The sequence below is a fragment of the Pinus tabuliformis genome, chromosome 1_1 (genome assembly GCF_031772625.1).
Source record: "Pinus tabuliformis cultivar Carrire ecotype Pingquan chromosome 1_1, CPIR1, whole genome shotgun sequence".
NCBI classification, from domain to species: domain Eukaryota; kingdom Viridiplantae; phylum Streptophyta; class Pinopsida; order Pinales; family Pinaceae; genus Pinus; species Pinus tabuliformis.
Window position 1 is genome coordinate 593,940,070 of NC_142297.1, and position 144,179 is coordinate 594,084,248.

Sequence of the window (144,179 nt, forward strand, 5' to 3'; positions counted from 1 at the left end):
TGGGTTATTTGTATCCCCACTTTTAAAAATAGGGATAATGAGGCTCTCAGTCCAAGGTTTAGGGAACCCTTTCTTGACTGCTTGATTGAAAAACTTGTGGATGTGGGGGATGAGGACAGGACCTCCAATTTTTAAGATTTCCACCTGGTAACCTTCAATGTCCTTAGCTTTCCCATTAGCTAGGCAATTAACCCCAAACTTAATGTCTTCTAAAGAGAAAAATTCTTTTGTTGTGAGCAGGGTTTCCAAATTATCCATGAAATTTGGAGATTCATAAAGCTTTTTAAGATAGGAATTCCAATTGTGAAGAGCAATTTTATTATTATCTTTAGTCTTCCTAGTCAGAATCTACCTCCAAAATTTCTTAGGAGCTACCTTAGAGAGGTGTAAGAGATTCTCCTGTCTTTGACAAATGTACTACCTCTTTTTCCTTTTAGTTAGGGCTTTGTATATTTTTATCTTGTCCATTTTAAGAGATTCATCAACAACTTCCTTAATTGCTCTCCTCGCACTTTTATAATATTTGTCATACCATGGGTTGGTTTTGCTATTTCTTTTATTATTTGAAACTTCAATTGAGAACTTGTTCATAGAATATGAAAGGGTTGTAGTAAAATTATGATAGAGGTCTTCTATGTTGTCTATACTAGATAAAGGAAGCAAATTAGTTTTTAATTCATTTAGAAAGATATCTTTTTAATTTCTATCAAATATTAAGTTCTTTTGGCTGTAAGTATTATTTTCTGTGGGAACTCTATGCATGAAAAAATTGAGAGTTATAAGTAAAGGCCTATGATCAGAGTCAGGTTCATGGCCGTTTAAAATGTCAAAATTTATTATTTCATTGTATAATGGGAGATCGGAAATAACATAGTCTACCACACTGCTACCAAGTCCATGGATGCAGGTCATCTTGCTGGAATTGGGCCACTTCTTTAGACCATTGCAAATTATGAGATCCTGAGCACTACAGAGCTTGACTAGCTCCGACCCAAACAAATTTTCCCCAAGGTCTTCAGAGCTCCTTTTGTACCTACTAGCCAGAGTAGGGTCTTCGTCTAACCAAAGAGGATTAGGGTTGGAATGATTTCTTAGAATAATAGCTTGGTTGTTTGAAGTTCAAGCATTAAAGTCACCTATTAAAAGGATATTACCGTAATTCCTTAGGCTAGAAATATCATTCTCTAAACCATTGTAAGGGTTAGTTTTATCTAGATTCTTCTTCTTATAGAAGTTAGAATTGATGGGGGGAAATAACATATTGCTATGTAGGACTTTTTATTATTAATGTCACTGATCTCTATCCAACTATATTGGTTGTGAGGGTCGTTTTTATAAATCCTAGCATGGGGGGAGATGTTCTTCTTAATGTAACAATCTATTCCCCCAATGCCTCTATGGGAGGATCGCTTGTTCCAGGTAGACCATAGCGTAAAGCCATCTATGTTAGGGACCTTAGATTCTTCGTGCTCCCAAGTTTCAACAAGCAAAATAATATCAACATCATTTGAAATCCAACTTAGCTTGGGGCCTTTGTTCCATGGGAAGCCCCGACAATTCCAAGAAAGGATCCGGAGCATGTTTAATTGCTATTGATTACTATCTTTTTGGTTTCTATCTCAAATAAAGGCTTTTCTATTTCTGATTATTGCCCATTTTCCTTTCTTTCTAGCTTCTTTTACCTTTTGAACCTCCTTTCTTAATTCTGCTTGATCTTCTGGAATGAGATCTTCATTTATGAATATTCCCGTTCCTTTTAGACTTGAGGTTTTACTAAGTATGTCATACTTATGATCAGTGGAGCTCACCTTTATGCAGATTAGTCTTCCTTTATTCTCGGTTAATTTCCCCAACCTTGTTGCTTCTGTGAGACACACTGTTTCAATTTGTAATCTATTATGTAATTTTATCTGGGCTAAGGCTAAAGTATCCTCATCTACTTCGTCTTTTAAACCGAATATTATAAGGTTCAGGGCCCTTTTGTTACGTTCGTGGTCTAATTCTATTAATTTTTTCATTTCATCTTTAATTGGTTTGATATCTAACTTATCTACCACATTATTTAGGGTGAGGCGGCTATTAAATTTTTCTTCTAGTTCTTTAATCATGTCTTTCATTTTAAGACTCTCTAAAGTATCAGCATCCCCTTGCTGGGATGGTTGGTTAATATCTTGGTTTTGTTTTTCTATAACCTGCAATCTAGTCTCCATTGCCTCCATTTTATTCTCCAGTAGTTCTATTTTATTTTCTATTTGTTTTTGGATCGTGTCTTCAAGAGATGCAAATTTATTTTCCAGCATGGCTTCTAACTCTTTTTGTAGCTTGGCTTCTCTTTCTTCTCTACGTTTCTCTAAAGACTCTATATCTCATAAAGGCCTTGTAGAGTAACTGTGCTAGGTTTGCCCTTGGTAATCTTTGGTAATTGTGGTGAAATATTCATACTTGAAATTATATGAGCAAATATGTATTAGAAAAAGAAAAAGATAAGGAATGTGTGCACTTGATATCAGCAAACCTGACTGCAGATCGCCCATGCCCACCATAGCCCGCAGACCGGAGATTTGGGCCTCATAATCGGGTTTAAATGCTGAAGAATATATGCAAGCCTCTGTCTTGTATGCGAGCCTCTGCCTTGGTCATATAGCGAGCCTCAGAACTGATCACCGAAGATGCGAGCCTTATGGTATTATAAACCCAACAAAATTATATTGAATCATAAAATTAATACTATAAAAAATATCATACTTTGAAAATATAAAACCTTATTGCGCCGAGAGGTGTTCTACAGCCCAATATATGAGGGAGTTGTTGTGGTAACGTTACATTAAAAAATATTAAAATAATATGAGGGAGATGTTAAAGTTACATTAAAAAAATATGAGGGAGATGTTGTCACGTAATGTAATGTTACATTAAAAAAGAAATATTAAAAAAATATGAGGGAGATGTTGTCACGTAACCTAATGTTACATTAAAAAAATATTAAAAAAATATGAGGGAGATGTTGTCACGTAACCTAACGTTACATTAAAAAAATATTAAAAACATATGAGAGAGATGTTGTCACGTAATGTAATGTTACATTAAAAAAAATATTAAAAAAATATGAGGGAGACGTTGTCACGTAACGTAACGTTACATTAAAAAAATGTCACGTAATGTAACGTTACATTAAAAAAAATTATTAAAAAAATATGAGGGAGACATCGTCACGTAACGTAACGTTACATTAAAAAAATATGAGGGAGATGTTGTCACGTAACCTGACGTTACATTAAAAAAATATTAAAAACATATGAGAGAGTTGTTGTCACGTAATGTAACATTACATTAAAAAAATATTAAAAAAATATGAGGGAGACGTTGTCACGTAACGTAACGTTACATTAAAAAAATGTTAAAAAGATATGAGGTAGATGTTGCCACGTAACATAATGTTACATTAAAAAAAAATTAAAAAGACATGAGGGAGATGTTGCCACGTAATATAATGTTACATTAAAAAAAATATTAAAAAAATATGAGGGAGAGGTTGTCACGTAAAGTAACGTTACATTAAAAAAAATGTCATGTAATGTAATGTTACATTAAAAAAAATATTAAAAAATATGAGGGAGATGTTGTCAGGTAACGTAACGTTACATTAAAAAAAAATTAAAAAATATGAGGGAGATGTTGTCACGTAACATAACGTTACACCAGCCTAGATCCATCTTAACAACAGATCTATAAAGCGTTGAGAGGTTACACCAGCCTAGATCCATCTTAACAACAGATCTACAAAGCGCTGAGAGGGCTAAAATCTCTTGAGGTGAAAACCTATTTTTTGAGTGCAAAACTTGAGGAAACGTTTGCACCTCGAGAGATTTGATCCCTCTCAGAGCTTGATAGATCCAGTTTTAAGATGGATCTTGGCTGGTTTCAGTTGTGTGCCGTCACACACAATTTGGTGAACATCTAATTATTTTGATCATTTTAAATATTCTAAATATGTCTAATATTAATTTGATCAATTTAATTTAAAATTTTCTTAGTTACCTCAGTTTGTTGAGATGTGAGAGACTGTTAGTAACTTGAATGATGAAAAATGATGAAATACAAATTTTCAATGGAAAGTTTCAATGTAACAATTTTGATAGATAGAAAATATGAATACTAAGAATATAGTCAATTACAAACAATCTTCATTGCAATCAATTTGAAACTATTTTCTTCTACTGTTCATATTGTCACACCTATTAATTTTCTATTTTCTCATAAGGATCATATGAAAAGAGTAGTTGGAATCATAGACCATTCAAATATTTAACTCGAGCTACTGTAGTAAACAACATACCTTGTCTCTGTTGCTCTCCAATATTAATCATAGTTTTCTCGAAATTCAACCATTGTGACTTATGGAGTGTTAAACCCCAAATAATTTTCAATGGTAGTTATTTTCAATTACTGCATTTGAATTCAAAGTAATTAACAATGTTGAATGATGGAAAATAAGAATAATAATAATGTACCCAATTATAAATAGTTTATAATTTCAAGAAGCAAACATTTGGGGGTAAGAAAACATTTTATTTAGGATGAAAATTCAAGTATTGTATTTATGGTTGAATAATTTTTATGTGCTTATGCTGAGAGAGAGTGTGTATGTAAGAAGGAGAGACAAGGGGAGATAGAGATATAGATTGGGGGGGGGGGGGGGGGAAGGGGAGAGGGAGGAAGAGAGAGGAAAAGAGAGGGAGGGAGGAAGAGATATAGATATGGGGAGATAAATGTTAGAGAGAGAGAGGGAGGGACAGAGGGAGGGAGAGATAGATAGATATGGAAAGAGAGTTTGTATGTTTAGGAACTGAGATAGAGAGATAAAGAAGGAGAGACAATGGGAGATAGAGATATAGATGGAGGAGGTAGAGACGTGCTTACACTGAAATAAATGCACACTATTAATCTAATTTCTTTGAAATTAATGTACATAATACATATTGTTGCAACAAATAAGAAATCAACATCTACACTAAAATAAATGCATCTAGAGCAAACAATCAAATAGGATTAGAAATCAACATCTATACTGAAATCAATGCATCTAGTGCAAGCAATCAAATAGGATTAGAAATCAGTATCTACACTAAAACAAATGCATCTAATGCAAGGAATCAACTATGAGTAGAAATCAACATCTACGATGAAATCAATGCATCTAGTGTAAGGTATTAAATATGATTAGAAATCGACATTTAAACTGAAATCAATGCATCTAGTGCAAGCGATAAAATAGGATTAGAAATCAATACTACATTAAAACCAATGCATCCTATACAAGCAATCAAATAGGAGTAGAAATCAACATCGACACTAAAATCAATGCATCTAGTGTAAGGTATTAAATAGAATTATAATTCGACATCTACACTGAAATCAATGCATATAGTGCATGTAATCAAATAGGATTAGAAATCAACAACCACATTGAAAATCTACAATATTCATGACTTTATAGATCTAACTTCTATGTATGTATTTGTGTCTATGAGACTCTTTCTTATTCCCTCTCTCTCCACCTTCCATTTTGTGTCTATCTCCCCCCCCCCCCCTTCTCTCTCTTCGCCCCCTCTCTCCCCCGTCTCACTCTATCTGCCTCTCCATAACTTTATCCATATTTCTCTTCTTTCCTCTATCCCCCTGCTATCTATATTTATACCTCCCTCCATCTCTCCTTATTTGTCTCTCTATCTCAACCTCCTAAACATATGTCTCTCTCTCTAAATATTAGGTAAAATTTAATAATATTACATTTTAATTAGTATTTCTCCCCACACCACGCCACTATTGATTAGGTGGGGGTAGTTATAAATATTGGGTAACATATAATATTGTAATATTATATTTTATGTAATTAATATATTTGTAAAAATTAATATAGATGTGTTCCATCTATAAATTTAATTAATAAGTGGATAAAAACTTAATATTTACAATATGACAATATTTTTAATCATGAATATTTACCATGGATATTATTAACTTCTAAGTAGATTTTTTTACAATACCATGGCCAATACCCACAAGAGAAAGATAGAGAGGGAGAGGAGGGAGGAGAATTATAATACCATGGGCTACTATCATGGTTTATCAATACCATGGGCCATCTAGACTTTTGATTATTATGTTATGGATCTAGGCTTTTAATTGTTACAATATCATGGACTAGTAGGATGGCTTATCAATACCACATGCCCAAAAACAATCACTTATTTCAAAATAAAAATATTTTACAAATATTTTATTTTAATTTGAATTTATAATATTTTTTTGAGGTATATCTAAACACCCCATCAATATTTTCATAGAGATTAAATGGAGGTTTTAATAAATTAAAAAATGAGAATACTTTTATATATACTTATGTGAAATTTATATAATATAAATAATATTATAAAAAACTAGGTTAGATGCATCTTAACCAAGGATCCAAGTGAAGTGAGAAAGCAAAGTGATTAACAATGACAGAGGAAAGATAGTGTGTGATTCTTTTAATTTTATTATTATTGTATTTTCTTTAACATGATTGATCTTACAACCAATTATGTTTTTTTATTAATTTAGCTACTTTCTTAAATACAATACTAAGAAAGAGAGCGAGATGGAAGGCGGAATAGTGTGTGGGAGAGACACATAGAGGTGAGAGACACAGTGAGAGAGAGAAAGGAAGAGAGAGAGGAGGGGGATAGAGGGAGGGAGAGAGATGGATTTCGAGGGGGGAAGAGAGGGAGCGACAAGGGAGAGATGAAGATGGAATGAGGGAGAGAGGAGACAAGGGAAGAGAGAGAAAAGGACATGATAAAGATAGGGAAAGAAGGGGAATAGAGAGACATGGAGACATAGATATGGAGGGGGGAAGAGAGGGGGAGAGAGAGAAGGAGAGAGGGAGGGAGATAGTGATAGAGTTGGAGGGTGGAGAGAAAGTGTGTATGATGGGGGCGGAGATGGAGGGAGGTGGGAGAGAAGGGGAGAGACAGGAAGGAAAAAGAGAGAGGACTTGAGAGAGAGGAGAGAGAGGGGGAGAGAGAGATGGAGTTGGAAGGGGAAGAAAGACATAGAGAGAGAAAGGTGGAGAGGGAGTGGCAAGGGAGAGATGGAGAGTCAGTGTGTGTGAGAGAGAGAGAGAGAGAGAGAGAGAGAGAGAGAGATAAGGCAGTGAGAGAGAGGGAGAGGAAGAGGGAAGGAGAGATAGATAGAAAGATCTAGAGAGAGTGTGTATGTTTAGGGGGTGAGAAGGAGAGACAAGGGGATATAGAGATATAGATGGGGCGGGGGAGTGGGTAAAAGAGAGAGGCAAAGAGAGAGAGGGAGGAAGAGGGATAGATGGGAGATAGAGATATAGATGGAGGGGGTGGAGAGAGAGGGAGAGAGAGAGAGAGAGAGAGAGAGAGAGAGAGAGATAAATATGGGGAGAGAAAGAGAGAGAGAGCGTGGAATATGTTTAGGGGGTTGAGATAGAGAGACAAATAAGGGGAGATGGAGGGAGGTGTAAATAAAGATGTTAGGGAGAGAGAGGAAAGAGGAGAAAGATAGAGAAAGTTAGGGAGAGGCAGATAGAGTGAGACAAAGGAGAGAGGGAGGGGAAGAGAGAGAAGGAGAGGGGGAGGGAGATATACACATAAGGGAAGGTGGAGAGAGAGGGAAGAATAAAGTGTCTCATGGAGACAAATACATACATAGAAGTTAGATCTAGAAAGTGATGAATATTTTAGATTTTCACTAAATAGATGTATTGATTTCAATGTAGTGTAGGTATTAACCCTATATAGAAATTACCTGCATACTAATTCTAAAACACAGTAAATAAACAATGCGAGAGCATAACACATAAAACATATATACACCGAGATTTTCCCCTGGATCCCAAAACCAGGACTACCAGATTGATTTTTCATTATGTCCCTTTCAATGTTACAATACATATTTATACATGCCGAAGCATCCAATACCATGGACCGAAAACCATTGCGTCCAAAACCATGTGCAAAAATCATGCACAAAACCATAGGTGGGTCCACCCAACCTAACATAGGGTCCAAAACCAAAATTTTCCGGGGTGCTGCCCCGACCCCATAGAGTGGGGTTACCTGCACCCCTCAAACCTCCTGTGACTCCCCTTGCTACGCAATCAGCACAACGAAGGGGGGGCTCTGCCCCCTTCTAAACCCCCGATTAACTACGTGGGCTAGTCGTGGAAAGAATATAACACAACCCAACATTCTCTCACTTGTTGTTTTCCTTCCACAGGGGGCCACAAGAGAGCTTAGTCATTTATCCAGCCCTGCAATGCCCATTGTTTCTCTACACCAAGAGAACTTCTTAGAGCTCATAGATTTTGTCAATGCATCTGCGACATTCTTCAAAGTGTCCACCTTTACCAGCAACACCTTTTTGTCTTCTATCATATCCCTCACAAAGTGATACTAAACATTAATGTGCTTTGTCTTTGAATGATATGCAAGGTTCTTTGCCAAGAAAATTGCACTTTGGCTGTCATAGTCTATCCTTATAGCTCCCTGTACTAACCCCATACTTGAACACAATCTCTGCAACCAAACTGCTTCCTTGCTTGCATGAGTGGCTGCCATGTATTCTGCCTCTGTAGTTGATAGTGCCACTACAGATTGTTTCTTACTCATCCAACTAACTACACCTCCAAATAGGTTAAACACATACCCACTTGTAGATCTTCTCTGATCCAGATCTCCAGCCAAGTCTGCATCAACAAAGCCACGAATATCCAACACTCTATCCAATATTGGTCTTCCTTGGTAGCACAAACCATAATCACTAGTGCCACACAAATACCTGAAAACCCGCTTCACTTCTGTCCAATGCTCCTTCCCTAGTTTTGACATAACCCTGCTCAATACTCATGCTGCATGTGCAATGTCTGGTCTAGTACAAACGATCGCATACATCAGGCTACCGACTGCACTTGCATATGGAACATGGGACATGTCCTCTTCCTCTTCTTGTGTCTTAGGACACTGTTCAGCAGATAACTTTACACCTACAGGAATAGGAACCTTCACCAGTTTACTATCCTGCATATTAAACCTCTGCAATATTTTCTCGACATACTTCCTCTGGTTTAACCAGAGCTTCCTCTTTGTCTGACCTCTTTTAATTTCCATGCCCAAAATATAGTTTGCAGCACCAAGATCTTTCATGTCGAATTTGGAGGACAAATGGGTCTTCAAATCCTGGATAACTTCTTTGTCATTTCCAACCAGAAACATATCATCCACATACAAGACCAAATAAATAACACGGTCACCAATTAATTTAAAATACACACAGTGATCTGCTTTGCTTCTGGTGAAGCCAAGTCCCCGTATAAATGTATCAAATTTCTGATACCACATCCTTGGTGACTGTTTTAACCCATGCAAAGACTTCTTTAACTTGCATACCAGTTCTTTCTTACCCTTCACTGCAAAGCCTTTAGGGTGCTTCATGTAGATCTCCTCTTCCAGATCCCCGTGAAGAAATGTGTCTTCACATCCATCTGTTCTACCTCAAAATCAAAAGCAACAGTAATAGATAAAAGTAATCTAATGGAAGTTACCTTGGCAACAGGAGAAAAAATATCACCAAAATCAATTTCCAGCACCTGGGAATAACCTTTTACTACCAACCGAGCTTTGTATTTCTCCACCTTTCCTTCTGCATTTGTCTTCTTCTTGAACACCCATTTGCTGCCAATGGGTTTCCTTCCAACCGATAACTCCACCAGATCCCAAGCCTCATTTTTGTGCAAAGATGCCATTTCATCAACCATGGCCTCTTTCCAGAGTTTTCCATCCTTTGAATCTACTGCTTCCTTCATAGTTTTGGGATCATCATCAGTAATAGATAAAGAAAAATTTGAACAAAAAGTAGATGTATTATACCTTTCTGGCTGCCTTCTTTCTTGAACTGATCTTCTCACACCTGAAGTTTGTGGCTCTTCATCTTCTGATTCCTCATATGTTGTAAAGTCTGATTCTTCCTCCTTTAGCTCAAACTCTATCTTCTCAGGTTCATTTGCTTGGACTTCATGTTTAATAACATCTTTCACCTCTCTGAACACCACATCTCAGTTGTACACAACCTTCCTTTTTACTGGGTTCCAAAGCTTAGAACCCTTTAAACCATCCTTATACCCAATAAAGATGCACTTTTCATATTTACTATCCAACTTGGTTCGTTTCTCCTTTGGAACATGTACATATGCATCACATCCAAATACCCTCAGATTTGAAAGAGATGGTTTCTTACCAGTCCATACCTCTTGTGGAGTCTTATCCTCCAATGCTGATGAAGGTGATCTGTTGACCAGGTAACATGTTGTCTCCACCGCCTCTGCCTAGAATTCCTGTCCTAACTCGGCACCATTGAGCATGCTTCTTGCCCTTTCCATCAACGTCTTGTTCATTCTTTCTGCAACTCCATTTTGCTGAGGTGTATATGAAGTAGTCTTCTGCTATGCTATACCACACTTCTTACAGAATTCTTCAAATTCCTTACTGCAAAACTCTCCACCGTTATCTGTCCTCAGCACCATTATCTTCTTCTTTGTCTGGTTTTCCACAAGAGCCTTAAATTCTTTAAACCTATCAAAGACTTTAGATTTCTTCTTAAGGAAATATATCCATGTATTCCTTGAGAAGTCATTTATAAATGATACATAGTACACAAACTTACCCAGTGATGGAACCTTCATAGGTCTAAACACATCACTATGCACAAGCTCTAATATCTGTTTCTCCCTCTTACCACCAGAGGGGAAACTCACCCGATTCTGCTTCCCATTTACACAATTTTCACAGAAATCAAAATACAGAGAGCTATTACTAATACCTTCTACCATACCTTTACCATGAACTATTCGAAGGCCCTTCTCTCCAATATGTCCAAGTCTTTGATGCCACAACATGGTCTTCTCTCCAGAGACCACTAGATTTTCTACTCCACTTTCAGGAACCACAGAATTGTTGCACCCATCAACAACAGTGCTACCTTGTAGCTTGTACAGAGTTCCAATTCGAACTCCCCGCATCAGTACCAGTGCCCCCGAACCATCTTGCGGGTATCCTTCTCGAATGTTGTTTTTACACCTGCATCATCCAACTTGCTTATAGAAATAAAATTTATGGCTAATGCAGGAATATGCAGAACACCTGGAAGTGTTCTAACCTTCCACCTTGCAACTTCAACTTTACTTTTTCACGACCAACGATTCTAGCCTTCCTGTCATCTCCCAAGAAGACATCACCACCATCATATTTCTAATACTTGTAGAACCACTCTCTATGAGGAGTGAGTGAAAGGATGCACCTAAGTCAATCAACCATGCCTCATGATCTACATGTATACTTGAAGAAGCCAAGTACACATCCCCACCTTCATTTGAGGTGGTTTTCTCCTCTGCAGAAGGAGCATCATCAGATCCATTTCCTTTATCAAGAGCTTTAGATTTACAGTCCCTTCTATAGTGCCCTTCCTTTCCACATTTCTAGCACACCACCTTTACAGGTTTTCTTGGAGATTTAGATCTCCCACTCAATGACTTATTTTTGTTTCTGTTCTGGGACTGTCCTCATACAAACAAGGCATCACCATTCTAGCTCTCCATATTTTTCCATCTCATCTCCTCCATCAGCAAGGATGAGACTATTTCATCAAACTACAAGGCAGTTTTATTGCTACCTATTGCAATAACCAGAATATCCCACGAATCTGGTAGAGAACACAACAAACTAATGCACTTATATTCACCTGAAATTTTAATATCAACAGATAATAATTGACTTACCACATTATTAAATGCGTTCAGATGCTCTGTCACTGAGTCTCCATCTTTTATCCTTAGGTTATACAAATTTTTCCACAGGAACAGTTTATTCACCAGAGACTTACATTGGTACAAAGTCCCTAACTTGTCCCACAAAGCCTTCATCGTAGCTTCCCCTGATACATTCAACAATACTGAATCTGAGACACACAATCGTATTGTGCTCTTTGCCTTCCGATCTAACTTTTCCATTCTTCATCAGACACTCTCGTTGGTTTAGTACCCAGATCTACCGCGATCCACTGATCTTTATCCACCAACAAATCCTCCATCTTGATTTACCATAGCTCAAAACTCTGACTATTAAATTTCTCGATCTCTATCTTTCCACTGCTCGCCATCTTCTTGCACCACCAGAATCAATCTCGCAGATCTCCCACTGAACAAGGTCTACCACAAGCCCGAGCGAAACCCCTCAGTAACAAAGGCATCCCCTTGAAGCCAAAATAGCTCCGATAACAAATGTAGGTTTTAACCCTGTACAGAAATTACCTGCATACAAATTCTAAAACACAGAAAATAAACAATGCAAGAGCATAACACATAAAACACATATACATAGAGATTTTCCCTTAGATCCCAAAACCAGGACTACCAGATTGATTTTTCATTATGTTCCTTTCAATGTTACAATACATATTTATACATGCTGAAGCATCCAATACCATGGACTGAAAACCGTCGCGTCGAAAACCATTGACTGAAAACCATTGCGTCCAAAACCATGTGCGAAAATCATGCACAAAACCATAGGTGGGTCCGCCCAACCTAACATAGGGTCCAAAACCAACATTTTTCAGGGCACTGCCCTGGACCCCATAGAGTGGGTTTACCTGCACCCCTCGAATCCCCTGTGACTCCCCCTACTACGCAATCAGCGCAATGAAAGGGGGGCGGAGCCCCCCTTCTAACCCTTGGTTAACTACTTGGGCTAGTCGTGGAAAGAATATAACACAACCCAACATGTAGTTGTTGATTTCTAATCCTATTTGAGCACATGCACTATATGCATTGATTTTGGTGTAGATGTCAATTTATAATTCTATTTAATACCTTACACTAGATGCATTGATTTCAATGTCGATGTTGATTTCTACTCTTATTTGATTGCTTGCACAAGATGCATTGATTTCAGTGTAGATGTCGATTTCTAATCATATTTAATACCTTACACTAGATGCATTGATTTCAGCGTAGATGTTGATTTCTACTCATATTTGATTGCTGGCATTAGATGCATTGGTTTGAGTGTAGCTATTGATTTCTAATCATATTTGATTGCTTGCACTATAAGCATTGATTTCAGTTTAGATGTTGATTTCTAATCCTATTTGATTGTTTGCACTAGATGCATTGATTTTAGTGTAGATGTTGATTTCTGATTTGATGCAACAAGATGTATGATGTACATTAATTTCAAAGTAATTATAATAGTGTGCATTGATTTCAGTGTAAGCACATCTCTACCTCCTCTATCTATATCTCTATCTCCCATTATCTCTCCTTCTCTATCTCTCTATCTCAGCCCCTAAACATACACACACTCTCTCCATATCTATCAATCTCTCTCTCTCGCTCACTTTCCCCTCCCCCTCTCTCTCTCTTCCCATTCACTCTCTCTCTAACATTTCTCTCTCCATATCTATAACTCTTCCTCCATCCCTGTCTTTGCCTCTCTCTTCTTCCCTCTCCCCCCTATCTATATCTCTATCTCCCCTTGTCTCTCCTTCTCACCCCCAAAACATACACACTCTCTCAGTGTAAACACATAAAAATTATTCAACCATAAATACAATACTTGAATTTTCATCCTAAATAAAATGTTTTCTTACCATAAATGTTTGCTTCTTGAAACTATAAACTATTTATAATTGGGTGCATTAGTATTCCAATTTTCCATCATTCAACATTGTTAATTACTTTGCATTCAAACCCCGTAATAGAAAATAACTACCATTGAAAATTATTTGGGGTTTGAATGGTCTATGATTCCAAATAGTTTCAGATTGATTGCAATGAAGATTGTTTGTAATTGACTATATTCTTAGTATTCACATTTTCTATCTATCAAAATTGTTACATTGACACTTTGCACTCAAAATTTGTATTTCATCATTTTTCATCATTCAAGTTACTAACAGAGTCTCTCGCAATTTTTACATTAAATTGACCAAATTAATCTTAGACATATTTAGCATATTTAAAATGATCAAAATAATTAGATGTTGAGAAAATTTTGTATGACTGCACACGACTGAAATGAGCCTAGATCCATCTTAACACCGAATCTATCAAGCATCGAGAGAGATCAAATCTCTCGAGGTGCAAACATTTCCTCAACTTTTGCACTCAAAAAATAGGTTTGCACCTCGAGAGATTTGATCCCTCTTGGCACTTGATAGATCTGGTCTTAAGATGGATCTAGTATTAATAAACATAAAAAAAGCATATTATATTTATATTCTAATATCAATTATAATTATAATTATAACTATAATTAATAATTGTAATTATATTATATTATAATTATAATTATAATTAATAATTATATAAATACAATTCACATTAATAATATGCAATAATAATAATAGTAATTATTAGTATTATTATTATTGTTATGAGACTTGTGTATGAGACCCCCTTGTTTGTGGGACAAGGGACCCACCTAGGTGCAACAATTTAACTGCTAAGTCTACTAAGGCGTACATACTCTACCCCTATTATTAGAATAGTTATTATTATAAATCAAAGAGTCTATTGATATTATTAAACAAAGATTATTAGTATTATAAACAGAAAGCATTAAAAACTTAGGGGAATAATATTAAATCCAAAAAATTAATATTTTAATTATAATTATATTATAAACCCAATATATATATATATATATATATATATATATATATATATATGGAGACTACATCTTCATCATGTCCAATTTCTCACCCCAGCCACAGGATAACACCAAATTTGAACCCAAGACCTCTAGTTTGGTAAGACTTCTTTTCCAAGCCATTACCAATTGAACTACCCAAAATGGCCTATTATATAACTATATATTAACAAATATATAATTATAATAATAATTATATTATAATAATTATAATTTATAAGAATTATTATAAATAAAAAGTTTATTAATATTATTAAACAAAGGAATTATTAATATTATAAACCAAAAGCATTATACACTTCAAAGTTAAAAAAAATTATATCATAAACCTAACAAAATTATATTAAACCATAAAATTAATATTATAAATAATGGTATACCTTAAAAATATAAAGGTTATATTAATAAACCCAAAAAAATGATATTATATTTATATTATAATATCAATTATAACTATAATTAATAATTGTAATTATAATTATAAGTATAGCTATAGTTATAATTATAATTATGACTATAGCTATAATTATTATATTATAATAATAATAATAATAATTATTAGTATCTAATTTTAAGGTCAAAGTTAAGTAAGATACCAAATTGTGCAAGGTCGGTGGAGGCGGCTAGTTGGTAAAGTCGGACTCGTAAAGACGGTGAGGTCTTGTGCTCAAACTTGCGCGAGGGCGTTGACTAGTCGCGAGGAGTGACTTGCCTAGGCCAAGCCCGCTCACCTTTTGCCCATGGGACTTTAGATTGATGGTGAATGGGTGCACTGTTAAGGCACTCCTTGTGATAGGTCACTGGTTCAAATCACCCGTGGGTGCTTACCTACCAAAAAAAAAAGATACCAAATTGGTGCATGAGACATTCTTGTTTGTGGGAGAAGGAACCCACCTCCGTGCAACGATTTAACTACTAAGTCTATGAAGGCATACATACTCTACCCCCTATTATTATAATAATAATTATTATAAATCAAAAAATTTATTAATATTATTAAACAAAGAGATTAATAATATTATAAACCGAAAGCATTATAAACTTTTAGGAATAATATTAAATCCAAAAAATTAATATTAATATTATAATTATATTATACACCCAACAAAATTAAATATATAATTATAATAATAATTAGATTATAAAATATTGTTATTATTATTATAATTATAGCTATAGCTATAATTATAACTACGTTATTATATAATTATAATTATAATTAATAAATATATAATTACAATTGGCATTAATAATTATAATGATAATTTACAATTATTGTTATTATAAATCAAAGAGTTTATTAATATTATTAGACAAAGAGATTATTAATATTATAAACCAAAAGCATTATAAAGTTTGGAGAATAATATTAAATCCAAAGGATTAATATTATAATTTGAAGGGATTAATAAACCTAAGAAATTTATATTAAACCATAAAATTAAAGTTATAAACCCTATGAATAATATTATATCCTAGGAATGAGAACCTTTATATTAATAAACCTAAAAGATAGATATTATATTTATATTATAATATTAATTATAGTTATATTATAATTATAATTATAATAATTATAATTATAACTATAATTAATAATTACACCATAAGGCGTTCATTCTCGGAAGAACTCCACCAATTTTCATTTTGCGTTCCTCTACATCACCATGTCCAATGTTAGACGATTGAAAGTTCTTCTATCATTAGATCTCATTGCTTTAATTGTCAACTTAATCTTGATTTGTGCAACCATTCAATTTGTTGATCTTTATTATAATCCATGTACATATTACAGATACTTCGGCTATAAGGAATTCATCCCTTCCAATAGTTAAAGTTCTTCAATGAGCCTCTCGATTGTCAGCAAAGGCAACAAGACTAGTTGAACTAAAAACAAAGGAAACGCAAGAAAAACTGTTGTAAGTTACCGCAAGGAAAGAAAGAGCGTCGTTCAAAAGAAACACAAGAAAATATGTTGTAAATTACTACAAGGAAAGAAAGAGTGTCGTTCATGTCTTTGTTCTTCAAGTATATATCTATATATATCTCTATGTTGTATTTTCCTGTGAATGCACAGGCAAGAAAATCTATTGTAAATTACCACAAGGAAATAAAGAGCATCTTTCATGTCTTTGCTCTTCAGGTAAAGAAAGAGCGTTGTTCATGTCTTTGTTATTCAGGTATATATATGTACATATCTCTCTGTTTTCTTTTCCTGTGAATGCACATGCAAGAAAATTTGTTGTAAATTAATACAAGGAAAGAAAGAACATTGTTCATGTCTTTGTTCTTCACATATACATATGCATATATCTCTCTGTTGTATTTTCTTGTGAATGTGAATGCATGTGAAGTGAAACTGATGACAGATGCTTTGGCAGGAAAACTATCGACGCTGAAGAAAAAAGTATGCTTCATCCCAAATGTGGTGGAGCCTCGATGAAACAATAAAAAATAAAGGAAAAGGAGAAAAAGCGTATTTTCTTGGAGGATGTCTTCTTCTGAAGAAAACAAGACATCAGAGAAGTACAAGAGCACATATGATACAAAGCATTTGGAAATCTAGACATTGGCTAACTGGGAAATTCTTGGAGCTAACAGAGCTATGTTCTATAATGGTATGCTCCAGTAGTGAAAGTAGAGCATAAATCAATTTTAGGGTTTTATCTTTTTTGGATTGAAATGTCAAGAATCACATAATTGTTTAAAGTGGTCATGGGAAGGTGGAATGAAATACCTCTCAAGAGACATTCCATTTCAACATAATAGAGTTAACTAGGATATTGGTTCGAGTAATTGTGAGATCGGGTGCTTCCTTCCAATTGTTAATTGTAATTCTTTAATAGAAAACACCTCTATCCTTTGCCAATTTCCTTGTGAAGTGTATGCGCCAAATATTGTGGAAATATTTGCGGGGAGCCAAATGAATAATAATTGTAGTTATCTTACTAGATAATAGAAACGATATGTGCCTATTTCCTTCTTTTCCTATTACTTCTATTTTTATTTTTATTTACCGTTAATGACTTGTGTATTCCAAAGGTGTCTGTGCATGATGTTAATGATCTCGAGAGTTTGTTATGTTTTATTATTAACTATTGTATAGGATTTGGATCACCTTCAAGCATGATAACAATATTATGTGCCACTATACTGTGAGTGTTGTGGCTAGGAAGGATTTCATGACTGTAGTAATTTGTTAGAAAACTAGTTGACCACTATGCTTTGTGTTGAGAAATGGGAACAAGAAATTCCAGTTTAAATTTGTCCTTGAATTTTAAACTGAGATTTAAAATAGAATTCTATTCTCATAGGAACTTGTAAATAGTTAATTAAGTTTAATTGACTTAATTAGCTTAGGAAATTTGAGTTGGAAGTATTTTTGAAGTCATGTATATGTTCTCCCTAAGTTTTAGGGGTCCAGGATGATTTTAGTTGAGTTGTAATTAGATAACTCAGTTTGTTGAGTTATAGGCAGTTAAACTGGTTCTAATTGTTTGTTGAACTAGTAGAGGATTAGTAGTTAGTTAGTGCATTGGCGCATCCACAGGTGCTACTCCAGCTAACTGAATATTCGCTCATCAGAAACTCATGCATGTCAGTTTTGAGAAAGACCCAGCTGAGGCTAGAGTGCAAGGACACTTATCAGTTGTATGATTTACTGAGTTGTATAGATCATGCATGCAATTAGGAAAGGACCTAGATTTGGATTGTGCAGTTATGGAAGCATGAATTCTCAATTAAATATGGTTTATTCATCCTAGGAATTGTGCAAGGAAATAAGGGCTTGGAAGGAAGCAGAAATTGCCTAACTGTTGGCTAAGAGCGGGCTTGTGAGGCAAAGAGTTGAGCATACTTACGCAGGAATTATTCTAGTGAGAACAATATTTGTATTATCACTCAGATTTCTGATTAATGCAATATATAGTCGGGGTTTTGTATGGTAGATTTCCCCAGAGAAATATTGTGTTATGTGCTATTGATTATCTTCCTCTTGTTGATTCTTATTTTCATTGATCTATTGGTTTTCATTGTTTAAAGCGTAGAAGTACATTCTTGTCTTTTGTTTTAGTACATTACATAAGATGTGAATCTATAGGAAAATATACATGGTATTAGAGCTGAAGACAATATACTAGAGGAGATTTCAAAGTTTTGAGTTTGGGGTTACAGGTGAAATTTGAATTTGCAATACATACTTCAGGATCGACAAGTGGCTTTCTACGGTTGGAGGCTTGAGTATCCCTTGGAAGGAAACTTGAATTATATATCCTAGAAGGATAAGATGGAGGTATTGTTGAAGGATAATGGCCTCAAAGAATTGATTGATCAACACATTTTTAAGCCAGCGACATCGGATGCACTGAACCTAGACGAATGGAAGAAGTGTGTGGTGAAGGCGGGGTGGATAATCCTTGAGGGAGTTCGAGACCACAATGTCTCGAGTATCCATGGGAAGGAAACTCCGTATGCTATGTGGAAAGAATTGATGGACTTGTTCCAGAACAATAGTGACCATAGGAAGTTGGCACTGAAAGACAAACTTCGAAAAATCAGAATGGAGAAAGGCGAGACCATTCCAAAATACTTGACCAAGTTCATAACCTGCCATGATGAGATTAGAAGTGGTGTAATAACCATTGTCAAGGATGATATGGTGATCCTAGCTCTCCTAAGCCTTCCAAAGAGTTAGAATAGCTATCAGGATTCTATGAATGGGAGGGAGAAGTTTCCAAATTAGGAATGACTGTGGTCATATTTGATGCAGGAGGGGATCAAAAGGAACACCATAGATGGTTCCTCATCAAAGACTGATGATGAGGAAAATTATGCCTTAAAAGGTAAGGAAAAGAAGGGGAAAGGGAAGGCATCCCATTCCAAATTAGATTCTTGCCATGGAGGTAAGAAGAAAGACATGTCAAAAGTTAATTGTTTTCATTGTCACGAGCTAGAACATTTTGCCACAAATTATTTGCTCAAGAAGTCCAAGAAGAAGTCCTCAGGAGGAGTAGTGGGTGAGGCTTTGACCTCTCAATTTGAATTGGACATTTCCCTCATTGCATGCTTGGTTTCATCAATGATGGGTGTTTATGGTACTTATACAGTGGAGCTTTATTCCACATGACTAGTGATAAGGAGTTATTCAATGACCTGGAGGAGAAGGATCTCTAGATGCATATCGAGATGGGTGATGACAGGAGGTATAATGCTACTGGATTGGGCACATTTACTTTTTAGAGGGAGCATGAGGTTCCTTTCACCTTGAGAGATGTTATGTATGTACCCAGGTTGAAGAAAGAATTTAGTACCCATTGCCATGCTTGAGGATAGAGGCTATGATGTGATTTTCTTGAAAGGAAAGGTGTTCCTTCGACACATAGCCATAGGTCAAGTAAAGAAGATAGGGAATCAGGTGAAGAATCTCTATAAGCTGGAGGTAGAGGATTGTGCTTCTTTGATCATGAAAGCAGAGACAATGCAGAGCTAAGATGTTAGCGAGTTCTGGCACAAGTGTTTGGGTCACTTGCATCATGGGGCTTTGAAAATATTGTAGCAGATTTCTCCCGGTTTTCTCCAAGGTACGCTAGTGAAAGTTGATACATGCAAGGGGTGTACTTTGGGTAAATACACCAAGGCTTCCTTTCATGATAGAGACAGTCGAGCAGGGGCGATTCTAGAGCGAGTCCACTCAGATGTGTGTGGACCATTCTCGACAACGTCCACGACCAAACATAGGTATTATGCTATATTTGTTGACGACTTTTCTCTTAAATGTTGGATATTTTTCATGCAAAAAAAGGATTAAACTTTCACAAAGTTTTGTGAATTTAAAGCATTAGTCGAGAAAGAGTCTGGAAAGAAGGTTAAAGCTCTATGAAGTGATAATGATGGTGAGTACGTCTAAAATGTGTTTAAGAACTTCTATGTGGTAGAAGGGATTAAACAAGAGTTGACAAAGCCCCATAACCCTTAGCAAAATGGGGTGGCCAAGAGGAAGAACAAAAGAATTGTAGGGGTAGAAAGGCTAATGTTGCATGATTAGGGCCTCCCACTACAATTGTGGGTTGAGGCATGCAACACAACATTTTATGTTCAGAACTGTAGCCCACGTTAGATACTTGGGATGAAGACACCAGAGGAGGCTTTCTATAGTAAGAGGCCAGATGTTAGTCACTTAAGGATTATTGGGTCATCGGTATATTTATATGTGACCAAAGATGCATGGAAGAAGCTTGAGCCAACAACAAAGTTGGGGATATTTATGGGGTACACTGATACACCTCACAACTATTTGGTGTACTTGCCGACTAATAGGATGATAATGGTTTGTAGGGATGTTAGGTTCGATGACTAGAAGGCCATGTGAGTTTCCCTTGAGAGGGAGCTTGAGCTACATGCAGTTGAGGAACTTTTGGTTTATAAGGTTGAGGAGCCTCATATTGATGTGGAGCAACGATATGTAGAGGATCTGAAATTCGAGACATCCACTCAAGCAGAGTCTTCCAAAGATGGTAGAAAGTGCACCAGACAGGCTAACAGATTGTTTTCGGATGCTATAGAGAATGTGGGAGTACCCGCATCACAGCGCAGACAGAGGAGGTCACCTGATAGGTATACTGAATACATGGCTCTTATGCACAAATGTGTTGTGATAGAGCCATCTTGCTTTGAGGAGGCAGTGCATTAGCTGATTTAGGTTGATGCCATGGTGGAGGAGTATAACTCCATAGTTCCTAACAATGTTTGGGATGTGGTCCCGAGACCGAAGGACAAGTCAGTGGTGAGCTCCCGTTGGATTTACAAGGTAAAGAAAGCTACATATGGTAGTGTGGAGAAGCATAAGGCTAGATTTGTGGCCCGTGGCTTTTCATAGGTAAAGGGGATTGACTATGATGAGACCTTTGTTCATGTTGCAAGGTACTCATCTATCACATCCATATTGGTGCTATGAGTGTAGAAAAAACAACCTTCCTTAATGGCATGATTGATGATGGTGAGGGTGCAGGCGTTAGGGATAACCTCCCTAATCTGGCAGCAATTTCTCCTATGTCCGAGTCAGCTTCTCTTTCAGGTTCTCTATGCTTATCAGTCATTAACTAATAGCTTCAGTTATTTCTCTAAACCCACAATTCTTGCTTAATTATAGAAACAATGGCTTTATTTTTTTGGGCGGTAATTCTAAAAGAATTACGCCAATTACTATAGGAGGCTTTAAGGAGAGATTATATACCCAAAAATATCGCGCCTTTGCATCTATCAGAAGCCACCACCCATCCGCATTACTTGTTAATATCCTTGGGCTTTAAAACTAGCGTCGCTTATATAAAAATATATCAATATAACGGGAAACCACATAATTCCTGCCCCAATTAACACATGCAGACCTCAAATTTTATATGTCGCCTTTATATTTTCGGTGGGTCCGATTATCGGTGGTCGCCACAAACAATAGCCTTCCCTCCTCCGAAACATTAGACCCGATGGCCCCTTTCCGAACTGTCCTATAAGGATTTCGGGTCCGGATCTTTTCAGCGGTTTCGTTGATCGCTACTCCAAGTGATACAAGGCCTCTGCGGACCCGACGCCTCTATATGTTGTGGTCTATAACATTTTGGCTCCGGATATCGAAGTGCCCAGTTCTAAAGCTTTCGCGGAACCGATTCGCTTATATACAGCCCTCTATAATAATTCGGCTCCGAATTATCGGAGTTCATGTATTCCACTGTTAATAAGCCTTATCTAATGCGATGCGATATTGGTTCACACCTGATTAGGGTTAGAACCAATATTGATAATATCTCACGTTCGCTGCTATGTTGATTAAGGGAAAATATTATAATTTCTTTGTATAAACAGAGTTCTCTTCTGATTTTATAAAAATGAATATAAAGGGTCGGCAATCGCCACAACGGAAGAAAGTGGTCTAAATGATTAAACACACAGTAATTGCATCATGTGGGGAATAGGAAGGACAGTTCGACACTATCGATACACAGATTCATAAGCTAAGCATACATATTATCCGAAACCATTGAATTTATAACGCCGAGAGAAAAGTTTAAGAATAATAATGCTCTGGCACTCGCTCCTCTCTCCGCTTCTCTCCTGAGAGTCTCGCTTGCCTCTTTATTTATAATTAAGGATAGGCCTTCTCGGTCCTTATCCAATACAAAAGCATGCTTTACAGGAATTATTTAAAGCGTGAAAGCTTTACTACAACTTATCCATATGAATTAATATTAGCATGTTTTATTTCTAGATTTTATTCTATTTTTAACTAAAAAAACATAGAAATTGCAGGCTAAAGGACCCCACTCCCTTGCCTGTAGATTTTTTTGGATTTTTGGAATAAGTTGGAAGACTTTTTCCCTCTGAGTCACATGCTCCCGCATCAGACTCCTGAGGACAAAACTCTTCATGGGCTCCTGTCCATGAGCTCGTCTACAGATTTGCCCAATTTCTGTAGAACGTCTTCTGTAATCCAAGTAGCTTCAGCAATTGGCTGTCCTTTCCATTTTACCAGATACTGGAAATACTCTCGTCCCCTTGTCTTCTTATGCACTTTCTTGTCCATAATTCTTTCTGGCTGTAAATTCTTGGCTGTGGGTAACTGTTTTACCCAGTCAATCTCTAGAGTCTCTTGATCCTGTGTTGTATCATCTGCAACTTCATTTTCATATTTGTACAAGTCTGCGACATTAAAAATTGGTGATATTCCCACACCATGTGGTAATTCAATCTCATAAGCATTTGCAGAGACTTTCCTCAGTATTCTACACGGTCCAATTTTCTTGGATTTTAACTTATTATACTCTCCCTTTGGAAATCTCTCCTTCCTGAGATGTGATAAAACCGGATCCCTAACTTCAAAGTTCACTTCTCTTCTCCTCATATATGCTCTGGTTTTATACTTGATGTTGCTATCCTGTAGTTGGTGTTTCACTTGTTCATGTATCACCTACATTCTTGAAGCAAAGTCTTCACCTTCTGCACTTCTCATTTCTTCTTTTCCCAAATTCCTTAGTTCAGATATTCCTCTTGGATGCATTCCATAAAAAATATGGAATGGGCTCTGTCCTGTGCTCCTGTTTGGTGAGTCATTATATGCGTACTCCACTTGTGGTAACACTTGATCCCATTGCTTTGGATGCTCTGCAATAAGGCTCCTCAAAAGATTGCCTAAACTTCTGTTCACAACTTCAGTCTGTCCATCAGTTTGTGGATGATAGGCAGAGCTGAAACTTAATTTAGTCCCCAGCTTCTTCCATAGTGTTCTCCAAAAATGTCCCACGAACTTTGAATCCCTGTCTGAAACAATGCTTTTGGGCAATCCATGCAATGTTACAATTTCTTTAAAACACAAGTTAGCAATGTGAGAAGCATCACTAGTTTTATAGCATGGAATAAAGTGTGCCATTTTTTAAAATCTGTCCACTACAACAAAAATTGAATCATAACCTCTTTGAGTCTTTGGTAATCCCAGCACAAAATCCATACTTACCATATCCCAAGGCCTATCTAGAATTAGCAATGGAATATATAATCCTGTGTTCTGGCTTCTTCCTTTTGCATATTGGCAGATTTTACAATTTCTTACATACTTCTCTACTTCAGATTTCATTTTTGGCCAGAAATAAAATCTGTTGAGTTGCTCAAAAGTCTTCTCTGTACCGAAATGTCCTGCAAGTCCTCCACTATGCTTCTCTTTGATTAAATTCTCTCTCATTGAACAGTTGGGTATGCACAACGGATTTTTCTTAAATAACAATCCATCTTGTAGGAAATAGTCCAGCCACTTGCTCCTATCCACCAAGGCAGGATTTTTACAAGCCTCAAATGCCTCTTTAAAATCTAAATCGGTCTCATATAATTCCTTAAGAAAATCAAAACCCAGCACTTGGATTTGACTTTCTTGCAACAATACACTTCTCCTACTTAAGGCATCTGCAACTTTGTTTGACTGTCCAGTTATATGCTTCAACACAAAATGAAAGCCTTGAAGATATTCTACCCATTTAGCATGTCTCTGGCTGCTGCATTATAAACTGCAATGCATGGTTATCTGTATAAAGAATAAATTCTTTCGACATTAAATAATGCCTCCACTTCTTTAATGCCTGTACAACTACGTAAAACTCCTTATCATAAGAAGAATACTTCCTTTTTGCATCATTTAGCTTTTCACTGAAATAAGATATTGGTCTATCTTCTTGGCTTAAAACTCCTCCAATTGCTTCTGCGCTGGCATCACACTTAACTTGAAAAGTTTTGTTAAAATCAGGAAGAACCAAAACAGGCTTTTCAGTTATTTTCTTCTTTAACAGCTGAAAATTTCTGTCTGCTTCAACAGTCCACTTAAATGGATGTTTATATTTCTTTATGGTCTCAATAATAGGTGCATTAATCTTACTAAAATTCTTAATGAATTTTCTGTAAAAACTAGCAAGACCATGAAAACTCCTTACCTCAAAAACACTCTTGGGTGAAGACCACTCCATAATTGCTTTGATCTTCTCTAGATCCATCTTCAACCCTTCAGCAGAAATAACAAATCCCAAGTACACCAGCTCCTCTTTCATGAATGAACACTTCTTCAGATTTAGCAATAGTTTTTCTTGGTGCAGCTTCTATAAGACATAATGTAAATGCCTCAAGTGCTCCTCCTTGGACCTGCTATAGACTAATATATCATCCAGATATACTATTACAAATTTACCAATGAATTCTTTAAGAACTTCATTCATAAGCCTCATGAATGTACTTGGTGCATTTGACAATCCAAAAGGCATCACTCTCCATTCATATAGTCCTTCATTGGTCTTAAAAGCGGTTTTCGACTCATCCCCTTCTCTTATCCTTATTTGATGATACCCACTTTTAAGATCTAACTTTGAAAAATATTTTGCGCCAGACAAGCAATCCATTAAATCTTCAATTCTGGGTAACAGAAATCTGTACCTGATTGTGATTTTATTGATGGCTCTCGAATCTGTACACATTCTCCAGCCTCCATCTTTCTTCAGGCTCAGCATTGTTGGCACTACACAAGGACTCAAGCTTTCTTTGATCAACCCTTTGTCAAGCAATTCTTGCACCTGTTTCTTAACTTCTTCATTTTCTGCAGGAGTCATTCTATATGCTGCTTTGTTAGGTAGGCTTGCTCCAGGAATCAAATCTATATGATGGTCGACTTTTCGAATTGGCGGTAATTCATTAGGCAAATCATCAATAATAATATCACAATATTTCTCCAACATTTCTTGAATTTCAATGGGTAAATCAGAAACTTTAGTAGAAATCATTGTTACCTTGGGCTTGCAAATTACAGCAAAATTTACATCATTTTCTTCAATCTTCTTCAAGTATTCCTTTCCTCCAAGTAATAGAGTTTTTGGACTAGTCTTCTGTCCCGGTACATCTTCTTCTTGCAAAGGCAGCAATGTATGATTGACACCGTCCTTTCCAAACTTGTAGGTGTTTCTCTTCCCATCATGTATGGCTCCTCTGTCATATTGCCAAGGTCTTCCAAGCAATATGTGACACATGTCCATTGGCATCACATCACAAACAATTTTATCTTTGTACTTGCCCACTTGAAATTCCACTTCACACTGTTCACTTACCAACAGTTGGTGTCCCTTTTGCAACCATGACACTTTATAAGGTGTTGGATGCTTCATTGTCTTCAGCTTTAATTTCTCCACTACTTCTGTAGAGACCAAATTATCAGTGCTGCCACTATCAATGATCATCTAGAAACATTTCCCTTGGGCTTTGCACACTGTCCTGAATAAAGTCTTCCTTTGTGGCGGTTCAGCCACCTCCTTTGCTAGCTTAAGTATAACTTTATTAACTACCAGAGATTCTCCTCTTTCTGGTGTATTTTATTCTTCTACTACTGCTGCCACTGGTGCTTCTCCCTCAGCTGGAGCAACAATTGCATTCCTCTACTTTGTTTCTGCATTCTCTGGGTACTCAAAAGCTCTGTGTCCCAGCTTGTTACATCTGTAACATTTTATTTCTCTGCCTCTTCCTCTGCCTCCTATTCCTCTAGAAAAACTCCATCTACCTCTTGCATCACCTCCTGTGGGTGCATGCTGGGTTGAGCTACTGCTAGCTCCTTCTTTAGGTGTTGTAGATCTTCCTCTACCACCTTGACTTCCTTTTCCTATGAAAGTCCCTCTCCCTCTGGCAGATTGCTTCCTCATTAGTTTTTCTTCAGCTTTCAGTGCTATCTGATAACCTTCCTCTACTGTTTTAGGAGACAACAGGCTTATCTCATCCTAAATATCCATCTTGAGGCCATTCATATATCTGGCCACCTTCTCATCTGTATCTTGGGCTTCTCCAGCTCTTATGCTCACCTTATAGAATTCTTTTGTATATTCTTTTACTGTTAAAGCTCTCTGTCTAAGATTTTGCATTTGTCTAAACAATGTTTGCTGATAATTACTTGGCAAAAACTTACCTCTTAACTTTGCTACCATTCTTCTCCAATTCTTGATTGGCTGCTTACCAAGTCTCTTCCTTTCCGCCTGCACACCATCCCACCAGAGCGCTGCATGGCCTTTTAATTTGGTGACAGCAAACTTTACTTTCTTCTCATCTTCTGTTTCTTTGTAATCGAATAATTTCTCCATGCTATTAATCCAGTCGATCAATTCTTCTAGATTCAGTCCTCCTTGGTATACCGATACTAATTGGTTCCATGGCCTGGCTGTGGATTTCAACACTGAATGAAAGAACCTCATCTCAGGAGTAACCTGTACAGCTTCCTCCTCTGTAGCTTCAACTTCGGGCTCACTGACATCTCCATCATCTATGTTTCTATCTGAAGTTAACGCATCCAATCTAGCTCGCAGCTCTTCTACTGTTTCCATTAATTCAGCATTTGCAACAGGCCATCCTCTTCCACCACGTCCTCGTCCTCTTCCAACTCTGAAAGCCATCCTTCTCCCGCTCCTGAGATTCAATTCAATGTCAGTTGATGGCTCTAATACCACTAATGATGGCGAGGGTGCAGGCGTTAGGGATAACCTCCCTAATCTGGCAGCAATTTCTCCTATGTCCGGGCCAGCTTCTCTTTCAGGTTCTCTATGCGTATCAGTCATTAACTGATAGCTTCAGTTATTTCTCTAAACCCACAATTCTTGCTTAATTATAGAAACAATGGCTTTATTTCTTTTGGGCGGTAATTCTAAAAGAATTACGCCAATTACTATAGGAGGCTTTAAGGAGAGATTATATACCCAACAATATCGCGCCTTTACATCTATCGGAAGCCACCACCCATCCGCATTACTTGTTAATATCCTTGGGCTTTAAAACCAGCATCGCTTATATAAAATATATCAATATACGGGGAAACCACATAATTCCTGCCCCAATTAACACATGCAGACCTCAAATTTTATATGTCGCCTTTATATTTTCGGCGGGTCTGATTATCGGCGGTCGCCACAAACAATAGCCTTCCCTCCTCCGAAACGTCGGACCCGATGGCCCCTTTCCGAACCGTCCTTTAAGGATTTCGAGTCCGGATATTTTTGGCGGTTTCATTGATCGCTAGTCCAAGTGATACAAGGCCTCCGCGGACCCGACGCCTCTATATGTTGTGGTCTATAACATTTTGGCTCCGGATATCGGAGTGCCCAGTTCTAAAGCTTTCGCGGACCCGATTTGCTTATATACAACCCTCTATAATAATTTGGCTCCGAATTATCGGAGTTCATGTATTCCACTGTTAATAAGCCTTCTCTGATGCGATGCGATATTGGTTCACACCTGATCAAGGTTAGAACCAATATTGATAATATCTCATGTTCGCTGCTATGCTGATTAAGGGAAAATATTATAATTTCTCTGTATAAATAGAGTTCTCTTCTGATTTTATAAAAATGAATATAAAGGGTCGGCAATCGCCAATCGCCACAACGGAAGAAAGCGGTCTAAATGATTAAACACACAGTAATTGCATCATGCGGGGAATAGGAGGGACAGTTCGACACTATCGATAGATAGATTCATAAGCTAAGCATACATATTATCCGAAACCATTGAATTTATAATGTCGAGAGAAAGGTTTAAGAATAATAATGCTCTGGCACTCGCTCCTCTCTCCTCTTCTCTCCTGAGAGTCTCGCTTGCCTCTTTATTTATAATTAAGGATAGGCCTTCTCGGTCCTTATCCGATACAAAAGCATGCTTTACAGGAATGATTTAAAGCGTGAAAGCTTTACTACAGCTTATCCATCTGAATTAATATTAGCATGTTTTATTTCTATATTTTATTCTATTTTTAACTAAAAAAACATAGAAATCACAGGCTAAAGGACCCCACTCCCTTGCCTGTAGATTTTTTTGGATTTTTGGAATAAGTTGGAAGAATTTTTCCCTCTGAGTCACATGCTTCTGCATCAATTGACAAAGAGGTGTACAAAGAAAAACCTGAAGGTTTTGAAACCTTTGACCTTGAGTCACATGTGTGGCAACTCAAGAGAGGATTGTATGGGCTGAAGCAAGCACCCTATGCTTGGTACACTAGGATTGATAGCTACTTTAATGGGATGGGCTTCACAAAGAATGAAGATGATGCAAACCTATACCAAATAGTTGTGGAAGGTAAATTATTGATCATTGTACTTGATGTTGATGATCTAATTCTGATAGGTGATGGTCAGCTAATCAAATCTTGCAAGGAGTACCTCGCAAGAGAGTTTGAGATGAAAGACTTGGGGCTCATGTATTACTTTATGGGCATGGAAGTATGGTAGTGTAATGGGGAGTTGTTTGTGTCTCAAGGAAAGTATGCCAACAAGATACTCAGGAGGTTCCACATGGAGAGCAGCTAGCCCATGGAGACTCCTCTAGCTAGTAACTGGAGGAAGGAGGATGATACTTTGGGAAAAGTAGTGGAAGCTACCATTAATAGGTAGCTTATATGTTCACTCATGTACTTGGTGAACACATGACTGAATATGTGTTATCAAGTTAACTAGCTTCGTCAAGCGATGGTTAGGCCTACTAAGCCATATTGAAAGGCGGTAAAGCATGTGTTGAGATACCTTAGGGGCACTACTCAACATGGATTATGGTATAGACGAAAAAAGGGAGTGACTCTTTAAGGCTTCACCGATGCAGATTGGGCAGGGAGTCCATCCGATTGGAAAAGCACATTAGGAGGGATTTTTAGTATTGGGTCAGCAACAGTTTCTTGGTACAACAAGAAACGTAGATCGATTGCACTTAGTTCAGCAGAGGCAGTGTACATTGCTACAAGTTAGGCAAAATGTGAGGCCATATAGAAGAGGAAGATCCTGGTTGGTTTTTTGGTCAGTAGATGAATCCAACTGTGATTTACTGCAATAATCAGAGTTGTGCCAAACTCTGAAAATCTAGTTTTCAGGATTGGTCCATGCATATTGATATCCGATATCATCATCTTCGAGATTGTGTATTGAGGCGTATTTTGTTGGAGTACATTCCCACAGAGGAGCAAGATGCTGGCATTTTGATAAAGGCATTGTCAAGATGTAAATTTGAGTTTCAAGAGACAGGATTGGGGTAGCTAACAATCCCTTTCTTGTTGAGAGGGAATGTTGAGAAATGGCAATAAGAAATTCTAGTTTAAATTTGTCCTTGAATTTTAAACTGACAATTAAAATACAATTCTATTCTCATAGCAACTTGTAAATAGTTAATTTAGTTTAATTGACTTAATTAACTTAGGAAATTAAAATTGGGAGTCTTTTTGAATTCATGTATATGTTCTCCCTAAGTTTTAGGGGCCCAAGGTGAGTTAGTTGAGTTGTAATTAGATAACTCCGTTTACTGAGTTATAGGCAGTTAAACTAGTTCTAACTATTTGTTGAACTAGTAGAGGATTAGTAATTAGTTTGTGCACTGGTGCATCCAGAGGTTCTACTCCAGCTAACTGAAGATTCACTCATCAGAAACTCATGCATGTTAGTTCTGCGAAAGACCCAGTTGATACTAGAGTGCAAGGATAGTGTACTATTAGTTGTATGATTTACTGAGTTGTACAGATCATGCACGAAATTAGGAAAGGACCTAGATTTGGATTGCACATTTATGGAAACTTGAATTCCCAATTAAATATGGGCTATTCATCCTAGGAATTCCCCAGGGAAATAGGGGCTTGGAAGGCAATAGAAATTGGCTAAGTCTTGGCTAAGAGTGGTCTTGTGAGGTAGAGATTTGCAAATACTTGCGCACGAATTGTTCTAGTGAGAAAAAGCTTTTTATTATCACTCAGATTTCTAATTAATGCAATAAATAGTGAGGGTTTTGAGTAGTGGCTTTCCCCAGCGAAATATTGTGTTATGTGCCATTGATTATCTTCCTCTTTTTTATTATTGTTTTCATCGATCTATTGGTTTCCATTGTTTAAAGAGCAGAACTAGATTAAAAAGGGATAGGTACATGGACCTAGTTATTTAATATTATGTAAAAATTGTGAAGAGACCATCTTACATCTTGCTATATTATGTCCTTTTACTTGCCAGGTATGGTGGGATATTAACAAGACTTATGGTTATGGAAATGTTTGGTCTAGGTACAATATATAATATTACTTATGTATCTAGTTCCAAAGGGAGCAATTCAATGAGACATGTGACTATTTTACGATGCATTTTTTTTTCAAAATAGAATCCATGCCCCGTCATTTCATGGTTTTTCTTAGGATGATGTTATATGTCAAGTTCAAAATATGATTCTAAGGTGAGAATTCTCAAGAACTAGAAGTCTTTCAAGTTGATAAGGGATTACCTTGTGGTTTCATTAATGGGCCTTGTCAAGGAAAATATCATAAAAGCATTTTGGAAGGGCTTATATTTCTAGGGGAGACGCACTATAAGTTTAAAACATGTTTGGGTATGAGATCTAATAATTGTGTTTAGCTTATATCTCTTAGGTCATTAATTAAGTTGATAAGTGCATAAAGGGTGAATAAATTAGAAATCTATGATGATTCATATTCATGACTGAGTAGATAAATAAAGATAATCAAATTGAATATATTACTCTTACCATGCAACTAAAAGAAAATAAATCATAGCTTGAAGTGTTCATTTTTACTTACATATACATAGAACACAACATTGAAACTCATGCACTATAAACAAAATTGGTTGTAAGATTGGTTTCCTCTATTAGAAAAGACTCTTAATGGAGTCTCAAACAAAACTAGACTTGATATTTAATCAAATAAATAATTAGATAATAAAAAAAAGTTTGTAAATCAATAATTAAAGCCATTAAAGCTTATTTATTTTTGGTAATTTCTATATTTTTATAATTTCTATTATTATCATTTCAAATACAACATGACCAGCGATTACCCATGATAAACATTCGCTCTTTCCCAGACATTCGTGCATAGAGATAATACCGTTATCTACACCAGTCTATACCAATGAAACCCATAGATTTAGATGGTTACATACACTAGTCTAGACAAATGAGACCGGAACTCGTCCGTATCGGCCAGCAACTTCTGCTTTCTGTTTTTAACAACTTAACCACCATATATTTGCATATGGTCGAATATATCCACGCTACCATTCCCGAGGACTTTATCGGCCCCTGCATTACGCTAAGTCGATGATGATATTAGGCCAAAACCAAAGAATGCCAATGCAAGTGATTAACATGCTCTGCCACTTGTGATTCTAAGCCATCAGTCCAACTATAGGCAACCCCATCGTTGAATTGCTCCATCTGTCTTATCGAATGTGCTGCAATTCCACAACAAATTGATCTAGTGGTGTTAAAATGCAAATTCTTCACAAGACCTGGAAATTAGAAGGGATAAAACTCAGATAGGGAACGAGAGTTTTATGACAATGAAATATGATCGTATGATGAGAATGGAGCCTTGTGAAGATAAGGATTTTTTTCATAGAATGCCTTTCACAAGACCCACTTCTCAATGTGCCCCATGGCCAGCTTCACCAGTGTCAAGATTATAATACAGCTAAACCAAATGATTGAGTTGAGAGATTTTTTTTACAGTTCAGTATGATGTGAAACCAAATGATTGAGTCGATAGATTCATTTTACAACCTAGTATAATGTGTAATCTTGTCCATTTATTATAAAGTTGAACAAGCCTAGCATAACGTGTAATCTTATCCGTTTATCATAAAATTGAACAAAATATACAATTGAAGAAATTAGATCCCTCTCGACTCATGTTAAATCTATATTAAATCCCTATTTAAAATAAATTTATACTGGTGTAAACACTGCCACCTAATGAAAATGCTTACCATCTTCTTATCGGTATCAATGTCAATGACAACATTGACGAATTCCTGGTCTAAAATTGGCACACATACCTGTAAATCCTGTGTAGTTGTCGACTTGTTAGCCCTCATACAAGTGAAGGCCTTTTGTCTACATCAAATTACACATTAGATTTTATTAATCGCTAAGTACTCTTTACATATAGATGATGTACAAGACATGAAAGTAAAGCTGCTAGCAGCGAGTTATCTTAAGACAGGTTTCCTGATGGAATTCCTCTCTGTTACGAGCCTTTTGAGCCTTGTGGAAATACAAATAGCCCCAAAATATTTCATTTGACTCTTCTCTCTATGTTACCAGAAACGAGAAACGGGAAACGAAATGAGAAACGAAAATAGGACGAGAAACGATGTTTAGAGGTTTTCCATTGAAGAAACGAGGAGAGAGAAAAAACAATTTTTTTTTATGAAAAACATAAAACAAAACATTCATTATCTAAACACATTACAAGCTTGTTTATAGGATTGCAAAAATTACGTTGCAATGTCACAAATTGAATTATATAAATAACCCATGACAAACAGAACATAGAATTTAAACTTTTAAATAAATTTGATTAAACTTTTATAATTGCCTTAAAAAAATTTCATGATTTTGAATTTAATTATGTATTAAAAATATATTTTATAATAAGAAATATAACAATTCTAATAAAGGCTTGAAGCTGCAAAACTATGCTTTTGATCATTGGTCTTTTGATCATTGGTCATTGATTAGTTTTGTAGTGAAGCATACCAATTTCAAATAGAAAAATGTGCACGTTCGAGTAGGCAGTATTAACAACTCTCCTTGTGCAGGGTCCAGTGGGTAGTATTAACAACTCCCCTTGTGCAAGGTCCAGTGGGTAGTATTAACAATTCTCTTTGAAAGACACAAAATGACGCAGGTTCTACAAATGTATTAGCTCTAAAACAAATATATTAGCTATAAAACCTATAAAATTGAAGCATTCAAGTAATACAAACTCTAAATCAGAAACCATAAACCCTTATCCCGCGTGGAAAATTCATATGCAAATCGAGAAAATTGTGGGCAAAAATGTCGATGTGATAAAATATCAGCAATTCAGCGAAATGGGTGCTGGCTGTTGGGCATCATGATTTGAAAGATGGAATTACATTTAAAATATATGCACTTGTTTACATTCAGAAACACCTCAATCACGGAAAGAAAAAGAAATAAATCACAAGCCTTCTAATTATCTTACCGAATATTTATGAAGCTAAACTGTATGGGGTGAGAAGCTAACTCGGGCTCCTTGGCGCACTTACTTCCTCCTCTGCTCTGATCTGATTTGCCTCCTCTCCTCTGCTCGGCTGCATATACCGGATCTGCTCTCCTCTTTGCAACTTAAATCCCCCAGAACTTGCTTTACTGGAAAATGAAACTCGTTTTGCTTGCAGTGCCTTTTGGCTTTTGCATGCTCTGATCTGATTTGCCTCCACTCCTCTGCTCTCCTCTTTGCAACTTAAATCCCCCAGAACTTGCTTTACTGGAAAATGAAACTCGTTTTGCTTGCAGTGCCTTTTGGCTTTTGCATGCAGTTTTTTTTTTACCAAGAGTTAAAAATTTCTTTACCGCAAAATGAAATTAGTTTGCATGCAGTTTGGTTTTGAACAATAGTTAGAAATTTCTTAGTTAACAGGACTTTGTATGAGTTTGAATAGGAAACCCTGAAACTGTGGAGAAACCAAAACGTTGCAGGGAAACCGAAGAACATTTTGTATCAGGCCGCTCTAAGAAACGAATCGTTTCTGGAAAACCAGTTTCTCACCGCTAAAAACGAGAACGGCCGTACAAAACGGCGTTTTCTGTGCTGTCACGTTTCTATTGCGTTTTTTAACGGGAACGGTGGCTACCGTCCCGTTTCTGGTAACATAGCCTTCTCTAGAGAGAACCATGTTCACTCCCCGGGACTTGATTTTATGGGACATGAAGAACATGGGCGTGCTTGCTCTGATAGTTGTCCTTAGATCCGTTAAAAAGGACGTTACTTGTTATATTAAGAAACACCTAAATCATCTCTTGCAATTCAAAAACAAAAGTGAAAGAGTGCACCTTCTTTTGTGAGGAAAGTGACCCTTGAAAATAACTATGGAAAGATGTCTATAGGTGTTATAGACACTCACAGACTGAGTCCACAATGGCAACTTCTGTATCGAGGTGACTTTGTATGAGATGTTCCACAAGATCTTTCATTTCGTTCATTGAACGTCGGTAAGGTTTAGAAGAATTGGCCACTCGGTTAAAATCCAGCGGTAGATTGTTACATACATAGATGGTAGACAAACGTTATATTAATGTTGCTTGTGCTAATAAATTAGAAAGTGAAATGTCGTGTTGAACGGTTCTCTGACTATAGAATAAATCACATGGAAGACCATGTATGTATATTATACCATACAGATGTTCTAGTACAAAGCTTAGTACATTTACTATGTATCATTTAGTACATAGCTTAGTGTATAGATGATTGTTTTTGAGGTGGATAAATAGAACAGGTCAAGAGATCGGAGGGCAGTCAGGCTCCTGACGGAGTTTGGGATCATCCGCAGAGAGTAGCAGTCATTCAAGGCAAGACTTTGGAGGCCTGTCAGGTTCCTGAGCGAATCTGGGAGCTTCTGCAAAGTGGAGCACATGCTCAAGGAAAGACGTTGGAGACTCGTCAAGTTACTGAGCGAGTCTGGGAGCTCCTTAAGAGTGTGGCACCCAGTCAAGTCAAGTCTTTGAAGGCCCGTCAGGTTTCCCATGAGTTTGGGAGTGTCTGCAGAGTGTAGCACCCCTTAAAGTCAAGAAGTTGGAGGCCCGTTACGTTCCCCACTGAGTCTGGGAGCGTCTACAGAGTGGAGCAGAAACGCAAGTCAAGATCTTGGAGGCCCATAATATTCCCAACTGAGCATGGAAGCGTCTGCAAACTGGAGCACCATCCCAAGTCAAGCTTTTACAAACCTGTTAGGTTCCAAAATGAGTCTGCGAGAGTCTGCAGAGTGTAGCACGTGTCCAAGTCAAGTATTTGGAGGCCTATCAGGTTCCCAACTGAATTCGGTAGCGTCTTCAGAGTGGAGCACCCGCCCAAATAAAGTCTTTGGAGGCCTATCAGATTCCCAACTGACTCTAGGAGCATCTGCAGAGTGTGGCAACTGGTCAAGTCAAGACTTCGGAGGCTCCTCAGGTTACCAAGCGAGTCTAGGACCGTATGCAAAGTGAGGCACCTGGTCAAGTTAAGAACTTGGAGGCCTGTTAGGTTCCCCATGAAGTTTGGGAGCATCTACAGAGTGTAGCACAAACTCAAGTCAAGATCTCGGAGACCCGTCAAGTTCCCAATTGAGAATGGAAGTGTCCGCAAAGTAGAGCACTGGCCCAAGTCAAGCCTTTGGAGGCTTGTCAGGTTCCCAACCGAGTCTGGGAGAGTCTGCAGAGTGGAGCACCTGGTCAAGTCAAATCTTTGGAGGCCCCTCAAGTTCCCAACCGAGTATGGCAGTGTCTACACAACAGAGCATTCAAAGTGAAGACTTTTGAGGCCTGATAAGGTCCCAAATTCATTTGGAAAAGTTTCAAGATAACATGTGCACAGGAAAAAATTTTCTGTGGGAAATAATAATCCCAACCACAACAATAAACAGCCCAACAGTAGCCATACATGTTAGACACTTTTGCAGGTTATGTCTCTTCTTGAAGACATTTTTTGCAGGTTGCGTCTCAACGTGAAGATAGAAAGTTTGAAGTCAGACGCGAACCATTCAGAAACCTAGCAAAGGCATTTAAAGAATTTATGTACTTAGGTAAAAAGACATGGGCAAGCATTAATTCAACCACCTTGCCCACACTCCAGAAACACCTGCGCAACTCTAATCACACTCAACAACAACATAAAAATTAATTTTGCTCTGTCATGAATTAAATGTAAAATTGTATGTTGAGTTATATATGAATGTAAAAGTCATTTTGTAAAAAAGTTAGACTGTGTAGAGAGGTTAGAGAGTAAGAAGTAAGAAAAGAGTGCAAGTCTCTGTGGAGAAAATGGTGGAGCAATTTTTGGTGGGTGCGTGAAAACAACAGTTACTCTGTTTTACTATGTGTTACTCCGCGTAAGTTTAAATCTTTGTAAAATTTTGTTTTATTTTGTAAATGAGCAGCAGTCTCATGTAGATGTATTTTCATGTTTAAGAAATGAATATTAAGTTTTAGTGTGTTGCTCCAAACCTATCTTGTTATTTTTACTGTGAGTATTCATTAAGTCTCTGGAATAGTTCCAAAGTGCACGAAATCCAAGTTTTGGAAATTAGCCTCGCGGTTCGGGAAGGTAGCTTTGTGAAATCTGCTTTGCGGTGCGCGAACCTAGTTTTGCGAAAGTAGCTTCGCGAAAGTTATAACTTTCTACCTCTCCCCTTCGTGAAAACGAAAATTAAATTCGTCAAATATTTATAACATGGTATCATAGCATGTTAAACTCTGTTAGTGTAAAAACAAGTGTTTTTACTAACAGTAAAATTTGTTTTTGAGCGCACATTATTTTTAGCATATTTACCATTAGGTATAAAGTTTGTTTTTATGCTCAGAAATGGCAACATCAACCACAAGCTTGACTAATCCTCAAATACCTCAGTTTAATGACAAAAATTATGATTATTGGGCTATTACAATGAAGGCCCTGTTTTCTTCTCAAGACATTTGGGATTTGGTGGAGAATGGTTTTCAAGAACCAACAGATGCAATAGCATACAATGCCTTATCTCAACCAGAAAGAGATGTGTTAAGGGACAACAAGAAGAAGGATTCAAAAGCCCTGTTTTATATCTTTCAAGCAGTTCATGAAAGTATTTTCCCAAGGGTTGCAGCAGCAACGAAGTTCAAGCAAGCATGGGACATCCTCCATACAACCTACCAAGGCATGGCAAAAGTCAAGACAACAAAGTTGCAAATGTTGAGGAGATATTTTGAAACACTTTGTATGAAAGAGTCTGATAATACAGACTCATTTTTTACACATGTAAGTGGGTTGGTTACTCAAATCAGGTCTCATGGTGAGACACTTGAGGAAAGAAAAATAGTTGAGAAAGTTTTGAGAAGTCTGCCAGTAAGGTTTGAGGCCATTGTTGTGGCCATAGAAGAGACAAAGGATCTCTCACAGTTTTCAGTGGATGAGCTTAATGCATCACTGATTTCTCATGAACATAGACTAAGCAGAGCAGCAAGCTCTTCATTGGAGCATGCCTTCAAGACTCAAGTATCATTTGGTCAAGGTCAAGGCAGAGGAAGATCATATGCTAGAGGAAAAGGAAGAAGCCCACACAAAGGTGGAAGAAGCAGCCCTTCAAGCTCAAATGGAAGAGGCAGCAATCAAAATCCAAGTCAAGGCCCATGCCAAAATCAAGCACAAGGTCAGAGGTATGATAAATCTCAAGTTCAATGTCATTACTGTAAGAAGTATGGTCATTATGCAAATGAATGTAGAAAGAAGCAATATGATATTAGTAACAAACCAAGTGTAAATTTCACAAGAGAAAATCAGAACCATTATAGCATGTTTTTAGCTTGTAATGTAGCACAAGAAAAACAAAGTGATATATGGTATCTAGATTCAGGGTGTAGCAACCACATGTCAGGAAACATAGAAATGTTTTCTGATCTAGATGAAAGTGTGAAATTTGAAGTGACATTAGGGACTAATAGCAAAGTCTCTGTCATGGGAAAAGGAAGAGTTAATATCCTAACAAAGAAAGGGGAGAAGAAATACATCTCTGATGTTTACTTTGTCCCCGGTCTGAAACATAATCTCATGAGCGTTGGACAACTCATGCAGAAAGGCTACAATGTCTTCTTCAAAAATGATGTGTGCACAATTTTGGATAGGCCTCCAAGTAGACAGTTGATTGCAAAGGTTCAGATGACAGACAATAGAATGTTTCCCCTGAAAATAATATCATATTTGCATAAAGAAGGTGCACAAGCACAACTATCTATGAACTCACAAGAAAATGGAAGAAAAGGGGCAGCTGTCACATAAGTAAACCTTCAAGCATAGGTAAAAGATGAAAACTGGTTATGGCACTTGAGATTTGGACATCTCAACTTTGAAGGTTTGAATTTGCTGCATAGGAAAGGCATGGTGAAGGGTTAACCACTCATTGAAAAACCAGACAACATATGTGAAGGATGTATCTTGGGCAAGCAACATAGAGAGACATTTCGAGCAAGAAAGTCAGTGAGGGCAAAGGCACCTTTGGAGATTGTCCACTCAGATTTATGTGGACCAATGCAGACACCATCAATTGGTGGCAGTCACTATGTACTGACCTTCATAGATGACTACACAAGGAAGACATGGGTCTTTCTCCTAAAATAGAAAAGTGAATTGTTTGATCGCTTTCGACAATACAAGGCTCTTTTTGAAAAGCAAAGCGGACATTTCATCAAAGTCCTTAGGACAGACAGAGGTGGAGAATACATCTCAAATGACTTCCTTCGATTTTGCAAGGAACATGGAATTCATAAGCCATTTACAACAAGATATACACCGCAGCAAAATGGTGTGGCAGAAAGGAAGAATAGGACCATTATGGAGATGGCAAGGAGTATGTTGAAGGCAAAGTATTTTCCAAATTACTATTGGGCTGAAGCTGTCACTTGTGCAGCATATATTTTGAATAGATGTCCAACCAAAAGTGTCCAGAACATTATTCCTGAAGAGGCATGGAGTGGAAGAAAGCATAGTGTCACTCACGTGAGAGTTTTTGGATGTGTGGCTTATGCACATGTCCCAGATGAGTTGAGAAAGAAGTTGGACAACAAGGGGGAGAAATGCATATTTTTTGGATACAGTGATGAATCCAAGGCATACAAACTCTACAATCCATTAACCAAGAAAGTCATAATCAACAGAGATGTGCAGTTCATAGAAGAGGAAGCATGGGATGGAAGTTTAGAAAACACAATCAATGTCAAAGCATGCATACCACATGAGGATAGAGAGGAATTAACAGCAACAAGTAATTCCTCAATAGTGATTCCCTTTACTCCTATTCAAGCGTATCAAAGTAGGCAACAAGCAATGCCATCAACAAATAATAGGACAGTTTCGCGCAGCCAAGCAAGTGCTTCTCCAAGCACACCGCAAATCGCGACACCAAGTGACATATCAAGTCCATCTTTAGCAAGCACAAGAAGGCCAAAATTCATAAATTTAAATGAAATTTATGAGCAAGATGATGTTGATAGTGGCACAGGTCTGAATTCCTTATTTGCATTATTTTGTCATGTAGATGACCCAATCTGCTTTGAAGAAGCAGTCAAAGAAGAAAAATGGGTTGCGGCAATGGAGGAAGAAATAGAAGCAATAGAAAGAAATGACACATGGGAGTTAATGAGCCTTCCGAAAGGAAAACATGCCATTTGAGTGAAGTGGGTCTATAAGACCAAAAGCAACATTGAGGGAAAGATTGAAAGGCACAAAGCAAGGCTAGTTGTCAAAGGATACAAGCAATAGCATGGAAGAGATTATGTGGAGACATTTGCACCAGTCACATGGATGGAGACAGTGCACGTAGTTGTGGCGATTGTCATGCAGCATAAATGGACAGTTTATCAGATCGATGTAAAGTCAGTGTTCTTGAATGGAGTGCTGAAAGAGGAAGTGTATGTCGCACAAGTGCCTGGTTATGAGATTGAAGGCTAAGAAGATAAAGTATATCGGTTGAAGAAATCTCTTTATGGATTGAAGCAAGCACCGCGTGCATCGTACAACGGGATAGATTCTTACTTGTTAAACAATGGTTTCAACAAATGTGATGGTGAGCCTACTCTCTACATCAAAGAGAGCGAAGGTAAGATCCTCATTGTCGTCTTATATGTAGATGATTTGATCTTTACAGGTAATGATGATTTCCTCATCGTTAATTTTAAACAAGTAATGAAGAGTGAGTTTGAAATGATTGACTTGGGATTGTTAAGATATTTTTTGGGCATAGAAGTGAAGCAAACAAAAAATGGCATTTTTATCTCTCAAGCAAAGTATGTGGCAGAAATTTTGGAGAGGTTTAAAATGTAGAACAACAAGTCCGCACCAACTCCAACTGTCATAGGGTTGAAGTTAAGCAAAGAATATTGCAGCAACAATGTCAATCTGACATTATACAAAAGCATGACAGGCAGCCTGATGTATTTGACCGCCACTAGGCCAGATATAAAGCATGCAGTAAGTTTGGTGTTTGGTGTCAAAAGCATGTAAGTTAGTGTGTGCTCTCTGCTCTCTGTTGAAAGAATCGTACTCTTCTTTCCTTAGTAGATAGGGTTTTCATTGCTACTCTCGATTGAATCAGATCCTTAAGAAGGCTACTCTGCAGGGAAGGCAAAGATGTGGATCTGACATCAAATAAGAAGCAAGATCGATCGTAATTTGATCTCTCTCAGTTGAAGAATTGTTTAGCCACGATAGTTTTCCCGACCCCGCCAAGACCTAAAATTCCCAAAACTGTAGCCTTCTCGCTTTGCCGCTGAAGTGACAATGTCCAATCCACATCATTAATTTTTTCATCGAGGCCAGTAGGATATTTGGAAACGTTCAAAGGTGGTTTGGGAACCATTTTCACAACTTGTTGGACGACTTCGTGGACGAGCTGCCATTCTTCCCTAAACAATATTCAAATTACAGTTAATCGACTAACGAGAAACATCTATATAAATAATCTGTGATATACTTATGAAGCCAGCAAAGTAAAAAACTCAAATAGTAGGGAGAATTGGAGGGTTGTACTTGTCCTTCAGCTCAAAACCGATTATAGAAAAAAGAGTATTCCTCCATTTTTCTATGGTCTTGGGGTCGCACCGTGGTTCCTGAGAATCAAATGCTCACTTCCTTTCAATCACACCCAAATCTCTAGCATAAACTCGATCTCCGTCGCGCGTCCATCGAAGATCTGCGGGCTCGACTTTGTATAAAACTGGAATTATTGTTGACCCCGACTTCAACATTTGTTCCCTCATTAGTACAAGCTCGTGGAGACACCATCTTGATTGAGCATAAGTTGGTAAAAATATGGCTACATGAACAGAGGTTGTTGAATAGCCCCTTCGATTTGAGGATTCAAGTTGTCTCCTCGTTGCAATTTTTTCTGGTCTAAAAAAACTAATAATCCAAATTCTTTAAGCCGGTGGTAGATATGACTAGCGAATCCTTTCTTTAAGTCAGGACCGCGGTGATTTAGAAACACATCATACACATAGTTATTGGTGTCATCATGGGAGGGGGTTTTGGAGGTGGATGCAAAGGATGTGAAGTTATCAAGTGCCATTGGATACATAATAAAAAAGAACCAAGATCGAATATATTTGGCAGAGATTGAGAATGCGAGGTCAGCTTCAATATTTGTTTATGAACGATTCAGGAGAGTAGAGAAGCTATCAGCTGCAGCTTTTGTGGTATCAAGACCTCAATATTTGGGCACACGATTGAAAACAAAACAGCTTTGATTTGTAGTTGAATACTTGAGGTTCTTATTTCCTTTGAGAAAACCAAGTGGCAATAAATAGTGAACTAATACCGTAATCTGGTAATCTAAACGGTGGAAGCATGAAGTTTCCTACCAGTTTTCCCTTCTTCTAGCATTATTGACTATCAGTTCTGTCCCAACATTATTGACTAAAGTTCGGAAGCCTTTTTTTTTGACGATTTTTTTTTTCATTTTTCATTAATCAAATGAGAAATTATATATGGCAAGAAACCAAAGAGGTAGGCAAATCATTATTATACCAACACTAACCAAAGAAGCAAAGAGGAAATCACTAAGAATCAATATTGATAGCGTTAGAAAAAGACACAAAAAGCCAATATGAGAAAAGATAGAGTAGATTGAAAAACAAAAACAAAACAGAGAATCAGAAAGCGAAAGAACCAGTGTCCTGTATAATGACTAAATGAGAAATTACATATGGCTAGACACCAAAGAAGTAGGCAAATCATTATTCGACCAACACTAACCAAAGAAGCAAAGAGGAAATCATTAAGAACCAATATTGATAGCATTAGAAAAAGAAACAAAAAGCCAAAATGGGAAAAGATAAACTACACTGAAAAATAAAAACAAAACAGAGAATCGGAAAGCAAAAGAACTAGCTTCCTGTACAATAACTTGCGTTGATTTCCTTGCGCCACAAGATTTCTTTACTCAGGTGTCGAGACCCATTCTTTATGCAGAACAATTTGTATCGACCCGTATAAGATATGAGTTGTTTTAGTGGTCCAGATTTTTATTGACTATTTGTTTGGAAGACCTGCATTGATTTTCTTGGGGAACCATGCTTTACCACAAATAAGATTCCTTACTTGGGAATCGAGGCCCATTCTTTATGCAAAACAATTGGCATCCAAGTGGTCCAGATTTTATGAAATTTTTAGTAAAAATTCAGAAAAAGTATCACTTTCATCATTTAAATTAAATTTTTAACTGCATATATAAATTCCAATGAAACCAACATAAAAAATAAGCAAGTGGAGATGACGTAAGCAACTTGGCGGTTTAGCCATCCAGCATTTTACGCGTATCCTCGTCTACCAAATGCTTTGACTGCGACGGCATCTTTTGTCCCACTCTCTTCACGGGGAACAACTGGCCATGGCATCAATGGACGTAAATGTTACAACAATATAAAATTTTGATAAAAAAAAACAGAGTAGGTAAGTGGGGTTCTTACAATTTTTCATAGGCAACAGTGCAGATCAATTTCAAATAAATGTTATGACAACTTGACATCCTCATATGCGTTAATTGGTTATCAAATTGTTGAAAATCTTCTTTTTAATGTGAATACATTATGGTAGCTGTACAAATCTCATAATCAATTATCAAAATGTTGAAAAAATCAGAAGATCAGAAGACCAGCTTCCTTGCAAAAGACCTGCGTTGATTTCGTTGCGGAAACCTGCTTTAACACAGATAAGGTTCCTTTACTTGGGAGTCGAGACCCGTTTCTTTACGCAAAATAATTTGCATCCACCCATATAAGATATGCGTTTTTCAAGTGGTCCAGATTTTTATTGACTATTAGTTTGGAAGATCTGCGTTGATTTCCTTACGGAATCCTGCGTTGATTTCCACGGAATCCTTTACGTGGGAGTGGAGACCCATTCTTTCTGCAAAAACAACTTGCATCCACCCAGATAAGGTTACTTTGCTTGGGAGTCGAGACCCGTTTCTTTATGCAAAACAATTTGCATCGATAAGATACGCGTTTTTCAAGTGGTCCAGATTTTTATTGACGGTTAGTTTGGATGACCTGCGTCGATTTTTCAAGTGGTCCAGATTTCTTGATTTGCTTTACGACAAATAAGATTCCTTTACTTGGGAGTGGAGTCGGAAAAGCATCACTTTTGTTATTTAAATTGCTATGCATGACAAACCGACATAAAAAAATAAGCAAGTGGAAATAACGTCCATGCGTGGCAATTTCGAGGTTTAGCCATCCAATATTTTACGCGTATCCCTGTATCCCAAATGCCTTGACTGCGAACAGTACGCATCAATTTCAAAAAAATCAGAGTAGGTAAGTGGGGTTCTTACAATTTTTCATAGCCAACAGTACGCATCACAATTTCAAATAAATGTTAAGAAAATTTCACATGGCCGTAGTTTAACAATTATGTTTTTTGCTTCGAAATTTATGAAAAAAATTTCATATTTAAAAAAAAATAGAGTAAAGATTTGTAAATTTAAGTAAAAGTTGTTAAAATTCATAATTTTAAGTGTTTAAAAGTTTTTGATGGTGCTGAATCTATTTCCATCATCAAAAACATAATTCAACCAGTTTTTTACAAAAATTTTTGAAATATTTTTTGTCCAAATTCTAACCACTTTTAATCATCCTTGCAATTCCTCCTCCTCCATAAACTACTCCTTTCACATCCTTATATGCCTCGATCGCTTATCAGATTGTTGAAATCTTCTTTTTAATATTAATACATTCTACAAATTTCATAATCAATTATCAAATTATTCTACTTAAATAGTGTTCTATTTAAAGATTATTGTTGACGTAAATTTCAATGTTTTAAAATATTATTAGTGTTTAGTTTTTTTTTTTTTTTTAATGAATTTTCTTTTATATTTGCATTATGTTTTATATATATGATTTGTGTTTATATTATATATATATATATATATACATTTTCAATATTAGGTATTAGTATAGTTATTGTTTGAATATATTTTTAGTGGTTGGTATTTACACGATTAGAGTTTGAATATATTTTTGATTTGTGTTTTTATTATTTGAGTTTAAAAATATGAGTTTTTTACAAAGAATTTACACAATTTTATGTGGAAGCTATTTTTAAGGATATGACAATTGTTTGTTAGTGGTTGTTTGAAGCTTGTCATCTCTTCTTTATTGAAAGTGATTGTATGCTATCACATGTTAATCATCGTATGAATTCTTTAATACTTTGATTCTTAATTTTTATTATTAGATAAAACTTGTATATATTTTGCATCTGATTATATCTAAGATTACAACTCATAGAGGTAAGAAAATGCAATTTAGTTACAATAACCAATATTACAATGCTTTCAAGTGTAATTATAAATAGTGGATTGCAATAAATGAAGGGCATACCTCGGCAAGTAGCTTAGCCTTTACTCAATTCATTAATCAAGGCCATTCATTTGCTTCAAGATGCCATGGACAACACAAGTTACATTCAAATTAGAAACTAACATGATAGTTTTGAATGAGATGTTTATTCAACGCGCATTTGATATGTTCATGTTTTAGAAGAATGATAATGGGTTTCATCTCTTTCCTCCTTCCTTGTGTATTGTCATAGGCCTTCTATTAAGTGCTCACCTATGAATTCCATTAACCCCTATACATGTCCATCCACTAGCTTGTCATCTCCTTCAAAGTTATCAATGTTTTGATACTCTACTCTTATGCTAATTTATATGTACTTTTGGTGATTTGATCATGTATCAATCTTTTGCGAGGGCCCCTAACAACTGCCAATTCTTCTCTATAATCCTAGAATGACTATTAGTTGGGATGCCACTACCACAAGAAACAATCTCATGAATGATGTGTCATACCATAATGAAAGTATCTGTTTATTCAGGGAAGCAGTGGTTGAATAAACAAATGCAATCTCAAAGTCTCATTATCCATTATATGTACTCAACACTTGAAAGATCACATGAATTTAGGTCTGTTTGTGAATCATCCACTCAAGCTCTTCCTACACTATCTTTTATCATAGTAGATTTGTCAACGTCTCTAATGTTTCCCTACCCAAATTATTATTGAAGTGCTAATTATAGAAACCAACATGTCCTTGTTACTTAATTTTTTGTCCTTGACATTGGCCTTCTCAAAGATGTCAAGCATCAAGTTTACAAAATCATTTCCATTTTCCACACTCATTTTCCTTCCCCCTCTCAATTTTTTCTTTAGTAATCTCCTTCCATAATGCATTAAATTCTTTGCGCACCTCTTTGTGCTCTCTAATGTCCTACAAAGTTGACCACCCTACATAAGGAATGAAGTCTTTGATTTTGGAAGCATTGGCTACAACACACAAACCACACATAAGTTTACCCAATCCTTTAATTCGCACCAACTTATCCAATGAGGAACATAGAAGAGAGTAAAGAAAAGTATCATGAGGAGTTAGGCTAAGTGGTTGTACAATCAGTGACCTATTTTCATCCATGTATTGTTCCATCATCCCCAAATATTTATTCCCATTTACAACCCTAAGAAAAACAAGCCAATATATCTCTCTCAAATCTTAGTTGAGATTGTGTTGTTATGGGTGAGTTCGTCATTGAAGACTTGTACCTCAAAGCTACCCTAGCAACATTGTTCATATCAACAACATATAATATGTTTAATGGTTTTTGCAATTTAATGTAAGAGAGTCATCTAGATGTTTTAACATGGTTAAATAATAATTTGAAAATTAACAAGAAGAACGTTGTTAACTTGACCTAACTAAACCAAGCTTTATGTGTCAACTTGAGACACCCAACACTAATACCCTAAGTAGGATTTGGTTGCATTATGGAGCAAGGTAGTGAGAGTTGGAGTAGTCAATGAATCTTAAGAGTCTAGGAAAAATTTTCAATCTACAAACACCATGTGGAATAACAAAGATAAGAATAGCAATATACATTTCTCTGGAAACAATGGTAGATTTCTTAGATTCTCTCCATGTTGAAGATGATGTCATAGTGGTGAATGCCATATGTGAAAGAAGTGACAACATAATGGCCTTAATATGCTCTAGATTTATGAAAATAGTATGCCCTGGCTTAATAATGGTGGAAGATGTAACAACCCTAGAGAAAATTCCATGTAATAAAAGTTAATAAAGGAAAAAATAATATACATGATTGATGGGAAACTCCTTCCAAGTTGAATGTTGGGAAAGACATCCTAGTGTCATTGTTGATTTGGTTGTTAATGGCTAAGGAAATTGACAAAGGCAATGGCTAATGCTTTGGAAAGGCAAAATGGCATTTTTGGCACATTTATTTATGAGGAAATTAGGAGAAAAGGGAGGTGAAAGGTCATAGGTTGCATGTGAGGAGGAAAATAATGGAAAATGAAGAAAATAGAGGCCTCATTCATAAAAAGGCTTCTTAGGATCAGTGGGTAGGCTTGGTCAGTGTAAGCTTATGTCAGTTTAGTTCCAGAGTTCTCTCTCTATTCTCTCTCTCTCTCATACTATTGGACACTTAGAGTTTTCTTGGAGCACTCCTAGAGAGTGTGGCATATTTGGAGTTTTGGAGCAAGAAGGCAAAGGAAGAGCAGGAAAGAGCAAGAGGACATCAAGATTAGTAGGTACAACTAGTTTTTCTTACAGGTACCAAGCCAAATGTATGTTTTCCTCACTAGTTTTGGCATGTGTGGCATATGCATGTGGTTTGCTAGTTATGATCTGTAATTGGCATGGAGGATGGTCGGGATTGACAGTTGATTGCCTAGCCTTTCTATTTCCTAGATAACCATGGAGATTGTGGGTTTATTTCATTGTTTTAATTTGGTTGGTTCTCATGTTTCCTTAGCATGGGATGAGTTATTAGTCCTGGAAGCCCTGGTTGGACAAACACTCTGGAAGCCCTATAACATCTTGGGTTGAGTCACTAGTCTTGGAAGCCTTGGTTGGAAAAACACTCTGGAAGCCCTTGGTGGGTTGAGTTACTAGTCCTTTAAGCCCTAGTTGGAAAAATGCTCTTGAAGCCCCATAAAAGATGTGGATTTAATTACTAGTCCTAGAAGCCTCGGTTGGATAAACACTTTGGAAGTCCTGGAAGCCTTGGAAAGAGACAAATTTGTTGGCTTGAGGGGGCCTAACCCAGGTCCAGAGTTATTTGGACAAACAAATCCCTACACTACTAGCCCTTTCAACATCAGCCCATGGAGCGCAGACTGAAGTCTCACCTGAAGCAATAAGGGGGGATGCTGGAACCAACTTTCTGCACCCTTGAGATGTTTGAGGTGTCAATTTAGTCCAACTATGCCTACCTTTGCGCAGGTCACTTCGCGCATTGTTCTAATCTTTATGACCTGTTATAATTGCCTTTCGCGTAGCCCTAAGCAGGGGCTAAGATTCTTTCGCATTGCTATGGCAGCGCTATTTCCCCAAATTGCACTGTGTATCTTACTTATCTTCTTACAGATCTTAGTTAACTTCACGTAAACATATATTCTATCTCACATTCACTTAATCAACACAGTCATATATGTTGGCACATCATATAAATAGTAGAAATGCAATTTATACCCAATATATTCAATGTAGAAAACAGGAAACAAATACACAAAATTGATATAAAACCTCTCTTTATTAGTGTTTCCAACTATTACAGACTCGACTCGCCCTATGCACTCAGCTACAGGGGTATGTGCAGTTAGTTGCGTACTATTAGGCCTCTACGCACTCAGCTACGGAGCCTTCTCCTACTCTACGACCCAAAACTAGACTTTACACTCCAAATATGACTCAACTCTTCATCCTTAGATCTCATTGATTCTTCGATGAATATCTTATCTACTTAGAGCCTCGCTCTATTTATATAATCCCATGGTTCACGGACCATGGGTAGGTCTCTACAGCGAACATTACATTACAAAATTTATGGTGGACAACCTTATGACTCTTTTACAAGCTATGTGCTTCCCGCCCACAAAATGTGGAGTCTTTACATTGGAGTTACAATTTTTGACCAAAACTTCCCTTAGGGGATCCTACGCCCAAGAGGCCCCCAACACAAACATCATGACTCGCCCTTGAGTCACTCTGTTGTGTTGGCATTATGATACAGGTGTTGTCCTTGATGGCAACTCGCTCTGAGGTATGATACAGGTGTTGTTCTTGGTGGCAACTCAATTAGAGGACAGATCTTAGTACAACAGGTCAAGAGAGAGATATATGCAGGTTAACCTTGATGAAAGTGTGTATTCACATAGGTGAGAAGAACAAAAGGCATGTATACATACACACGTAGGTTCACAAAAGGAAAGGCGCGTACATGTCGGAAAACTAAGTTTTGGTCCGTGGTATTTGGTCCATGGTATTTGGTCCAAGGTATTAGTTCTAAGTGGTTTTGGACCATGGCATTGAAAGAGGCCTAAACCTATATAAGGAGAAGATCATTAGGCCAAGGGGTGGATGCGTAAGTAATGAATGTCTGATGAAAGGTGAAGATCTAAGTATGCTGGTTATGGGTTTGTGATGCTTGGTTCGATCTAAATCAAGTTGGAAATGGCAGCAAAGATTTAAGTAATTATCTTTAGATCTGTACATGGGTTCTCGCTGGTGAAAGTGCGTGTACACGCGGTTTTGACACAGTCAAGTAGCGTATACATTATGAGATTTGATGTTTCAGGTTGTTGTTGGTTCTAGTGGTTGTTGCAAAGTTTTGGGCTCTGGTCTGTGTTCAGGTAACTGTATTTTGATGACAGTGTTTCAATGATTTAGTATCGGTGATTCAGAGATTGACGGTGCAGGTATAAGTTGATGATTGTATTGCAGTGGTGATTGTTTTGTATTTATGGATCCAGTCTGAAAATTTATGAAACGCGGTCCCTGAAAGAAAAGAGAAGGTTGTAGCCTTGTGTAGGTCAGCACTTACGTACTAGTACATCAGCTAGTACAAGAGCTAAGGAGATTGTAGCTCCCTTCCAAGAGAAACTGGAGAACGAGAGAAGGTTGTAGCCTTCTACAGGTAGAAGCCTATGTACTGGTATAAGACTACACCAGTATAGAAATATTGTAAAAAGACGTTTCTTATTAAAAGAAGATAGAGACGACTTGCAGCAGGTGGTTTTCACCCACATTGGGTTTCCACCTTATATCATGGTGTTCATGTCTGCTTCTTATGTGTGATGATCTGTTTTGTTTTACTGCACATGTTTACTGTTCATATGTTAATAATGTTCTGATGCACTCATTGAAGATCAACTAACAGAATATTAAGTTTACTGGATGTACGCTAGTTGCATTTGACACAGTCACGTATATGCACGAATATCCTTAACTGAAGTAGAATATATTAATCTGAGCATGAAAATGAAAAGGTGTTTGATTTGCTAATACTGATTCACCCCCCCCCAGTATTATTTCCAACAATTGGTAGCGAAGCAGGTCCTTCAGAAGAAGCTTGATCACTTGAAGGAAGATCCATCAGAATAGGTAATCAAGAAAGAGAGGCATCCATTAGGCCACCAATCTTTGATGGGAGCAACTAGTCTACTGGAAGATAAGAACCACATCATATCTACAATCACTTGGAACAAATGTTTGGGGAATCGTGGAAGGAGGATATACATATCCATCAGCAATTCCTACAGATACAACAAAGAGAAAACAATATGAACTCAATGCCAAAGCTATTACTGTCTTATTAGGAAGTTTGTCACAATCAGAATTTGTCAAGGTCATACAGTTCAAATCAGCCAAAGAAATATGGTACAAAATCATTCTAAGCTACGAAGGAGATGAACAGGTAAAACGAGCAAAGCTTTAAACTCTCAGAACACGGTATGAAAATCTTAAGATGCATAGTAATGAAAGCATAGCTAATTACTTCCTGCGTATAGATGAGATTGCCAATTATGAGGAATTTGGGTGAAGAATTTAAGGAAGTTGTCTTAGTTGAAAAGGTTTTAAGATCCCTGTCTGCTAAATTTGATTCCAAAGTTTCTGCCATAGAAGAAAAGGACGATCTGCAGAAAATCACTATGACGCAGCTTCACAAAATCTTAACTGCTTATGAGATAAGAAAAGGAGGACCATCAGATATGAGAGAAGTCGCATTCGAAGTATCAACAAACGAATCAGGATACATTTCAGAAGGAGTAGATGAGGTAAATTTTGTCAAGAATCTTGAATGGGGATCTGGAAGGTTCGAAGGTAAGCTACCTTTCAAATGCTTTTCATGTGGTAGAGTTGGTCACTACACTGCTAGATGCCCTCATAATAAAGGAAAGATGTCTGAAGAAAGTAATAGAAGTTATTATACCTATGTTAAAAGTAATGACTCATCCAATAGTGATGAAGACATTAGACTTCTCATGGCATATGAAAATAAGGACGTAGAAACAGAAGAAGTTACTAGATTAAAGGAACAATTGGAGTTAGTAACCAGAGTAAGGGAGAAATTGCAGGATGTAGTAAAAGATCAGAGCATAACAATTCAGAGACTTGAATCAAAGATCCTCTCTCTAAAAGAAGATCTTAAAGAATCAAAGAAGCAGAATAGAGAAGCTCTTGAAGAATAAGAACATGAAGTGATCGAATTAAGGCAACAAGTGGAAGAAGGAAGAAAAGCTGAAGAAAACATAAGGAAGAAGTATCTGGAAAAGGAAGAACAACATCAGGTTGAGGTAAATATCTTAAAAAGTAAATTAGAGGAAAAGGATAAAATGTTATGATTTCAAGATAGTACTAAGATTTTGGATGACATTCTTGGTAGTCAAAGATCCCCTACTATCAAAACTGGTCTTGGCTTTTATGAGTCTGTTGAAGGTGAATCTAGCTCACAAGGTGAGGCAAGGAACTCTAATGAGAATTCTGAAATGCTCAATAAGGAGATGAGAGGACAACCTCATCAACAGCCAAGGAAAGAAATTCCTCAAAGAAAACCCTTTACTCCTAACTATGGAAGTGATAGACAATTATTTCCTCCATTGAATAATGTTGAATTTTATGTATGTCATAATCTTGGAGATGTTGTAGCCAGATGCAGAAGTAGAATGGTTCAAGACCATCACACAAGATCATCACATTCCAGGTACTTCAAAGGATATTGTTTTTCTTGCAATATGTTTGGCCACAAAGCAATTGATTGCAATAAAAGGAACATGAAACATGTAAGATGTTATGCATGTAACAAGTTTGGACATAAAACAAGGGAATGCGGGAGAAAAATTCAAACTCCAAAGCAAGAGGATTATACACCATCACAATTCCAAGTATTGAAGAAGACAGAGTTAGAGACAGAAAGGTGTGACATAACTCATTTAGCTGACATAATAGACACAGGGGAAACTGAAAGTGTAGACCTTCAGTATTCCATCTTGCATACACTGATATAATAAATGTAAGTTGTGTATATACGCGAATCATAGGCTACATAGTCGCGTATATGGAGCTCTGAAGAAAAGCAGCAGAACAGACTCAGGAAATGATTCGGTCGTAGTATATGATGGTTGGCACAGGCTCAGGGGGAGCATATGCTTTGAATAATGCATTGTTGGCATTATGGTTAGAAGTCCTTGGTAATGATGCTTATTGACACATCTTGCTACTGATTGTTGATTGACCAAGAGAATGGATTGCAGGTTATGATGCTTATGGTGTAGATCATATGGTGTATGATAGTTGCTGATAACTATCATGGTCATGTTTAGGTCCTTGGTCCTTGTGAGTTTATATGATGTATTTTGTTACCCCACTATGCATGGGATGGATGATGTAATGGCTCTTGTTGTTGAGTCATGTATAAACTTTTGGTATATCCCCACTTGGTTGGGTGGATGAGTCTAAAAATGGGTATTCCCACTTGGTTGGGAGATTGATGTATATAGTCATGTTATGCTTTTGCAGACCATGCATGTGCTCAGGGGGAGCATGAAGGAATTGGTACATCTTGACAAATATAAAGGGGGATTTCAATCAGAAATTTCAGCACGTACTCACGGGGAGTATGCACAGTAGAGGGAGAGAACTTCTTGGTCTACCCTTTTCCCTTGATTTCAAAGGGGGAGAGTGACTTGGTATGGTGGTTGCCATCAAGTCCAAAGGGGGAGATTATTGGCATTATGACACAGGTGTTTTCCTTGATGGAAACTCGCTTAGAGGTATGATATAGGTGTTGTTCTTGGTGGCAACTCAATCAGAGGACAGATCTTAGTACAACAGGTCAAGAGAGAGATATACACAGGTTAACCTTCATGAAACTGTGTATACACACGGGTGAGAAGAACGAAAGGCACGTATACGTACACACACAGGTTCACAGAAGGAAAGGTGCATACATGTCAGAAAACTAAGTTTTGGTCCGTGGTATTTGGTCCAAGGTATTGGTTCTAAGTGCTTTTGGACCATGGTATTGAAAGAGGCCTAAACCTATATAAGGAGAAGATCATTAGGCCAAGGGTTGGATGTGCAAGTAATGAATGTCTAATGAAAGGTGAAGATCTAAGTATGCTGGTTATGGGTTTATGATGCTTGGGTCGATCTGAATGAAGTTGGAAATGGTAGCGAAGGTTTAAGTAATTATCTTTAGATCTGTACGTGGATTCTCACTGGTGAAAGCGCGTGTACACACGGTTTTGACACAGTCAAGTAGCATATACATTATGATATTTGATGTTTCAGATTGCTGTTGGTTCTAGTGGTTGTGCAGAGTTTTGGGCTCTGGTCTGTTTTGAGGTAACTGTATTTTGATGACAGGGTTTTAGTGATTTAATATCGGGTGATTCAAAGATTGATAGTGCAGGTATAAGGTGATGATTGTATTGCAGTGGTGATTGTTTTGTATTTATGGATACAGTCTGAAAATTTATGAAACATGGTCCCTAAAAGAAAAGAGAAGGTTGTAGCCTTCTGTAGGTCAGCACCTACGTACTAGTACATCAGCTAGTACAAGAGCTAAGGGGGTCGTAGCTCCCTTCTAGGAGAAACTAGAGAATGAGAAAAGGTTGTAGCCTTCTACAGGTAGAAGCTTGTGTACTGGTATAAGACTGCACCAATACAGAAATATTGTAAAAAGATGTTTCTTATTAAAAGAATATAGAGACAACTTGCAGCAGGTGGTTTTCACCCACATTAAGTTTCCACCTTATATCATGGTGTTCATGTGTGCTTCTTATGTGTGATGATCTGTTCTATTTTACTGCACCTATTTACTGTTCATATGGTTAATAATGTTCTGATGCACTCATTGAAGATCAACTAACAGAATCTTAATTTTACTAGATGTACGCTAGTTGCATTTGACACAGTCGCGTATATACACAGATATCCTTAACTGAAGTAGCGTATATTAATCTGAGCATGAAAATGAAAAGGTGTTTGATTTGCTAATACTGATTCACACCCCCCCCAGTGTTATTTCCAACATGTTGGTGCAAATATCTTTGCGTTAAGACCTCCCAACTCTGCCTGGATTGCTGCAAGATCAGCAGCGCACTGAGCAGCTACCTAATGGACCTCTTTGACGCATTGTTCAGAGACCGTTGTAGCTGAACTATTGCCCTGAACTTTTTCGTATGTTGCTTGCAGCTGTGTGAGCTTTGCTTCAATGGAGGTTGTATCAATGTATGCCTCATCAATCCATGGCTATAAGCACACCTTCAAAATGGCTTCCTTGTGTCGAGCAACATCCACCTACTCCTTGAGCGCTTTTGCTTGCTACATCCAAGTGAGCCTCTGTGTAAGGGAAACCATTTGCGCGGTCCCTTTTACTTCATCATATTTCTGTTGCAGCTCACACACCTCTGTTTCTAGGCGTTGTATGTTCGGGTCCTCCTGCAGAGTGGTGAGAACCTTGAATGACTCCTCGAACAACTTTGTGTAGTCTTTCACTACACCGTTGACCTCCTCTATTGCTGCTATGATTGCAAGGGTGCATTGTTCCTTAAACTTTGGCAGAGTTGAAGGCTACGCCTTCAATTGCAATTCGACTATCTGAAGGTTTAGTTCGAGCTAAACCCTAACCATTTCTTGCTTTGCCTTGCGCACCCTTGTTGCTAGTCTCCGGATGCACCCCTCCACTGGTTCTTCTGCTTGGATGGCCAACTCTAGTACCATCTAATAGGCTTCCTTGACCACCTACACCAGCTGCATGTTCTACGCTACTACCTCTTCACCATGCAGGCTCAACTGTTCGATGTTGATGCATTGCTTACTCATTACGTGGAGCGTGCAACCCTCACTGGCTCGCAGTTCTGCAGTAACTCCATCCTACAAAATGTAGAGTGTCTCTTGAGGGAGCATAGCCATATTTAGCCCAATTCCCTTCAACCCTCTAACCATAAGCCTGTCAGCCTCATTTTCTATCATGAGTGCTCCATCTAGCAGCATTATGGTGTTGGTCATCCAGGCGAGCAGCATTTTCTCGGCTGCGGTCATGCTTAGTGTGAGGCTAGTTGACATAGTAGCAGCCTATGGAGTGTGCATCTACAACTCCTGTATCTACGCTCGGGGAGCCCCCAACACCATCTAGTGTTCCTCTGCGAACTGCTAGAGGGCCTCCGTAGTGACATCCCTCACTGTCTCCCCAATGTCATGCAGATCCCTTAGTAAGGGTGATCGTGTTGAAAGAAGTCTTTGAAGCCTTCAACTTCTTCCACGGTCCTACCTGCTCTTTTAGGCGTGGTCATTTCAGCTGAGTGGACGCTGTCTGCGGGTCCGTGCCACATTGCATTGTGTTTGTCTCGTGTTCAGGTGAAGGCAAATTTTCTCCCTTGTGCTCTTCCTCAACTGCCTTCTCCTACTCTTCCGCCTCCTTCACAGCATCATGCGTCACCTAGGTCTTAGCTGTTGTTGCTTCGTTCCTACGCTTCTCTGCCAACTGCGCCATCCGCAGTTTTGCCTCATCATTTTTCCTCTGTTCGACAGACTTCTCTGCTTCTACCATGGAGTTGGCTGGAGCGCGCCACTCCGATGGCCACGACTCAAGGACCGCGAAGATGACATTGTCCGTTGCCAGGTAGGGTAGCTCATTCCATATCTTTGTAGGGTACTTCCATGCCCTAATGTACACGTGGTGGAAATCTTCCTTGAACTCTGCAAAGCTCTGAAAACTGTTGTAGACCGTGGGCAATAACCACGACTTGTGATTAATTCCCATTCTGATGTTCATCTCCATGAACACCCAAAATATTTTACTGTCCCTTATTCTCTGCGCATCTCTGGTTGTCCACAGTGAAGCATACTTCACTGCCTCCGGAAGGTCCTACATGGTCGTTGGGAGCTGGCTGTCCTCGGGCAATTCCTATGCCATTAGACTATGGAAAACAATAGCCACGCATGATAAGTCTTCCCCTACTCCTATGCCTCGTGATAGTTCTCAAGGAACTCGTCCCATAAGTAGTTTTCCTAGTTAAACTGGACCCCTTCTTGTCACACGGAATTTGTCAAGGGTGCGGACACGACTGACCTTCCTAGAAGTCTAAGACGTTCTAATGACAAACAAGACAAAATGGAGTGATCTTTCTCTAAATACACCTTTTACAACATGAAAACTACAAGTGTTTAGGCTTACCTTATTCCAAAACGCTGTTGTTGAAGTCCGTTCTTGACGATCCGGATGAGCTCCTCCTTCAAGTCAATTCCTGCAACCACAAACAATCAAACAATTACCAAGCACTTGCATTTCATATAATAAAACATATATCCAACATGCAGACCAAGGAACACATGAAATAACTCATTAACACAAGCTATTGAGAAAAATAAACCAGTTTGTATTAATAACGAAACAAAGAAACTCTTACAACCTGGCCTTGGTGTTGTGCAAGTTCCTCCCAGGGTCCATCAAGGGTTTTCCTCTACTTTGACAAAGCTCACCCTCTCCCAAGTAGAATCAAGTGAAGACAATCTCTCCTCACAAAGGCTCTAATGGAAGACCTAAATCCTGCAGCATTTACCCAAAGAAAATGTATAGCTCCAACCTCCTCTCCTTCTGGCTCAATGCCTTTATTTATAGTGCTGTAAAGAGGTTATTCAGGTCCACTATCAATGGGATCATCCCCCTCTTTGGGTGGGATAGCTCCCTTATTGATGGGATAAGTTCCCCCTTAATAGAGATACATGAACCAACTGGAGGCGCATCCATTTCATCAAACCGACCTCTAGAATGTTCTAGAAGTAACCACAAGTAACTTTTTCAAGATAAAACTCGCGCATTTTGCCTTTTACAGAGGGACGCACCTGTCCCTTAACATACAGAGCGTCCATGGACGCAGATTTTGTGAACATGGGCAGCGTCCCCGCAGGTAAGGCTAGAGAGAACCTGCGACCCCAGAGATAAACATAGTTTTTACAAGACTTTCTCTCTTCTTTGAGTTTGAGATGGATAACAGAGGCATGAGACTTGCCTAAGAGGGTAGCATGACTGTTGATTTGAGCCATACTAACTGTAAGTAGTCAAGGTGACATTTTTTAGTGTAACAGATTGCCCCCTAAAGTGCGAAGCCTGGAATAGAATAGGGTTTTGTAATTCTAGGAAGGGTGAAGCGCTTTATCATTTCAAGGATTGTCTTGTGGATGGCCTGGTTGGAACCTGCAATTTTCAACACAAAATACATGGATAAGATTATATCATCACTGAGGTAGGCATTCCCATACTCAGATTCAAAACTTTAACTAATGGACTAACTATTCTGATACAGGAATGATCTTGCAGTACATCATTTTAATAGACTTTTGTAGACACAGTATGGACGCAGCCATCTGTTTATGATTAGTCTACATAGATAATGAATACAAAACTCCTCGCAGCCTGGATGGTAGAAACTAGATCCAGGGTCTTCACTTCTACTTCCCGAATTGGTACGATTCTAAGCATGTGATTAAATGATTCGATGTCGAACATGTTAGAAACCACTTGATTACCAGTCAATGATGTAAACTGTTAACAAGCGTGAGAGAAACCACCAGTAATGTCAATGGTTCTCAAAGTACCAAGCACAACCCGTGAAATGTGAATAGATGTTTTGATGTCGAACACTTCACGGAATCCTTTGATCGAAAGTCAATGATGTAAACTGACGTCAAAGGCGAGAAACCTGCCATTGATGCATGCAGACTTCAAGGTACTGTCGTTTCCTAAGTCATCTTTCTAGATAATGTGTCGATGTCGATAGAAAGCGACCCGTTGCAGGCAAGCCCGCAACACAAAATCATTGTTCAAGTTGAAGAAATGTTGCTGTAAGGACTGACTCAGGGATGGTCAAATGGATGACAAGTATTTTGCAGATGAAAGTTTTTTGCTTGCAGACCTCTTGAACACATAACGACACAACAGATGGCTTGGTGACGAATAACTCAAAGTTAAAACCCGGTTAAAGACTTTCAAAGTGATTTGGTCAACTGTGAGGTAAAAGATTTCCCAACCCAGGTGAATGAAAAGTGTCGTGTTCAAGAGTGGTAATAAAGTTTCTTCTGAGACAAAAGGTGACAAACAGGTTCATTCTTCTCTCTTTTCCCCCACCATTTCTGGCAAGTACCTCTTTATTTTTAACAAGCTTGAGGAGGATAACATATGCTTGATTATAAGCTCATCCTTCGGACGAGTCCAACCTAGTTTAAATTCGAACCCTAGGAAGGAGTGGTTCGTTCCTGTTTGTAATTGAACAGGTCCTCTACTGTAAAAGTTTAACGAGCCCAGTATAGGAGAAACTCGGCGTTTTTCAATTTTAGAGAGTCTGAAAAAACTAAAGAAGACTCCACGTTGAACTTTTTCGTATATTTGTGTCCCTCAAGCCCGAAAAAGTATAAAATAATACCTGGGGGAACCGCTTGATCTTGCGACCAAGGAGTACTTTCATAATAGTGTCGTTGATCTGAAAAGTAAAAAGCGATCAAGGACACGTCGTTTTATTTCCTTATCGAGTTCGAAACGACAAAAACCCGGCAATCTTTTCCTGATTTTGCGGTCAGAAAAGAGCTAAAAGGGGACCGTCTTTTAATTCCGTTTTAACGAGTGAAAAAGAAACACTCGGCGATCTTTTCATGTTTTAGGAGTCAGAAAAGGGCTTAAAAGATGACTCTGATATTTTTGTTTGTGAAAAATTACAATTTCCCTCGAAATCCCTTTGTCCTGCACAAAAGCAACACATTACTCATACCTGTTTAAAATAGGCAAAAATACATTCAAAAACATCTTTTCATGGTAAAAAATGAACTAATTCATCCAAAAAACCTATAAAAAGACCTTTTACCATGTCATTTTTACCGTTTCACTGTTGAGGTTGAAAAAGGAGCTTTTGACAAGAAACTTCCCGTGGTCGCTGCGGAAAATCTGACCGTCGGAATCGAACGCCGTCTCATCCAGGTATTTTACACATCCTACTCTGCATTTCTATCCGTTTAGAATTAATTTTTAGGTCTTAGTTTCATTTTTTTGGGGGGTTTTGGTTTTGGAATGCGCCTCTCGGCGGACGCAGGTGCCCTTCGGGTGACCTGCGTCCCCCGACTTTTTCTCATACGGGAAAACGGTCGGAAGACGCAGCCCGCCTTCAGGCCAGCTGCGTCCGGGCGCCCTGTGCTACAAAGCCGGGGTGCGTCCTCCGAGAAACGCGCATTTCAAAACCCCAACTCTCTCAAAAAACCACCAAAAATTCCAAAATCAATTTCTAATTGCTATTTTTGATATGCAGGGCATTAATCATGTTAGACTGGAGAGAAAGAGAGCATGTAGAGGAAGATGAAGCTGCAATAAATCATCAACCTTCCCTGGATGCCCTAAGAGCATGCGGATTATACAAATATTGGACCATACCGGGCATGAGGGGCCAGGTAAGATTCTTGGAATGGCTGGTTGAGCGATGGAACGTACAAGAACAATGCTTTTACATAGGAGGGCACCAGCTCGAGATAGAGCCCTCGGATGTATACTTTCTCACTGGCTTGCCAAACAGAGGTGAGCAACTCAGTCTTGCGGGGACTAGGCCGGGTGGCCAATCCCTTGATAGTCTCCGCGAGGATTGGTGCACACGTGGGGCTCACCATTCAAAAGGCATAGAGATAAAACACATCACTCTACCGGAACTCAAAGTCATAGCGTTCACGGTTACCAGAATTTGCGGCGCGGCCGCTTTACACATTGCTTCCGGATCCCAAATGCGGATGGCAATTGACTGTTACCAAGGCACCATTTTCAACTGGTGTGAAGCTGTGTCGGCTCATATGAAGAGCCAACTGACCAAGGCAAAGAACGGACGACTAAAGACTTTTGGATATGGGCCTATAGTCGTGAGCTTTGCCTTGGAGAGAATTCCAATGCTGATCCCTCAGCAACTCACTGTTGATATCTTGGGTCCCCAGCAGCCAAAGCTGATACGATGGGTTGCGGTGATGGCCCGGCATCCTGACGAGGGCGCGACAGTAGTTCGATTCTCAGATAGTTATTTTGACTGGTTAGAGGGCCAGCTTTTTGTGATACAGGACTTTCCGTATGCCGGAATGGATTTCAGAGGTGATCCGGACATGGTTCTTCCACAGGGAGAACAATGGGACGACAGAGGTACTTTTATTTTCACAAGTTTTCTAGTTATGTATTTTTTGTATTTTTTATATATATCGTCTCAAAATTAATAGTAAATCTTTCAAAATGCAGATGTTGGTCCACAGCGTCCAGCCAACCTCCGGCCTTATGATAGACTACATCCAGCTGCACCGGTACCGGCCCCACAGGATGCGACAGCAGAAGTACTAGCTGAGTTGGAGCATGATCTAGAGCGTCTCACGGCAGATATACCTGAGACTACTATGGACGACATTCCTATCAGGCTTCAGCGCTTCGTAGTCGCGGTCCCTGGACCGTTTAGGAGATTTTTGCGTAAGGTAGCCCGCGCAGTGGTGTCGTACAGAGAGCACCACCAGTGATTGACTAGTCACTTTTGTAGTCACATGTGACATTTTTGACTTTTTGTACTATCATTTTGCCGATCATAAGGTGTTTTAAACCTATGATCGAAGACGATGTATATATTTTTTGACACACTTCTATCTATATATATCACTATTACCGGCTTATCTTGTTTAACATATGTGATGAAATGTTTTTAAATTTACTTGCATGATTATCGTAAATGTCTGTCCAACATTCGAGAAGCAATTGCATCTGCTAATGTATTCAAAGACCTTGGAATATGTTGATATTCAATGTAATCAAATTCACGTTCCAAGAGACGCACTCTCAAAAACAACCTTAATAACACAGGATTTCTAATGGCATAAACTCTATTAAGCTGTAATACAACAAGTTCAGAATCTAACCTCACTATCAAACGTCGAATTCCAAATGAAATAGATTCGGATAATAATTCAACCACTGCACTGTATTCTGCAATGTTATTCGTTGTTTGACCGAGGCTTACCCCATGCATAGAAACTAACTCGTCAGAGGGCGAATAGATAACCCAAGCTGCGGAAGAGATATTCCGTGTATTACGACAAGCACCATCAGCAAATCCAATGTATGTTTGGAGAGGCGTCGACATCTACAATATCAAGAGTAAAACCAAGATAAGCCAGAATAATGACGAAAAACCACACTCGCTAAGCTAAGCACACTGACTAAACTAACACACTTGCTAGCTAGAAAGGAAATCTAACCTATCTAAAAATTTCTCCATACCCATCATTTTAAGCATAATACCTCTTTAGGTAAAGTCCATTTCTGGGTTTACCCAAAGAGTCCCCATCAAAATCAACTAACTCATAAGCCCCTTTTGCTAGCTTTCGCTTTACAATGTAGGGCCCATGCCACATGGGAACGAATTTTCCGGCACCTAGCTTATCGTTAGCTTGATCATATAATAGTACTAGGTCTCCTTCCGAAAAACTTCGAGGGGTTACATTTTTATCGTACTGAGCTTTCATTCGTTTCGCGTGAGTCTCGATAGCTAAAGTAGCGTCACGTCGAGTCTCATCTAATTTAGCCAAGTATAATAACCGTTTCTCCTCTTCGGAAGTAGCTGGAAGTAATTCGACAGCCATTTGAAGTGATGGGATTTCGCATTCAATAGGTAACACAGCTTCTAAGCCATAAACTAGCTGGAAAGGGGTGAAACCTGTTGAATTTTTCACTGAAGTTCGATATGCCCATAGCGCCGAAAATAACATGTTATGCCAATTCGTTCGATGGATACCAATGATCCGTCGAATCATGATGACTAGAACTTTGTTGATTGACTCAACCAAACCGTTGGCTTGCGGATAATAAGGAGTAGAGCTATCGTGGCGCAAACCAAGCTGGCTTGTAAGCTCAGTCATCATGACGTTTCGAAAATGGCTCCCATGGTCAGTAATGATTGCTTGTGGGACACCAAACCTAGTTATGATATGATTGAATACGAAAACTGCAGCTGTCTTGCCGCTTGCGTCGAATGTAGGCATCGCCTCGGCCCATTTTGTAAAATAATCAACCGCGAGGATGATATACGCATGCCCCCCGGCCGAGTGAGGGTTACAAGTAATAAAGTCAATGCCCCATTTGGCGAATGGACCAGCGGCAATTATAGGGTGGAGAGGAGCAGGTGGAGCGCGCATCTTTCGATCAAACACTTGACAGTTGTGGCATGTTCTGACGGCAAGGATACAATCTTTAAACATAGACGGCCAGAAATAGCCAGCGCGCAACACCTTCTGAGCTGTGGCATACCCAGACATATGACCGCCACATGCTCCAGAGTGACAATCATTCAAAACTCTCTCAGCCTCTTCGTGAGTTAAACAACGTCGAAAAACTAAGTCTGCCCCCCGGCGATAAAGTGTATCTCCAATAATTCTGTATTGCTGGGATCGAAACCGAATTTTTCGACGGTCTTCCTTGGAAGCTTCAGGCCGAAAGGTTTGGGTTTGGAGATAGATGATTATATCCCCATACCACGGATCTAAAGTGCTAATAAGAAACAAAGATTCGTCCGCAATGGACTCCTCTGCCACAGTCTCTGTGTCAGCACTCGGGAAATCACACATCAATTCCGCAAAAACTAAAGATTTCTTAGACTTGGACTTCTCGAACTCCAAGTCGAACTCTTGCAGGATAACAATCCATTTAGAGTACTTGCCCCCTAGCAGTTGTTTTGTCAAAATATAAATCATAGGGTTGCAATCCGAAATAACTGTAGTCTTGCGGAGAAGAATGTAGTGACGAAAACGCTGGACAGCTTGAACGGCTGCCAGGGCCAATTTCTCCACATGCGAATATTTTAACTCAGTGGGATTTAAGGTTCTACTAAGATAATATATCACATGCTCTGCTTTGAATTCATCTTCTTGAACTAACACCATTCCAATGGTGGAATGCGAAGCTGCGAGGTATAAGAAGTAGTCCTGGTTGTAGTTGGGAGGATGCAATAACGGTGCATGGGTCAACGCGTGTTTCAGTGCATCAAAAGATTGTTGGGCAATCTCGTCCCAAAAGAATTGTGCGTTCTGTTTCAACAACCGTGTAAAACCTTTAGTGACCTCGGCGTAGTTTGGGATGAATCGGCGTAAAAAGTTCGCTTTCCCTTGCAAACTTTGGAGTTGGCGCAAACTCGAAGGAGGAGGCAATTTGATGATAGCCTCGACTTTCGAGGGATCGACGCGAATGCCGGCTTTTGAAACAACAAATCCCAGCAATCGACCTGTTTCTATACAGAAAACACACTTGTGGGGATTCAACCGAATTCGATAATGCCTACACCTCATAAAGATTGCTCGTAGGTGGACAAGGTGATCAGCTCGTTGTAAAGAATGAGCAGGCAAATCATCGAGATAGGGTTGCACAATGTGCTTGATGTCATGAAATGCATAAGACATCGCCCGTTGAAAAGTGGCCCCGGCATTCTTAAGTCCAAAAGGTAATTTGCAATAAGCAAATGTCCCCCATGGACAAATGAATGCCGTTTTTGGTTGGTCGGCAGGTAGAATATTGATTTGATTATAGCCTGAGAAACCATCCATGAAGGAAAACATCTCACTTCCGGCACAATCATCAATAATTTGATCGATATAAGGCGTAGGATAGTTGTCTTTTGGACAAGCTCGATTGATATCCCTATAGTCGATACAGATTCTTATTGTTCCTTGTTTTTTATTGACGGGAACAATATTCGATACCCAATCCGTTAACGGGATCGGATAAATGAAACCTGCTTTCAACAGCTTTTCGACTTCTGCTTTAATCGCAGCCGCTTTTCGAGGGTGAATCTGACGCAACCGTTGCCGAATGGGTTTAGCATCCGGGTAGGTTTTGATTTCATGAACAACAATGGCAGGATCAATTCCCGGCATTTCCTCGTAAGACCAGGCAAACACGTCGCGGAATTCTTGGAATAGGGCCTTGTAAGTTTGGATTTCTTCTTCAGTACATGCGGCACCTATATGAATGTTCTCCTCGATTCCGGGCTTCACTGAAATATCAATGGGAATAGTACGAGAAATATTCCCTAAATTCAGCTCTGAATCAGAATGTTTCGTTGGATCCTGAGCGTCTTTGACATATTCAGCGGTAAAGATAGATGAAAAATCATTTTCAAATGCATCATCCTTAGGTAAAAACGAAGATCTGTGATGGAGATCTTCCCATGGTAGATCATCTACACTTAGGATTTCGCGAAGTTGTTCGTCAGATGACACTTCTTCGGGAAACGTTATCCGTTCTAAGGGTGAGGTGAAAAGTGACTCTTCACTGACCACATTCATTTGGTCGATTTCGGTTGAATGAAAGTCGGTAAAAGACATAAGAGCTTCATAAGCAATCTCATACGGACTCAACGGCATAACATCACCGAGTGAGTCTAGCTCAGAGTCAGAGGGAACATACCAAGGATCATCATAAATAATGTTTTCTGACGTGATCATATGAATTGTTGCAAACGAAGGGTCTGCATTGAGTGGAGGGAGAGGAAAAGTTCCCAGTAAACCGGAATCCTTAACTAAACCTACACCAATGTCCCTATAAGGGATTGTCGTTTTACCAACATGCTGGATAGTTTCTGAAGAGGTTGGGTCGGATGAAAAGTATGTCAGCTGATCAATAGTCACGATCTTACCGTTATGTGGAAACTTAATGACTCTGAAGACCGATGAAACGACCGCTGTCATAGCATATGACCAACTTCGACCCAAAAGAAGGTTGTAGTCTAGAGGGGCATCAACCACTTCCACATCCAGACTAACGGTTTTACCTTCGACCCCTATAGGCAATTCTTGTAGAATACCAAACGGACGGAACCCACGGCCATCAAAGGCCTTAAGGATGGTGGGGGATTGGTTCAACGAAGGAGAACCAAGCGATCTCCAACATTGAATCGACATAATACACGTAGAAGCTCCCTCATCAATCACAGTCCGATGAATAGGCCTGTTTTTGACTATCACTGGAATTTGGAAAGCCATTTGATGGGGGAGACGCGGTGTACTACTTTCTAGATCAAAGATCATTAGGTTCGGGTCCTGAACATCGACAGCTCCAATAGCCGACAAAAGCAATTTGCGCTGGACATGATTGCAGCACTTCGAGTGCCGACATTGCTGAAGGTGAAACAGCTAAGTCTTCAACAATGTTGTAATTCTGGGCTGCTCTCGCATGTGGATTGAAAGCAGACCTTCGAAGTACACCCTTGGCGGGCGGCTTAATCACTAAGTCTGGGTTAGGTTTTTCGATCTGTAGTGGATCGGAACCAGGAGCTGAGGTTGATGGGTTAGAGTGAGAAGATTCTGCTTCCTTACCATCAACAGGAGCCTTACTACCATAATCTTGCGATCGAGTCGCAATCCTGACATGAGACATCATCAAAATGGGTTCTTCACTGGCATTCGAAGAAGAACCTATCATCTTATTCTCCTGCTCGGGAAATGGATTTTTTAACACAGCAGGAGTGGGAGAACCTTTGACTATTTTCACTACCTCGGCCCGATGAGGGCAGTCTCTCGTAAAATGATCTTCTTCACAAATAAGACAAGGATATCGAGGTTTGCGTTTTTCGTCATTGGTTTCCGACTTTTCCGTTTTCTCCTTTGGAGCCTTGTCTGCTTTAGCCTTCTTCTTTCCTTTCTTCTTTCCACCGTTTTTTGATTTGGCCGTAGATGACTCTACAGCGTGAATGTCGGCGGTAAGTTCAGGAGGAGAAGACTCTCCTGTCGGAGAATCAGGCAAAGTGATAATTGGAGTATTGGAGGCCTTGGAAGACTTCTTCTTACTCTTCGTAGTCACGATACCAATCATACCATCAGCGGCATGAGATCCCGAAGGAGCAGCAGCGATTTGGTTTGACTTTGGAAGATCCGGAATTTTCTCGTGTAACGTACCCGACTGAGTGTAAACTAAGTCAAGGTATTGTGCCTGAGCAATGACTTGCTCCTCAGTAACTACTCCGGCCTTAGCTACATCTTCAGTAATTCTTGGTAATAATGATTTGACAAACCATTCAGCTAAGATTTGGTCCGGGATAAAAACTTTCACTAATCTTCTTCGACGTCTCCACTCATGAATGTGATCAGAAATGTACGTGGATGTCGATTGTTTTAGCGAAGTTAATAATTCTGTACCATTATCGTATCTGACTGGTAACTGAAAATGAGTTAAGAACGAGGTAGCTAACTGGCTAAAGTTGTAAAAAGAGGCCCGTGGTAACTCAATGTACCACTTGGCTGCGAGACCAATGAGTGTACGCTGGAAAAGACGTAAGCGGATGGAATCATCTGAGATGGAATTTGATGCACACCAGAGGTGGTAAGTCATCACGTGATTAGACGGATCCTCTCCAGACTTACCTTCGAACTTGGGTATATCGCTGGGCAACTTATTTGGCATTGGCGGCCAGAACTGAAGATATTGAATTGGATCGTTCGTTAGGCGCGTCAAGTCGGGTAAATCTAAAGTCGCAATAAACGGTAACTGCCGGTTAGGATCTCTAAAACTCTGAGTCACAATACCAGCCCCAGGAGGAGGATATCCAGGATAACTAGGAACAGGAGTCGCATTTGGGATATTATATCCTCCTGGAAAACCAGGATTAACCGGACCGTACTGGGGTTGCTGAGGTGGTTGATAAGTGTACCCAGGATACGGTTGATACTGGTAAACCGGTTGTTGGGCAGCTTGCCCAGGTTGATACTGTCCCTGGTACGGAGGTTGAACAAATTGAGGTTGAGTAGTAACAACCGTACTTGTACCAGGTTGGCCTACAGGCATCTGGACTGTGGTTTGAACCGTGGGTCCAGACAACGGTACAGATGTCTGAGGAGTGGTTACAGGGACAGTAGAAACCGGAGCTGCCGATACTCCAGAAGTAAGCATGGTAGATGAAGCGGTAGTTGCTGCAGCCGTGTGAGGTGGAGTACCAGGTGCAATTGGCGGCTGAGTAACTACAGAAGTTACAGGGGTCTGAACACTTGACTGGACAGGTTGCGGTTGCTGGGGTGGACCAGGAACTGCAGGTTGTCCTGCTTGAGGTACCGACTGTATACTTGGTTGCGACATCTGTTGACCCTGTGACGGATCCCATGTTAACATTCCAGGGTATTGACTCGTAACAGGTTGAGGATACTGAGATCCATAGCCGTATTGAGGATAGGGTTGATAACTGTAAGGTGCAGTCCCATATGATTGCCCTTGAGGTGGTTGATAACCTTGACCAGGGTATTGACCCGTAGGTTGATAACCTTGAGGTAAATACGAATACTGGGGTTGACCTTGACCTTGAGGTTGGTATCCTTGAGGTTGATACCCTTGGGGTTGATACCCTTGGGGTTGCCATCCTTGAGGTTGCCATCCTTGAGGTTGATATTGATACTGAGGTTGACTTTGGGGTACATATTGAGGCTGGGGTTGATACCCTTGGGGTTGATACCCTTGAGGTTGCCCCCCAGTCACGAATGAAGTACCTTGAGGTTGCCCCCCAGGCATTAACGAAGGTTGCCCCCCAGGCGGTAATTGGCCACCTTGAGGTTGGTTAATGGGAGTTGAACCTGACATCATATAAACGTCACCTATACTCAATGGTACATTACCACTGTTTCCAACTAATAACCCATGATCAACGGGTTGAGGAGATGCTCCCGCAAAGGTACCAGAAAGTGATTGATACCCAGTAGGAACAGAAGGACCGCCATGTAAAAATGATTCAGGACTTTGTGAAAACACAGATGACTGACCAGACATATTTACAGGAGAATGAATTCCTCTAGGTGGAACCGGAGTACGAGGTGTAGAAAAACCTACTGAGTTGTCTAAAAAATTGGTTAATGCAAGGTACCAAGATTCACTTCTAGGAGGACTGTAAAAGATGGATTCACGCTCCCTTAGATCAAGGGTAATTAGATCTTCAGAATCAGAAACGCCTATTTCTTCCTCTGGAACAAGTTCTTCTATAGCAATTAATCCAACAGGAAGATTTTCGGTGATAATTCTTTCTATTCTTGGTGAATCAGGAACACTAGGAGTTGGAGTAACAGGTTCGGAAATTTCAGGTTCTTCGCCTGTTTCACTGGCAGATGAAAAACTACCAGCAAGCTCGGAAACTGTAACAGCTTCGGGATTGTAACCTGTTTCTAAACTTTGGTAATCTGGATGGACTACCAAGGAAAACTCTCCTTCTTCAGGTGATCCTACTCTACTGCCACTAGGAGGAGTTACAAGGACCTTTAACCCTTCTAAATGACCCGGAATGTCTTCAGGAGATTCACCCCGCGATTTACGGAGTTTTCTTAACAAATCTATTCCGGTAACAATCTCAGGAGACTTGCCCCGAAGTCTACGGGACTGTCTCGGTAATTCCGCCACAATTAAAGATTTTAACTACAACACACGAAAACAAAGTAAAAATTTCAAATCAAACCACCTAAAGTCTTCTAAAGAAGCAAACAAATTTGAAGCACACGCCTAAATAATCTAGAGCGTCAAACCACACACAAACAGTAGTCTTCCGGACCAAAAGCGCTAGTTGGTGATTAGGCCCAACCTCGCAGGATTCAGTACAGAAATGGTGGGTGGAACAGTTACCCCGGCAACCTGCTTAATGAATAGACTGGACCAAGTTCCTCCACTTTAACCGTCTCGAAGTGAAGCGAACCCCCCAGAAAATCCAAGTGAGTATAACCGACGTCTGCTCCAGGTACAGTGGGACCTTCCCTCCACCGTCACCTTGGGTAGAATCCTAGATATTATGGCCACTAAGGTTACCAATCACAACAATTACACCTGGGGGAACAGTCTAAACTCCGACAGCACGCAAGGGCAGAGTAGCAAGCTCCAATCCCCTTACCGGCTCCTTGACAACAATCCAAGGTTTACCGATAAGTGACCCCTGGCTCCTCGACAATGGTTAATCCGAGGTTTACCGTTTGTAATACGTACTGCCTGGCGTCGTTCCCAACGAGGGAGGAATGATCCCCTCACTGGTTCGGACACGAGCTCGTGCTTCTCCTTTAAGAGGAGCTTTCCCAGAATGTAACTGAAACAATTGGATTTGTTCTACTCAAGATAGACTATCTGTTTGGTTTTGTAGTCTTGGAGAGTTAAGTACTCACCTACTCCAAGACCCTAGCCTAAGCTATGTTGGTGCTTCAGAGCCCTAGAAAAATAAAGATTACTAGATTGATTTTAATTTAAGCGTTACTTTTAAGGTTGTTTCTTAAGTCAAAAGGTGATGGAAGTGAAACCAGTGGTGTGTTGACTCGACTCGAAACCACTACAAAATGCACCTAGAATGATTTATCCACTACTTTACTTTTTCGATGAATTGCTTAACTAAAAAGTTGAGAGAATGCAATCTTTATAAAAGCAACTTCTTAATTGAAGACAATCAAAGAAACAATTCGTTTGTCTTTTCCAAGCATAAAAACATAACCTCTCTTTACATGCACGAAAAAACTCTTTTCTTCTTTCGAAAACAAAAAGCTACTTGAAACAAGACTTTTTAAGAAGATGTTTTTGTATTTTTCTTTTAATAAAACAAATAAATCTAATATAACCAAAAATCAATCTTAACAACTCTTAAAATCTATGAAAATGCACTCATAAGCAAACTAAAGGCAAATTTACTCTAAGCAATCTTAACGAGGCCAAAACTAACAATGATTATTTCTAAGGTGTTTTACTTGATCACAATCAAATCAAGGACTAGCTTATTGCAGAACCAAAAACTAGTCAAAACAAAACTCTAATCTTTTTGTTCTTTTTGTAAAATGGAAATCAATACTTTATAAACAAGCAATTCGAAATTTGACCCAAAACAACTCAAATGGCAAGTTGCTCACAAAAGGAGACTTTACGACAGGCCCGACTTCTAAGAAGGTTGACTAACCAGAGAGATCTAAGGCTGGACAACTTTCTACTATCAAAGTCACTACAAAGCCTTTCCAAAAATCAAACCCTAGGTCTAAACTTCGTTGAAAACCACTAAAACACTCAAAGCTCACAAAACAAGTTCAGGTGAAAATTCTTGACAGGGTACTAAAGGATCTGGGCAGAAAACACTAAGAAAAAACAAAATCTAAAAGCAATTTGAAGCAAAAATGGAATTTTCTTAAGTTTTACAGGAAGACGCAGGCAACCCGTTGTCACAGGTGCGGCCCCGCTCTGTGCAGACGGCAACAGCGCGTCCAAAGACGCACTGTGCAGTACTCAGAGGGTGCGTCCTTCTGGAAAAATGAAGAAAAACCAAATCTAACTAAATCTAAAGCTAAGCCACCCAAATACTAATTCTCACAGTCAAAAACCAGAAAATAAAAATGATTTTCTCAAAGCAAAGTTCATATAAAGGAAAAGACTCTCTCATTAATGGATTCCCCAGCGGAGTCGCCAATTTGTCACACGGAATTTGTCAAGGGTGCGGACACGACTGACCTTCCTAGAAGTCTAAGACGTTCTAATGACAAACAAGACAAAATGGAGTGATCTTTCTCTAAATACACCTTTTACAACATGAAAACTACAAGTGTTTAGGCTTACCTTATTCCAAAACGCTGTTGTTGAAGTCCGTTCTTGACGATCCGGATGAGCTCCTCCTTCAAGTCAATTCCTGCAACCACAAACAATCAAACAATTACCAAGCACTTGCATTTCATATAATAAAACATATATCCAACATGCAGACCAAGGAACACATGAAATAACTCATTAACACAAGCTATTGAGAAAAATAAACCAGTTTGTATTAATAACGAAACAAAGAAACTCTTACAACCTGGCCTTGGTGTTGTGCAAGTTCCTCCCAGGGTCCATCAAGGGTTTTCCTCTACTTTGACAAAGCTCACCCTCTCCCAAGTAGAATCAAGTGAAGACAATCTCTCCTCACAAAGGCTCTAATGGAAGACCTAAATCCTGCAGCATTTACCCAAAGAAAATGTATAGCTCCAACCTCCTCTCCTTCTGGCTCAATGCCTTTATTTATAGTGCTGTAAAGAGGTTATTCAGGTCCACTATCAATGGGATCATCCCCCTCTTTGGGTGGGATAGCTCCCTTATTGATGGGATAAGTTCCCCCTTAATAGAGATACATGAACCAACTGGAGGCGCATCCATTTCATCAAACCGACCTCTAGAATGTTCTAGAAGTAACCACAAGTAACTTTTTCAAGATAAAACTCGCGCATTTTGCCTTTTACAGAGGGACGCACCTGTCCCTTAACATACAGAGCGTCCATGGACGCAGATTTTGTGAACATGGGCAGCGTCCCCGCAGGTAAGGCTAGAGAGAACCTGCGACCCCAGAGATAAACATAGTTTTTACAAGACTTTCTCTCTTCTTTGAGTTTGAGATGGATAACAGAGGCATGAGACTTGCCTAAGAGGGTAGCATGACTGTTGATTTGAGCCATACTAACTGTAAGTAGTCAAGGTGACATTTTTTAGTGTAACACTTCTGCGCATTGCGTGGCAAGTGCAACCACCGGTGCGGGCACCTCATCCATGCGGCACTTCCGCATAATTTTTCTGGCCAATATCTGCGTCACGACTTAGATTGCAGGGTTGGTGATGCTAGAAATAGTGTACCTTCACTTCTTCTCCTCCAGCTTAAACTTCTTCTTCATGGCATCTGCAATGGCCAAGTCATCACTCCTGCCCTCTGAGATATTTGTTGGATCCTCCCCTTTGTAAGGGAGCCAGGTAATTCTGTGAATCAAGTGATCTGTGATGGGGACAAGCTCCTCTAGCCAGAAGCACCCATCATGCACTAGGTAGAGAAGCTGCCTGATGACAAAAATAGTCGCTAGGATGCGATGGTAATGCGGCACCTAGAGTAGGTTTAACAGTCCTGCCTTCTTCACACCTCTCAGTGGCTGGTGCGACTCCAACTCTATGACTTCGGTCGGTGTGTTTTCCTTCTGGCACATTAGCTGTGTGGTTGCCAAATGTGGGAACTTCTCGTGGTCCGCGAGATGCCAGTCTTCAAATTTTAGTACAGGCACTCGCCCTAAGCACGCCCCTTCAAAAATAATGTCATCAGGGAGTAGCGGGGTCTGTAGAGAGCTCTTGCTCTCATCTAGGTCTTTAGGCACTTTTTCTTTCCCCTTTTGCAGAGGAACATACGTGGGCAACCTGGTCAGAGGGTTTGCACCCTGTGTTTCCACCTCCATTTCTCCATCCTCCTCCTCCTCTACTAGGATTTCTTCAAATTCTTCCTCCTTGTCAGCCTCCAAGTTGATAGCCTTCCCCTTTTCTTCCATGGTAAGCCTAGTTCTTAGTGAGTTTCTAAGGGATACACGAACTGGTACCATAGCTTGCTTATCTTTCATGGGTCTCCGCGTGCGCTACAATTTAGGGATTTCTGTGACTATCCTAGCACTTTCTAGGGCTTCTACTTCCATCATGGCCCACATGGCTTCCTCAACGGTCATTACTCCGATATCCATGGCTTCTTTAGGCGCGACCATAGTTCTATTCCACAATTCTCTCAACGGCTCGAGTAAGTGCTCAAACAATGACTTCGCCTTCAAAATATCGAACAAGTCTGGGTTCATAAATGTCTGGGTGCACAACAGCTCAATTCTCAAATTACCAAGTGTTGTTTGTTGGGGAGCCCTTTGTAATTTATAGTGCCTTTTGATTTTGAATTCGACAGTTCCCCCCACATTTGATCCATTATGCCCACTTGGCTGCAGATTTTCACAAATCTAGCCCATAAATTTTTCCTTAAATGCTTACTGCCCACTCCATTTGGTCTCAAACAAAGCATCACATTGTGAATAGTGACTGTAACAGTCACTTTGCAGCCAACCCGCTCGGTATCACAGCTAACCTCGCACTGTCGCGGACCCTGTGACATTTCGCTACTGCACGCAGTCCTGACATCGCGCAGCTCCTGGGTAGAGTATTTTATAGTCCCGCGCCTCCTTTTAGCTGCTTGGAGTGCTAAAACTGTGCTTTCGTTGGCTAGTCAGGTGGCCGAGCCACCTGTGTATAGCTTCAAATGAGTACCATTTACTTTTCTTGGGAAAATTTCTCCATTTAATTTTACCAACTGCACTGTGCCACCATCTGTGATCTCCTTAATAACATACGATCCCATCCAATGCATTTTGAGCTTCCCTGGGAATTTATCAAACTTACTATCATATAACAACACCAAATCATTCATGTTAAAGGTGTGTAGCTTAATATGTCAATCATGCCAGGGCTTTTCGCACTGCTTTTGTACCTGTCTGTGGAATCCAGCCAAAAATCATTCTTCTTCGAGCTCCTCCAACTATGCGAGCCTCTCCTCCAGGGATCCGTGGTCCGTCATACCTATGAGCATCGCTATGCACAGACTAGGCACGATGTACTCCTTAGGCATTACGGCTTCTACTCCATAGACAAGCCTAAAAGGTGTATGTCGTGTCAGTTTCTTGCATGTCATCCTATAATCCCATAATACAGTAGGTATGCACAAGTCCCAACCACTTTGCTACGCATTGCATACCTTACTCAACGCGTTGCACACCTTATTGAATTCCACGTGGAGAACCTTCTGTGCGATTGTTCTTCCTACATACTGTCTTTCCAACATAAAGAGCCATTTGCACATTTGTCCCCCTAACGCATGCTTATTGACCATACCTCTCAACCCAGAGTTCATGTGCATTTGCGTAGGTCATTTTCCATATGCCTACACCCACCTAGCCATATGTGCGCGCGGATCATCCCATTCATTGTATTTGTTTTTCAATCGCACCCTAGGCTTCCCAAATCATGTGCGCATCATCCTTCTACATTCATGCCAATCGTTAAAGCTCCCTTTGTGTGTTCCCCACCATCTCACGGGCGAAGCGTGCAGTACCCAATCCAAAGCCTAGAAGCGTTGCATCTCTGGAACTTCCCTTTCAAATTTATCCAAGAAGGTATCTACCTCACGTAAACCATCATAAGTAGGCAGATCTCTTACTTATGTCAATACGCAGTGCAGTGACCTGGTCATCATATTACAATTTAGCGTGGTTACTTCGTGTAACTGATTCTGCCATCACTCTATCTCCTCATCAGAATTCGAAGTACAGGAGCTCTCGCACTCCCATGAAATTTGCCCATTCGTGGTAGGATTTACCCAGTCTTACTCTCACGTTGTTATCTTGTAGATATAGTCCAAGTCATCACTTCTTTCATAATCATGCATCAGCTCTGTATAGCGCAATCCCTCAGCAAGGTCCAAGGGTATAATTGCGCACATTGACTTCTTCTCAAAAATCATCTTGCACTTCTTCAGATTAATTACCCCATTCATGTCAGTGGCCTAATCAATTCCTAAGAGATCGGGGTAGGGATTATCTTCATAAAAAATCTCTATCACTTCAAAGTGTGCTAGCACGCTCGCTCCCTCAATATCCATGGTTATTCCCTGCAATCACCCCATGTGTATTATTTTCTGTTGGTTCACCATTTGCAGCTGAATTAGAGACCACTATAGTGTAGGTCTCCCCATTGCTCCCATGTTTGTTTCGACAGAACATTCGCATCCAATCCTAAATCCAGGATAACTTTTTCCATCTCATACTCTCTAATCTACGCGGTTAGTCTCATTTCTCTTCTCGTCCTTGTCTTATGCTTTCCAATCTTCCAGACTACACACGGTTCTCCTGTAATCCTTTTACAGCTTTACTATCACGTAGTAACTTCATACATGTTTCCAGGAACATTGTGAGCATAGATGGGTCCATCTTCGGCTTCGGTCTATCTTTGCTTCCTGAAGTGGAGGCATCAGTGAAGCTCTTCATAGCTTCCATGAATGTTTCCCGAGTGCGCTCCAAATCAAACTTTGTCTCTTTCACCGGAGCTTTGAAAACCCAAGTACTATCTTCTGGCTGTTTTCCCTTATCATCTCCTATCATGATTATGCTTTGGAGCATAATTTTCACATTTGGATCTTCCTCGCATGACTCAGACCTCATCATCTGCAGGTTCTGAGTCAAGGGAGGCAGTAGTGCTCCTTTGTCGCATATCCTAGCTATCAGCGTAATGTTAAAAAAATTGCAACAAGAAATGTTAAATTTATAATGTGCTAAAAATAGACCTGCTAAAAATAACATGTCTAAAAATAGCAGTTTGGCCAGTGAGGTCATTGGCCACATTGGATGAGAGGTGAAACTGCTAAAAATAGAAATTTCTAAAATAGCATTTCTCGGTCCCTTCCTATATATAGCAGTCCCAATTCAATCAATAGGAAGTAAAAACAAATTTGGTCTTAATAGCAATTTAAAATATTAATTAATTAATCTCCATGAGTTAATTAGTTAAGGAAAAACAAACTTAAAGTCTATGTGAGGACATGCAACAGTTTATCTATTAATTGGTGAGCTTATCCATCAGTTAAAGAGATAAGGATGAGTTGTAATTAGTTTGCTAAGTTAACTTAGTCAAGTCCAGTTAGATTAATTTAATAGGCTGTTAAATTAATGAGATTTAGATTGTTAATGCTTGCATGCATGTAACAACTGGTATTTTCAAATAACTGAATATTATAGCTTAAATAACTCATGCATGTCAGTTTAGACAAAGGTCCAGTTGAGATCAGAGAAGGGACAATGTACTATCAGTTGGATGAATATTTTTCCTATAAAGGAAGCTCATCCATGATGAGGATTTATCTCCTTCAGGTTTGTGCAGTTATTTCAGAGGTCAGTGTTGTGTGTGAGATGAGAATCACACAGGTTGCAGCTGGAGGACCCAGGAAAACTATGCATAGAAATAGGAGGCTTGGAGGGCAAAGGAGAAGGCTTAGCAGAAGTCTTGATTTCCTATGAGCATCCAGGAGGATTTCACTGAGAGCTGGCTAGCTGTGAGAGCTAAGGCTTTGTGTAATCCTGATGTATTTCCACCTTCTTCTGTGAGGAATGTATTGAGAGCTGGCTAGCTGTGTGAGAGCTAAGGCTTTGTATAAATCCTATGTATGATAATACAAAGATGGGGTTTTAGGTTGGTGCTTTCCCCAGTGATATCTTCAATGTTATGTGTGTTTGATTTCTCCATATTAGTTATATGTATTCTTATTGATAATGCTCATGGTTGATTAAGTTTCCACTAAATTGTTTGTAAAAGTAGATCAAGTGTTTTTCTTTCGTACATTGCATTACCAATTTGATCTACAGGTGGGAAATTTCTACATGGTACCAGAGCTATTTGATTTGTAGAAAAATTCTACAAAATTATAGATGTAGGACAATCTTCCATCTCATGATCAAACAAGGTGCAGTACAAACATGAGGGGCACATGGGGCTCATGGAATCGTTGGTGTAATGTCTTGGCCCTCCGCAATTGTAGCATATCAACTGTTCGTGACCTCTTCCAGGTCCTCCTCCGCCTCGGCCTCGTCCGCGCCCCTGAAATCATGTTCACGCCATTCCTGCATTCTGGTCTAGGGGATGCGTTTTGACTTGAACTCTGTAGGTGGGATTTCTATCCATCATCAACTCATAACTTCTACAGGAGCACTCATCATGTCCCATTGACCTACAAAAGTTACAGAACAACTACTGTGAAGCTTGCGTATACTTTTGTAACAAGTGGCAGTTGTCCATGGTACGTTTTCCAGCTATTTGACAAATCACGCACCACAAACCAGGCTCCGCGCTAGGTCCTATTTGCGCTTCTGGGCTTAAAGGCATCGGTCCTCCTCCTGTGAGGTAGTTTGTAAACACCAGGCAGTGGTCCTTGTCATGAGTTTGACCCTTGCATTTTACTCACCACACCTCTTCGCACACTTCTGGTCGAGTCGTCCTGTCTTGTTTCAAACTCTACATTGCAAGGCATAAATTATTCAATTATGTGTGGATATGCTGAACTCCTAAGTTAGGATCCTACATCGAGGTCTCATACAACCTCATTTCAATCTCCAAGGCCTCTGCCTGAGTCGTTATCTTCTACTGCGATAGCGAACTCCTTAAATGTGGCGTTAGCGAAGCTACAAACCATTCGTGATGTTGTCCATCTGTCAGATTCATATTAGCCTTGCGAATTGTACATTTCAGCCTCTAATCCAGCTCCCAAGGAGTCTCACCTAGTAGCATCATGATCTATTTGAATCCAATGATCGATTGTGCTTTGGACTTCGGCCCGCTAAATTCTTTATTGAGCTTTGTTTGGATATCCGCGATTCCCGCATTCGGATTATCATTAGAATGCTTAACATACTAGGTAAACGCGTGATCCTACAGGAAACTAACCAGTGCCACTTTCTTTATATTGTCATCTCTAACTCCTTGCGCTTCCCATACGACTCTTACAACGAACCAAAATTGGTCCAAATCCTCATTTCCCAATCCCTTAAACACATGCAACTTCATTGTGCTTTCCATATTGAATCGCAGTGGTGGTGGAGGTGGTACAGGTGAAGATGGAGGTGATGGCGGTGAAGTTGGTGGCGGTGTGGGTGGAGGTGGTATTCGTGGAATTCTCTGCCTTATCAGATGTCTCACACTTCGCAAAATGACCTTTGTGGGCTCTTCCTCGTCCCTTCACGGAGGTGAAATCGAGGGGCTATTTTCTAGTCCCTTACTTCCTTCGTTCCTATAATCTTTTCCACTTCGCATAGCCTCAAACATCAAGGTAATTGCATAACTCTATTTTCACACAATAAAATTTTAATCTAAGTGTTTAAATATTTTACGTACTTACCTCGCGGTCATTTGAGAATGCGTCGCTCTACCTCGCTATAGCTAACTGAAGTGTCGATAGCAAACTCAATAATGAATCCTCTTGTAATCCAATCGAGCCAAAGATCAACAGCGTGCATGATCTTATCTCTGAGGATTCTATCGGGTCCACACAATAGGACTGTCAAGTTTCCACCTTCGTTGGCCATCTGCTAGCTTCACGATCTACTCGTATAGCTCAATAGGGAAGGACGTGAAGAAGATTTCGTGGATCTCCGTGTATAGGTAACAATCTAACCACTCTTATTTTGACAATCACAAGTTCCTGTTCTCCTGCACCATGAACTCATGAATTCTTCTATCAACCAGCCTTCAATTTCCTTCTTAGTTGGATTCCAATGATACGACGTGAGACAGCTCTATGCAGATTTTGGTCCCGGCAAAAGAACCATTTGTTGGCTTGAGGGGACCTAACCCAGGTTCAGAGTTATTTAGCCAAACAAATCCCTACACTATTGGCCCTTTCGGCATCAACCCATGGAGCGTGGACTAAAGTCTCACCCGAAGCAGTATGGGGGGATGCTAGAACCAAGTTTCCACACCCTTGAGATGCCTGAGGTGTCGATTTAGTCCAACTATGCCTACCTTTGCATAGGTCACTTTGCGCACTATTCTAACCTTCATAATCTGTTATAATCACCTTTCACGCAGCCCTAACTGGGGGCTAAGATGCTTTCACGCTGCTATGGCAACGATCTGTGCTATTTCCCCAAATTACACTATGTATCTTACTTATCTTCTTATAGATCTTAGTTAACTTCACGTAAACAGGTATTCTATCTCACATTCACTTAATCAACATAGTCATATATGTTCACACATAATATAAACAGTAGAAATGCAATTTATACCCAATATATTCAATGCAAAAAATAGGAAACAAATACACAGAAATGATATTAAAATTCTCTTTATTAATGCTTCCAATTGTTACAGACTCGACTCGCCCTGCACACTCAGCCGCAGGGGTGCGCGCACTCAGCTGCGGACTACTAGGCCTCTGCGCACTCAGCTGCAGAGCCTTCTCCTACTCTATGACCAAAAACTAGACTTTTCACTCCATATATGACTCAACTATTCATCCTTAGATCTAATCTATTCTTCGGTGACTATCTTATCTACTTATAGCCTCACTCTATTTTTACAATCCCATGGTCCACAGACCATGGGTAGGTATCTACAGCTGACATTACATTACAAAATTGAGGGCGGACAACCATATGACTCTTTTACAAGCTACGTGCTCTGTGCCCAAAAAATGCAGAGTCTTTACATTGGAGTTACAATTTTTGACTAAAACTTCCCTTGGGGCATCCCATGCCCAACAAAATCTAATGATGGTTTTGTGATGTCCAACCATGACATGGAATCATTGTTTGATGGGTTGAGGTGGATGGCCTCTGGAATCCCTAGATGGTTTTGGAATGATGTGTTCTATGAGATCCCACATTCATGCTTGGAATATGGCATGGGGGTGAATGGCTAAAGAGAGATTTGGCTCAACCATTCTACAGTCGGATGGAACGTGGTAGTCCCATACTGGGTTGGATTTTGCATCATTAATATGAGGTTATTTCTCCTTGTTATCTCACGAGTATTATACTAGTTTATATGTGGATTATATGGCTATTGTTTCCTTGGTATTTCTGTTGTTATTATGTTGGTTATGAATGTGTATTATGACAGTGACTATATATGGCTCCCATCATGTTGTACTTGTATATGAATGAACAATGTATCTATGACTTAATGGATAAAACTGCAGCTAATGTGATAAGGAAACAAATCTTCATTGTGAATCTCAAATAAATATGAAACCCCTATGCTTAGATATGTTGTTTACACCTGTAGATTGCATTGATGCCAAGTGTTTGAGATAATTTCAGTCCTGGTTGGGGATGATTAGGCCTAGTCCTAGATTTAGTTTTTGGTGTATTAGTATTTTCATCACGTGTTTAATGGATTCTATAAGTTACAACAATGTGACAACCATGGTAAAAATCCATGTAAAAATATATAAATACCATGGTTGATGGGACACGTATTCCAAGTTGAATGTTGGGAAAAACATCCTAGTGGGTGTTCATTTGGTCTTTTATGGCTAAGGCTTTGGAAAGGCAAAGTGGAATTTTGGCACAATTATTTATGAAAATAAAGGAAATTAGGAGAAAAGGAAGGTGAAATGTCATAGGTTGCATGTGATGAGGAAATTGAAGGAAAATATGGAAAATGAAGAAGATAGAGGCCCCATTGATAAAAAAGGCTTTGGAGGATCAGTGGGCAAGCTTGGTCAATTGTAACCTTTTGTCAATTTAGTTTTGAAGCTCTCTCATTATTCTCTTTCTCTCATACTCTTGGACACTTAGAGTTCTCTTGGAGCATTTTGGCATTGGAGTAGGAAAGGCAAAGAAGGAAAGAGGAAGCAAAGATCAAGCAGGGAAATGCATGATCAAGTGGTTACAATAGGCTTGATTGTAGGTATCGACTTGCATGCGTATCTTCCTTGCTATATTTGGCATGCATGGCATTGCATGTGTTTCTTTTCTATCATGGCATGGGTTTTCCCAAGTGTAACAATGTTTTCAAAATAGCCTTGCCATTTCTAGATAGCCATGGTGTGATGGGGTTCTCATGTTTTAGTTGAGCTAGATTACCAAATGGATTCGACGCTGAGTGAGATGGATCTACGAATGTTAGAGCACATGGTCTAGTGGTCCCTAAACCAGACCGTGGATCATAGTAAATCCACTGACCTAGTGACCCCTGAGCCAGAGTGTGTCATGCGGTAAAGCAAGGATTATGTTGCCTTGATGGGCCTAGGAATCATTGTCGGTGAATGGCAAGATATATGGTAAAGCCAAGAGGTGGTTTGCTCTTTGTTGGGCCTAGTCATCCTGGGTTTGGGATATGTGGTAAAGCTTGAAAGTGGGTCTTGGTTTAGGGCCTAGTGCTCTGGGTTTGGATTGCGGTAAAGCCTGAGAGTCTAGGAGACAAGAAAACTCCTCATGGTGTAGGTGGAGAAACCCGGTGGCATCCATGCTTGTTTGGCCTAGTTATCGGGTGGAGATCAAAGTAAGGCTTGTTATGACGTGTTCGTTCTGTTGGCCTAGTGTTCCAAGATGGAATATAGTAAAGCTTGGTTTATGTTGATGAGGGCGAGGTGGTTTAGCCTCGGTATGCCCTGGTTGGTTCTTTTGGTTAGAGTCCCACATTCATGCTTGGAATATGGAAGAGGGGAAAATGGCTGAAGAGTGATTTGGGTCAGCCATTCTATGCTTGGGTGGAATGTGGTAGTCCTATCTCCAGTTGGTTTATTGCATTCATTAATGAGAAATTCATTCCCTTGATTTCCATGTTCAAAATTATTGATGTATATGTGGATTTTGATGGTTGATATGTTTATGGTAATTTTGTTCCTATTTTGGTGGTTATATGTATATTTTATGACAAAAACTATGTATGGATCTCAGCATGTTTTTAATTGCAAATGAATGGATAATGTATCTATGGCCAAATAGATGATAATGCAACAATTGACATGAGGGGAAAATGGTTCATATCGATTCTCAGATAAATATGAGATCCTTACACTTAGTTATGTTATTTACACCCATAGGTTACATGTTGATGATATGTTTGACAAATGCCTGGCATGGCTAGTAGGGGTCTAATAAAGGTCTTGTTCGACTTATTGCCTTTGCGTCATTGTTTCCATGTAATTTTATTGATTTCAAGCTATCACTCGATTTTGGGCAGTGGCCAAGCCTCTGGACCTCAAAAAATGGCTTAAATCCTAGGGTCACTAGCACAAAACTGGAAATTTTGGCCTCTAGTCACTAGCAGGCAAGCCTGTGAGAGTGACTTTATGTTGTTGGTCGCCCCCTTGCACATAGGATGGAGCGAAAATGGCCTAAGAGATCCTTAACAAAATTGGGACCTAGGGACAAGATGTCTAAGTACCTGACATGTCCCTTGAGGGTTCTGTTGTTGATGTTGGATGATTGTGTGTGATGTTCCATCAATTTCACTCCCTTAAGGTCACATAGGAGGTTGAATTTGATCATAGTAGACTATTGTCTCATGCTTACCTCAGTTGCCATGATTACTTGGGTATATGTGGGAGGAGGGTGTTACAGAGTGGTATTAAAGCATGTTTCAACTCTCGAATTGGATGGGTGGTGTGTGTTGGCCATGCATGCATGCCAGTTTCATGTGTGTATCTTACACTTGCATTCCATGTGCGTGTTGCATTGCATAATGTTGATCATGGTTGTAGTGAGGTTGTCATGAGGAACTTGATTTGTGGAATGCATCGTCATGATTATATGACTGGTTACATATTGTTATATGTCACTTACATGTTGTTATATGCTACTTGATTACATCCTTGTATGTTAGGTTGCATTCTTATATGTTTGATTACATGTATCAGTCTTGTAGGTTGGTTACAAGTATTAATCACTTATGCATGACTACATGCGTTCATGCGTATGTGTAATTGATTATGCATTTCTTATGCATGTTGATGCTTGCATGCGGCAATGCGTATAGTGGAGTAGTGGTTGTTGTCATGCCTGAGGTCATAGTTTGTGAAGTCGATATGGTCATGCATTGACGACTGGACTCTAGCTAGAAGGATGTGTATATGGTTTTGTACTCATGTGTTATATGTCTATATGCAGTCGTTATGCATGTATGGTCTTGGTTATAGTTATGCATGAATAGTATGTCAAAAATTCCTTGTGAAGTAATTTTATGCAAATTTAGGTCATCTTGGTGCTATTGGTTATTATGATGCTAATGTATTGGCTGGGATAGAACAGGAGATGCAAATCATCATAATGAGGTTGTCACATTAGAATTTTGGGTAAGAGAAGATCGTCATACATGTATTGTATGTTAGTATGTAGGTATGTAAGTTAAAGATTGTTATATGAATTGGGTTTATGTACATGTCTTTTGATGTTATGATTACATTCATGATAGATGTTAATTGACTAGTGTAGTTATATGCACATATGTCGGAAAGTCAAGAATGATAGTAACCTATAGTTGTATGCATTGCTATTGTTGTTTTATGTTAGATGACTTGATGATTAGGCTATATGTTGTTGATGAGCATGATATATAGCTTATTGTTGTTATATGATATTAACTTGATGATGAGGGTTATTTTATTAAGATATTGATGTTGTAATTTGGATTGGCCATATGTGTGATGGTTATGTTCACTACATTGAATATATTGATGTTATATGTATTGCGTTAACTTAGTTTTACCTATGTAGATGGTTATGGTTGCGATATCCAAGTATGAGCCGACATATTTGAGATATGATGTCGTACTAATCTAGACTGATAGCACATATGTGATTGTTATGCATGAACGGTAAATGCTTATGAGCTTACAATGTAAGCATTTTAGTTATTTACTGTTATGGATATCATGATTTATGTTTGAGTTGATATCTTCTGAAGTTGTATCGTGCTAACCAAGATTGATTGTGCAGACAAGATCGCCTCCCCTGAGATACATCAAGGTATGAGTTTCCTTATGCCGTATATTTGGTACTTGATTGTTTGATTATGTGGTCTAGTTGATTTAGCTGACATGGTGTGTTCATAGCTTGCTTGCATGTTTTATTAATTGCATGATATGAGTATGAGTTTAGAGCGTTGCATGAAGAAATGATCTTGTTTTAAGATGATTGTATGAATATATATGTGTTGAGACAATTGATATGTACTTTCATGTAAGAAGGTGATAGTTGTAGCATTATGTCTAATGATTATGAGTTGACTATGGATTATGACATGATTGTTAGTCTTGCTAAATGTTGATTTTAAATTTATAGATATGATTATCTTCATATTTGGAACATGTGGTTGACATGTGTGAGTAGTTGCAGGAAGCATGTTGGTATTATCTTGACAAGGTAATAGTTGACGTGTTTGTATCACTAATAGTTGGTGATGTGAAAATGCATAGTAACATTCAATTGTAGCAAGAAAAAGGTCAAATAAAGGAATTGGACAATAATTCCTTTGGCTATGTTTGGAAACCCTAATTATAAACGAATGAATGCTTTGCATACAGGAAGTCTTATTACCCTTGATTTCGTCAGAATTATGTGGGTATGTGCTATATTCATGGACATGTATTTGACAAGTATATTAGCTAGTCTCTAGTTATAGGTGGATCTATCAAGGGAATTGGAGTCCCTTGAGAGATGATGTGGATGTGTTTAGTTGCTAGTAACGTGTTTGGAACAACAAGGTAAGGTAACTAGTGTATTGTGATGCTTATTTATGCATTGACATTATGTGTTGATGGAAGTATGATGCTGGGGATTGCATGGCAAGAGACTGCCATGAAATATTGAAGAAGGCTTAGGTTGAGCTTTCCTTTGAAGTCATTGGGAACCATGGGGATTGATTCATGGTGTCTATTGTTAGCCTTGTGCTTCTGGAATTTTGTGGATTTTTTGCGCTTTATTTTCAGTTTTGTTACGTATAGTGCATGATCATGGAACTTTATTTGTGGTGTCATATTGTTGTTGGCTTTCCAAGGTTTTCCTCTTCTTTTCTTCTCGGTCTTTCCTTTATTTTTTTGAGTCTTGATAATTGGTTGGGAAAGAAGAAAGTTAATGGAGCTTAGGGAGATACGTATGGTACCCAACAGGTAAAACCTAAATGAAGCTCGATGCATGAGTAAGCGCAATGGAAGGTAAGACTATGATAGTCAGTTGTGTTGGTTGGGTCCATTAGTGTAGATGGACACTGGCAGTATAGTCATGAGAAAGATAACAGGAAAAGGTAAAATAAACATATCTGAGGTGTCAGATGCCTTGGCTATGTTGGGAACGGTTGTTCTCAATGTTTTTCATATGTTTCACACGTAAAGGGAGATCTCTTAACCTTGATCTTATAATATATAGTAATTTTGTTTGGATCATGATTATACTGATGTTTATATGTTATCGTTGTCTGAAAGTATCATGATTATTTATGCTAATGTTTACGTATATCTATCTATGTATCTATCTCATTGTCTGATAGATCATCAAGAATCGTTCTTGTGGCAGAATGATTTCTTATGCAAGAAAATGACATGAAGAAGTTCCTAGCTATGAGGAATCAAGTGGGAAGAGTAGTCATGACAAATATATGAGGTCAGTATCATGTGAATATGAATTTATATTGTATTATTGTATTATGCCTCTGTTTATGTTATGACAAGTAAGGTGGAAGGATACATTAGTGAAATGAAATCAGTGTGGCCTACGACATGTTAGGATAAAGCATGAATAAGACAATGGAAGCAAGGTTTCTTGGTAAAGACAGTGTGGTTTTGGATGTGAGGTACTATTGTTGTGCATAGGTTGTATATAATATACATGTTGCATATTCAATGTTGGGTATAGATGGTGCTATGTACATATGGTGTGGTGTGTATGATTGTACAAGTGGTGTCGTGCACATGTGGTGCTTTGTACATGTTGTACAAGCGGTGCTATGTGTAGGTGGTGTTGCATACATGTCGTGCGTGTGGTACTGTGTACATGTGGTATTGTGTACATGTTGTACAATGGTGCAGTGTACAGATGGGATTGTGTACATGTTGTGCAGGTGGTGCCATGTACATGTTGTACATGTTGTGTTACGGGCATGTGGTACTAAGTATGTGCATTGTGTAGTCACGGTATCGTGACATGTGTATTAGTTGCGTTGTACTATGTGTGGGTACATGTATTGTTGATCCCGATTTGAATAGGAACGCAACAAATCACAAAGATAACCATAAACACAGAGATGCAGTGGAAATAATACTTCATTTAATTAATGTAAAATACTGAAATATGCTTACAAATAGCAATGGAAATAAACCAACAACGACGATGGTAGCTTAACTCTGAGAAGAGATGTGGCAGCTACATGCCTCTGCGATGTGTTACAATGAGGCTCGAAGACCTATTTATTATTGAGAAACAATGGAAAACCATAAACATCAAGAAACCTAACCCTAGAAGATGAAATGCCAAACTGTAGGCCTCGTTTGGGTAAATTGGTACATCAACTTCCCGGGGTCATAACTTTGGCATATGATCTCTGTTTGACGTGCACAATATCTCATTAGAAGGATCCATATGAGAACTACAACTTTGGGAAGAGGATAATACCATGTTGCTCCCAGTTTTCCCAAAAAACATCATTTAGGGCCTCAAAACGGCTCTGGAAGTCCAGGACTTGAAAAACTGCTAAAAATAGTAAACTATGCTACAATTAAGGAAACTGAAAAGCTAAAAGAAACAATGATGGGGGTCCAAGTGGACATGGTTGGTGGCCACCAATATCCACCTGGATTATTCCTCCCCCCCTTAGGAAGCAATGGTTCCCATTGCAGTGAGTTCCTCCATGAGATGAGGAAACTTCCACTGAACTTGGTCCCTGGTGAGCCACTTGCCCTGGTGAAGGAGTTGGCCTACTTTGACAAATCGATACAGTTGGATATTCTGTTAGAGAGTGTGCTTGATTTGTGTGTCCATGATCCGATCAATTACAGCTTGTTCCATGCAATCTGGATTTAACTCTGTGGGTATGAGTTGTTCTGCAATGTCCGATGTGTCTAGTAATGGTGGAAAGTATGGCTGAAGGCAGTCCACATTGAACACTGGGTGCAGGCTAAGGAATGGGGGAATGCTAAGCTCAAATGCATTGTCTCCCACAGCCTTGGTAATGGTGTAAGGACCATATCAGAGTGGTCTGAGTTTCCGATAGGCTCCAGTAAGGTGTTCCTTTTGCAAATGCAACCAGAATTTGTTCCCAGATGAAATTTGTGTGGCACCCGATGTTGATCATGTTGCTGCTTGTACTTGGCATTTGATTTCTCCAGAATGTCATGGACCTGCTGGAGAATATGTTGGATGTGCTCAATGAAGTTGGTTTCCTTATCTGTTTCGGACAGGACATGAGCTGAATCTGCATGAGTAGCTGCAAATGGCATGGCCACATCAATGGGACATAGTGGATGGAAACCCAAGCCCACCTGAAAAGGGTCGTGGCGAGTTGAGCTATGAAGAGCCCAATTGTAGCTGTGCTGAACATAGGGGAGGATCTCGTCCCATGTGCATGGATGCTTTGTGTTGTACATGCGCAGAATGTGTACGATCATCCTATTGACAACCTCTATCTAGCCATCAGTTTGAGGATGGAAGGTTGTGTACTTAGTGAGTTTGGTGTCTAGCATCAACCAGAGACTGGACCAAAATGTACTGAGGAACCTACTATCCTGATCTGAGATGATAGACTATGGGATCCCAAAGTGTACACACACTCGTTCAAAGAAGAGTTTAGCAGTGGCAACATTGGCATTGGGCTCTGCATCGATAATCTGCTTCCCTCTTCCATTCCCCTTGTCGGATTCTGACTCAGAGTCGGAACATGCATCTGATTCTAAAACCTTTATCTCATCCACCAGTGACTTCTTGACCCGACACTCACTTGTGTTATAGGTGGAGCTCTTATGGAACTCACGCCACTTTCCCGTGTTCTTTTTTGGCTTCACGACGCTGTTCTTTGCTTGCAGCTTTGACAGGTTGTCTTGGGCCGCCCCGCCTTGGCCTTGTCCTTTTTTCTGCGGTTGGGGGAACATTTCCCTTGCTTTGAATTCGCAGATCCAAAGTCTCGCTTCTTCTGTTTAAACTTTTGCTTGACCTTGATGGCATATTGGTATGTCGTGACGAGCAAGGGGATGTTCATGAATTCTATTTCTTCCTAGATGTATTTGTGCAGGCAGCCACGGTATTTGAGTACCAAATGCTGCTCTGAATCCTTGATACCCAACTTTGTGCGAAGGGTATGGAAAATATTGGTAAACTTTGGCACGTCTTGGTCCCTCCCCTGCCACAGTGTGGTCCACTTTATGTATTGATCCTCATAGCTTCCGATAGGGTAGTACTGCTCCTTGATGGCATCCTAGAATAAATCCCAAGTGGGTGTAGCTGAAAATAATGAGACTATACTTTCATCCTTCTGCTCGCAGTATGTTTCCCACCAGTCCTTGACAAGGGGGGCTTCCTTTAGAAGAGAAAAAATAATCTTTTCCCGTCTTGAAAAACAATGAACAGAAAAATAACCCTCTAGCAGATTCAACCATTTATCGACATCATCTGCATCTATTTGACCCTCGAATATGGGGATTTCAAAATTAACTTGTACCTTAAACATTGTAGCATTTCCAAAGTAGTTGTTGGAAGTCAATGTGTCGCCCTTGGGTAGCTGCTGAAGGATCTGGGAAAAGTTGTCCATCATCGCATTCCTTTGTCGCTCGGGAGCTTCTTCAAGCAAGATTTTGATAGGATCTCATGCCCCCTCATTGTTTTTTCATCCACTATGGGAGGCCGTCGAGATTTGCGAGGCTAGTCTTGCAAAGGTTCGACCAGGTCAACCCTACCTCCCTATATCCCGACCTCGTTGGGGCGTGCATAGAAAAACAGAGAAAAAGCAGACCGCTCTGATACCACTAATCCAGATTTAAACAAAAACACAACAAATCACAGAGATAACCATAAATAATGAGATGCAGTGGAAATAATACTTCATTTCATTAATGTAAAATACTGAAATATGCTTTCCAATAGCAATGGAAATAAACCAGCTACGGTGATGTTATCTTATCTTTGAGAAGAGATGTGGCGACTACATGCCTCTAAACAGTGTTACAATGAGGCTTTATGGTCTATTTATTGTTGAGAAATAATGGAAAACCTTAAACATAAAAAAACCTAACCCTAGAAGATGAAACGCCAAACTGTAGGCCCCGTTTGGGTAAATTGGTACATCAACTTCCTGGGGTCGTAACTTTGGCATATGATCTTCGTTTGATGCGCACAATATCTTGTTAGAAAGATCTATCTGATAACTACAACTTTTTGAAGAGAAACATTGGTCCATAAACCAATGTTGCTCCCAGTTTTCCTAAAAAACGTCGTTTAGGGCCTCAAAATGGCTCAGGAAGTTCAACACCCAAAAAACTGCTAAAAATAGTAAATTGTGCTACAATTAAGGAAACTGAAAAGCTGAAAGAAACAATGGTGAGGGTCCAAGTGGACTTGGTAGGTGGCCACCAATATCCACCTGGATCAATTGTGTGGTGGTGTACATCAAGTATAGACATATGAGTTATGTTGTATCTCAGGTGTATGTGTATGCATTTTGTGGTGTCTCACGTTGTGTTCTGATGTATGTCTTGTAATGTACATTGTGTACATATATGTGTTGTGTCGTGTTATACACTGGATTTAAGGGTATGTATGGTGTTGTGTTATGCACTGGGTGTTGTTATAGACATATTTGGGCACTGCAACCCCAATCACATATGTCGATAAACCAAGGGCTCTTAAACCCCTAAAAGTGTTGTTTCACACCCTAGAGAATCATGGTCAACTGATTACATCATTTCCTAGAAGTTCCACCTGAAAAACCACGCAGAACTGGCCAAAACTGGAACATACAGATTGCTCCATGGTCAAGGTGCGATGCATACTGGCTGCTACACTAGCCAGGTGCGATGCAGACTGAAATAGCCTTTTGAGGGGCGCGATGAGTGAGAGTAGACAAATGGCAAAGACAGTTTCCTAAGTGGAAACACAAAGAATCTTCTAGAAACTTTTCATATGACACTTGCCTCTCTAAATTCGCCCAGGGATGAGTAAGAGATCAAAGAAATCTCCAGGTGGAACCAAGAACTATCAATGAAATGACACTAATAAAAAACCCAGAAGCTGACTCACCCCTCTGCAAATATCTATAAATGGGTCCCTCATTTGAGAGATCTAGAGGCTGGAATTTTATAATTTGTAAGGAAGTGTTGTTGGTTTCTCTCTGAGAAAAAACATTGTATTGTTGAGTGATCTTGCTTTTCATGAGGTGAAGAGGGCTTTCATGCTGGGAGGATGATGTTGGATCAGACAGCCGGGTTGTAATCCTCACTTCTATTTCTACTATCAATAAAGTTCTTTGAGTTTTCCTCCATATAATCGTGTATTTGTGGTAGATGCAATTGTATGGTCAATGTATTTTGATTCTATATTGTTTATGATATCATAGATCGATATGCTTTGATAGTGTTTTGTTGCATTGCCTCTACAGTTATTCTCTAAAGCAGGACAAGTAGGAGAAAAGTGGAAAGCTCTATCAAGGGAGAGAGGAAACAAGCAAGGAGGCAAGCGGAAGATACATGTTGGTCCTCTTTGCTTCTCTCTTATCTATCATACATAAAGGAAATCTTGAAGCACTTTGAATTGTAAGATAGCTACCCATCTTAGTGGGACTAGCAGATCGAAAAGACATTAGTTTTCCCGGAAACAAAATGGCGACTCCACTGGGAAGCGAATAGTTTGTTTGTTTGCTTTATAAACTACAGACAGAGCCTGAAGTTAAGCCAGCTAGCCTTCAAACTGCTTTGCTATGCAAATACAAAGTAGATCAACGCTACTTCAGTCAATCTCTGGGTTGGTTTATGAATTGAACATCTAACTTGCAAACATCCTAAGTTCCCTTGTGGTAGCTCAATAGCCTCATAAGATCATACCCCTGTACTTTGTTTTTACTTTCTATCATAGCTCAGCCTAAAACATTGAACTTAGCTGCAAATTTTGAGCAAAAAGCAAACTCTGTTTCATTCCCTGGCCCATCGCACTCTCTGTAACTGGCAGCTTGTATGCATCGCACCTCCCGTGTGTTGTAGGTGAGATGCATCCCTGTTTCCCTGAAGGACAGGTGCGATGACTGAATGATATTTTTTCTCTCTCTGGAATTTGGTTTTTTCCTCCTTGTTTTCAGCTCTGTTCAGTAGTTTTGCTGCTTATGATCAGTATATCATTGACGAAGCCATCTTCCTTCACATTATTCAACATCCATTGATCAGGATTTGTGAATGTTTTTATGTATTTTTCATCATTTACAATCCTCCTTTGTCAAGAGTAGCTAAAATCAAACTGTCGTTTTCGATGCAAAGAAGTGTCGTAACTGTCATTTTGAGTCGAAAAGAAGAGTGTAGTAAAGTCTTCCTTTTCTAGATAGTCGATTGTACTTTTTCCTTTGTATTTGATTTGAATTGTGAATATTTGAAGTGTCAAAAGCAATTTTCCCTTCGAAATTGAAAGTGCCATCTTAGTCTTCCTTTCCTTTTGAAAAGAGATTGTTGAAGTGTTGCTTTGGAGAAAATAATTCAGATCTATACTTACTTTTCCTTTTATGGCATTCTCACATTAAGGAAACGGAAAAATAAATACATGCATGTGCATTTGCATTTAGACTGCATGTGAAAAATGATTTAGGAAAAGTGCATTTAGTGTGTGCTCTTTGCTCTCTGTTGAAAGAATCATAGTCTTCTTTCCTTAGTAGCTAGGGTTTTCATTGCTACTCTCGATTGAATCAGATCCTTAAGAAGGCTACTCTGCAGGGAAGGCAAAGATGTGGATCTGACATCAAATAAGAAGCAAGATTGATCGTAATTTGATCTCTCTCGGTTGAAGAATTGTTTAGCCAGGGTAGTTTTCCCAACCTCGCCAAGATGTACAATTCCCAAAACTGTAGCCTTCTCGCTTTGCCACTGAAGTGACAATGTCCAGTCCACATCATTAATTTTTTCACAACTTGTTGGATGACTTCGTGGATGAGCTGCCGTTCTTCCCTGAACAATATTCAAATCATAGTTAATTGACTAACGAGAAACATCTATATAAATAATCTGTGATATACTTATGAAGCCAGCAAAGTACAAAACTCAAATAGTAGGGAGAATTGGAGGGTCTTACTTGTCCTTTAGCTCAAAACTGATTATATCTGCCACAGCAGAAAGAGTAATGCTCCATTTTTCTATGGTCTTGGGGTCGTACCGTGGTTCCTGAGAATCAAATGCTCTCTTCCTTTCAATCACGCCCAAATCTCTAGCATAAACTCGATCTCCACCGCGTGTCCACCGAAGATCTGCGGGCTCAACTTTGTATAAAACTGGAATTATTGTTGACCTAGACTTCAACATTTGTTCCCTCATTAGTATGAGCTCATGGAGACACCATCTTGATTGAGCATAAGTTGGTGAAAATATGGCTACATGAATAGAGGCTGTTTGAATAGCCCCTTCGATTTGAGGATTCAAGTTGTCTCCTCGTTGCAATTCTTTCTGGTCTAGAAAAACTTATAATCCAAATTTTTTAAGTCGGTGGTAGATACGACTAGCGAATCCTTTCTTTATGTCAGGACTGCGGTGATTTAGAAACACATCATACACATAGTTATTGGTGTCATCATGGGAGGGGGTTTTGGAGGTGGATGCGAAGGATGTGAAGTTATCAGGTGCCATTGGATATAGAATAACAAAGAACCAAGATTGAATATATTTGGCAGAGATTGAGAATGCAAGTTCAGCTTCAATATTTGTCTATGAACGATTCAGGAGAGTAGAGAAGCTATCAGTTGCAGCTTTTGTTGTATCAAGACCTCAATATTTGGGCACACGATTGAAAACAAAACAGCTTTGATTTGTAGTTGAATACTTGAGGTTCTTATTTCCTTTGAGAAAACCAAGTGGCAATAAATAGTGAACTAATACTGTAATCTGGTAATATAAACGGTGGAAGCATGAAGTTTCCTACCAGTTTTCCCTTCTTCCAGCATTATTGACTATCAGTTCTGTCCCAACATTATCGACTAAAGTTCGGAAGCCTTTTTTTTTACGATTTTTTTTTTTCATTTTTCATTAATCAAATGAGAAATTATATATGGCAAGAAACCAAAGAGGTAGGCAAATCATTATTATACCAACACTAACCAAAGAAGCAAAGAGGAAATCACTAAGAACCAATATTAATAGCATTAGAAAAAGACACAAAAAGCCAATATGAGAAAAGATAGAGTAGATTGAAAAACAAAAACAAAACAGACAATCAGAAAGCGAAAGAACCAGTGTCCTGTATAATGACTAAATGAGAAATTACATATGGCTAGACACCAAAGAAGTAGGCAAATCATTATTTGACCAACACTAACCAAAGAAGCAAAGAGGAAATCACTAAGAACCAATATTGATAGCATTAGAAAAAGAAACAAAAAGCCAAAATGAGAAAAGATAGACCAGACTGAAAAACAAAAACAAAACAGAGAATCGGAAAGCAAAAGAACCAGCTTCCTGTGCAATGACAAAATGGGAAATTACATATGGCTAGGAACCAAAAAGGTAGGCAAATCATTATTAGACCAACACTAACTAAAGAAACAATAAGGAAATCACTAAGAAGCATTAGAAAAAGAAACAAAAAGCCAAGATGAGAAAGATAGACCAGACTGAAAAAAAAAAAAACAAAAACAAAACAGAGAATCGGAAAGCCAAAGAACGACCTTCCTGTACAATGACAAAATGAGAAATTTCATATGGCAAGAAACCAAAAAATTAGGCAAATCATTATTAGACCAACACTAACTAAAGAAGCAAAGAAGAAATCACTAAGAACCAATATTGATAGCATTAGAAAAAGAAACAAAAAGCCAAGATGCGAAAAACAAAAACAAAACAGAGAATCAGAAAGTGAAAGACCCAGCTTCCTATACAATAACCTGCATTGATTTCCTTGTGCCACAAGATTTCTTTACTCGGGAGTCAAGACCCATTCTTTATGCAGAACAATTTGTATCGACTTGTATAAGATATGAGTTTTTTAAGTGGTCCAGATTTTTATTGACTATTTGTTTGGAAGACCTGCATTGATTTTCTTGGGGAACCCTGCCTTACCACAAATAAGATCCCTTACTTGGGAATCGAGACCCATTCTTTATGCAAAACAATTGGCATCCAAGTGGTCCAGATTTTGTGAAATTTTTGGTAGGAATTCAGAAAAAGTATCACTTTCATCATTTAAATTAAATTTTTAACTGCATATATAAATTCCAATGAAACTAACATGAAAAAATAAGCAAGTGGAAATGACGTAAGCAACTTCACGGTTTAGCCATCCAGCGTTTTACGCATATCCCGGTATACCAAATGCTTTGACTGCGACGGGATATTTTGTCCCCCTCTGTTCACGGGGAACAACTGGCAATGGCATTAATGGACGTAAATGTTACAACAATATAAAATTTCGAAAAAAAAATCAGAGTAGGTTAGTGGGGTTCTTACAATTTTTCATAGGCAACAGTGCGGATCAATTTCAAATAAATGTTATGACAACTTGACATCCTCATATGCCTTAATCAGTTATCAAATTGTTGAAAATCTTCTTTTTAATGCTAATACATTATGATAGTTGTACCAATTTCATAATCAATTATCAAAATGTTGAAAAAATCAGAAGATCAGAAGACCAGCTTCCTGTACAATGCCATCAAACTTGTTTTCTTGCAAAAGACCTACGTTGATTTCGTTGCGGAAACCTGGTTTACCACAAATAAGGTTCCTTTACTTGGGAGTCGAGACCCGTTTCTTTATGCAAAACAATTTGCATCGATCCATATAAGATATGTGTTTTTCAAGTGGTCCAGATTTTTATTGACTATTAGTTTGGATGACCTGCGTCGATTTCCATAAGGAAATCTTGCTTTATGACAAATAAGATTCCTTTACTTGGGAGTCGAGATCCATTCTTTATGAAAAAACAACTTGCATCCACCCATATAAGATATGTGTTTTTCAAGTCGTCCACATTTTGTGAAATTTTTTGTGGGAAGTGGGAAAAGCATCACTTTTATTATTTAAATTAAAATTTTAATAAAATTTTAACTGCATATATAATTACTATGCATGACAAACCAACATAAAAAATAAGCAAGTGGAAATAACGTCCATACGTGGCAATTTCGAGGTTTAGCCATCCAATATTTTACGTGTATCCCTGTATCCCAAATGCTTTGACTGCGAATAGGACGCATCAATTTCAGAAAAATCAGAGTAGGTAAGTGGGGTTCTTACAATTTTTCATAGCCAACAGTATGCATCAATTTCAAATAAATGTTATGACAATTTCACATGGCAGTAGTCTAACAATTATGTTTTTTGCTTTGAAAGTTATGAAAAGAATTTCATATTTAAAAAAAAAATCAAGTAGGGCTTTGTAAATTTAAGTAAAAGTTGTTAAAATTCATAATTTTAAGTGTTTAAATGTTTTTGATGGTGTTGAATCTATTTCCATCATCAAAAACATAATTCAAACAGTTTCTTTACAAATTTTTTTGAAATATTTTTTGCCCAAATTCTAACCACTTTTAATCATCCTTGCAATTCCTCCTCCTCCATAAATGACTCCTTTCACATCCTTATATGCCTCGATCGGTTATCAGATTGTTGAAATCTTCTTTTTAATATTAATACATTGTACAAATTTCATAATCAATTATCAAATTGTTCTACTTAAATAGTGTTCTATTTAAAGATTATTGTTGAGGTAAATTTCAATGTTTTAAAATATTATTAGCGTTTAGGTTTTTTATGAATTTTCTTTTATATTTGCATTATGTTTTATTTATATGATTTGTGTTTATATTATATAAATTTGGATATATATATATATATATATATATATATATATATATATATATATATATATATATATATATATATATATATAATTTAATACATTTTTAATATTAGGTATTAGTATAATTATTGTTTGAATATATTTTTAGTGGTTGGTATTTACACGATTAGAGTTTGAATATATTTTTGATTTGTGTTTTTATTATTTGAGTTTAAAAATATGAGTTTTTTACAAAGAATTTACACAATTTTATGTGGAAGCTATTTTTAAGGATATGACAATTGTTTGCTAGTGGTTGCTTAAAGCTTGTCACCTCTTCTTTTTTGAAAGTGATTGTATGCTATCACATGTTAATCATGGTATGGATTCTTTAATAGTTTGATTCTTTAATTTTCATTATTAGATAAAACTTGTATATATTTTGCATCTGATTATATCTAAGATTACAGCTCATAGAGGTAAGAAAATGAAATTTAGTTACAATAACCAATATTACAATGCTTTCAAGTGTAATTATAAATAGTGGATTGCAATAAATGAAGCGCATACCTCGGCAAGTAGCTTAGCCTTTTACTCAATTCATTGATCAAGCCCATTCATTTGCTTCAAGATGCCATGGACAACACAAGTTACACTTCAAATTAGAAACTAACATGATAGTTTTGAATGAGATGTTTATTCAACACGCATTTGATATGTTCATGTTTTAGAAGAATGATAATGGGTTTCATCTCTTTCCTCCTTCCTTGTGTATTGTCATAGGCATTCTATTAAGTGCTCACCTATGAATTCCATTAACCCCTATACATGTCCATCCACTAGCTTGTCATCTCCTTCAAAGTTATCAATGTCTTGATACTCTACTCTTATGCTAATTTATATGTACTTTTGGTGATTTGATCATGTATCAATCTTTTGCGAGGGCCCCTAACAACTGTCAATTCTTCTCTATAATCCTAGAATGACTATCAGTTGGGATGCCACTACCACAAGAAACAATCTCATGAATGATGTGTCATACCATAATGCAAGTATCCGTTTATTCAGGGAAGCAGTGGTTGAATCAACAAATGCAATCTCAAAGTCTCATTATCCATTATATGTACTCGACACTTGAAAGATCACATGAATTTAGGTCGTGTTTGTGAATCATCCACTCAAGCTCTTCCTACACTATCTTTTATCATAGTAGATTTGTCAACGTCTCTAATGTTTCCTTACCCAAATTATTATTGAAGTGCTAATTATAGAAACCAACATGTCCTTGTTACTTAATTTTTTGTCCTTGACATTGGCCTTCTCAAAGATGTCAAGCATCAAGTTTACAAAATCATTTCCATTTTCCACACTCATTTTCCTTCCCCCTCTCAATTTTTTCTTTAATAATCTCCTTCCATAATGCATTAAATTCTTTGCGCACCTCTTTGTGCCCTCTAATGTCCTACAAAGTTGACCACCCTACATAAGGAATGAAGTCTTCGATTTTGGAAGCATTGGCTACAACACACAAACCACACATAAGTTTACCCAATCCTTTAATTCGCACCAACTTATCCAATGAGGAACATAGAAGAGAGTAAAGCAAAGTATCATGAGGAGTTATGGTTGTACAATCAGTGACCTATTTTCATCCATGTATTGTTCCATCATCCCCAAATATTTATTCCCATTTACAACCCTAAGAAAAACAAGCCAATATATCTCTCTCAAATCTTAATTGAGATTGTGTTGTTATGAGTGAGTTCGTCATTGAAGACTTGTACCTCAAAGCTACCCTAGCAACATTGTTCATATCAACAACATATAATATGTTTAATGGTTTTTGCAATTTAATGTAAGAGAGTCGTCCACATGTTTTAACATGGTTAAATAATAATTTGAAAATTAACAAGAAGAATGTTGTTAATTTGACCTAACTAAACCAAGCCTTATGTGTCAACTTGAGACACCCAACACTAATACCCTAAGTAGGATTTGGTTGCATTATGGAGCAAGGTAGTGAGAGTTGGAGTAGTCAATGAATCTTAAGAGTCTAGGAAAAATTTTCAATCTACAAACACCATGTGGAATAACAAAGGTAAGAATAGCAATATACATTTCTCTGGAATGGTAGATTTCTTAGATTCTCTCCATGTTGAAGATGATGTCATAGTGGTGAATGCCATATGTGAAAGAAGTGACAACATAATGGCCTTAATATGCTCTAGATTTATGAAAATAACATGCCTTGGCTTAATAATGGTGGAAGATGTAACAACCATGGAGAAAATTCCATGTAGTAAAAGTTAATAAAGGCAAAAATAATAAACATGATTGATGGGAAACTCCTTCCATGTTGAATGTTGGGAAAGACATCCTAGTGTCGTTGTTAATTTGGTTGTTAATGGCTAAGGAAATTGACAAAGGCAATGGCTAATGCTTTGGAAAGGCAAAATGGCATTTTTGGCACATTTATTTATGAGGAAATTAGGAGAAAAGGGAGGTGAAAGGTCATAGGTTTCATGTGAGGAGGAAAATAATGGAAAATGAAGAAAATGGAGGCCTCATTCATAAAAAGGCTTCTTAGGATCAGTGGGTAGGCTTGGTCAGTGTAAGCTTATGTCAGTTTAGTTCCAAAGTTCTCTCTCTATTCTCTCTCTCTCATACTCTTGGACACTTAGAGTTTTATTGGAGAACTCCTAGAGAGTGTGGCATATTTGGAGTTTTGGAGCAAGAAGGCAAAGGAAGAGCAGGAAAGAGCAAGAGGACATCAAGGTTAGTAGCTACAACTAGTTTTTCTTACAGGTACCGAGCCGAGTGTATGTTTTCCTCACTAGTTTTGGCATGTGTGGCATATGCATGTGGTTTTCTAGTTATGATCTGTCATTGGCATGGAGGATGGTCGGGATTGACAGTGGATTGCCTAGCCTTGCTATTTCCTAGATAACCATGGAGATTGTGGGTTTATTTCATTGTTTTAATTTGGTTGGTTCTCATGTTTCCTTAGCATGGGATGAGTTATTAGTCCTGGAAGCCCTGGTTGGACAAACACTCTGGAAGCCCTATAACATCTTGGGTTGAGTTACTAGTCCTGGAAGCCTTTGTTGGAAAAACACTCTGGAAGCCCTTGGTGGGTTGAGTTACTAGTCCTTTAAGCCCTAGTTGGAAAAATGCTCTTGAAGCCCCGTAAAAGATGTGGATTGAATTACTAGTCCTAGAAGCCTTGGTTGGAAAAACACTTTGGAAGTCCTGGAAGCCTTGGATAGAGACAAATTTGTTGGCTTGAGGGGGCCTAACCCAGGTCCAGAGTTATTTGAACAAACAAATCCCTACACTACTGGCCCTTTCAACATCAGCCCATGGAGGGCAGACTGAAGTCTCACCCGAAGCAATGAGGGGGGATGCTAGAACCAACTTTCTGCACCCTTGAGATGTTTGAGGTGTCAATTTAGTCCAACTATGCCTACCTTTGCATAGGTCACTTCGTGCACTGTTCTATTATAATCGCCTTTCACGTAGCCCTAACTGTTACAGGGATTAGTGTCCACACGGATCTACTCTATCCCACTAAGGAATGGTAGTGCCTTAGAAACAAAATCACAATAAAGTCTAACTTGATTTCCTTTTATATGAATATATAGAAGAAGAGAGAGGAGGCCAACCTGTGTCTTCTGTTTGATCTCCTCACTTGAATCTTCCTCCTTCTTGTAGCCGTTCGGTTCTTGTCCGCTTCTATGCCCAGCTTTTAGGAATATCTGCGAAATCAAAGCAACCAGGTACCATGCAAGAACAAAGATCTATCATATAAGCAACCTAGGGTCAGTGTAGATTAGCCATTCACATGTATAAGCATAAATACATAATGCACAAGTAAATGGAAGGAACAAGAATAGCTTTATTGATCAAATAAGTCAAGAGAGTTACAAGCAGCTGCTCTGACCCAGCATCATCCTCTTGACATGAAAGAGTTCTCTTAGAACCTCATACAAAAGAAATCACCCAACAAGCTCAAAGATCTCCTCAAGAAACTATCAGCACTTCCTTGCAATAAGCCAAAATTCCAACCTCTGGATCTCATGGAAAGGGATCCATTTATAGGCATTTGACAAGGTCATGAGTCAGCTTCTTTGATTGTGATTAGTGTCCTCCAACTGATAGTCCATGCTTCCACTTGGTGAATGAGTATCTATGACTCATCCAAGGTTGAATTTTGAGTAGCAAGTGTCACAGGAGAGAGAAATGGAAGATTCCATGACTTTCCACCTTGCAAATCAACACTGCCATTTGTCACTTTCCCGCCCAGTGCACCCTGTAGAAGGGCTACCTACTCTTAAACGCAGGTGCACAGTGTTCTACCTTCTCTTAAATGCAGGCAGACCATGGAGCAAGTGCTCTGATCCAAAATTGACTTGTTTTGAGTGGTTTTTCAGAAGGACTTTCTGGGAGGAGCTGTAATCCTTTAACCTTTCTCCTTTAGGGGCTGATGCAACCTCTTTAGGGACTAAGAATCCCTTGAATTATGGATATTTGTCGCTTGGAGTCGCAGGACCCAAAAATATCTATAACAGATTGCCCCCTAAAGCATGAGGTCGATATTTTTCTTTCTTCTTCTTTTTCAAAAAATGTCGGGTGAAATGCTTTATAATGAGGATTCAGAGTTCTTTAGTAGCCAAGAGGAGACCTGTAATAAGATACAACACAATACATTATATTCATAACATTTTTCATGATCTAGCTGAGGGGGGCATTCCCATGCTCAGCGTTATAAAAACATATTCATTTACATATGACAGATAACTGTCTGAGAATAGACTGATGATTCTGGAAGAGCCATCATCCTGATTGGATGATTATAATGCTGTACATCTGATGTTTTTATTATCCTGAATATATCGCAGCCCGGATGGCTAAAACTAGATCCGGGGTCTTCAATCTCTTCCAATCTTCACTCGAAGTACAAGTCGATCCATGTGAAAAGTGAACTGGAGTCGAACATGGAAAGACATCGCTTGATTACCGGCCAATAATGTAAACCGTTAACAAGCGCGAGAGGAATCACCGATAATGATGATGACCCTCAAGGTACTGCAGTACAATCTACGTGGTGTGAATAAATGACCTGGCATCGAACACCACGCAAAATCTTTCGGTCGAAGGCCAATGATGAAAACCTGTCGCCGAAAGTGAGAAACTTGCCATTGAGGCATGCAAGCTTCAAAGTACTGAAGGGGGTATTCCTAGATCGACTTCTTGGATAATGAGCTGATGTCGATAAGAAGCGATCCGTCACAGGAGGGCCTTAATGAATCCCACATCAGTGACACGGAAAGGAGCTAATGATTTTATGGAGGTGAAAACTGACTGATGATATGAGGTTCAGGATGGCGGTCATGAATGGATGGAGCATAAGTGTATTGTGGTGGGTGGATCAGGGCGAACTCTCTGATTCTCTTGAACATATAACGACACTGACATGATGGATTGGTAGCATTACCCCAGATATGGATGCCGTGAGGAGACCATGGTGAAGTGATCGGTGAATGAAACAACCCAACCCGACATGGATGTGGAATGAAAGTGTCATGTTCAAGAGTGACTTGCTACCAACAAAGTTTCTTCAAGTTACCTTCCCAATTTTTCCCCAGTCATTGCTGACCAGTACCTCTTTATTTTTGTCAAGCTTGAGGAGGATAACATATGCTTGTTCTATAATCCGCCCTTCGGGCGAACCTATCGCTTCGTTTTAGCGAGCTTAGCGATGGTGAAACTCGTTCTTGCCTACCACGGACAAGTTTGTCGCTATTAGATCTTTAACAAGTTTAACGACAAAGACAACTCGGTCCTTTTCAATTTTAGAGAGTCTGAAAAGGTACGTAAAGTAAACTCCAGTATTCCTTTTTCGTCATATAATCCCTTAAGTCCGAAAAAGTATAAAACAATACAGAAGGGATGGATTTTCGATCCTTTTAACGAGCCGAACAAAACAAGCGCTCGATCTTTTTGTGTAATAATCTCTCAAATCCAAAAAGATTAAAATTTAGAGGAGAGATAGCACTTCCGGTCCTTGTAACGAGCTGGAGAGGCTAATAGCTCGACTATCTTTTCATGTTTAGCGAGTCCATTGAAAAGATCTTAAAGGGGACTCGTCTTTTGAGGAACGAGTGATGAAATGGGTAGCAACTGATTCCAGGTAAGGCTTGGAATTTTCCAATCATGGCAGTGTTACAAGGATGGCTATAAATGATCACTCTTCGCAGCTGTTCCTCAAAATGGGAAAACAATCAAATGGAGGTGAATGATCGGCCAATGCAAGATGGAGGTGGTGGTGCAAAACACATCCAAGGGCTTTAACAGGCTGAAATTTTAAATTCACAATGGTCATTTACCTGTTCATTTTTTCTGGATGAGCTTGAACTCTAGAGGAAATCTTGCTCACAATCGCTTTTCTATTTTTTAACGAGCATAAATTCCGCGTTAAAACTGCTCGATGATTCCAGTCATATAACAGAAATGTCTCATATAATAAATGGCAAGGTTTTTAATCTTAGCCCATCATCCTTTCTTTATGCAAGTTAGGAGTGACCAACTATAGGTTGAAGTTAGCTAGCTACCAAAGTATGGGTAGGAAAATTTTTCCTTTACAATCGCCGAGCCTTTTCCGGTATGCCAAAAGAGGCTCTGCACGAAACGAACGGTCCATACGACTATTCAACCGACTCGAGTAGCTATGTTAGAAAACGAAATGATGTTATCGTTACGTTGGTCACTTTTCACTTACATGCAAAAAGGGTTGCATGCCCCCAGGTATAAAATATGGTTTCAAGGCTCGTCTGTTTAAAACACATGTTTTAGCCAGAGTGACTGCCTCTTACAGGTTACCAAAGAGTGTATTTTCCGCGTAGCGATGTAACTATTTCTTCCGCGCTGTCTACCGAAATAAACAACGTGGAGTTCCTTTCTCAGCGCTCACATAACTTTGACAAGAGTATCTTATTCCAAACATACCTCTTATCCAGATCCTGGATGGGAATTACGAAGGTTAGTCCTACCCAATTCCACCTTCCGGACGGGAATTACGGAAAGGTCATATACTCTCGCGGAAACCTATTCTATACCTGTAGAGTTTTCCTGCCGAAGCCGGCCAGGATGCATGCCCCCTGGGTTCCAGTCACGTCCCTGAATCACTCGCCTTCATCAGGCTGACGGACTTTGTGTTGAGACATTTCTTGAGGTAAAAGACCATTTAGGAATGGTAGATGACTATATGTTTCTTGTAAACTGGGGAATGAAAGTTGGTCTACGAGCTTGACCACTCTTCCTTCATGCGGAAAACACATCACTCTAAAGAGTGAGGAAATAATTGCACCCATGCAATAAATATAGTCTCGACCAAGGAGTAGATTATAATCTAACGGACCTTGGACTACCATCAAGTTCATTTGAACAGTCTTCCCTTTTAATGTAACGGGTACATTGGGAAGAATACCTAACGGTCGACTGATTCCTTTATCAAAGCCTGTTAGATTTCTCATTTCAGGCAGAAGCGCTGGCGAACCAAGCGCTTTCCAAGCAATTGAGGAAAGGATACTCACAGACGCCCCTTCATCTATGATGGTACCGGCCATAACCATTCGGTAGATTTGAACTATAATTCGAAATGGTATGCTTGCCGGTAAGCGGGGTCTGCCCAGTTGATTCCAATCAAATGAAACAACTAGGTTTCTTAGAGGTGGGACCAAATATACGGCCGGATAGGACTCTGATGAACTTCCTTCCCGCGTTAAAGGAATGGGGAGGCTATTCCCCTGATCATTAGAGTCTGCATTCACGAACAAAATTTGGACGGTGCTATCCTCATTCTCTCCAGTGAAAGTATCGTCTAAGGATGGAACTTCCGAAGGCAAGACCGGGTCAACTGCCGTCTCGACCTTTTGACTTTCGTCAGGTATGGATTCAGATAGTTCATTCTTGACGATAGACACTTTGGCTGACCACTTCAGAGGGACAACCGGATTCTCGACTAGTGGTGGATTTGGCGAGAGTTTTTCATATCCAGGCGGAAGTCGTATAGGTGAAACCGGACGATCTTCCAAAAATCTTTTTGCCTCATCTAAGAAGGGACAATGGTGGACGGCGTGATCGCCTTCGCACAATCTACAAGGAAATTTCATCTTTCCTTTCTGTCCGTGGGCTTCACTCCCACTAGTCGACGGTGTGCAGTCAACATGAGACTCAGAGGTTGATGCAACCGGATTGTGCAACCGAGGGGACCAATCCTTCAGGATCTGAGGGATAGAGGGAAATCTCTATGAAAATGGTCCCCTTCGCAAATGACACATGGCGTTTTAGTCCTGGTCGGTGCGGTGTGTGGATTTTCGCTATGTAACATCCTATTGCCCCCACTCCTTTTAGGCTCCTTTTCTTTCTTATCCTTCTTCTTCTTTTCCTTCTTCTCTTTAGGTACTTGGTTTTTCACTTTTCCAGCTTTACCAAGCGAAGAGGAAGGAAGTGAAGAAGAGTTGGATGAAGTGGAGGCCTTGGGGACAACATGTGGATCGTTTAGCTGATGACTAGATTGCTTAGGAACAACGGTGGGCATAACAACTGAAGTTGAGAAGAGCCAGACTGGCAGACTTATTGTCAACCCTGGAAGTGACAATGTGGCCATATGGGGTGCACCGATTTCTCCCCATGAGGAGAAGGGACTAGGATTTCCACCAAGGGGCATCCCTTGGTCGGTAGACTCCATTTTCTCAACCTAAAGATCAACGTAGGAAAAGAGGTGGCAATTTTCGCTTAAAATAAATTTTATGACACTTGGACGCAACTTGTTTTTTCAGTTTTAAAGAGTCGAGAAAAAACAAAAGATGACTCTAGTCGCCTTCGATGTTTTAACGAGCCCGAAGTGACAAATGCTCGGATGGAATTTTTCCGTTATAGAGTCTAAAAAAGGCCAAAAGGAACTGCTCTGGAGATCTAGGAATAGAGGGTGTACCAGATCAATCACAAAACTACAGAATACGTTTTACGGTACGGCAGTCAATCTTCCCGAATGCTGTGTTCGGTGCATTGTGATTGATAAGGCGGCAGACACAGCTTCCTATGGATAAAAGGATTAATCCTATGGTGGTCTCCCAATATATACGCGACGGTATGTGGGAGCTCAAGTCCGTATTGGTAGCTATCGATTCAACGTGGAGGAATCACCCAACCACTCCTCGACAATTACCAGGTTTAAAGACGTCGGAACACGTCTCTATCCTAGACCTCTAGATGTTGCGTTAGATTCCAATGCGTTTTTAGATTCATTCAGTTTATTTTAAGCTTGATCTTTCTTATGAAGTTTGCCTTTCAAGGTTCACTGCGTGATGATGGATGTAATTCCTAAATGCAATCTAAAGATGATAAGCAAATTTTATCTTCTTTTCAAGTCATGAAAATCCTAGCTACTAAGGGAAAGAGAATCAAATTATTTTCTCAAAGAGCATAGAGCACACTTTACAATGCACTTTTCCTAAACCAAGCCACGCAAGCTGTCTAAAATGCAAATGCACAATGCATGTATTTCTTTTCCAACTTTCTTAGTGTTTATGCAAAAAGAAAGCTAAATGTGCAAATTCGAATTATTTCAAAAGCGAAAGCGATTTAACTATTTCCTTTTTCAAATAAGAGAGAGTGTAGAAAACACTCAACAATTTTTCTTTTCGAAAGGAGAAAAAGCTTTGCGACTCTTTTTAAATGCACCAATTCGAAACAAAAGAAAAAGTAGATCATATAATCAACACTTTTAAAGGTGTTTGGCTGCCTATGGCTGAAAGCGACACTTTTCAAACACAAATCGACAGCTTGATTAAACTACTTTTTGCGAAAGAGAGATTGAAAATGATAAAAATACAATGAAAAAACACTAACAGTCCTTTGCACATTTGGGGTTGGAATTTATGCAAGGAAAAGATGTTTCTGAACAGAGGGACACTGATCTAAGGCTGTAAAAACATAGAATAAAACTGAAGGAAGTGAAACTGGGGGCCAAAAACAGTGGCAAAAGGCTCCAACAGTTCAGCGCACCTGTTACACAGGCTACATGCGCTTAAGAGCAGGCAGTCCCTTCGGGAACTGCGCTTAAGAGCAGGTGGTCAGTTCAGAACCTGCGCTGGCTCAGTGACGAGACTTTTGACTGGCTACGAGTCACAAATGTCAGTTTAGTTTAGTATTTTAAGCCATGTAAAAGATCAGTAATCTTGATAAATAAGGGAGATCTGAAATGAAGGTTCTAAGCTACCATTAAGAGAACATAATAGAGAGTTTGTAGATTGATTGTTCAACTCATAAAAATCCCAGAGATCGACTGAAGTAGCTTTGATCTACTATGCACTCGTAAAACAAGTGCAGTTCGAAGGCTATCTGGCTAATCTTCAGACTCCGTCTATGTGTTTATAAGACAAACAATAGAAAATAGACAAACAAACTATAAGCAAGTTCTCCCCAGTGGAGTCGCCATTTTTGTTACATGGATTAGTGTCCACACGGATCTACTCTATCCCACTAAGGAATGGTAGTGCCTTAGAAACAAAATCACAATAAAGTCTAACTTGATTTCCTTTTATATGAATAGATAGAAGAAGAGAGAGGAGGCCAACCTGTGTCTTCCGTTTGATCTCCTCACTTGAATCTTCCTCCTTCTTGTAGCCGTTCAGTTCTTGTCCACTTCTATGCCTAGCTTTTAGGAATATCTGCGAAATCAAAGCAACTAGATACTATGCAAGAACAAAGATCTATCATATAAGAAACCTAGGGTCAGTGTAGATTAGCCATTCACATGTATAAGCATAAACACATAATGCACAAGTAAATGGAAGGAACAAGAATAGCTTTATTGATCAAATAAGTCAAGAGAGTTACAAGCAGCTGCTCTGACCCAGCATCAACCTCTTGACATGAAAGAGTTCTCTTAGAACCTCATACAAAAGCAATCACCCAACAAGCTCAAAGATCTCCTCAAGAAACTATCAGCACTTCCTTGCAATAAGCCAAAATTCCAACCTCTGGATCTCATGGAAAGGGATCCATTTATAGGCATTTGAAAAGGTCATGAGTCAGCTTCTTTGATTGTGATTAGTGTCCTCCAACTGATAGTCCATGCTTCCACTTGGTGAATGAGCATCTATGACTCATCCAAGGTCGAATTCTGAGTAGCAAGTGTCACAAGAGAGAGAAATGGAAGATTCCATGACTTTCCACCTTGCAAATCAACACTGCCATTTGTCACTTTCCCGCCCAACGCACCCTGTAGAAGGGCTACTTGCTCTTAAACGCAGGTGCACAGTGTTCTACCTGCTCTTAAACGCAGGCAGACCATGGAGAAAGTGCTCTGATCCAAAATTGACCTGTTTTGAGTGGTTTTTCAGAAGGACTTTCTGGGAGGAGCTATAATCCTTTAACCTTTCTCCTTTAGTGGCTGATGCAACCTCTTTACGGACTAAGAATCCCTTGAATTATGGATATTTGTCGCTTGGAGTCGCAGGACCCAAAAATATCTATAACACTAACCAGGGGCTAAGATGCTTTCGCATTGTTATGGCAACAATTTGCGCTATTTCCTCAAATTGCACGTGTATCTTACTTATCTTCTTACAGATCTTAGTTAACTTCACGTAAACAGATATTCTATCTCACATTCACTTAATCAACACAATCATATATGTTGGCACATCATATAAATAGTAGAAATGCAAATTATACCCAATATATTCAATGTAGAAAACAGTAAACAAATACACAAAATTGATATAAAACCTCTCATTATTAATGTTTCCAACTACTACAGACTCGACTCGCCCTACACACTCAGCTATAGGGGTCTGTGCAATTAGTTGTGTACTATTAGGCCTCTACGCACTCAGCTACAAAGCCTTCTCCTACTCTACGACCCAAAACTAGACTTTACACTCCAAATATGACTCAACTCTTCATCCTTAGATCTCATTGATTCTTCGATGAATATCTTATCTACTTAGAGCCTTGCTCTATTTATACAATCCCATGGTCCACGGACCATGGGTAGGTCTCTACAGCGAACATTACATTACAAAATTTAGGGTGGACAACCTTATGCTTCTTTTACAAGCTATGCACTTCGCGACCACAAAATGGAGAGTCTTTACATTGGAGTTACAATTTTTGACCAAAACTTCCCTTAAGGGATCCTGTGCCCAACAGGCCCCCAACACAAACATCATGACTCACCCTCGAGTAACTCTGTTGTGTTGGCATTATGATACAGGTGTTGTCCTTGATGGCAACTCGCTCAGAGGTATGATAAAGGTTTGTTCTTGGTGGCAACTCAATTAGAGGACATATCTTAGTACAACAGGTCAAGAGAGAGATATACGCAGGTTAACCTTGATGAAAGTGCGTATACACACGTGTGAGAAGAACAAAAGGCACATATACGTACACACGCAGGTTCACAAAAGGAAAGGCGCGTACATGTCGGAAAACTAAGTTCTGATCCGTGGTATTTGGTCCATGGTATTTTGGTATTGGTCCATGGTATTTGGTCCAAGGTATTGGTTCTAAGTGGTTTTGGACCATGGCATTGAAAGAGGCCTAAACCTATATAAGGAGAAGATCATTAGGCCAAGGGGTGGATGTGCAAGTAATGAATGTCTGATGAAAGGTGAAGATCTAAGTATGTTGGTTATGGGTTTGTGATGCTTGGCTCGATCTGAATCAAGTTGGAAATGGCAGCAAAGGTTTAAGTAATTATCTTTAGATCTGCACGCGGGTTCTCACTGGTGAAAGTGCGTGTACACGCGGTTTTGACACAGTCAAGTAGCGTATACATTATGAGATTTGATGTTTCAGGTTGTTGTTGGTTCCAGTGGTTGTTGCAGAGTTTTGGGCTCTAGTCTGTGTTTAGGTAACTGTATTTTGATGACAGGGTTTCAGTGATTTAGTATCGGGTGATTCAGAGATTGATGGTGCAGGTATAAGTTGATGATTGTATTGCAGTGGTGATTGTTTTGTATTTATGGATCCAGTTTGAAAATTTATGAAACGTGGTCCCTGAAAGAAAAGAGAAGGTTGTAGCCTTCTGTAGGTCAGCACCTACGTACTAGTACATCAGCTAGTACAAGAGCTAAGGGGGTTGTAGCTCCCTTCCAAGAGAAACTGGAGAATGAGAGAAGGTTGTAGCCTTCTACAGGTAGAAGCCTATGTACTAGTATAAGACTACACCAGTATAGAAATATTGTAAAAAGAAGTTTCTTATTAAAAGAAGATAAAGACGACTTGCAGCAGGTGGTTTTCACCCACATTGGGTTTCCACCTTATATCATGGTGTTCATGTGTGCTTCTTATGTGTGATGATCTGTTCTATTTTACTGCACCTGTTTACTGTTCATATGGTTAATAATGTTCTGATGCACTCATTGAAGATCAACTAACAGAATCTTAAGTTTACTGGATGTACGCTAATTGCATTTGACACAGTCACGTATATGCGTGGATATCCTTAACTGAAGTAGAATATATTAATCTGAGCATGAAAATGAAAAGGTGTTTGATTTGCTAATACTGATTCACCCCCCCCTCTCAGTATTATTTCCAACAATTGGTATCGGAGCAGGTCCTTTAGAAGAAGCTTGATCGCTTGATAGAAGATCCTTCAGAATGGGTAATCAAGAAAGAGAGGCATCCATTACGCCACCAATCTTTGATGGGAGCAACTAGTCTACTGGAAGATAAGAACCACATCATATCTACAATCACTTGGAACGGATGTTTGGGGAATTGTGGAAGGAGGATATACATATCCATCAGCAATTCCTACAGATACAACAGAGAGAAAGCAATATGAACTCAATGCCAAAGTTGTTACTGTCTTATTGGGAAGTTTGTCACAATCAGAATTTGTCAAGGTCATGCAGTTCAAATCAGCTAAAGAAATATGGGACAAAATCATTCTAAGCTACGAAGGAGATGAATAGGTAAAAGGAGCAAAGCTTCAAACTCTCAACACACGGTATGAAAATCTTAAGATGCATAGTAATGAAAGCATAGCTAATTACTTCCTGTGTATAGATGAGATTGTCAATTGTATGAGGATTTTGGGTGAAGAATTTAAGGAAGTTATCTTAGTTGAAAAGGTTTTAAGTTCCCTGTCTGCTAAATTTGATTCCAAAGTTTCTGCCATAGAAGAAAAGGACGATCTGCAGAAAATCACTATGACACAGCTTCACAAAATCTTAACTACTTATGAGATGAGAAAAGGAGGACCATCAAATATGAGAGAAGTCGCATTCGAAGCATCAGCAAATGAATCAGGATACATTTCAGAAGGAGAAGATGAGGTAAATTTTGTCAAGAATCTTGAACGAGGATCTGGAAGGTTCAAAGGTAAGCTACCTTTCAAATGCTTTTCATGAGGTAGAGTTGGTCACTACACTGCTAGATGCCCTCATAATAAAGGAAAGATGTCTGAAGAAAGTAATAGAAGTTATTATACCTATGTTAAAAGTAATGACTCATCCAATAGTGATGAAGACATTAGACTTCTCATGGCATACGAAAATAAGGACATAGAAACAGAAGAAGTTACCAGATTAAAGGAACAATTGGAGTCAGTAACCAGAGTAAGGGAGAAATTGCAGGATGTAGTAAAAGATCAGAGCATAAAAATTCAGAGACTTGAATCAAAGATCCTCTCTCTAAAAGAAGATCTTAAAGAATCAAAGAAGCAGAATAGAGAAGATCTTGAAGAACAAGAACATGAAGTGATCGAATTAAGGCAACAAGTGGAATAAGGAAGAAAAGTTGAAGAAAACATAAGGAAGCAGTATCTGGAAAAGGAAGAACAACATCAGGTTGAGGTAAATATCTTAAAAAGTAAATTAGAGGAAAATGATAAACTGTTATGATTTCAAGATAGTACTAAGATTTTGGATGAAATTATTGGTAGTCAAAGATCCCCTACTATCAAAATTGGTCTTGGCTTTTATGAGTCTATTGAAGGTGAATCTAGCTCACAAGGTGAGGCAAGGAACTCTAATGAGAATTCTGAAATGCTCAATAAGGAGATGAGAGGACAACCTCATCAACAGCCAAGGAAAGAAATTCCTCAAAGAAAATCCTTTACTCCTAAATATGGAAGTGATAGACAATTATTTCCTCCATTGAGTAATGTTGAATGTTATGTATGTCATAATCTTGGAGATGTTGTAGCCAGATGCAGAAGTAGAATGGTTCAAGACCATCACACAAGATCATCACATTCCACGTACTTCAAAGGATATTGTTTTTCTTGCAATATGTTTGGCCAGAAAGCAATTGATTGCAATAAAAGGAACATGAAACATGTAAGATGTTATGCATGTAACAAGTTTGGACATAAAGCAAGGGAATGCAGGAGCAAAATTCAAACTCCAAAGCAAGAGGACTATACACCATCACAATTCCAAGTATTGAAGGAGACAGAGTTAGAGATAGAAAGGTGTGACATAACTCAGTTAGCTGACATAACAGACGCAGGGGAAACTGAAAGTGTAGACCTTCAGTATTCCATCTTGCATACACTGATATAATAAATGTAAGTTGTGTATATACGCGAATCATAGGCTACATAGTCGCGTATATGGAGCTCTGAAGAAAAGTAGCAGAACAGACTCAGGAAATGATTCGGTCGTAGTATATGATGGTTGGCACAGGCTCAGGGGGAGCATATGCTTTGAATAATGCATTGTTGGAATTATGGTTAGAAGTCCTTGGTAATGATGCTTATTGACACATCTTACTACTGAGTGTTGATTGACCAAGAGAATGGATTGTAGGTTATGATGCTTATGGTGTAGATCATATGGTGTATGATAGTTGCTAATAACTATCATGGTCATGTTTAGGTCCTTGGTCCTTGTGAGTTTATATGATGTATTTTGTTACCCCACTATGCATGGGATGGATGATGTAATGGTTCTTGTTGTTGTGTTGGGTCCCTATAATACTAGTGATTACCCCATTACTATTATAGTTATACCCCTTATTTATATTGATGTACCCATGTAGTGCCCATATTGTTACTATTGTGCCACATAGAAGCCCACTATTGTTATTGTTGTGCCCTACAATATTATTGTTATGTAGGCTTTGATTGTATTGGGACCACTTAGACTCCTATATATAGAAAGGAGGTATTTTCATTTGTATCATCCAAGAATTGTTCATTTATGTAATGTAAAGGAGGTTGCCCCCTCGAAGAGGCTGAATTCTAAGTCGTGGATCTCTCTTTTCTATCTTTTTGTGAGCTGGTTTCATAACATTTGGTATCAGAGCTTTGGATTCTAGGGTTTCGCTGCTCCAAACAGGTCATCGTGGCATTTTCGCTATATCTATTTTTCTGTGACGTTTCAGAAGTCGCAAAAAAAACCCATTTGAGAAGAATTGGCGCTGAACCTTGGGTCCGAATTTCAGAACTTTTATCGCGATATTTTCGGAGATATGATCTGAGGAAGTTGGTCTTTTTTCAGACTCCTGAATTACATTCAAAACAGGTGACCTGGGGAAAATCGTCATAACTCTCTCTATGAGGATCGGATTGAAATTTCGTAAAAAGGTACATAAAGAGGACGGACTGTAGTTTTTTGTGGGTGGGTTTTAGATTCAAAGGTTGAAACAGTGACTCGTGGCACGTCGTACAAGTTCGCTCTACTGAACCAGTCTAAAAACAAGTCACTGTGGGAGATTTCACATAACTCTTCCTTGGAGAATCCAATTTGGCTCAGACTTGTGGCATTGGAAAGAGGACGCAGAAGGCTACTACAGATAGCAATTTCAGAACTGAATGATCCGAAATAACAGATATACATCAGATTCAATATCAGGCTTCTATAAAGTGAAAAAAGGTGTGTAGTTTTTTTTTAAATTTTTGTGTAAGCTTGGTTTAACGGAATTCAAAGGGCATAGTAAAGCATTATTATCGGTAACTGATGCCCCGAGGAAAGAAAATGCAAACAACTAGTAAGGAACCTGAAAGCTCTAGCATGACTCATGAAGAAGAGGAAGAAATGCTACATGATATATCAAAATTACAAGAACAAGTGCAACAAATGTCACGCTCACAAAAGCTAACAGAAGCTAAGATAAGTGGCGTGGAATCTAAGATAAATGGCGTGGAATCTAAGGTAAATGGCGTGGAATCTAAGATAAAGGGCATGGAAGCTAATATGGATGGCATGGAAGCTAAGATGGATGGCATGGAAGCTAAGATTGACGCTAAATTTGATGGCATGGATGATAAGATGGATGAATTGAAGAAGTTGCTACAAGAAAGGGTCACTAATGGTGAAAAGGTAGTAAAGGAAACTCATGATGAGAACAAAAGAAATGTTAATCATGATTCCATAGACTCTAATGTTGGATCGAAGACTCACCATGTTCCAAAAATCGATATGAGGAAGTTTGATGGCAAGGATCCCGCCACATGGATATTACAGATGGAGCAATTCTTCGATCTCAATAATGTGCAAAACACACAAAAGGTACGTATGGCAACTTTATATTTGGAACCAAATCAGTTTGTATGGTATCAATGGCTTTGTTCTCGTAAACAATTTATCACTTGGGCAATTTTTACGGAAGAATTGATAGCACATTATGAGGATACAAAAAGCAACACTTTTTTTAGCCAATTGATAATCTCAAACAAAAGGGTTCAATAATGGAGCACATTGAGGAGTTCCAAAAATTGAACATAAGGATAAAAGATATTCCAGAGGAGCATAGGATTGATGTGTTCATAGGGTCTTTAAAGGATAATATCCAACATGATGTGCGCCTTTGGGAACCTGATTCATTAGAGAAGGCATTCAGGTTAGCAAGAAAAATGGAAAGCAAAATTATGGCAACTAGGAAGCATACCATTCACAACTATAAAGATGGAAGTGTTGTTGCCCATAGTCTTCCACAACCTACAAGGTTGACACCACAACAATTGGAAGAAAAAAGAGCAAAAGGGCTTTGTTACAATTGTGATAGCAAATACACAAAAGGTCATAAGTGTGCTGAGAAGAAATTATTCTACATAGATTGTGAAGAGGAAGAAGAAAAGGAGCAAGAAAGGTCAAAAGAAGAGGATATATTCCAGGAACAAAGCCTAGATGAAGAACAAATAAATCCGACCATATCTTGTAATGCATTGGCGGGAATTACCACTCCTCAAACCATCAAGATAGAAGGACAAATCAAGAAGAAAAAGGTAATAGTGTTGATTGATTCAGGAAGCACCCACAATTTTATTCATTGTAGGGTAGCAAAAGAATTGAATTGCTTCCTATATCCAGCACCAGAGTGTCAAGTGATGATTGCAAATGGAGGAACAATAAATTGCTCTGGAAAGTGCCATAATATCAAGCTATCCATGGGAGAATATGTATTGACTAGCCCAATGCTTTCCATTCCAATGGGAGGTGCTGATGTTGTACTAGGAGTCCAATGGCTACAATCCTTGGGTACAATAGCTTTTAATTTTCAAGAACTTTTCATGAAATTTTCTGTGGAAGGAAAGGAAGTTGAATTAAGGGGTATTGCAGGGAAACCAGGAAAGATAATCAGCTCTAATGGTATGACAAAGCTTCTAAAAAAGGAGCAAAGGGTGTAATTGCACAATTATGTTCGCTAGATGTTTCCACATTAGAATCATCTATTTCTCCAGATCTCCAAAAAGTCCTGGACAATCATTCCAAGGTATTTGAGACTCCCAAAGGTCTCCCACCTATGCGTGATCATGATCATGCTATTCATCTGATTCCAGGAAGTGTTCCTCCAAACATCAGGCCGTACAGATATCCCTATGTCCAAAAAAGTGAAATTGAACGTATGGTTGCAGAAATGCTAGAGGCTGGTATAATTCAACCGAGTCAAAGTTCTTTCTCTGCTCCAGTAGTATTGGTGCACAAGAAGGATGGATCATGGCGCATGTGTCCGGATTATAGGGAGCTCAACAAGCTCACTATTAAAGATAAGTTCCCCATTCCTGTCATTGATGAATTACTGGATGAATTGCATGGATCAATTTACTTCACCAAGTTGGATCTTCGTTCAGGATATCATCAAATCAGAATGAAGATTGAAGACATTCCGAAAATGGCATTTAGAACTCATGAGGGTCATTATGAATTTTTGGTCATGCCTTTTGGCCTTACCAATGCACCTTCAACATTTCAAGGTTTGATGAATTCAATTTTCAAACCATTCCTTAGAAAATTTGTGTTAGTATTTTTTGATGATATACTAATCTACAGCAAGTCTTGGAAGGATCATGTTGAACATGTTGACAGGGTGCTACAACTATTGGAGGAGAAACAATTATATGCAAAAAGATCCAAATGTTTCTTTGGAGTCCAGGAGGTGGAATATTTGGGTCATATTGTATCTCATGAAGGAGTTAAGGTAGACCCTAGCAAAATTAAAGCCATTAAGGAATGGAAAATCCCCACATCCATAAAGCATCTGCGAGGATTTCTTGGGTTGACAGGGTATTATCGCAAGTTTGTTAAGAATTATGGGAGAATAGCAGCACCTCTAACAACATTATTGAAGAAAGATGCATTTTCATGGACTCCGGAAGCAACAAAGGCCTTTGAACATCTTAAAGAGGCAATGTGCCAAGCACCGGTCTTAGCTACACCGGACTTCACAAAAACCTTTATTGTGGAATGTGATGCTTCAGGAAATGGAATTGGTGCTGTTCTAATGCAAGATGAAAGACCCATTGCTTTTGAAAGTCGTCCAATCAAGGGAAAGTTTTTAAGAAAAGCTATTTATGAGAAGGAAATGTTGGCAATACTCCATGCACTTAAGAAATGGCGACCCTACCTAATGGGAAGACACTTCAAGGTAAAAACAGATCATGATAGCCTTAAATACTTTTTAGAACAAAGATTATCCTCTGAAGAGCAACAAAAGTGGGTCACAAAGATGTTGGGTTATGACTTTGAAATCATCTACAAAAAGGGGAAGCAAAATGTGGTGGCAGATGCACTCTCAAGGAAGGATGAGGATGTGGAAGCATTGTTGTGCCCATTTCTATTATCCAACCAGATTGGATAAATGAAGCAAGGGAGGAATGGAAGAATGACGAAGAAGTGTGGGCACTTATTCGAAAGCTACAACAAGATTCCAGTACGTCTGATACATTTAGCTGGAAAAATGATTCGTTATGGTACAAAGATCGCTTATACCTCTGTAAGAATTCCCAGCTAAAACAAAAGATTCTTATGGAATTGCACACTTCTCCCTTAGGAGGGCACTCAGGATTTTTAAAAACTTACCACAGGGTTAAGAAGGAATTTTTTTGGGATGGCCTTAAATCAGATATTCAAAAGTTTGTGGCAGAATGTTTGGTTTGCCAGCAAAATAAAGTTGAAACAATTAAGACACCGGGTCTATTACAACCTTTATCCATTCCAAGCCAACGTTGGGAGGAGGTTTCAATGGATTTTATCACAGGTTTACCCAAGTCTGAGGGAAAGAGTGTCATCATGGTGGTAGTTGACAGACTTACCAAGTATGCACACTTTTGTGCATTATCACATCCATTTAAAGCCAGTACAGTTTCTACTGCATTTATGGAAACAATTCAAAAGCTACATGGAAACCCAAAGATTATTGTAAGTGACAGAGATCCCATTTTCACTGGAAATTTTTGGACAGAATTATTTTCTTGTCTTGGTACTCAGTTAGCTCATAGCTCATCTTATCATCCTCAATCTGATGGGCAAACTGAGATAGTAAACAAATGTTTGGAAGGATATCTTCGTTGCTTTGTATCTGATAAACAGACACAATGGGTCAAATGGTTGCCTCTGGCTGAATGGTGGTATAACACTTCCTTTCATACAGCAACAAAAATGACCCCATTTATGGCACTTTATGGGTATCAACCACCATCCATCACATCATATTTAAGAGAAAATTCTAAGGTTCAGGCAGTGGAACATCACATCGAACATCAACAACAAGTCCTCCAACTCTTAAAGGATAACCTTGTGTTGGCACAGAATAGAATGAAACAACAGGCAGATCAACATCGCAGTGAAAGAAGTTTTGATGTAGGTGATTGGGTATTCCTACGGCTACAACCATATAAGCAAATGTCCCTCAAGCAAGCTAAGAAGGATAATAAATTATCACCAAAGTATTATGGTCCGTACAAGGTGTTGCAAAAGATTGGTACTATGGCATACAAATTGGAGCTTCCTGCAGCTTCTCGATTGCACCCAGTTTTCCATGTTTCATGCTTAAAGAAGGTTATAGGCGACAAGCTCCCGGTTCAAACAATATTGCCAGAACTTGACGAAGAAGGAAAAATTATATTGGAACCGGAAGCAGTTATAGAAACAAGAACTCGACAGCTACGAAATCGATCAATTTCAGAGTACCTTATCAAGTGGAAGAACTTATCCGCTGAAGATTCCACATGGGAGGATGAGAATTTTATGCAGAAGTATCCTGAACTACTCAAGCGTTGAGGACAACACTTTTTTGAAGGAGAGGGGCATGTTGGGTCCCTATAATACTAGTGATTACCCCATTACTATTGTAGTTATACCCCTTATTTATATTGATGTACCCATGTAGTGCCCATATTGTTACTATTGTGCCACATAGAAGCCCACTATTGTTATTGTTGTGCCCTACAATATTATTGTTATGTAGGCTTTGATTGTATTGGGACCACTTAGACTCCTATATATAGAAAGGAGGTATTTTCATTTGTATCATCCAAGAATTGTTCATTTATGTAATGTAAAGGAGGTTGCCCCCTCGAAGAGGCTGAATTCTAAGTCGTGGATCTCTCTTTTCTATCTTTTTGTGAGCTGGTTTCATAACATGTTGAGTCATGTATAAACTTTTGGTATATCCCCACTTGGTTGGGTGGATGAGTCTAAAAATGGGTATTCCCACTTGGTTGGGAGATTGATGTATAAAGTCATGTTATGTTTTTGCAGATCATGCATGTGCTCAAGGGGAGCATGAACGAATTGGTACATCTTGACAAATATAAAGGGGGAGCTCAATCAGAAATTTTAGCAGGTACTCACGGGGAGTATGGACATTAGAGGGAGAGAACTTCTTGGTCTGCCCTTTGCCCTTGATTTCAAAGGGGGGGAGTGACTTGGTATAGTGGTTGCCATAAAGTCCAAAGGGGGAGATTATTGGCATTATGATACAGGTGTTGTCCTTGATGGCAACACGCTTAGAGGTATGATACAGGTGTTGTTCTTGGTGGAAACTCAATCAGAGGATAGATCTTAGTACAATAGGTCAAGAGAGAGATATACACAGGTTAACCTTGATGAAAGTGTGTATACACGCGGGTGAGAAGAACGAAAGGCACGTATACGTACACACACAAGTTCACAGAAGGAAAGGCGCATACATGTCGGAAAACTAAGTTTTGGTCGTGGTATTTGGTCCATGGTATTTGGTCCAAGGTATTGGTTCTAAGTGGTTTTGAACCATGGCATTGAAACAGGTCTAAACCTATATAAGGAGAAGATCATTAGGCCAAGGGATGGATGTGCAAGTAATGAATGTCTGATGAAAGGTGAAGATCTAACTATGCTGGTTATGGATTTGTGATGCTTGGCTCGATTTGAATCAAGTTGGAAATGGCAGCGAAGGTTTAAGTAATTATCTTTAGATATGTACGTGGGTTCTCACTAGTGAAAGCGCGTGTACATGCAGTTTTGACACAGTCAAGTAGTGTATACATTATGAGATTTGATGTTTCAGGTTGCTGTAGGTTCTAGTGGTTGTTGCAGAGTTTTGGGCTCTGGTCTGTTTTCAGGTAACTGTATTTTGATGACAGGGTTTCAGTGATTTAATATCGGGTGATTCAGAGATTGACAGTGCAGGTATAAGTTGATGATTGTATTGCAGTGGTGATTGTTTTGTATTTATGGATCTAGTCTAAAAATTTATGAAACATGGTCCCTAAAATAAAAGAGAAGGTTGTAGCCTTATGTAGGTCAGCACCTACGTACTAGTACATCAGCTAGTACAAGAGCTAAGGGGGTTATAGCTCCGTTCCAGGAGAAACTGGAGAACTAGAGAAGGTTGTAGCCTTCTACAGGTAGAAGCCTGTGTACTGGTATAAGACTACACCAATACAGAAATATTGTAAAAAGAAGTTTCTTATTAAAAGAAGATAGAGACAACTTGCAGCAGGTGGTTTTCCCCCCCATTAAGTTTCCACCTTATATCATGGTGTTGATGTGTGCTTCTTATGTGTGATGATCTGTTCTGTTTTATTGCACCTATTTACTGTCATATGGTTAATAATTTTCTGATGCACTCATTGAAGATCAACTAACAGAATCTTAATTTTACTGGATGTATGCTAGTTGCATTTGACACAGTCGCGTATATACACAGATATCCTTAACTAAAGTAGCGTATATTAATCTGAGCATGAAAATGAAAAGGTGTTTGATTTGCTAATACTGATTCACCCCCCTAGTGTTATTTCCAACATGTTGGTGCAGAGATCTTTGCGTTAAGACCTCCCAACTTTGCCTAGATTGATGCAAGATCAGCAACGCACTGAGCAGCTACATACTGGACCTCTTCGACGCATTGTTCAGAGACCGCTGTAGCTGAACTATTGCCCTGAACTTTTTCCTATGTTGCCTGCAGCTGTGTGAGATTTGCTTCAATAGAGGTTGTATCGATGTATGCCTCATCAATCCACGACTATAAGCACGCCTTCAAAATGGCTTCCTTGTGTCGAGCAACATCCACCTACTCCTTGAGCGCTTTTGCTTGTTGCATCCAGGCGAGCCTCTGTGTAAGGGAAACCATTTGCGCGGTCCCTTTTACTTCATCATATTTCTGTTGCAGCTCACGCACCTTTGTTTCTAGGCACTGTATGTTCCGGTCCTCCTGTAGAGTGGTGAGAACCTTGAATGACTCCTTAAAAAACTTTGTGTAGTCTTTCACTATACCGTTGACCTCCTCTATTGCTACTGTGATTGCGAGGGCACATTGTTCCTTAAACTTTGGCAGAGTTGAAGGCTACGCCTTCAATTGCAGTTAGGCTATCTGAAGGTTTAGTTCGAGCTAAACCCTGACCATTTCTTCCTTTGCCTTGCGCACCCCTACTGCTAGTCTCTAGACGCGCCCCTCCACTGGTTCGTCTGCTTGGATGGCCAACTCTGGGACCATATAATAGGCTTCCTCAACCACCTACACTAGCTACATGTTTTGCACTACTACCTCTTCACCCTGCAGGCTCAACTGTTTGATGTTGATGTATTTCTCACTCATTACATGGAGCATGCAACCCTCACTGGCTCGCAGTTCTGTAGTAACTCCATCCTACAAAACTTAGAGTGTCTCTTGAGGGACCGTAGCCATATTTAGCCCAATTCCCTTCAACCCGCTAACCATAAGCCTGTCAGCCTCATTTTCTATCATGAGTTCTCCATCTAGCAGCACTATGGTGTTGGTCATCCGGGCGAGCAGCATTTTCTCAACTGCAATCATGCGTAACGTGAGGCTGGTTGACACAATAGCAGCCTATGGAGTGTGCATCTACAACTCCTGTATCTGCGCTCAGGGGGCCCCCAACACCATCTAGAGTTCCTCTGCGAACTGCTAGAGGACCTCCGTAGTGACATCCCTCATTGTTTCCCCACTATCATGCAGATCCCTTAGTAAGGGTGATCATGTTGAAAGAAGTATTTGAAGCCTTCAACTTCCACTGTCCTACCTGCTCTTTTAGGCATGGTCATTTCAGCTGAGTGGACACTGTCAGCGGGTCCGTGCCACATTGCATTGTGTTTGTCTTGTGTTCAGGTGAAGGTAAATTTTCTCCCTTGTGCTCTTCCTCAACTGCCTTCTCCTACTCTTCTGCGTCCTTCAGAGCATCACATGTCATTTGGGTCTTAGCTGTTGCTGCTTCGTTCCTACGCTTCTCTGCCAACTGCGCCATCTGCAGTTTTGCCTCATCATTTTTCCTCTGTTCGGCAGACTTCTCTGCTTCGACCGTGGAGTTGGCTGGAGCGTGCCACTGTGATGTCCACGACTCAAGGACCGCGAAGATGACATTGTCCTCTGCTAGGTAGGGTAGCTCATTCCATATCTTTGCAGAGTACTTCCATGCCCTGATGTACACGTGGTGGAAATCTTCCTTAAACTCGACAAAGCTCCAAAAACTGTTGTAGACTGTGGGCAATAACTATAACTTGCGATTAATTCCCATTTTGATGTTCATCTCCATGAACACCCAAAATATTTTACCGTCCCTTATTCTCTGCGCATCTCTGGTTGTCCACAGTGAAGCGTACTTCGTTGCCTCCGGAAGGTCCTACACGGTCGTTGGGAGCTGGCTGTCCTCGGGCAATTCCTATGCCACTAGTATTATGGACAACAATAGCCACGCGTAGTGAAAAGTCTTCCCCTACTCCTATGCCTTGTGACATTTCTCAAGGAACTCGTCCCATAAGTAGTTTTCCCAGTTAAACTGGACCCCTTCTGCACATTGTGTGGCAAGTGCAACCACTGGTGTGAGCACCTCATCCATGCGACACTTCCACATAATCTTTCCGACCAATATCTGCATCACGACTTTGACCGCAGTGTTGGTGATGCTAGAAATAGCGTACCTTCTCTTCTTCTTCTCCAGCTTAAACTTTTTCTTCATGGCATCTATGATGGCCAAGTCATCACTCTTGCCCTCTGAGATATTCGTTGGATCCTCCCCTTTGCAAGGGAGCCGGCTAATTCTGTGAATCAAGTGATCTATGATGGGGATGGGCTCCTCTAGCCAGAAGCACCCATCATGCACTAGGCAGAGAAGCTGCCTGATGACAAAAATAGTCACTGGGGTGCGATGGTAATGCGGGACCAAGAGTAGGTTTAACAGTCCTGCCTTCTCCACACCTCTCAGCCACTGGTGCGACTCCAACTCTATGACTTCGGTCGGTGTGTTTTCCTTCTAGCACATTAGCTGTGTGGTTGCCAAATGTGGGAACTTCTCGTGGTCTGCGAGATGCCAGTCTTCAAATTTTAGTACAGGCACTCGCCCTAAGCATGCTCCTTCAAAAATAATGTCGTTAGGGAGTAGCGGGGTCTTTAGAGAGCTCTTGCTCTCATCTAGGTCTTTGGGTAGTTTTTCTTTCCCCTTTTGCGGAGGAACATGCGTGGGCAACCTAGTCAGAGTGTCTGCACCCTATGTTTCCACCTCCATTTCTCCATCCTCCTCATCTTCTACTAGGATTTCTTCAAATTCTTCCTCCTTGTTACCCTCCAAGTTGATAGCCTTCCCCTTTTCTTCCATGGTAAGCCTAGTTCTTAGCGAGTTTCTAGGGGATACACGCATTGGTATCATAGCTTGCTTATCTTTCATGGGTCTTGGCGTGCGCTACAATTTAGGGATTTCTGCGACTATCCTAGCACTTTCTAGGGCTTCTACTTCCATCATGGCCTACATGGCTTCCTCAACGGTCATTACTCCAATATCCATGACTTCCTTAAGTGCGACCATAGTTCTATTCCACAATTCTCTCAACGGCTTGGGTAAGTGCTCAAACAGTGACTTCGCCTTCAAAATATCGAACAAGTCTGGGTTCATGAATGTCTGGGTGCACAACAGCTCAGTTCTCAAATTACCAAGTGTTCTTTGTTGGGCAGCCCTTTTGTAATTTATAGTGCCTTTTGAATTTGAATTTGACAATTCCCCCCACATTCAATAGATTAATGCCCACTTGGCGGCAGATTTTCAAAAATCTAGCCCATAAATATTTCCTTAAATGCTTGCTTCCCACTCCATTTGGTCTCAAACCAAGCATCACATCATGAATAGTGACTGTAACAGTCACTTTGCAGCCAACCCACCTGGCAGCACAGCTAACCTCGCACTGTCGCAGACCTTGTGACATTTCGCTACTGCACGCAGTCCTAACATCGCGCAGCTCCCAGGTAGAGTATTTTATAGTCCCGCGCCTCCTTTTAGCTGCTTGGAGTGCTAAGACTGTGCTTTCGTTGGCTCGTCAGATGGCCGAGCCACTTGTGTATAGCTTCAAATGACTGCCATTTACTTTTCTTGGGAAAAGTTCTCCATTTAATTTTACCAACTGTACCGTGCCACCATCTGTGATCTCCTTAATAACATATGGTCCCATCCAATGCATTTTGAGCTTCCCTGGGAATTTATCAAACTTAGTATCATATAACAACACCAAATCATTCATGTTGAAGGTGTGTAGATTAATATGTCAATCATGCTAGGGATTTTCGCACTGCTTTTGTACCTGTTGGTGGAATCCAGCCAAAAACCATTCTTCTTCGAGCTCCTCCAACTACGCGAACCTCTCTTCCAGGGATCCATGGTCCGTCATACCTATGAGCATTGCTATGCACAGACTAGGCACGATGTACTCCTTAGGCATTATGGCTTCTACTCCATAGACAAGCCTAAAAGGTGTCTGTCCTGTCAGTTTCTTGCATGTCATCCTATAATCCCTTAATACAGTAGGTACACGCAGGTCCCAACCACTTTGCTACGCATTGCATACCTTACTCAACGTGTTGCACACCTTATTGAAGGTTTCCACGTGGAGAACCTTCTGTGCGATTGTTCTTCCTACATATTTTCTTTCCAACATAAAGAGCCATTTGCACATTTGTCCCCCCAACACATGCTTATTGACCATACCTCTCAACCCAGAGTTCATGTGCATTTGCGTAGGTTGTTTTCCATATGCCTACACCCACCTAGCCATATGTGCACGCGGATCATCCCGTTCATTGTATTTGTTTTTCAATCGCACCCTAGGCTTCCCAAATCATGTGCACATCATCCTTCTACATTCATGCCAATCGTTAAAGCTCCCTTTGTGCGTACCCCACTATCTCACGGGCGTAGCGTGCAGTACCCAATCTAAAGCTTGGAAGAGTTGCTTCTCTGGCACTTCCCTTTCAAATTTATCCAAGAAGGTATCTACCTCACGTAAACCATCATATGTAGGCAGATCTCTTACTTATGTCAATACGCAGCGTAGTCACCTGGTCATCATATTACAATTTAGCGTGGTTACTTCATGTAACTGATTCTGCCATCACTCTATCTCCTCATCAGAATCTGAAGTACAGGAGCTCTTGCACTCCCATGAAATCTGCCCATTCGTGGTAGGATTTACCCAGTCTTGCTCTCACGCTGTTATCTTGTAGATACAGTCCAAGTCATCATCACTTTCATAATCATGCATCAACTCTGTATAGCGCAATCCCTCAGCAAGGTCCAAGGGTATAATTGCGCACAATGACTTCTTCTCAAAAATCATCTTGCGCTTCTTCAGATTAATCACCCCGTTCATGTCAGTGGCCTAATCAATTCCTAAGAGATCAGGGTAGGGATTATCTTCATAAAAAATCTCTATCACTTCAAAGTCTGCTAGCACGCTCGCTCCCTCAATATCCATGGTTATTCCCTGTAATTGCCCCATGTGTATTATTTTCTGTTGGTTCACCATTTGCAACTGAACTAGAGACCACTATAGTGTAGGTCTCCCCATTCTCTCCCATGTCTGTTTCGACAGAACATTCGCATCTGATCCTAAATCCAGGATAACTTTTTCCATCTCATACTCTCTAATCTACGCGGTTAGTCTCATTTCTCTTCCCGTCCTTGTCTTATGCTTTCCAATCTTCCGGACTACACACGGTTCTCCTGTAATCCTTTTACAGCCTTACTATCACGTAGTAACTTCATACACATTTCCAGGAACATTGTGAGCATAGATGGGTCCATCTTCGGCTTTGGTCTATCTTTGCTTCATGAAGTGGAGGCATCAATGAAGCTCTTCATAGCTTCCGTGAAGGTTTCCGAGTGCGCTCCAAATCAAACTCTGTCTCTTTCACCAGAGCTTTGTGAACCCAAGTACTATCTTTTGGCTGTTTTCCCTTATCATCTCCCGTCATGATTCTGCTTTGGAGCACAATGTTCACATTTGGATCTTCCTCGCATGACTCAGACCTCATCATCTGCAGGTTTTGAGTCGAGGGAGGCAGTAGTGCTCCTTTGTCGCATATCCTAGCTATCAGCATAGTGTTAAAAAAAGTGCAACAAGAAATGTTAAAAATAGACCTGCTAAAAATAGCATGTATAAAAATAGCAGTTTTTCCAATGAGGTCATTGGCCACATTAGATGAGAGGTGAAACTGCTAAAAATAGAAATTTCTAAAAATAGCATTTCTCGGTCCCTTCCTATTTATAGCAGTCCCAATTCAATCAATAGGAAGTAAAAACAAATTTGGTCTTAATAGCAATTTAAAATATTAATTAATTAATCTCCATGAGTTAATTAGTTAAGGAAAAACAAACTTGAAGTCTATGTGAGGACATGCAACAGTTTATCTATTAATTGGTGAACTTATCCATCAGTTAAAGAGATAAGGATGAGTTGTAATCAGTTGGCTCAGTTAACTGAGTCAAGTCCAGTTAGATTAATTTAACAAGTTGTTAAATTAATGAGATTCAATTTGTTAATGCTTGCATGCATGTAACAACTGGTATTTTCAAATAACTGAATATTATAGCTTAAATAACTCATGCATGTCAGTTCAGACAAAGATCCAGTTGAGATCAGAGAAGGGACAATGTACTATCAGTTGGATGAATATTTTTACTATAAAGGAAGCTCATCCATGATGAGGATTTATCTCCTTCAGGTTTGTGCAGTTATTTCAGAGGTCAGTGTTGTGTGTGAGATGAGAATCACACAGGTTGCAGCTGGAGGACCCAGGAAAACTGTGCATAGAAATAGAAGGCTTGGAGGGCAAAGGAGAAGGCTTAGCAGAAGTCTTGATTTCCTGTGAGCATCCAGGAGGATTTCACTGAGAGCTGGCTAGCTGTGAGAGCTAAGGCTTTGTGTAATCCTGATGTATTTCCACCTCCTTCTGTGATGAATGTACTGAAAGCTGGCTAACTGTGTGAGAGCTAAGGCTTTGTATAAATCCTATGTATGATAATACAAAGATGGGGTTTTAGGTTGGTGCTTTCCCCAGTGATATCTTCTATGTTATGTGTGTTTGATTTCTCCATACCAGTTATATGTATTCTTTTTGATAATGCTCATGGTTGATTAAGTTTCCACTAAATTGTTTGTAAAAGTAGATCAAGTGTTTTTCTTTCGTACATTGCATTACCAGGTTGATCTACAGGTGGGAAATTTCTACATGATATCAGAGCTAACTGATTTGTAGAAAAACACTACAAAATTCTAGACATAGTACAATCTTTCATCTCATGATCAAACAAGGTGCAGTACAAACACGAGGGGTATGTGGGGCTCGTGGAATTGTTGGTGTAATGTCTTATCCCTCTGCGATTGTAGCATATTAACTGTTCACGACCTCTTCTAGGTCCTCCTCCACCTCGGCCTCGTCCGCGCCCCTGAAATCATGTTCACGCCATTCCTGCATTCTGGTCTAGGGGATGCGTTTTGACTTGAACTCTGTAGGTGGGATTTCTATCCATCATCAACTCATAACTTCTACAGGAGCACTCATAGTGTCCCACCAACCTACAAAAGGTATAGAACAACTACTGTGAAGCTTGCGTATACTTTTGTAACAAGTGGCAGTTGTCCATGGTATGTTTTCCAGCTATTTGACAAATCACGCACCACAAACCAAGCTCCGCGCTAGGTCCTACTTGTTCTTCTGGCCTTAAAGGCATCAGTGCTCCTCCTGCGAGGTATTTTGTAAACACCAGGTAGTGGTCCTTGTCATGACTTTGAACCTTGCATTTTACGCACCACACCTCTTCACGCACTTCTGGTCGAGTCATCCTGTCTTGTTTCAAAGTGTGCATTGCAAGGCATAAATTCTTCAATTATGCTTGGATCTGCTGAACTCCTAAGTTAGGATCCTACATCGAGGTCTCATACAGCCTCATTTTGATCTCCAAGGCCTCTGCCTGAGTCGTTATCTTCTATTGCGATAGCGAACTCCTTAAATGCGGCGTCAGCGAAGCTATAAACCATTTGCGATGTTGCCCATCTATCAAATTCATATTAGCTTTGTGAATCGTACATTTCAGCCTCTAATCTAGCTCCCAAGGAGTCTCAACTAGTAGCATCATGACCTCTTTGAATCCAATGATCGATTCTGCTTTGGACTTCGGCCTGCTAAATTCTTTATTGAGCGTTGTTTGGATATCCGCTATTCCTGCATTCAGATTATCATTAGGATGCTTAATATACTAGGTCAACGCGTGATCCTATTGTCATCTCTAACTCCTTGCGCTTCCCATACGACTCTTACAACAAACGAAAATTGGTCTGAATCCTCATTTCCCAATCCCTTGAACACATGCAACTTCATTGTGCTTTCCATATTGAATCGCGGTGGTGGTGGTATTCGTGGAATTCTCTGCCTTATCAAATGTATCACACTTCACAAAGAGACCTTTGTGAGCTCTTCCTCGTCCCTTCACGGAGGTTAAATCAATGGGCTATTTTCTAGTCCATTACTTCCTTCGTTCCTATAATCTTTTCCACTTCGCATAACCTCAAACATCAAGGTAATTGCATAACCCTATTTTCACACAATAGCATTTTAATCTAAGTTTTTAAATATTTTACGTACTTACCTCGCGGCCATTTGAGAATGTGTCGCTCTACCTCACTATAGCTAACTGAAGTGTCGATCGCAAACTCAATAATAAATCCTCTTATAATCCAATCGAGCCAGAGATCAACAGCGTGCATGATCTTATCCTCTGAGGCTTCTACGGGGTCCACACAATAGGACCGTCAAGTTTCCACCTTCCTTGGCTGTCTGCTAGCTTCGTGATCCACTCGTATAGCTCAATAGGGAAGGACGCAGAGAAGATTTCGTGGATCTCCATGTATAGGTAACAATCTAACCACTCTTATTTTGACAATCGCAAGTTCCTGTTCTCCTGCACCATGAACTCATGAATTCTTCTATCCAACCAGCCTTCAATTTCCTTCTTAGTTGGATTCCAATGATACGACGTGAGACATCTCTATGCAGATTTTGGTCCTGGCAACGGAACCGTTTGTTGGCTTGAGGGGACTTGACCCAGGTTCAGAGTTATTTAGCCAAACAAATCCCTACACTATTGGCCCTTTTGGCATCAGCCCATGGAGCGCAGACTAAAGTCTCACCCGAAGCAGTATGGGGGGATGCTAGAACCAAGTTTCCACACCCTTGAGATGCCTGAGGTGTCGATTTAGTCCAACTATGCCTACCTTTGCACAGGTCACTTTGTGCACTATTCTAACCTTCACAATCTGTTATAATCGCCTTTCACGCAGCCCTAACTGGGGGTTGAGATGCTTTCACGCTGCTATGGCAACGATCTGCGCTATTTCCCCAAATTACATTGTGTATCTTACTTATCTTCTTATAGATCTTAGTTAACTTCACGTAAACAGATATTCTATCTCACATTCACTTAATCAACATAGTCATATATGTTCACACATAATATAAACAGTAGAAATGCAATTTATACCCAATATATTCAATGTAGAAAATAGGAAACAAATACAAAGAAATGATATTAAACTTCTCTTTATTAATGCTTCCAACTGTTACAGACTCGACTCTCCCTGCACACTCAGTCGTAGGGGTGCGCGCACTCATCTGCGGACTACTAGGCCTCTGCGCACTTAGCTGCAGAGCCTTCTCCTACTCTATGACCCAAAACTAGACTTTACCCTCCATATATGACTCAACTATTCATCCTTAGATCTGATCTATTCTTCGGTGACTATCTTATCTGCTTAGAGCCTCACTCTATTTATACAATCCCATGGTCCACAGACCATGGGTAGGTCTCTACAGCTGACATTAAATTACAAAATAGAGGGTGGACAACCCTATGACTCTTTTACAAGCTACGTGCTCTGTGCCCAAAAAATGCGGAATCTTTACATTGGAGTTACAATTTTTGACCAAAACTTCTCTTGGGGGATCCCATGGCCAAGAAAATCTAATGATGGTTTTGTGATGTCCAACCATGACATGGAATCATTGTTTGATGGGTTGAGGTGGATGGCCTCTGGAATCCCTAGATGGTTTTGGATTGATGTGTTCTATGAGATTCCACATTCATGATTGGAATATGGCATGAGGGTGAATGGCTAAGGAGAGATTTGGCTCAACCATTCTACAGTCGGGTGGAACGTGGTAGTCCCATACCAGGTTGGATTTTGCATCATTAATATGAGGTTATTTCTCCTTGTTATCTCACGAGTATTATACTAGTTTATATGTGGATTATATGGCTATTGTTTCCTTGGTATTTCTGTTGTTATTATGTTGGTTATGAATGTGAATTATGACAATGACTATATATGGCTCGCATCATGTTTTACTTGTATATGAATGAACAATGTATCTATGGCTTAATGGATAAAACTGCAGCTAATGTGATAAGGAAACAAATCTTCGTAGTGAATCTCAAATAAGTATGAAACCCCTATGCTTAGATATGTTGTTTACACCTGTAGATTGCATTGATGCCAAGTGTTTGACAGAATGTCAGTCCCCGTTGGGGATGATTAGGCCTAGTCCTCGATTTAGTTTTTGGTATATTAGTCTTTTCATCATGTGTTTAATGGATTCTATAAGTTACAACAATGTGACAACCATGGTAAAAATCCATGTAAAAATATATAAATACCATGGTTGATAGGACACGTATTCCAAGTTGAATGTTGGGAAAAACATCCTAGTGGGTGTACATTTGGTCTTTTATGGCTAAGGCTTTGGAAAGGCAAAGTGGAATTTTGGCACAATTATTTATGAAAATAAAGGAAATTAGGAGAAAAGGAAGGTGAAATGTCATAGGTTGCATGTGACGAGGAAATTGAAGGAACATATGGAAAATGAAGAAAATAGAGTCCCCATTGATAAAAATGCTTTTGAGGATCAGTGGGCAAGCTTGGTCAATGTAACCTTTTGTCAATTGAGTTTTGAAGCTCTCTCATTATTCTCTCTCTCACATACTCTTGGACACTTAGAGTTCTCTTGGAGCATTTTGGCATTGGAGTAGGAAAGGGAAAGAAGGAAAGAGGAAGCAAATATCAAGCAGGGAAATGCATGATCAAGCGGTTACAATAGGCTTCATTGTAGGTATCGAATTGCATGTGTATTTTCCTTGCTATATTTCACATGCATGGCATTGCATGTGTTTCTTTTCTATCATGGCATGGGTTTTGCCAAGTGTAACAATGTTTTCAAAATAGCCTTGCCATTTCTGGATAGCCATGGTGTGATGGGGTTCTCATGTTTTAGTTGAGCTAGATTACCAAATGGATTCAAAGCTGAGTGAGATGGATCTACGAATGTTAGAGCACATGGTCTAGTGGTCCCTAAACCAGACTGTGGATCATAGTAAATCCACTAACCTAGTGACCCCTGAGCCAAAGTGTGTCGTGCTGTAAAGCAAGGATTATGTTGCCTTGGTAGGCCTAGGAATCATTGTCGGTGAATGGCAAGATATATGGTAAAGCCAAGAGGTGGTTTGCTCTTTGTTGTGCCTAGTCATCCTGGGTTTGGGATATGTGGTAAAGCTTGAAAGTGGGTCTTGGCTTAGGGCCTAGTGCTCCAGGTTTGGATTGCGGTAAAGCCTGACAGACTAGGAGACAAGAAAACTCCTCATGGTGTAGGTGGAGAAACCCGGTGGCATCCATGCTTGTTTGGCCTAGTTATTAGGTGGAGATAAAAGTAAGGCCTATTATGATGTGTTCGTTCTGTTGGCCTAGTGGTCCAAGATGGATTATAGTAAAGCCTGGTTTCTGTTGATGAGGGTGAGGTAGTTTAGCCTTGGTATGCCCTGGTTGGTTCTTTTGGTTAGAGTCCCACATTCATGCTTGGAATATGGAAGAGGGGCAAATGGCTGAAGAGAGATTTGGCTCAGCCATTCTATGGTCGGGAGGAATGTGGTAGTCCCATCTCCAGTTGGTTTATTGCATTCATTAATGAGAAATTCATTCCCTTGATTTCCATGTGCAAAATTATTGATGTATATGTGGATTTTGATGTTTGATATGTTTATGGTAATTCTATTCCTATTTTGGTGGTTATATGTATATTTTATGACAACAAATATGTATGGATCTCAGCATGTTTTTAATTGTAAATGAATGGATACTGTATCTATGGCCAAATAGATGATAATGCAACAATTGACATGAGGGGAAAATGGTTCATATCGATTCTCAGATAAGTATGAGATCCTTACAATTAATTATGTTATTTACACCTATAGGTTACATGTTGACGATATGTTTGACAAATTCCTGGCATGGCTAGTAGGGGTCTGATAAAGGTCTTGTTCGACTTATTTCCTTTGCATCATTGTTTCCCTGTAATTTTATTGAATTCAAGCTATCACTCGATTTTGGGCAGTGGCCAAACCTCTGGACCTCAAAAAATGGCTTAAATCCTGGGGTCACTAGCACAAAATTGGCAATTTTGGCCTCTGGTCACTAGCAGGCAAGCCTATGAGAGAGAATTTATGTTGTTCGTCGTCCCCTTGCACATAGGATGGAGCGAAAATGGCCTAAGAGATCCTTAACAAAAGTGGGACCTAGAGACAAGATGTCTGAGTACCTGACATGTCTCTTGAGGGCTCTGTTGTTGATGTTGGATGATTGTGTGTGATGTTCCATCGATTTCACTTCCTTAAGGTCACATAGGAGGTTGAATTTGATCATAGTAGACTCTGATCTCATGTTTACCTCAGTTGGCATGATTACTTGGGTATATGTGGGAGGAGGGTGTTACAGAGTGGTATTAAAGCATGTTTCAACTCTCGAATTGGATGGGCGGTGTGTGTTGGCCATGCATGCATGCCAATTTCATGTGTGTATCTTACACTTGCATTCCATGTGCGTGTTGCATTGCATAATGTTGATCATAGTTGTAATAAGGTTGTCATGAGGAAATTGATTTGTGGAATGCATCGTCATGAGTATATGACTGGTTACATATTGTTATATGTCACTTACATGTTGTTATATGCTACTTGATTACATCCTTGTATGTTAGGTTGCATTCTTATATGTTTGATTACATGTATTAGTCTTGTAGGTTGGTTACAAGTATTGATCACTTATGCTCGACTACATGCATTCATGCGTATGTGTAATTGATTATGCATTTCTTATGCATGTTGATGGTTGCATGCGACAATGCGTATAGTGGAGTAGTGGTTTTCGTCATGCCTGAGGTCATAGTTTGTGAAGTTGATATGGTCATGCATTGACGACTGGACTCTAGCTAGAAGGATGTGTATATGGTTTTGTACTCATGTGTTATATGTATATATGCAGTTGTTAGGCATGTATGGTCTTGGTTATAGTTATGCATGAATAATATGTCAAATATTCCTTGTGAAGTCATTTTATGCAAATTTAGGTCATCTTGGTGCTATTGGTTATTGTGATGCTAATGTATTGGCTGGGATAGAACAGGAGATGCAAATCATCATAATGAGGTTGTCACATTAGAATTTGGGGTAAGATAAGATAGTCATACATGTATTGTATGTTGGTATGCAGGTATGTAAGTTAAAGATTATTATATGAATTAGGTTTATGTACATGTCTTTTGATGTTATGATTACATTCATGATAGATGTTAATTGATTAGTGTAGTTATATGCACATATGTCGAAAAGTCAACAATGATAGTAACCTATAGTTGTATGCATTGCTATTGTTGTTTTATGTTAGATGACTTGATGATTAGGTTATATGTTGTTGATGAGCATCATATATAGCTTATTGTTGTTATATGATACTAACTTGATGATGAGGGTTATTTTATTAAGATCTTGATGTTGTAATTTGGATTGGCCATATGTGTGATGGTTATGTTCATTGCATTGAATATATTGATGTTATATGTATTGCGTTAACCTAGTTTTACCTATGTAGATGGTTATGGTTGCGATATCCAAGTATGAGCCGACATATTTGTGATATGATGTCGTACTAATCTAGACTGATAGTATATATGTGATTGTTATGCATGAACGATAAATGCTTATGAGCTTACAATGTGAACATGTTAGTTATTTACTGTTATGGATATCATGATTTATGTTTGAGTTGATATGTTGTGAAGTTGTATTGTGCTAACCAAGATTGATTGCGTAGACAAGATCGCCTCCCCTGAGATACATCAAGGTATGAGTTTCCTTATGCCGTATATTTGGTACTTGATTGTTTGATTATGTGGTCTAGTTGATTTAACTGACATGGTGTGTTCATAGCTTGCTTGAATGTCTTATTAATTGCATGATATGAGTATGAGTTTAGAGGGTTGCATGAAGAAATGATCTTGTTTTAAGATGATTGCATGAATACATATGTGTTGAGACAATTGATATGTACTTTCATGTAAGAAGGTAATAGTTGTAGCATTATGTCTAATGACTATGAGTTGACTATGGATTATGACATGATTGTTAGTCTTGCTAAATGTTGATTTCAAATTTATAGATATGATTGTCTTCATATTTGGAACATGTGGTTGACATGTGTGAGTAGTTGCAGGAAGCATGTTGGTATTATCTTGACAGGGTAATAGTTGACGTGTTTGTATCACTAATAGTTGGTGATGTGAAAATGCATAGTAAAACTCAATTGTAGCAAGAAAAAGGTCAAAGAAAGGAATTGGACAATAATTCCTTTGGCTATGTTTGGAAACCCTAATTATAAATGAATGAATGCTTTGCATACAGGAAGTCTTCTTACCCTTGATTTCATCGGAATTATGTGGGTATGTGCTATATTCATGAACATGTATTTGAAAAGTATATTAGCTAGTCTCTAGTTATAGGTGGATCTATCAAGGGAATTGGAGTCCCTTGAGAGATGATGTGGATGTGTTTAGTTGCAAGTAACGTGTTTGGAAAAACAAGGTAAGGAAACTAGTGTATTGTGATTTCTAGTTATGCATTGACATTATCTGTTGATGGAAGTATGATGCAGGGGATTGCATGGCAAGAGACTGCCATGAAATATTGAAGAAGGCTTAGGTTGAGCTTTGCTTTGAAGTCATTGGGAACCATGGGGATTGATTCATGGTGTCTATTGTTAGCCTTTTGCTTCTGGAATTTTGTGATTTTCTTGCGCTTTATTTTCAGTTTTGTTACGTATAGTGCATGATCATGGAACTTTATTTGTGGTGTCATATTGTTGTTGGCTTTCCAAGGTTTTCCTCTTCTTTTCTTCTCAGTCTTTCCTTTATTTTTTTGAGTCTTGATAATTGGTTGGGAAAGAAGAAAGTTAATGGAGCTTAGGGAGATCCGTATGGTACCCAACAGGTAAAACCTAAATGAAGCTCTGTGCATGAGTAAGCGCAATGGAAGGTAAGACTATATGATAGTCGGTTGGGTTGGTTGGGTCCATTGGTGTAGATGGACACTGGCAGTACAACCATGAGAAAGATAACAGGAAAAGGTAAAATAACATATCTGAGGTGTCAGATGCCTTGGCTATGTTGGGAACGGTTGTTCTCAATGTTTTTCATATGTTTCACACGTAAAGGGAGATCTCTTAACCTTGATCTTATAATATATAGTAATTTTGTTGTGATCGTGATTACTCTGATGTTTATATGTTATCGTTGTCTGACAGTATCATGATTGTTTATGCTAATGTTTACGTATATCTATCTATGTATCCATGTATCTATGTCATTGTCTGATAGATCATCAAGAATCGTTCTTGTGGTAGAATGATTTCTTATGCAAGAAAATGACATGAAGAAGTTCCTAACTATCAGGAATCAAGTGGGAAGAGTAGTCATGACAAATATATGAGGTCAGTATCATGTGAATATGAATTTATATTGTATTATTATATTATGCCTCTATTTATGTTATGACAAGTAAGGTGGAAGGATACATCAGTGAAATGAAATCAGTGTGGCCTACGACATGTTAGGATAAAGCATGAATAAGACAATGGAAGCAAGGTTTCTTGGTAGAGACAGTGTGGTTTTGGATGTGAGGTACTATTGTTGTGCATAGGTTGTATATAATGTACATGTTGCATATTCAGTTTTGGGTATAGATGGTGCTATGTACATATGGTGTGGTGTGTATGATTGTACAAGTGGTGTTGTGCACATGTGGTGCTTTGTACATGTTGTACAAGCGGTGCTATGTGTAGGTGGTGTTGCGTACATGTCGTGCGTGTGGTACTGTGTATATGTGGTATTCTGTACATGTTGTACAATGGTGCAGTGTACAGATGGGATTGTGTACATGTTGTGCAGGTGGTGCTATGTACATGTTGCACATGTTGTGTTACAGGCATGTGGTACTAAGTATGTGCGTTGTGTAGTCATGGTATCGTGACATGTGTATTAGTTGCGTTGTACTATGTGTGGGTACATGTATTGTTGATCTCGATTTGAATAGGAACGCAACAAATCACAAAGATAACCATAAACACAGAGATGAAGTGGAAATAATACTTCATTTAATTAATGTAAAATACTGAAATATTCTTACAAATAGCAATAGAAATAAACTAGCTACGACGATGATAGCTTAACTCTGAGAAGAGATGTTGCAACTACATGCCTCTGCGCTATGTTACAATGAGGCTCGAAGACCTATTTATTGTTGAGAAACAATGGAAAACCCTAAACATCAAAAAACTTAACCCTAGAAGATGAAATGCCAAACTGTAGGCCCCACTTGGGTAAATTGGTACATCAACTTCCCGGGGTCATAACTTTGGCATATGATCTCCATTTGACGCGCACAATATCTCATTAGAAAGATCTATCTGAGAACTACAACTTTGGGAAGAGCAACATGGTCTTATCCTTAGAACCATGTTGCTCCTAGTTTTCCCAAAAAACATCATTTAGGGTCTCAAAATGGCTCTGGAAGTTCAGGACCCAAAAAACTGCTAAAAATAGTAAACTGTGCTACAATTAAGGAAACTGAAAAGCTAAAAGAAACAATGACGAGGGTCCTAGTGGACTTGGTAGGTGGCCACCAATATCCACCTTGATCATTCCTCCTCCCTTAGGAAGCAATGGTTCCCATTGCATTGAGTTCCTCCATGAGATGAGTAAACTTTTGCTGAACTTGGTCCTTGGTGAGCCACTTGCCCTGGTGAAGGAGTTGGCCTACTTTGACAAATCGATACAGTTGGATATTTTGTTAGAGAGTGTGCTTGATTTGTGTGTCCATGATCCGATTAGTTGCACCTTGTTTCATGCAATCTGGATTTAACTCTGTGGGTATGAGTTGTTCTGCAATGTCCGATGTGTCTAATAATGGTGGAAAGTATGGCTGAAGGCAGTCCACATTGAACCCTGGATGCAGGCTAAGGAATGGGGGAATGCTGAGCTCAAATGCATTGTATCCCACAGCCTTGGTAATGGTGTAAGGACCATATCAGAGTGGTCTGAGTTTCCGATAGGCTCCAATAAGGTGTTCCTTTTGCAAATGCAACCAGACTTTGTTCCCAAATCAAATTTGTATGGCACCCGATGTTGATCATGTTGTTGCTTGTACTTGGCATTTGATTTCTCCAAAATATCATGGACCTGCTGGCGAATATGTTGGATGTGATCCATGAAGCTAGTTTCCTTATCTGTTTCGGACTGGACATGAGTAGAATCTGCGTGAGTAGCTGCAAATGGTATAGCCACATCAATGGGACATAGTGGCTGGAATCCCAAGCCCACCTGAAAAGGGTTGTGGCGAGTCAAGCTATGAAGAACCCAATTGTAGTTGTGCTGAAGATAGGGGAGGATCTCGTCCCATGTGCGTGGATGCTTTGTGTTGTACATGCGCGGAATGTGTACGATCATCCTATTGACAACCTCTATCTAGCCATCAGTTTAAGGATGGAAGGTTGTGGACTTAGTGAGTTTGGTGTCTAGCATGGACCAGATACTGGACCAAAATGTACTGAGGAACCTACTGTCCTGATCTGAGATGATAGACTATGGGATCCCAAAGTGTACCCACACTCATTCAAAGAGGAGTTTAGCAGTGGCTTTTGCTATGATATTCTTCTTGCAGGTTGCCATAATGGTCATCTTCGAGAACCTGTCAACAACCACAAAAATGCAGTCATTTCCATGCTTAGTGGAAGGACGGCCTGACATGTAATCCACGGAGATGGATTCCCATGGTCGACTAGGGGTAGGCAACGGGGTATAGAGGCCTTGCTTCTTGATGGTTGGTTTCGTAATGGTGCAGGTAGTGCATGATCTGGTGTACTTCCCGACATCCTGTCGAAGATTCGGCCAATAGAAATATTTATACAGTATTACCACCATTTTCTCGACCCCAAAATGCTCAGCAGCCCGACTGCAGTGTGCTTCCCATATCATCTTGGCACACTCGCTTGAAGGAACACAAAAGTGACCCAAGTGGCATAATAGGGCATCCTGGAGGTGAAAATCTAGAACATGCTGACCCTCTAAGAGTGTCTAGTATGTGTGGCCGAATTTTGGGTCACTTTTGTAGAGAAGTGGCCAATCAGAAGTCTCGTGCCCACAAGAGTTGAGCACAGTGGTTAACGCCATGATCGGTGGTCAACTAAGGCAATCTGCAACGTTATTGGTGCCGCCCTTCTTATACTTGATATTTAAATGGAACTATTGCAGGTATGTGGACCACTTCTGATGGCGATCATTCTGCAATTTCCCTTGGGTATGTATGAACTGTAGGGGTTGGTGGTCTGTGTGGATGGCTATTTCCTTCCCCAAAACGTAATGCTTCCATTGTTGACAGGCCTGCATAATGGAATACATCTCTTTATTATAAGTGGTATACTTCTGGACTGTGTTTGAAAGTGTCTCACTGTGATATGCCACTGGATGCCTGTGTTGAGTAAGGACTGCCCCAATAGCATAGTCAGAGGCATCTGTCTCGACCTGAAATGGTTGTTGCAAGTCTAGTAATGTGAGTAATGGTTCCATGTAGAGGCAATCATTGAACTCTGTGAATGCCTTTTGTTAAGATTCGGACCAAAATAATTTTGCTTTCACTCCTCCCTTGGTGACTTGACTCAAGGGCCAAGTGATATGAGAAAATCCCAACACAAACCTCCAGTAGAAGTTGGCAAGACCTAGAAAGCTACGGAGCTCTGTTAGAGTGGTTGGAGATAGCCAATCCCAAATGACTTGGATCTTGGATGGATCGACATGCAACCACTTTTCATCAATAATGTATCCTGAATCATGAACCATGGTCATGCCAAAAGTGCATTTCTCCAAATTGGCACATAACTTGCATTGCCACAGCATTTGGAGAACCTGTCGGATGTGGTGGAGGTGCTCTTCCCAACTCTGGCTAAAGATCAAGATGTCATCCAAGTATACCACCACAAATGAGTTGGTGAATGGCCAAAAGATGTCATCCATTAGTCTCATGAAGGTTGCAGGAGCATTTGTCAATCTGAAAGGCATAACCAACCATTCGAAAAGGCCCTCCTTGGCTTTGAAGGCAGTCTTCCACACATCGGAGGGTTCGATTGGTACTTGGTGATATCCTGACTTCAAATCGATCTTGCTAAAATATTTTTCCCCCTTCAGATGATCTAGGAGGTCATCAATCCGTGGGATCGGGTACCTATTACGGACAGTGATCTTGTTCAACACCCGATAGTCAATACAAAGTCTCCAAGTCCCATCCTTCTTCTATACTAACATGATTGGGCTCCCACAGGGTGATGAAATTCGATGTATGTGACCTTTCTGCAACAACTCCTGAATCTGCCTCTGATTTCATCATTCTCCAGAACAGAGCACCGGTAGATTGTTCCATTCGGCAGCGACGCACCTGGGGTCAAATCGATGGAGTGCTTGACCTGACAGTGTAGAGGAACCCCTATGAGGAAGGTGAAGATGTCCTCGTACTCCTCCACGACCTTGTCCATCTGTAGTTGTCGTGCAGAGGGGCCCTGTCTGGAGGTCGTGGCCATTGTCTTCTTTTTTCCTTCAGGGCATATCATCAGGAAAACAAATTTCCTGGTTTTGGAAATGAGCTTACTGCATTGTTTTGAAGTAACCGAAGAGATGGTGGTAAGCGGTGCTACCTCCAATATCCTGTACAACTTATTTACCAAAGTAACAATAACAACACGGGGCCTTGATTCATACACAACATGTCACTTCCACAAGTATGGTTGTCCTAATAATACATCAAAACTTCAAGGGGAGCAATGTCACACAATACCTCATCCGTGAAGGGCTTGATGTTGTATGGGAGGTGACACTGCTGGCTCATGCAAAGATCCTGTCCTTGGTGAAGCCACCCGATGGTGTACAGTTGTGGATGTGCTATTGTCGGTAAGCCCAGCCGCTTCACAACCTCTGCCGAAATGAGGTTCTTTTGGTTTCCATAGTCGACAATGAACTGTAGCTAGGAGCCCTTTACCCACATCTGGGAGTGGAAGAGACGCTCCTCCTCCTCTGGATCTTCGGGTTCCTCCTTCTGTATCTTCTTGGTGGCAACATTGGCGTTGGGCTTTGCATCGATAATCTGCTTCCCTTTTCCATTCCCCTTGTCGGATTCTAACTCAGAGTCAGAACATGCATCTGATTCTAAAACCTTTATCTCATCCACCAGTGACTGCTTGGCCCGAAACTCACTTGTGTTATGGGTGGAGCTCTTATGGAACTCACGCCACTTTCCTGTGTCCTTTTTTGGCTTCATGACGTTGTTATTTGCTTGCAGCTTTGACAGGTTGTCTTGGGCCACCTCGCCTTGGCTTTGTCCTTTGCTCTGCAGTTGGGGGCACATTTCCCTTGCTTCAAATTCGCAGATCCAAAGTCTCGCTTCTTCTGTTTAAACTTTTGCCTGACCTTGATGGCATATTGGTATGCCGTGCCGAGCGAGGGGATATTCAGGAATTCTATTTCTTCCTAGATGTATTTGTGCAAGCAGCCACGGTATTTGAGTACCAAATGCTGCTCCGAATCCTCGATACCCAGCTTTGTGCAAAGGGTATGGAAAATATTGGTAAACTTTGGCATGTCTTGGTCCCTCCCCTGCCACAACATGGTCCACTTTATGTATTGATCCTCATAGCTTCCGATAGGGTAGTACTTCTCCTTGACGGCATCCTAGAATGAATCCCAAGTGGGTGCAGCTGAAAATAGTGAGACTATACTTTCATCCTTCTGCTCACAGTAGGTTTCCCACTAGTCCTTGACGAGGGGGGTTTCCTTCAGAAGAGAGAAAATAGTCTTTTCCTAACTGGAAAAATAATGAACAGAAAAATAACCCTCTAGCAGATTCAACCATTTATCGACATCATCTGCATCTATCTGACCCTTGAATACGGGGATTTCAAAATTAACTTGTACCTTACACAGTGTAGCATTTCCAAAGTAGTTGTTGGAAGTCAATGCGTCGCCCCTGGGTAGCCGTTGAAGGATTTGGGAAAAGTTGTCCATCATCGCATTCCTTTATCGCTCAGGAGCTTCTTTGAGCAAGATTTTGATAGGATCTCGTGCCCCCTCATCTTTTTTTCATCTGCCATGGGAGGCCGTCGAGATTTGCGAGGCTGGTATTGCAAAGGTTCGACTAGGTCAAGCCCTACCTCCCTATATCCCGACCTAGTTGGGGACATGCATAGAAAAATAGAGAAAAGGAATACCGCTCTGATACCACTGACCCGTATTTAAATAGAAACGCAACAAATCACAGAGATAACCATAAATAAAGAGATGCAGTGGAAATAATACTTCATTTCATTAATGTAAAATACTGAAATATGCTTTCCAATAGCAATGGAAATAAACCAGCTACGATGATGTTATCTTATCTCTGAGAAGAGATGTGGCGACTACATGCCTCTAAACAGTGTTACAATGAGGCTTGCAGGTCTATTTATTGTTGAGAAACAATGGAAAACCCTAAACATAAAAAAACCTAACCCTAGAAGATGAAACGCCAAACTGTAGGCCCCGTTTGGGTAAATTGGTACATCAACTTCCTGGGGTCGTAACTTTGGCATATGATCTTCGTTTGACGCGCACAATATCTTGTTAGAAAGATCTATCTGATAACTACAACTTTGGGAAGAGAAACATTGGTCCATAAACCAATGTTGCTCCCAATTTTCCCAAAAAACGTCGTTTAGGGCCTCAAAATGGCTCAGGAAGTTCAAGACCCAAAATACTGCTAAAAATAGTAAATTGTGCTACAATTAAGGAAACTGAAAAGCTAAAAGAAACAACGGTGAGGGTCCAAGTGGACTTGGTAGGTGGCCACCAATATCCACCTGGATCAATTGTGTGGTGGTGTACATCAAGTATAGACATATGAGTTATGTTGTATCTCAGGTGTATGTGTATGCATTTTGTGGTGTCTCATGTTGTGTTCCGATGTATGTCTTGTAATGTACATTGTGTACGTATATGTGTTGTGCCATGTTATACACTGGATTTAAGAGTATGTATGGTGTGGTGTTATGCACTGGGTGTTGTTATAGACATATTTGGGCCCTGCAACCCCAATCACATATGTCGATAAACCAAGGGCTCTTAAACCCCTAAAAGTGTTGTTTCACACCCTAGAGAATCACGGTCAATTGATTACATTATTTCCTAGAAGTTCCACCTGAAAAACCACTCAGAACTGGCCAAAATTGGAACATACAGATTGCTCCATGGTCAAGGTGCGATGCATACTGGCTGCTACACTAGCCAGGTGCGATGCATACTGAAATAGCCTTTTGAGGGGTACGATGAGCAAGAGTAGACAAATGGCAAAGACAGTTTCTTAAGTGGAAACACAAAGAATATTCTAGAAACTTTTCATATGACACTTGCCTCTCTGAATTCACCCAGGGATGAGTAAGAGATCAAAGAAATCTCCAGGTGGAACCAAGAACTATCAGCGAAATGAAACTAATAAAAAACCCAGAAGCTGACTCACTCCTCTGCAAATATCTATAAATGGATCCCTCATCTGAGAGATCTAGAGGCTGGAATTTTATAATTTGTAAGGAAGTTTTGTTGGTTTCTCTCTGAGAAAAAACATTGTATTGTTGAGTGATCTTGCTTTTCATGAGGTGAAGAGGGCTTTCATGCTGGGAGGATGATGTTGGATCAGACAGCTGGGTTGTAATCCTCTCTTCTATTTCTACTATCAATACATTTCTTTGAGTTTTCCTCCATATAATCGTGTATTTGTGAATCTTGTTATTTGTAGATTCAATTGTATGGTCAATGTATTTTTGATTCTACATTTTTTATGATATCATAGATTGAGATGCTTTGATAGTGTTTTATTGCTTTGCCTCTACATGTATTCTCTAAAGCAGGACAAGTAGGAGAAGAGTGGCAAGCTCTAGAAAGGGAGAGAGGAAACAAGCAAGGAGCCAAGCAGAAGATGCATGTTGTTCCTCTTTGCTTCTCTCTTATCTATCATACATAAAGGAAATCTTGAAGCACTTTGAATTGTTTGTTTCAAAGATAGCTACCCATCTTAGTGGGACTAGCAGATCGAAAAGACATTGGTTTTCCCGGAAACAAAATGGCGACTCCGCTGGGGAGAGAATAGTTTGTTTGTTTGTTATTATTGTTTGCTTTATAAACTACAAACGGAGCTTGAAGTTAAGCCAACTAGCCTTCGAACTGCTTTTGCTATGCAATTGCAAAGTAGTTTAACGTTGCTTCAGTCAATCTCTGGGTTGGTTTATGAACTGAACATCTAACTTGCAAAAATCCTAAGTTCCCTTGTGGTAGCTCAATAGCCTCATAAGATCATACCCCTGTACTTTGTTTTTACTGTCTATCATAGCTCAGCCCAAATCATTGAACTTAGCTGCAAATTTTGAGCAAAAACCAAACTCAGTTTTGTTCCCTGGCCAATCACACTCTCTGTAACTGGCAGCCTGTATGCATTGCACCTCCATGTGTTGCAGGTGAGATGCATCCCTGTTTCCCTAAAGGACAAGTGCGATGACTGAATGATATTGTGTCTCTCTCTGGAATTTGGTCTTTTCCTCCTTGTTTTCAACTTTATTCAGTAGTTTTGCTGCTTATGATCAGTATATCATTGTTAAAGCCATCTTCCTTCACATTATTCAGCATCCATTGATCAGGATTTGTGAATGCTTTTATGTATTTTTCATCATTTACAATCCTCCTTTGTCAAGAGTAGCTAAAATCGAACTGTCGTTTTCGGTGCAAAGAATTGTCGTAACTGTCATTTTGAGTTGAAAAGAAGAGTGTCGTAAAGTCTTCCTCTTCTAGATAGTTGATTGTACTTTTTCCAATGTATTTGATTTGAATTGTCAATATTTGAAGTGTCAAAAGCAGTTTTCCATTTGAAATTGAAAGTGCCATCTTAGTCTTCCTTTCCTTTTGAAAAGAGATTGTTGAAGTGTCACTTTGGAGAAAATAATTCAGATCTGTACTTACTTTCCCTTTTATGGCATTCTCACATTAAGGAAACGGAAAAATAAATACATGCATGTGCATTTGCATTTAGACTGCATGTGAAAAATGATTTAGGAAAAGTTCATTTAGTGTGTGCTCTCTGCTGAAAGAATCGTACTCTTCTTTCCTTGGTATCTAGGGTTTTCATTGCTACTCTCGATTGAATTAGATCCTTAAGAAAATTACTCTATAGGGAAGGCAAAGATGTGGATCTGACATCAAATAAGAAGCAAGATCGATCGTAATTTGATCTCTCTCGGTTGAAGAATTGTTTAGCCAGGGTAGTTTTCTCGACCCCGTCAAGACCTACAATTCCCAAAACTATAGCCTTCTCACTTTTCCGCTGAAGTGACAATGTCCGGTCCACATCATTAATTTTTTCATCGAGGCCAGTAGGATATTTGGCAACGTTCAAAGGTGGTTTGGGAACCCTTTTAACAACTTGTTGGACGACTTCGTGGACGAGCTGCCATTCTTCCCTGAACAATATTCAAATCACAGTTAATTGACTAACGAGAAACATCTATATAAATAATCTATGATATACTTATGAAGCCAGCAAAGTACAAAAATCAAATAGTAGGGAGAATTGAAGGGTCTTGCTTGTCCTTCAACTCAAAACCAATTATATCTGCCACAGCAGAAAGAGTATTCCTCCATTTTTCTATGTGTTGGATACCTATACCAATAGGTTTCATATTTCATGATTGACCAAGGAAAGTCCAAATATGCTCTGC